The sequence below is a fragment of the Podarcis muralis genome, chromosome 5, assembly GCF_964188315.1.
Source record: "Podarcis muralis chromosome 5, rPodMur119.hap1.1, whole genome shotgun sequence".
NCBI classification, from domain to species: Eukaryota; Metazoa; Chordata; class Lepidosauria; order Squamata; family Lacertidae; genus Podarcis; species Podarcis muralis.
Window position 1 is genome coordinate 102,021,856 of NC_135659.1, and position 140,952 is coordinate 102,162,807.

The 140,952-nt window shown below is 51.1% G+C and overlaps 2 protein-coding genes and 1 long non-coding RNA gene across 4 annotated transcripts in view; all 3 read left to right on the plus strand.

The window, feature by feature from the left end:
* Window positions 1-849: 849 nt before the first annotated feature.
* On the plus strand, window positions 850-55,932 carry LOC144327889 (maestro heat-like repeat family member 5). The gene is made up of 16 exons (XM_077929532.1): window positions 850-1,615; window positions 4,692-4,831; window positions 7,267-7,383; window positions 8,786-8,896; window positions 11,317-11,457; window positions 12,481-12,600; window positions 13,296-13,366; window positions 13,459-13,594; window positions 14,321-14,416; window positions 15,248-15,352; window positions 36,964-37,099; window positions 37,970-38,091; window positions 39,159-39,308; window positions 54,951-55,105; window positions 55,318-55,465; window positions 55,765-55,932. The coding sequence occupies exons 1-16, from the start codon at window positions 1,264-1,266 to the stop codon at window positions 55,930-55,932; spliced, it is 2,268 nt and encodes a 755-aa protein (XP_077785658.1). The 5' UTR covers window positions 850-1,263.
* Window positions 55,933-61,268: 5,336 nt separating this feature from the next.
* LOC144327881 (uncharacterized) lies at window positions 61,269-64,500 on the plus strand. Its single transcript, XR_013393063.1, has 3 exons — window positions 61,269-61,724; window positions 62,028-62,142; window positions 64,426-64,500. It is a non-coding gene; the product is annotated as an uncharacterized LOC144327881 (long non-coding RNA).
* Window positions 64,501-107,182: 42,682 nt separating this feature from the next.
* LOC114589675 (putative cation-transporting ATPase 13A5) overlaps window positions 107,183-140,952 on the plus strand; it is a 35,767-nt gene continuing 1,997 nt past the window's right edge. Inside the window, exons 1-2 of one of the 2 annotated variants that reach the window (XR_013392781.1) lie at window positions 107,183-107,591; window positions 108,046-108,220. Coding sequence is in view for 1 of the 2 variants with exons in the window: in XM_028716128.2 (XP_028571961.2) it covers window positions 140,168-140,206 (39 nt within the window). In the remaining variant the exon portion in view is untranslated. Of the gene's footprint in view, window positions 107,592-108,045; window positions 108,221-139,770; window positions 140,207-140,952 lie in introns of those variants that run through there. The other variant, XM_028716128.2, reaches the window with a different exon arrangement.

Below are 140,952 nucleotides of genomic sequence, written 5' to 3' on the forward strand. Positions count from 1 at the left end.
CAGAGGTTTTCCAGGTAGCTAGTCCCAGGGTCCACTTCTGCAGGCAGCGCACCTCCACCCGCACACAAGACAAGCCGCCTGCAGGAGTCGACTCCTGCAAAGTGGCACAGCAAGGTGCGATCCTTCCAGCAAGGTTTCAGGGCAGACCTTCAGCCAGACCTAGTCTGTCCTGGGATCCACCCATAATGAGAAAACTAAAACAAAACTATTCACACAAAAGGCAGGCCTTACATCCAGGCTTTTACTGACCGTACATTAAAAGACCTTTTCACAAGAGATATTGAAGATAATAAAACACAGCACCCAGAATTAGGAAGAGATAACCAGGCTGGAATAGTAGATCATGTCAGATCATTTTCCTCCATAAATTTTACAATATTCTTCCACGGTATCCACTTCCTCCCCCCTTGGATCTACACGAGCTTGCTATTTCCAGGTCTGTCAAATATTTGGTCATCCTTCTCACTCTGAGTAAAAAGACTTCCTCATTTCAATGTTTACAAATAAAAATACAATACCAAATACTTTGAATCATTCCCAAATTCTGTCACTATCCAGGATAATATTTCCCAATTGCTAAATTTCCAGCAATCAAAACTGGAATATCATATTCCAGTCTTAACAGATTACCTAAAAATGACAATTTCTTATCCAGAGATTCTATTTATTTTTTTAAAATAATTTTTTTATTGATTTTTCCATGGATTCTACTTCTAACACTATATCTTTAACAATTTTTCATATTTCGACCCTCCTCCCCTGGACTTCCCTCGTACTCACATTTGTTTTATTTCCCTATTGTTCACCTTGCGTATTTGATGTTTCCCCAAAATTTCCTCAATACATATAGTCTTATTTTTTGTTGTAGACAGTTGTGATTGTTCACTCAAACCCTGCCAATGAGTCCATTTCTTTATGTTGCCTCTTCATATATGTTGTAAATGGTTCCCATTCTCTTTTAAAGTCTTTGTTGTCCTTTTCATGTAATTTTTCTGTTAGTTTTGCCGGTTCTGCATATTCCATAAGTTTCCCTTGCCATTGTTCTTTCGTGGGTATTTCTTCTGTCTTCCAAGTTTGTGCTAATAAAATTCTTGCCACTGTTGTTGCATACATAAATAATTCCCAGTTTTCTTTTTTTACATCTTGGTCTAAAATTCCTAGAAGGAATGCTTCTGGTTTCTTAACAAAAGTCTTTTTACACAGTTTTTTCAATTCATTATATATCATTTCCCAATAATTCCTAATCTTTTTGCATCTTGCAGGATGGCTTTTTTTCTAAAAAGAAAAAATAAAAATAAGATCTATCCCTCATATGAAGATGAGGCCCCTGCCCTACTGCCGCCATTGGCGAAGCCATCAACATCAGCCACAGAGGGCAGGAAGAAAAATAAAATTCCACCCAAAAACAAGATCTACCCCTCAAATGAGGAGGAGGCCCCTGTCCTACTGCCAGCACTGGCAAAGCCATCAACATCAGCGGCAGAGGCCAGGGCGGCAGAGGCCAGACCACTAGTCTTGCCAGGGCTGGTACAGCCCCGGACCAGCAAGCAAGAGCCAAGCCAGCAGCGGCCCTCAAAAAAGAAGAGCCTTGAGGACTCTGGGTCAGCGTTCCCAGGTGAGTAGGCAGAACCAGATCCCTTTTGGGTTCCCCTTGGCCTTAGACTTGGTGTTTACCTCTACGGATGTTGGTGATCTGACACTAACTAAAAGCGAAACAAAAGAAGTGCCATGGTCAGATCACTTCCTGGCGCAACTGGACTTCTCCGCGACCCTTCCCCAATGCAGGGAGGTGGGACCGATTTGGATGGTCCGACCCCGCTACTTAATGGATCCAACTGGTTTCCAGAGAGTGGTAGGGGATGTTTTATCCCAAGTTGATGGCCTCTCAGCTGATTCCCTGGTGGCCCGCTGGAATGCGGAGTTAACCAGGGCTATTGACTGTCTGGCTCCGAAGCGCCCTCTCCGATTGCATGGAGCCCAGACAACTCCATGGTTTTCCCCAGAGCTGAGGGCGATGAAACAATCGTTGAGACAGCTAGAGCACTGATGGCGGAAAACTCACTCTGAATCAGACTGGACACGGGCTAGAGCTCAACGTCAAGCCTACCAAGTGGCAATGGCGACGGCATCTGCAGAAAACAGCAGCAGGAGACTTTTTCAGGTGGTTCGCAATCTATCGGAACCACCTGTACCACCAGGGCCTGGTAGGGACCCCAAGATCTGCAATGCTTTTGCAAAGTTTTTTGCAGATAAAGTCGCTCAGATTCAGAAGGAGGTAGACTCCACTGTGGGAGCAGGGCCAGGGCGGGAGAGTGCTAGAGTTCTGTCTGGTCCTGTTACATGGGATCAATTCCAATCTGTTACCTCCAAGGATGTGGACAGGCTGCTTGGACAAGTGAAACCGACCACCTGTCTCCTTGAATCTTGCCCATCCTGGCTGATAAAAGCGAGCCGGGAAGGGCTGGGCGATGGGCTCTGCGGGGTGGTGAATGCTTCCCTCTGTGAGGGAGCCTTCCCAGACCCGCTGAAAGAGGCGGTCATTAAACCGCTTCTTAAAAAAACACCGTTAGACCCAGCCAATTTGGCCAACTATCGCCCAGTCTCAAATCTGCCATTCTTGGGCAAGGTGATTGAGCGGGTGGTTGCCAAACAACTCCAAGCACGCCTGGAGGATGCAGACCATTTGGATCCCTTCCAATCGGGATTCAGGCCTCACCATGGGACTGAAACTGCCTTGGTCGCGCTGGTTGATAATCTCCGGTGGGCTAGGGACAAAGGTGAGAGCTGTTTCCTAGTTCTGCTGGATTTCTCAGCGGCCTTTGACACCATCGACCATAACATCCTTCTGGACCGTCTAGAGGGGCTGGGAGATGGTGGCACTGTTATACGGTGGTTCCGCTCCTTTCTCCTGGGCCGTGTCCAGAAAGTGGTGTTGGGGGATGAGTGTTCAGACCCCTGGGCTCTCACTTGTGGGGTGCCTCAGGGTTCTGTCCTCTCCCCCATGCTTTTTAATATCTATATGAAGCCGCTGGGAGAGATCATCAGGGGGTTTGGGCTGGGTGTTCATCAGTATGTGGATGATATCCAGCTCTACCTCTCCTTTAAATCAGAACCAGTAAAGGCGGTGAAGGTCCTGTGTGAGTGCCTGGAGGTGGTTGGAGGATGGATGGTGGCTAACAGATTGATGTTGAATCCTGACAAGTCCTGTTTTTGGGGGACAGGGTGCGGGTGGGTGTAGGGGATTCCCTGGTCCTGAATGGGGTAGCTGTGCCCCTGAAGGTCCAGGTGCACAGCCTGGGAGTCACTTTGGACTCACAGCTGTCCATGGAGGCGCAGGTTAATTCTGTATCCAGGGCAGCTGTCTACCAGCTCCACCTGGTACGCAGGCTGAGACCCTACCTGCCCATGGACTGTCTCACTAGAGTGGTGCATGCTCTAGTCATCTCCCGCTTGGACTACTGCAACGTGCTCTACGTGGGGCTACATTTGACGGTGACCCAGAAACTGCAATTAATCCAGAATGTGGCAGCTAGGCTGGTGACTGGGAGCGGCCGCCGGGACCACATAACACTGGTTCTGAGAGATCTGCATTGGCTCCCAGTACGTTTCCGAGCACGATTCAAAGTGTTAAAGCCCCAAACAGCCTCGGTCCTGTATACCTGAAGGAGCGTCTCCACTCCCATCGTTCAGCATGGACACTGAGATCCAGCTCCGAGGGCCTTCTGGCGGTTCCCTCATTGCGAGAAGTAAGGTTACAGGGAACCAGACAGAGGGCCTTCTCGGTAGTGGCGCCCACCCTGTGGAATACCCTCCCTTCAGATGTGCAGGAAATAAGTAGCTACCCTATCTTTAAAAGACATCTGAAGGCAGCCCTGTTTAGGGAAGTTTTTAACATTTAACGCTGTATTGTTTTTAATACTTGATTGGGAGCCACCCAGAGTGGCTGGGGAAACTCAGCCAGATGGGCGGGGTATAAGTAATAAATTATTATTATTATGATGATACAATGCCGGGGTCTCTCTTGGTTTCCTTGATGTCTGGGTGCAAGTCCCCCCCACCCCACCCCTCCTTGTTATGAGGCGTGTAACATGGAGCAGGGACTTCCGGGTGGCTGCCCCTGTTCTGCATTGCTGGGGGTTGGACTAGGTGACCCCGCAGGTCCCTTCAGACGCTACAGTTCTATGATCCCTGTTCAGATATGGCATGCACCCGCTCATTGCAACAGGCGAGAAGCCCCCTGAGAAAGAACTTGCCGTCTTTTCTCGTGTATAAGACGAGGATTTTTACCCCCCAAATCAAGTGTCAAATTGGGGCTCCTCTTCTACAGGGGGAGTGCTGAGGGGGGACGGGCGCTTGGTTGTAGCTGCCAGGAGGAGATTTCCAGCCATGATTTCTTTGCTGTGGAAAGGGCTGTTGTCGACTGGCAGACGATAGGTGACTTGGTGGTTGATGCCTGCAACTGTGCAATTTGATTAATGGCTCCCTCCCCCCAAATAAAGCTCAACCACTCTGGGCAACCCCTCCCCTAAAAAGCTTAACAAGTCTTGGCAATCTGCCCCCATTTCTAAATTTTGAGTGCCCAAAAATATGGAGCGTCTTATATATGGGGGCGTGTTATACATGGAAAAATACGGTACCTTTCCCTCTCATCCGCCTCATTTACTCACTCCTCTCTCTCTTTCTTTCTGAAGAACTCTCTGATGAAAACTTCGAGTTCCTGTGGATGGGTAAGAAAATGCTGGGAGGAAGAACAATCCGAGAAGCTTTGGAGATGATGGATGAAAGGGAGATTTTGGACACCATCCTCCAACACCTCCAGACATCTCCCCAGGTGTGTGTGATGCAGGGTGGATTTGATTGAAATCAAATCAATTTAAAACATATTTTTACATTCTTGCTTGTATAATCTTAATATTTACAACCAGATGAAGGTTTCATTTTGGGAATAATAAATTTCCAGAGTAGTTTTTACTACTGATTTGGTTATACTGTTAGAAATGCATAGACAGATAATTATGAAATTATTGTGGGGTATAATAAGTTAACTGTGTACAGACGCTTCAGGTTACCGACTCCGCTAACCCAGAAATAGTACCTCGTGTTAAGAACTGCCATTGGCTCAGGGGCGAGAGGGGAAAAGCCGGGTGGATTACAGAGAGCCCCCAAAGATCGTGGGAAGCAGCAGTTCCTCAGCGGAGGAAGGAGAGGAGATGCAGGGGTCGGAGGAGGCGAGGCGGTGCCTGGACACCTTGCCTGAGCAAAGCGGGGAGGAGGGGGGTCCCCCATTACCCAAGCCTTCCTTGCGCAGTAGGCTTCCGTGCAGAGAGGGGAGGCGCAGACTGGGCGCCAAGAAATTACTCTGCTGGGGAAGGTTGAAGGGCCGCCCACTCTCAGATTCTGCCCGTGAATGAGCAAGACAGGGAATAGAGGTGCTCTGCATTCTAAAAGTTTTGATCACTAAGAAGAAAGCTTGAAAACAGACTCTTGAGCCATATTGCCTGATTGCTCTCAAGCAACCAACCGATACATCTAACAGTGGTGCTTCAGGTTAAGAACAGTTTCAGGTTAAGAACAGACCTCCGGAACGAATTAAGTTCTTAACCTGAGGTACCATTGTATATTTGGACAACTTTTCTGCTGTACCTTATTGGAAGGAGAAAAATAATCATTTCCTTAATAAGAATTTAAACAATTTATTTAACTAAAACAATAACATTATAGCTTATATATCCATGATGTAGTTAAACATTTTTTAAAAAAAAAATTCTTAGACTGAATTTTAGCATATATGAAAAACTTAAAATAAATCCTTACTTCCCAGTGAATAGCCTTTGGACTATAATGCAACTTAAATAGAAAAATATATTCCGAAAGATTTTTCCTCTAAAAGCATTTTATTTTAGAAATCCAATTTAATTTTTTTAAAAAATGTGATTTAAATCAAAGAAATCCATTAAAAAAAATAATGGGTCATTGATTTTTATCCACCCTGGTCTGATGCATGAACCAGGATTTCCCAACCTGGTGCCCTCTAAATGTTCTGGACCATATGCTGCCTGGGGCTGGTGGGAGCATGTAGAAGGGTTCAAGTTGAGGGGAACTGCCATTAACTATCACAGATAAAGGCAAACTTGGCCTTCCAGCTGCTTTGGGACTACAGCTCCCATCATCCCTAGCTAACAGGACCAGCAGGTCAGGGGTGATGGGCATTGGAGTCCCCAAACAGCTGGAGGGCTGTGTTTGCCTAGGCCTGAACTATTGGGAGCCCAGCTTGGAGGAAGGTCCTATTTGCACATGCAGGAGACGACTTTCCGCTGGTGAGAAGGAGTGGTAACCGCCAGTCTGGGGGGGCTTGAAAAGAGGACCAGGCAAACTTGGGGAAGCAGAGAAGACGATCAGTGCAGGATCTGTAGACCGGAAGAAGAACCAATCCATGAACTTGATTTGGTGGGGTGACTTGGACCCCAGGAAATGTTGCATGTTTTTTTCTTTATTCAGAAGCATTCCTGCCTCCAACAGTGGAGGAAGAGCAATTAGGACATGCTGAACTTGTCAACTTTCAAATTCCCCAAATGAGGAATACTAAAGAGTTGTAATAGGGACGCGGGTGGCGCTGTGGGTTAAACCACTGTGCTGCTTGGGCTTGCCGATCGGAAGGTTGGCGGTTCGAATCCCTGAGATGGGGTGAGCTCCCGTTGTTCGGTCCCAGCTCCTGCCCACCTAGCAGTTCAAAAGCACATAGTACAAGTAAGTAAATAAATAAATAAATAAAATAATAATAATAATAAATAATAATAATAATAATATATTTATATCCAATCCCTCCCCAGCCGAAGCCAGTACTGCTCCGGCTGGAAGGTAAACGGCATTTCCGTGTGCTGCTCTGGTTTCGCCAGAAGCGGCTTAGTCATGCTGGCCACATGACCTGGAAAAACTGTCTGCAGAAGCGGACAAATGCCGGCTCCCTCGGCCTTAAAGCGAGATGAGCTTTAAGCCTAGAGTCATTTGCGACTGGACTTAATTGTCAGGGGTCCCTTTACCTTTACCTTTAAAGAGTTGTAACATGACTTGGGAATTCAGAAGATGTGTAAAATTGCATACAAATCATTAAAACAATTGCCTAGTACTTGCAATCTATTATTATTATTTAGTATTACCCGACATTTTCAGACGCTAAAATTGAAATTCTTTGGTTTTCCAAAAGCAGATGATGTAGCTGGTGGGGTCTCCTCCCTGTGACTCACCCAAACCTTCCCCAACCCTTAGAATGCCCTCTATAGATATTATGGACTCAAGCTGCGGGATTCCAGGAGCGCAGAGACAGTCCACCAGTACCTGCACTTACTCCTGAGGTTGGCTCTCGAAGAGGAAGCAGACAGAGAGGTGAGTGAATGTGTGGGATGTCAGGGGGGGAGGAGAGCCAGCGGGACTGGGACTGCGCTCACATGGAGACTCTCCACCTCCAGCAGTTTCCTGGAAGAGCCTCCTCCTTCTGAACCCTCCTGCTTCAAGCGCCTCCCCAGGCTGCTCCCCAGTGTCCCACCACCACAATCCAGGGTCCCCCACTCTTACTCATCCAGCCAGTCCCTGACATTACCCCACAGACCCCACCAGCCCTCTGTCCTGATTTCTGGATTGGTCTCTGCTCGTGCCCACCCAGTCACCCCCTCAAAGCCTCTTACAGGAGGAACAGCTTTTCAGCATTCAACATATCTGGGGCAGATTTGTTTAGTTTTGGGTTCGATCAGAGCAGCCAACAAGTGGCCCTCAATGCCTTTCTTGGCAGCCCTCAGCAACCTTGGAGGCACCCCTACACACCTGTAGGCCTTGCACCGCCTTCCCAAAGCTGGGTAAGGAGGTGCTGGGCTTGGGGAAGGAGGCAGGTGTGATCTGTCAGGGTCCTAGAGTCCTCAGTTAGCTCTTTCCCACCTTTGGCAAGAAGGTGGGAAGGCGCTAGGTCCCACCAGAGCCTCGTGCCTCCTTCCCAAAACCCAGCGCCTCACCTGCCTACCTTTGGGAAGGCAGCATGCAGGCCGGGGCGTGTGTGTCAAACGTTGGCCTTGCTCCCCTCTCCCACATGACAAGTCAGTGTGCAGCCCACAGGTTCTGTGCTGAACTACTCTTGTGGCCCACTTGGTATGAGAAATTGGAGCACCCTGGTTTAGATGGTGCATATTCCTGCTCTGGCGCCTTTGGGTGAGGGGTGGATTACAAATACTTCCAGTGTATAAATGATGCATTTTAATGTAGTTGGGTGTTTAATGAAGCCAAGAACTGTATCACAAGATTCGAAAATGTCAGAATGCAAGGCATCCTTGCATTTCAAGCTGCACATGAGTCTGGGAGTTGTGGTCTGGTCAGTTCACATCAGAATCCACAGAAATATCGTTCTTCAAACCACCCCTATTATTATCCGGGATGAAAGGATCTGTTCAAATTGGTTCTCTAAGTGTCTCATTTCCCCACTCTTAAATTTGGTTCCCCACATTTTGCAGCAATCTGCTTACAGAATCACATTTATCCTCCATCCCTCATGATCAGCTTAGCTTAATGGTTGCCATCAATTTCATTTTAATTGATTTTAATTAATTTTTATAATGAAATGTTTTTAGAATGTTGTACTATTTTATTGTTGTTAGCCGCCCTGAGCCCGGCTTTGGCTGGGGAGGGTGGGATATAAATAAAATTTATTATTATTATTATTATTATTATTATTATTATTATTATTATTATCACTAATTGCAATCAAGAAAACGACATGTTTGACGTGCCTCATTCTCTCCAGGGAATTTCTGAGGCTATCGGTGTGGCTTCAAGCACCCATATTTCCCAGGTGCTGATGGCAGTGCGGGATTTTGGCCGCGCAGCCATTGCAAGGAAGACTCAGACGTCTGAGGTAAGGGTGTGAAGTGAGGAAGGAGCATAGCAAGAGTGTAGGTCAGCCATCCCCAGCCTGGTGCCCCTTCCCCATCCGTGTGTTTTGAATTGGAACTCCCATCAGCCCCTGACAGCATGGCCAATGGTTAGACAAAGATCCTGGCAAATTGGATCCTTAGCAGCTATTTACATCCACACCAAAGCATGTGAAGCAGCCTCTGGGTTCCTCTGATCTAGGAAAACAGAGCTGTGTTGGAAAAGAACAAATCCTGCCCCATTTCCAAATATGCTCTTTTTCAAGGGATGGGATCCTTACCATTCCAAAAAGGCAATTAGATCTGCTCATCCTCTCAGTATGGAAGCCAGACAACTTCCTCTGTGGGTATGTCTCAGTCATCCTTCTGAAGTGGGCTCCAGCAGTCCTGTCTCTGTGGCTCCAGATCCTAGCTCTGATCTGATCCCTTGGCTCAGTCAGTCAGTCAAACGGAATCGTTAGAAACCATTGGTCATCCCCAGAGTACACGCAATACAAAAGTACACTGGCCCATGTTTTTAGGTTGGTTGTCAGATGGTTGGTTGGCATTTCTTCAATAGTGGAAGCTAATGGGGGACCCCAAGGGTCATCTAGTCCAACCCCCTCCAATGCAGGAATCTCAGCTCAAGCATCCCTGAGAGATGGCCATCCAACCTCCAACGGAGAGTCCACAACCTCCCAAGGGAGAGTGTTCTGCTGTCAGAAAGCTTTGAATGAAGAACCTCTTAGAGTTTGGAAGAGGGGACACCTCTCCAACTGAGGGGAGAGAGCAGAATCCAAGAGAGAAGGCAGTCGGCAGGCTGGGAGAGGCAGAGAGAAAGAGGGGAGAGGTTTCAGCTGCATCCCGGGGCAGGGCAGCTGCCCAAGTTGCTCTCGTGCAAGGGTTCTTCTGCGTACGGGAGTGCCTGCTGGCCCCATTCAACTATGTTCTAGAGTAGACCCATTGAATTTAATGAAGATGACTAAGTTAGGCCCATTCATTTCAACAGGTCTACTTGAAGCAAAGCATAGTTGAGTGTCACTCTCTGTGTTCACCTCCATATATTTGTCAATTAAGCAAATTATTACAAAGGCATAGCAACTGCGTGCGGATCTAACAGTTCCATAACCTGAGGGGGCCTTGGGGTCATGTGCCCCCGACTCTCCAATTCTCCAACCCAGCTGGAAGGGGATCAGAACCTTTTCCTTCCACTTTCAGTTAACTTCCCTCAAGCTTCCGGTCTCCTTTTTGCAACTGTGCTAGAGGAGAAGGGAGCAGGAGCCGATGAGTCCAAGGCTCATTCACACAATAATAAACCATAGTTTATCACAGAGGTAACCAAAATGGTGCCCTTCAGATGCTACAGACTGCAACTCCCATCCCTCCTGACCACTGGCCATACTGGCTGAGGCTGATGGGAGCTAGAGGCCAACCTATGTTGATGCCCTCTGGTTTATTGTTACACCTGAACGCAGCCCTGAACTCTCTTGTGCTCTGCCATCCAAGAGAAATGAAACCCAGGAGTGTGGTACCCCTGGATTTTTGCTGTGAGTTGGGAAATGACCAAGGAAATTTCCCAACCCTCACTATGGAGAAGATGAGCAGATCCACCCAGTTCATTTTAATTTTAAAAAAGCAGCTCCCATGGAAAAGAGCACCAGTGGTCAGCCTACCCTACACTGTCCTGCACTTTCTCCCTGGTTGACTGACCAAACCCAAAGAGAACACCTTCATGGTTCCTCGTCATCCTGGGGAAAAATTGACCAGTGGGGTGTCACAGGGTTCTGTCCTGGGCCCGTTGTTGTTCCACGTTTTTTTTAAAATAAATGACTTGGATGAAGGAATTGAGGGGATGCTCATCAAATTTGCAGATGACACCAAACTGGGAAGGGTAGCCAATGCCACAGAAGACAGAATCGGGATTCAAGATAACCTTAACAGATTGGAGAACTGGGCCCAAACTAACAAGATGAAATTCAATAGGGTCAAATGTCAGGCTCTACATTTAGGCAGGAAGAACCCGATGCACATATATAGGATGGGGGAGCCCTGGCTTGCCAGCAGTTTGAGTTTCCTGGAGAAAAAAAAAATACAAAATTTGTAAGTCTGCACAACAACTTCTTGTTGTTGCTTAGTCGTTTAGTCGTGTCCGACTCTTCGTGACCCCCTGGACCAGAGCACGCCAGGCACTCCTGTCTTCCACTGCCTCCCGCAGTTTGGTCAAACTCATGCTGGTCGCTTCGAGAACACTGTCCAGCCATCTCGTCATCTGTTGTCCCCTTCTCCTTTTGCCCTCCACCTTTCGCACAACAACTTACTGACTACTAATATTTTCCCAGCTGCTAAAAGGTCCCAACTAAATGGTGATTTGTCTCCAATTGCACTTAAGGTTCCCAAACTCACTTTCCCCATCCTTTCCCTCCAGAATACTAGCGAGACCAATGCCAGCATCACCGTCATCCTTTGCTGCGGGCAAATGGCAATCGGGGCACGGCAGGATGAGCTCCCCCTTTTTATAGACCAGTTAACACAGGAGCTCCTCTTCCAATTCCAGAACAGCAGGAAGGTATGGCTCTGATTATCACACGGGCTCCTGTTGTTTGTTCTCTCAGCTATACCATACTTTTCCGTGTATAAGACAAGGTGTTTTTTATTATTATTAAAAAATGATGTTTAAAAATGAGGGTCATCTTATACACAGATAGTGCATAGGGGGGACATGGGTTTGGTTGCCGCTGCAAGCCGGAGATAGTCAGTGGCTATTGTGCGTGTTATTGGTGGCTGCGGCAAGGGGTGGTGTTGACTGGCTGTCGCTGCGGAAATTGGGAAGGCGATTGGCGGTTTCTGCCGGCGAGGGACAGACAATAGGTGGGTTTTGCGACGTGTGTGAGTGGCAGCATAGGTCCAGCGGGTGAGCAATTTTTGGAATCCCCTCCCCCCAAATAGCTGAACAACTGTGGGTAATCCTCCCTTCCAAAAGCTCAGCAACTCTGGGCAATCCTCCCCCCCCCATTTTCTTAATTTGGAGTCCCCCCTAATAGGGGGTGTCTTATACACGAAAAAATACGGTATATCCTGCCTTTCTCCTGTCATACGACTCCAGGAGGTGTGCAACCATTTCCCCCGTGGTCACCATCCAGGCACTGAGCAGACCTCCTGAGCTCCGTCAAGGTCCTTGCACCACATGCCTTCAGACTGTGCCCTAGGGCAGGGTCTTTGGCTTCATCCACCAAAGGGTTGTAGACTGGGGTGTATACTGGCTCCACCCTTAGGACCAGATGGGGCATTACAGTGGTACCTTGGTTCTCAAACTTAATCCATTCTGAAACCAAAGCGTTCCAAACCAAGGCACGCTTTCCCATAGAAAGTAATGCAAAATGGATTAATTCTTTCCAGACTTTTTTTAAAGAAACCCTAAAACAGCAATTCAACATGAATTTAACTATCTAACAAGACCATTTCTGGGTTAATTTTTGGATTGGGTTAGTGTTAGGGTAAGGATTAGAATTAAGGTTAGGGTCAGTGTGGCTTTATGTTTCCTTGTGATTTTGATTCAAACTCAATTTTATAAAATCCCTTCTCCTTTCAGAACGAGGATTTGAAGAAGAGCTTTATGAAGGCAGCAACTTTAACAACCAAGGCGCTTGTGCAATCGAATGTGGGACATGTCACCTTCCCCCACAAAGAGGAGCTCACCTTCTGCATCATAGTGAGTAAAAAGAAAAAGAAAAAAAGAGGGGGAATCTCCTGGGGTTTCTTTTCAGAGCGTTTTTTCTTAAAAATAGCTGTGTAGGTCTAGCTCTGGGTTGCATGTTCTGACCATCTGGCCCCAAACCATTTCTGGGTGGTCACGTTCTGCTCCAGCTCAAGTTTCCAAACCCTCTTGAAAGGCAGCCCTACATTGTGGCAACCTCAGCAGGCTGTCACCAGCGCCTAAGTAAAAGAGGCTAGGTTCTCCCAGGAGGAGAGGGCTGTCGATGGCTCCCAGCCATGATTGCTATGTTCTACCTCCACAGAGGAAGGAAGCAATGTTTCTGAATATAGTTGCTGGAAGCCACAGGCGGGGAGAGGGCTCTTGGGCTCATGGTCTGCTCCCTGGTTTCTCACAGACGTCTGGTTGGCCACTGTGAGAATGCTGTGAGGATGCTGGACTAGATAGGCCCTTGGCCTGGTCCAGAAGGCTGATCTTATGCTGTTCTTATGGGGTAGAGCTCTGCCCAGGAGAAAAAGGGATCTTATTCCCAGATCCAGGAAGCCCACTCTTCTCCTCTAGGAGGACCCACTTGCCAATTGCAAAGAAGTTGTCAAGTGGGCTGGATAGAGAGCACACCTCAGGGCTTGGTGTGGTGGTGGCAGGGATGGCGCCTCCAGTTCCCTGACATGCTGTGTGCTTCCCCACCACAGGAGGTTATCAAAGAGCCAATAGCATCAATCACCAACCTGCACGAGGCAATGGAAAACATCATTCGCCTGACGTAAGTACGGCCAGGCACAGTACATATTTCTTCACCAGGTTTATGGACTGCTGGGTGCTGATCCTTTCCTCTCCCCTTCTTTCTCTTCTCAGTGCCTTGAGACCATACATGGACCCTCTGACCCGCTCTCAGCTGGTACAAAAAATCACCCAGAAGGTCTTCCAGTTGCCATCCTTGCAGGTTATGAAGATCAAAGCTGGGAGCTCGGTCAAAGCAACACCGAGCCAGGTGACTGGACCTTCTGCTTTTGGAGGAAAATGGGGTTGCCAGGTTAAAGGATTTGAGGGCAAAGAGTCTGAGCCGTGTAAGCCGCAAAGAATGCTGCCTGAGACACTTGACCCATCACAATGATGTAACAGCCAGAGACTTGGGGTGTATATTTTTGATTTTAATCATGTTTCCATATTTATTACATTTCACCTTTGCTAGAATGCATCCACGTATGATTCCTGCATGCCTGCATTTTGTGACTCTCATGCCTCCCTCCTACGCTGCATTTATTTGTTTGCTTGTTTGTTTATATGCTGCCCATCTGACTGGGTTACTCTAGCCACTCTGGGCGGCTTCCAACAAATTAAAACACAGCCAGACGTCAAATATTTAAAACTTCCCTATGCAGGGCTGCCTTCAGATGTCTTCAGACGGAAGTATAATGATATATCTCTCTGACATCTGATAGGAGGGTGTTCCACGGGGTGGGCCCCACCACCAAGGCGGCCCTCTGCCTTGGAACACCCCAAGGAAGTTGAGCCCAGTGTGGAGTCCTGTATCTTTATATCGCATGACCTGTAACCTTACATACATCAAGAAACGTTTGATGTTTATGACTCTTTGTGTGCCGTGCTTGAACCCCTGCATAAGCTTTGTTACAAATTTGGACTAGAAGGCTCCAGAGCATATGGGATTTCCATGGGGGTCTTCAGCTTCTAAGTGCTTTTGCTTCTCTCCTTCCAGGACTGTTATCAAGAAACCGTGTACATCTGGCTCAACATGCTCACCAGCTTGCTGTCAGAGGCCCCCTCTCTGAAGACGCTGCAGGAGATATTAGTGGTAAGGGAGCCCCCAAGGTGTCAGAGCAGGGGGAAGCAGCAGCTCCCATGCCGGAGGACAGACCCTCTTGAAATGATTGCACGGGGGGCATCTGTGGCCAACTCACTGGTTGTGGGTGCTGATGGTCAAGTGGGCCTCTGTTCTGCTAGCAATGCTTGTGCAAGGCACACAAGATATGTCCTCTGCTGATGGCGTATGGGGAAGGGCCGTGGCTCGGGACAGAGCATCTGTCTTGCATGCCCAAGGTCCCCGGTTCAGTCCTCAGCATCTCCAGGTGGGGCTGGGAAAAGGCTCTCTGCCTGAAAGCCCAAAGGGCCAACTGCCAGTCCTCATTACCTGTGGAACAATGGCTGGGCTTGGTCTAAGGATGCTTCCTGCATTCCATTGCTATGGCTGTGGTGAGGTGTATGTTGTATTGTTGCAATTATCACACACACAAACACACAAATGACAGATTGCAGGGCGGTTCACAACATAAAAATACAAAATCAGAACAGAAAATGCATAATAAAACAAAAGCAACCCAAGAGCCAATTAATATCTAATTCTACTAATGCTTTTTTTAAATGGCTTCTTTTTTCTGTGTCTTTAGTTGTTCTTGTTTTGTTTGTAAGCTGCCTCGAGTCCCTGTCTGGGAAAGAGGTGGGGTATTATTATTATTATTATTATTATTATTATTATTATTATTAATAATAAACAAATTGCAGCAAACTTTCTCCTTTACAAAACAACCCCTTTTTGCAATTTGTCCCCTCTATGAAGCTTTGTGAATTTGCAAACCTGGATTAAGGGTTGTCCTTCCATGTGATGATGATGATTTCTCTCTCGCAGCACACAAAAGGCTGGATTGACTCCAGAAAAATCAGTGAGCGGCAAAGAGCAGTCAAGACCACCAACGCACTCCTGAAATATGCCTCCGAGCATCTGGACTTTGATGTGAGTGACCAAGGCTTAATGCTGCAATTTCAAATCGTATTGCGTTGGAAAGTTCAGGTGTGAACTAGATGAAAGCTGTATGGCATGGCCATCCCAGGGGAAGGTGCCAGCCAGTGCTATTTTTCTAGAAAAAGAGGTGCCAGGACTCACCATGAACTCACCTCCCTCATTCTCTTATAATGGCAATAGTGCCCACCTGAGAGGTGCCAGTGTTAGCTATTTGCAGTATAGTAGCACTGCAGAGAGCTTGCTGGGGAGACCATGCGTTAAAAAGGGACTCAAAAATAACTTAAACAAGGTTTTAATAACAAAAACAAAAACTCCTAAATACACCAACAACAAACCAGACCCAACCACCAACCCATCCCCCAGGGTAACGGAAGAGCTAGGTGCTGCTCCTTATATACTACACCCAAATGCTGACACAGCTTAATCAATACAACTCAGCACCTGCTGTGTTTCACAGCTGTAAAGCTGGGTCTCGTTATCTTGCTCTGGCCCTTGCTCTGGCCCCTGAAAGACATGCACAACTGGTGGAACAATGATGAACCTTTACATTTAAAGAAACCATTCAACATTTCCCCTGCGGTTCATCATTGTGGAACAAAATCATAAAGCATATTTTGTACACGTCTTTCATGAGTAACCTTTGGAAGTGCTTTAGTAAAAATGTCTGCAATTTGATTGTCACCTGGAACATATTGAAATACAATCATTTCATCAGCAATTAGTTTCTTTACAAACTGTAAACGTAACCTTAAGACTCTAGTGCGCTGCGTATTGGTCTCTGAACACAGGATAGCAAGTCCGCTCTGGGAATCAAGGTAAACTCTTACTGGTAGTGTTACTTTCATCTGTAGGTCTGCAAATACTTGCAGATACCATTCCACATCATGAGTGGCCTGAACGCATGCACATAATTCACTCTCTGTTGTGGAGAGACAAATAATGGTTTGTGTCTGGGACTTCCATTCAAATGGACAACTGTTATAACAAAACACCATACCAGACACATCCCTGCAATTATTTTGTTCCACTGCATGAGATGCATCGCAGAAAATTTCAAAACCTTTGTCAATACATGATGTAAACTGCAACCTATAATGTTTGGTATGTTTAAGGTACACTACCACTCTCTTAAGAGCAGAGAAACATTGCGTAGTGGGCTTTTCCACAAATTTTGCCAGAAAGTGAAAAGCATAAGTTATATCTGGTCTTGAGATTCTTTGAATGAAATTTAGCTTGCCTATAGCAGAACGATACAAAGTTTTGTTAGGAAATGGCTTATCTTCACCTGTAAAGGTGAAACCACACACCATAGGCGTATCCTTCCCATTTGCATTTTCTTAAACCCATTTTGAATCAATAAGTCTCATATCTGGGGTTTGTGGTACAAGAGACCAAGTGTTATGCTCTTTTAAAGAAGCTATCTCAGAGTTGATAGCTTTATACCAATTTACAACTTGGTGCTTAGGTAAATTCTGAACATCATTGTAGCTTTTTGGCTCAAAAACCGCCTTATTGGCATACACAGTATTTAAATGTTCATCTGCAAAACGTTGTGGCTTCTGTCTCTTTCTATCTGAACGTCTCAGTCCGGAAGGAGAGTCAGACTCCTCAGACTTAATGGGACTAAGTGAACTACTAGTTTCAGGTTGTAAATCATCATTGTCAGACTGAAGAGGTGCCTGTAGGCTAAGCTCACAGTCAGAAAACTCAAGAGAATCTAACCTCCCCTCGGGTGCCCATGACTTTAAATCATCAAACAGATTATCAGATTCAACAGGCTTTTTGTCTTGTTCCATTAATTCAGAAGCACCATTTCCTGCTGCTTCTTCTGCTGCTTCTTTCTCTTCTTCCTCAGTATTATCTATACCATCAGTATCTTGGAAGACAGCAACTCCATTCCAATTTACAGTTTGTATCATGCTTCTGGTAATATGAAATTTGCCAGTTGCTGGTATGTAAATTCTGTACGCTCCCTGCTGGTAGCCCATTAATTTCCCCTGAACACTACGCTCACCCAATTTCTGCTTAGCGGGATAATGCATAATTACATCTGAATCCCAAATGCGTAGGTATTTCAGATTAGGGCGTTTTTTAAACAGCTTCTCATAGGGGGTTGTTAGGATATTTCTGTTCCACCTTAAACAGGGAGCAGGCTGTTGTTTGAGTCACAGTCTGCGTACTTCCGGCTCACAGAAAGTTTATGTTTTGTACATAGCTTTTGTTTCTCTCTCTGTGCCTGAACACGCAGGCAAACAGTCATGTTTTTTCTTTGTTCTGACCAACGCTAAATAAAGTTGTAAATAATGCTCTCCTGAGTGCATCTTTCATTGTGCGAACTCTGCAAAGGGCGTGCACAAGTCCTTGGAATGTGGAAAGCTGTTTCTGAGGCTTGTGTCGCTAATTGACTGATACTGCGTTCCTACGGGAGGTTGATGGATCGTCCGGAGTCGACGTGGGGGCATGATGGCCTTTGTCTCCCTGGCAGTATCCCAACAACAGGTTTCGGGTCCAGATTCACAGCACTTACAGGAGAGTAAGACTGTGAAAGACTGTGAAAGGTATGTGGAGAAAAGTAAGGCTTTTCGTTGCCGCGGCAGAGCCTTTGATGTCCGGCAGGCTAATTTAGCCTGGGAGTCGAGCCAAGCAGGCCTCAAGATTTATGAGCTGCCAAGATAAGGTGTTTTTGAAGGCATAAAGGCTCACGGCTCAAGTAAAAACCTGGAATGGAGTTTTTACAAGCTTCAGATGATGGCACTCAGTGCCCAAAGTTGAATGTCCACAATTATGAGACCTGGGCAATATGCTGTGAGAGCTTGCTGCGACAGTTTGGAGTGTGGCATACTGTGTATGAAGCCCCTCCAGTTCCTCTGACAGATAGATGGAGGGCCCAAGATTCAAGGGCCATAGTCTTATCCGTCTCTCTGGAGGAAATTGTAACACTGACTGGCAACACGACAGCACGTCAGATGTGGAATGCTTTGAAAGTAGCCCATCTGCCGGTCATCCCAGCCCAGAGTTTGACTGCATCGGAGGTCCTGGCTGTTTCCCAGATCGAGAGTGATTGCAGGGATGCCGAGGGCACCGGTTGCAAGCTGCAGGGGGAGCTAACTGTGACGTCATCCCAGGCAGCGTTCCAGCCTCCAGGGGGAGCCAAGGAGTCGGCAGCTAAGAGCTCTGTTTCTCATGAGAGCCAAGGTCATCCTCACAGATACCGGAAGGCCAGAAGTAAACAGAGACAGAAGCCAGCAGATGGCCCAAAGCAGAAGGGGGGTGGAAAGCCCACGCCGGTGGAAAACAAGGTTTTGTTTGCTGGCACAGCTTCACCAAAGGCTAAAGGCAAGTTTGATGGCCAGGAGCAGGGGGGCAAGCAGCAGAAGCCCAAGCCGGTGGAAGACAAGGTTTTGCTTGCTGGAAAAGCTGCTCCAAAGGCCAAAGCCAGATTTGTTGTAGATTTGGGAGCTACACGGCATTTATCAAAAGATAAGCATCTATTTATCTCCTTCACGCCTCAAGATGGAGAGATCCACCAGGCTGATGTTGCGAATTGCAGGAGTCGGAAATGTGAGACTGGCAAGTCTGCACACAACCATCAGAGATGTACTTTATGTTCCAGATTCTGCAGACAATTTGCTCAGCATCCCACAGCTGACTGGGCGTGGCTTTGAGATTTCCTTCAAGAGGAGCGTCTGTGTCATCAGGAAAGGCAAAGAGGACATTTTGCACGCAAAGTTTATAGATGGTTTGTTCTGTATAACTTATGATGACAATGGTGCTGCTGTGTCTAATGTTGAATCTTGTTGTGTTGCACAAACTAACAAAGTTCTTCATGCAGGATGTATTCACGAGGCGCACCGAAGATTTGGTCACATGTCTTGGCAGGCGCTGGCCAGGATGCCTGGGTTGGTTCAGGGTTTGAACATCAAGCCCTGTAAGTTTCACATGAAATGTGTATCTTGTGCAGAGAACAAGGTGAAGGTTGCTCCAAAAGGCAAGGAGTCTAGCAGGCAGGCTTCCAAACCCTACCAGCTAGTCCATGCAGACCTGGTTGGTCCACTTGCGCCCTCTTTGGGTGGAGCAAGGTACTTCATGGTTCTAATTTATTCTTTTTCCAGGTACATTCATGTGTTTATGCTCGAGCAGAAATCACAAGCGTTTCCTAGGTTCGAGGCATTCTGTGCTTGGTTGGAGAATGCTCACAGTAAACGTATCGGCTGTCTCTTTACTGATCGGGGCGGGGAGTTCACTTCTCAGCAGTTTGAAGCTTTCCTGACTGAGAAGGGAATCCAGCATGACCTCTCAACGCCTAGATCGCCATGGATGAATGGACTTGCTGAGCGAGCAAACCAAACTTTGCTTCAAGGCCTAAAAACCTTGTTGCATGATGCCAAGCTCCCTGAGAAGTTTTGGGGGGAGGCTTTGAACACGTTCGTTTATTCCTATAACAGGAGACTGTCATCACCTGTTGGTTGTACTCCCTATGAGAAGATGTTTGGTAAGAAACCTTACGTCAAGCACATGAGAATCTTTGGTTCTGGCATGTGGGTACACACCCCACAGAGCAACAAGCTTGGGAAGCGTGGGGCACATGGTTTGTTCATGGGGTACGAAAAAGGTGCATACAGGGTATGGATGACTGACTCTAAGTCCATTAAGTTCACAAAGAATGTTGAGTACAATCCTAAGTGGGGGGGAAATGTGGGAATTTTCCAGAGTTACCCAGAGGAAGATGAAGATGATGTGAAAAAACAGATAATGTTGAGGTAAAAGAGGAAGCTTAGGATGATGATGATGATCAGAGTTCGGATTCCAGCTCAGTGGGCAGCGCTGCTGCTGATGTCATAGAATCATAGAGTTGGAAGAGACCACAAGGGCCATCGAGTCCAACCCCCTGCCAAGCAGGAAACACCATCAGAGCACTCCTGACATATGGTTGTCAAGCCTCTGCTTAAAGACCTCCAAAGAAGGAGACTCCACCACACTCCTTGGCAGCAAATTCCACTGTCGAACAGCTCTTACTGTTAGGAAGTTCTTCCTAAGGTTTAGGTGGAATCTTCTTTCTTGTAGTCAGCGACAGTGATGACACAGCAGACTACAAGAGCGCAAAGGCCTCAGTCAGACCATCTGATGCATCTGACAATGAACTGGAAGAACCACTGTTCACCATTGGTCACTTTACTCCTAAGAAGGAGGAGATGAGTCAAGAAGACTTGCGTCTAGTACACAGATCTGAAAGGGCCACAAGAGGCAAACCTCCAAAGAGATTTGCTGATGAGTTTGCTAAGACAGCAACTGCTGTTCTTAGTAGCTCAGAGAAGGTGTGGGAACCTTCAAGCTTCAAAGAGGTTCAGGAGTTGACCTCTAAAGATGCTCAGCCTTGGCTTAATGCCATGAAGGCTGAAGTTGATTCCTTGAATAGGAACCAAACTTGGGAGCTGGTACCGGTAGTCCCAGGAATGAGGCTGGTTGGCAGCAAATGGCCAAGACAGACCAGAATGGCAAGGTTGTCAGACACAAAGCCAGATTGGTTGCCAGAGGTTTTTCACAGGTACCAGGACAGGATTACCACAAGACCTATTCACCCACCGTCAAGTATGAGAGCATTCGGCTGATGCTCAAGATTGCTGCAGAGGAGAAACTGCATGTTTCCCATCACAACATTAATACAGCTTTTTTGTATGGGGTTTTGGGGGAGGAGCTGTTTATGCTTCCACCTGATGGAATGCAGATACAGAAGGGAATGGTCTGTAAACTGAGGAAATCCTTATATGGTCTCAAGCAGAGTGCCAGATGTTGGAACACAAAACTCACTGAGACATTGCTTTCTCTAGGTTTTCACCAGGGCAAAGCTGATCCATGTGTGTTTGTCAAGGAGGAGGGGCAAAACAAACTGTATTGTTTATGTTTTGTTGATGATCTTCTGATGTTTTGGAAGAATCAGGCTTTGTACCAAAGCACCCTAGCTCAGCTGAAGGAGCACTTTGACATGAAGGATCTTGGTGAGGTATCCAACTATCTTTCTCTGCAGGTGGAAAGGGACCAAGCAGGTAATTTTCTGGTACACCAAACACAGAAAATTGCTGATGTATTAACCAGTTTGAATTTGGTTGATGCAAACCCAGCAGACACACCGATGGTGACAGGTTACCAGGTAGACGGTACTGCTGAAGCGTTTTCTGACACTACAGTGTATAGATGCATTCTAGGCAAGCTGAATTTCATTGCTAGATGTTCAAGGCCTGACATTTGTGGGAATGTTCAGGGGTGCAGGAGAGGATATATTGTGAGATTATATCCTAATCCAATTTGTGCTAACAAGTTCCCAAAATATCAGCAGAGTTTATAGACATTCCCCTTTAAGTTCGCAATGGTAACGGACTTCCGGAGGCGGTGCGAAACGGCAATGGCGGTCCTCTTTACTCTGTGAAGAGGGGCTCCGCGGAAAAGGGTCGTCCGCTACGGCAGAGCGGAGACCCGCTAAGAAAAACCACAGGTAGAGTGAGCCTGTGGTCGTGGGACTCGGCGGGCACCAAGAGCGACCTCGGAAACGAAGAAGGGACCCCGTAAGGGGCTCCGGAACGTGGAGGGGGTAGCGGTGCTGTGAGTTCATCGCTCTTTCCGCGGAAGTGAAGCCGCCCGGCTGCTGCTGATGAGCGCTGACCTTTCTTCTTTGAACATTCGATTTGAAACAACATACTCGTGAGTAAGAAACCCGAGACTTTTGAACTTAAATTTGTGAAATTCGGCTGAAAGCGGGAGACGTTAAAAAGGAAGTCCGTCTTCCGGCTCCGCTTAAAGTATTGAGCAAAGAACTACTAAAGCGGAAGCGCTGAAAGGGAGTTTAAAAGAAGTTGGAATATACCTTGCAAATTCGGATTTGATCGTTTAAAAGTAAAAAAAAAAGTTAAAACTGCACTATAAGTGGACATAGACTGTGATTTTTCTCTCTTCTTCTTGTGGATTACAAAGTTATGAAACCCAGCTCTCGGGCTGTCTAGATACAAAGAAACATCAGACTGCGGTAACTGTATATAAAAGCATAAAGTTACATCGGGCTACTTTGTAAGTTACAAGCAAGGAACTGTTGCATGCACCATTGTTAAGAACTTTTACTCTCTGCAGTTTAAAGTGAACTTAGAGGGTTCTCCCCCTTGTTTTGGATTTTACCTAACTTTTTATTTGGGAATTTAATGGTGGAAACTTTTTATCCTTCTCCCTAATTTCTGGGGAGCTCCCCCTGCTGGATTGTGGAATTTTTAGTCTCTGAGAACTGCTGGTTGTTTTGGAATTTTTACGTCTGGATGTTTACATTCTGGATTGCTTTTCCCATGGGATTTACAATTTGACCTTGATACTTGGACAGCTGTGGAATGAGTGGTGCAGCAAAAACAAGGGCCGCCAAGAAAGCAAAACAAACTGAACTGTTGCAATCAACTTTGCCTGTGTAGCCACGTAGATCATCTGTCCCAATTGTTACAGGTCTGCAAGAAGGACAACCTAAACAGCCAGCTTTTGGGGATATGGCTGCAGGAGGGCTCGACCCTGTCTCTAAAGAAATATTGGACCAGCTGGCAGCATTAAACAAGAAAGCTGATGAACAAGCGGCTAAATTTGACCAGGTGACAGCCACAATTAATAGACTGACAGATCAAGTCGCTCAAAATACACAGGCAATAGGAAACCTTCAAACAACTACAACAGAAAATCGAAAAATAGCCGAGGAAGCAAATACAAAAGCAGACCAAAATAAAAAGAGGATAGAGGAATTAAGAGGGGAAGTAAGACCACTGAGCAGACAGGTCACTGAACAGCAAGCGTATCTGTCCATGGCAGAATTGAAAAACAGGGAAAGTAATCTCAGGCTTAGAAATATCCCAGAACTAGAGAAAGAAGATTTGATTGGTTTTTTGACAGCAGAAATATCCAAGTTCTGGGGTCTGGCAGAAGAGAAGGACTTTAAAATTGTCACCGCTTTTAGATTGGGAAGAGTGGCCAAGAAGGACAAACCAAGAGATTGCTTGATCATTTTGAGATCTAAGCAAGAAAAAGATAATATACTAGGCCTACATTTTAAAAATTCATTGGTGATTCAGGGAAAGACAGCAGAAATCTTCAGAGATATACCAAAACAGTTGCTGGATTTAAGAACTACATATAAAGACCTTGCAAGTTTATTGAGAAACAACACAATCCCCTACAGGTGGGAATTTCCTCAAGGACTATCTTTCAACTTGAAAGGGAAGAAGGTAAGAATCAGAACAGCTGAGGAGCAAGAAAAGTTCCTAAACGACTACGGGGAGGACCTTCGGAAAGGAATAGCAGGTACTTGGCCACCTCCTCCGCCTGGCGCAAAACCAGATCCACTTCCAGACATAGACGACAAGGGAGACAACCCTATCGGTTGACAAATTGATTCAGGATGTCTCTGCAGCTTTTTAGTTGGAACATTCATGGCACAAATTCTCCCGAAAAAAGGAAAAAGATTTTTCATATATTGAGGAAAGAACAATTGGACGTTATTTGCCTGCAAGAAACACATGTGACTAGGCTCCATAGGAGAGTGTTAATCAATAAGAGACTAGGCCAAGAGTTTATTTCATCAGATAAGGTAAAAAAAAGAGGAGTAGTGATATATGCAAAGGAGAGCCTAGCACCAAAGTTTGTGTTTAAAGATGAACAAGGAAGAATTTTGGCGATTGAAATACAATCACAAGGAGAAAAATTTTTGATAGTAGGAATATACGCACCAAACGAGGGGAAATCGGAATTTTATAAAAAGCTGCATGAGATAATGCTGGACCATATTGACTATACTAACATCATTTTGATGGGAGACATGAATGGGGTTGTCTCCACTTACATGGATAAGTCACAAAATCAAAACCCGACTAAAGATGGCAGACTACCTAAGACTTTCTTTGAATTAACAGACAATATGGACTTGATTGATATTTGGAGGACGAAGAACCCACTAGGTAAAGAGGGGACATTCTTTTCTGAGGCCCACCTATCTTGGACAAGAATCGACCAAATCTGGATAACTAGAGGACTGGCACCTAAGACTAAAAAAATAGAGATCTGCCCCAAAACCTGCTCCGACCATAACGCCTTGAAAATGGACTTGAGACTTACACCAGCTGGATCCTTCCGATGGAGAATGAATGACACCTTGTTTAGAGATCAGGAGATTGTGAAGAAGGCCCAAAAAACGTTGAAGGACTATTTTGAAATAAATCTGAACACTTCGGTGGAAAAGAAAATGATCTGGGACGCGAGTAAAGCTGTTATGAGAGGGTTCCTGATACAACAGAATACTATCAAGAAAAAACTCTGGAATGGTAAAAAGGACAAGATTTTGGAGAAGATAAGGGACGGAGAGAAAAAGTTGAGACTTAATCCAAAATCAAAAGAAGTTTTAAGAGAAATAAAATTCCATCAAGCACAATATGCGAAATTGATAAATCAAGAAGTTGAATGGAAAATTAAACAGATGAAACAAAGATCATTCGAATTGGCAAATAAATGTGGGAAGCTGCTGGCATGGCAGCTGAAAAAGAGACAAAAATTGAACTTTGTTACCAATCTGGAGGTTGAAGGAGAATGTATTCAGAAACCAGAAGAAATCAGAAAGTGTTTCCAGAGATACTTCAAAAAATTGTTTACTCAAGGACCTCAAGCAGAGACCGAGATAAACCAATTTCTAAAAAGTCATGGCCTGCAAAAATTATCTCAAGATAAACAAACAGCCCTGAATTACAAAATAACACAACAGGAAATTGAAAGTGCCATTCAGAATATGCAATTAGGCAAATCCCCAGGCCCAGATGGACTTACCTTCAAATATTATAAGACATTGAAGGAATATCTGGCCCAGCCGCTAATGGAGGTATGTAACCAAATTATGGAAGGGAAGGGAGCACCAGAATCGTGGAAAGAAGCCTTCATCACTTTGATACCAAAATTGGAATCTGAAAAGACCCAACTCAAGAACTACCGTCCCATCTCACTCCTAAACGTGGATTACAAAATTTTTGCTGATATTCTGGCAAGTAGATTTAAAAAAGTTTTAAATGAAGTAATTCATAAAGACCAAGCAGGCTTTCTCCCTGGTAGGCATTTGTCTGACAACACCAGGAATATTATTGATGTTTTGGAGCTACTGCAGACAAATTTGAACACGAAAGCAGTTTTGATTTTTATAGACGCCGAGAAGGCCTTCGATAATATATCTTGGAAATTCATGAAGAAAAATTTGGAAGGGATGGGAGTGGGAAGGGCGTTCCAAAATGGTATTGAAGCAATCTATTCAGAACAAAAAGCTAAACTGATAGTAAACAATGTGGTGACAGAGGAGTTCAAAATCGAAAAAGGGACACGACAGGGGTGCCCCTTATCACCCTTGTTATTTATTTCTGTCCTGGAGGTGTTGCTGAACTTGATTAGGAAGGATCAGCGGGTGGAAGGAATACAGGTCGGAGGAAAACAATATAAACTGAAAGCTTTTGCAGATGATTTGGTTTTAACACTACAGGAGCCAGAACCTAGTACAAAAAGAGCTTTAGAATTAATCTATGAGTTTGGTCGGGTGGCGGGATTCAAGTTGAATAAACAAAAAACTAAGGTTTTGGCAAAAAACTTGACATCTTCAGAAATAGATGGGTTCCAGAAGGAAACGGAATTAAATGTGGTTAAAAAAGTGAAGTACCTGGGGGTCAATCTGACTGGGAAAAATTTGAATTTGTTTAAAGATAATTATGAAAAATGTTGGTCTGAAATCAAAAAGGACTTAGAAACTTGGTCAAGATTGAAACTTTCCTTGTTGGGAAGAATTGCAGCTGTTAAGATGAATGTATTGCCAAGGATGTTGTTTTTGTTCCAAACCCTGCAGATCGTGGACAGAGTGGAATGTTTTGGAAAGTGGCAGAAGGACATCATGAAGTTTGTCTGGCAGGGCAAAAAGCCCCGGATAAAATTTAAAATACTAACAGACGCAAAAGAAAGAGGGGGATTTGCCCTGCCGGACTTAAGGTTATACTATGAAGCTGCATCCTTCTGCTGGATGAAGGATTGGTTCTTGTTAGAAAACACTGATGTCCTAGATCTGGAAGGGTTTAACAACGCTTTTGGGTGGCATGCATATTTGTGGTACGACAAGGTAAAGTTCCATAAATTGTTTAAAAACCATATTGTCAGGAAAGCTTTATTCATTGTCTGGACCAAATACAAGGACTTACTTGAAAATAAGACCCCGAGGTGGTTATCACCAATGGAGGCTAAGGCCACAAAAATACTCAATATGGAGGGTGGCTGGGCAAAATACTGTGAGATAATAGAAAGAGTTGGAGATAATTGGAGGTTGCAGAGTTTTGAAAAATTGAAAGGCAAGGTGCGAGACTGGTTCCACTATGCCCAAATTCAAGAGATTTTTAAAAAGGACAAAAAAATTGGTTTCCAGGTGGAAAAATCGAAATTAGAGACAGAACTACTTGAACCTAAGACGAAAGTGCTTTCAAGAATGTACAACTTGTTGCTCAAATGGAACACTCAAGATGAGATAGTTAAATCAGCCATGATAAAATGGGCACAAGACATTGGGTACAACATTATGTTTGAAGACTGGGAAAGGTTATGGACCACCGGTATGAAATTCACGGCATGTAATGCCTTGAAAGAAAACATTATGAAAATGATATACAGGTGGTACATGACCCCAGTCAAACTTGCAAAGATATATCATCTGTCTGACAATAAATGTTGGAAATGTAAGGAGGCTGAAGGAACATTCTTTCACCTCTGGTGGACATGCCCGAGGGTGAAGGCCTTTTGGGAAATGATTTATAATGAGTTGAAAAAGGTATTTAAGTATACCTTTCACAAGAAACCAGAGGCCTTCCTCCTGGGCATTGTGGGCCAGAGAGTGTCAAAGAAGGATAGAACCTTCTTTTTATATGCAACTACAGCAGCAAGAATCCTTATAGCCAAATATTGGAAGGCACAGGAGCTACCCACGCTGGAAGAGTGGCATACGCAACTGATGGACTATATGGAATTAGCCGAAATGACCGGCAGAATCCGAGACCTGGGAGAAGAGGCAGTGGAAGAGGATTGGAAAAAATTTAAGGACTATCTACAAAAACATTATAAGCTATATGAATGTTGAGAATTTGCTAAGTTTTGGGAAAAACATGCTTCAGTATTGAGATTTGAAAATGGTGGAAATTAAGTTATGACAGTGAAAAGTCTAAATTTTAGAGTATATAATTAGGTGAAAGCACAAATACGCATGAAACAAGGTATCAATTTGCTGTTTATTTTTCTTTATTGTGAAGAATGCAGGGGTGGAAGATGTGGGGAAGTCCAGTAGATTATGAAAAATGATCTGGAAATGTGAATTTTCTTTCTCTTTTTAAACTTTTTCTTTCTTTCTGTAAAATCGCTTTTGCTGTGTTATTGATGAAGTATCGGACCTTGGAAAAAAAGCAATAAAAAATATTATTACAAAAAAAAAATAAGTTCGCAACGGTAACGCTTGCACAGGTTCGCTAGAACCTCTATAATAATTACTCTCGTAATTTCCCCTTTTATTCCCTCTTAAAATACAAGACACGACACAGTCTTTATAAAAGAGTTTACTCACGTTCTGTTCACAACATGATCCCAGAAGGCAGACAGCTTAAAAAGGTAAAATACACTCAGAATCTATCTTGTAGTAAGATAGTCCCGTCCTCTCTTGGCTGAGAGCCAAGAGGGCATCCTTGGATGTTTCCTCATCGAAGGAAGATGGCAGAGAGAGAAAATGGCTGGCTGCCCTGTGCCTTTATCATTTACCTGCACAGGTGAGGCCACACCCACCTCTGGTCACATGCGGAGGAAGTCCGTCCCCAGGAAGTTTACCTGCTTGCTACACTGACATCCCTCCCCATGTTCTAACATGTACACTCTAGGAATGTTGTCATTGACTGCTCCTGTGTTTACATCCCACAACATAGCTGTAAGCACTAACCTGCTTAGCAGACATGCTAACAATCCTACTGTTCAGGATTGGAAAGCTCTGAAGCACATAGGCCGCTATTTGAAACAGACTTTGCACTACAGGCTGAGGTTCACCAGTCAGAAGACTGAAGGTCTTGAAATCTTTGCAGATGCTAGTTATGGAAGTGACACCACGGATGGTACAAGCACTTCTGGAGTATGCTACATGTACAACCACTGTCTGTTTGGTTGTGCAAAAAGCAGATGACAGTAAGCCTAAGTTCCTGTGAAGCAGAACTCAATGCTTTGTCATTTTCACTCATGGATTGTGAATGGTTGATACAACTGTTTCAGGACATCAGAGTTTCTGTGAAATGTCCTATACAAGTGTATCAAGACAATAGATCCTGTTTGGCTTTGCTGAACCCAGAGAGTTGCAAGCAAAGAACCAAGTACTTGCAGATTAAGCTACATCGTGCAAGAGAGTGTATTCAGAAAGGACTCATTCAGGTGTCCTACATGCCAGGAAATGAAATTCCTGCTGATCTGTTGTCTAAGGTTGTTAACAGAGAACAACTTAAGGATTACGTACAGAGGTTGCAATTGGGTTGAACCACAGGTACTACAGGTTACACGGAAAGGGGGAGGATGTTAGGATATTTCCGTTCCACCTTAAACAGGGAGCAGGCTGTTGTTTGAGTCACAGTCTGTGTACTTCTGGCTCACAGGAAGTTTATGTTTTGTATATAGCTTTTGTTTCTCTCTCTGTGCCTGAACACGCAGGCAAGCAGTCATGTTTTTTCTTTGTTCTGACCAATGCTGAATAAAGTTGTAAATAATGCTCTCCTGAGTGCATCTTTTGTTGTGCGAACTCTGCAAAGGGCGTGCACAAGTCCTTGGAATGTGGAAAGCTGTTTCTGAGGCTTGTGTCGCTAATTGACTGATACTGCGTTCCTACGGGAGGTTGATGGATCGTCCAGAGTCGACATGGGGGCATGATGGCCTTTGTCTCCCTGGCAGTATCCCAACAGGGGTGACATCTAAACCAGAATGATAACTGCGATTTCTAACGTAACAAAAGGCATTGAGCGCTTCAGCCCAAAAGACTTTGGGCAGATTAGCATTGTGCAGATAAGTTTTAACCCCTGCCTGCAGGTCACGCTGCACAACTTCAACAAGCCCATTTTGCCAGGGACTTCGGGGGCAAGATAACTCATGAGTAGTCCCCTGCGCTTCCAGGAAATTCTCAAAATCCCCAGAAACAAATTCCCCGCCCCGGTCAGTAAACAGGTTCTTAATTGGTTTGTTAAAATGCGTTTTTACCCAGTCGCAAAAAGCTCTGTACTTCTCAAATGCTTGGGACTTCTCAGCTATTGCATAAGTCCAATAATATCTAGTATACTGGTCTATCAGGGTAAGCCAGTACTTAGAACCTCCTAATGATGGTGGGAGTGGCCCAACTAAATCACAATGTACACGCTCAAATGGCTCAGTTACTTTCCTATCTGAGCACCTACCCTTGAGTGCAACCTTAATGTTATTCTTGCAACAGGATAGACATTGCGTAAAGAATTTACATGGTTTTAAGTTTAGGCCATTAATAATATTCTTTGTCTTAGTTACATCAGCAAAATTCAGATGTCCCAGAATTCTGTGTGCTTCATGGGCACACCCAGAATGTGGCCTTACATTCCTCAACCCCTGGCTTGACTGTGCTGCTCTGCAATTTATAGGCAATTGGGAGTAGGTGCGAAAATACAGTCTATATAAACCATCAGATTCCCGGGCATACAATAGACGTTTGTTCCCATCGAAAAACTCACACATTGACTTTAAGAAACACACAGTTATGCCTTGATGAGCAAAACATCTTACTGACAATAAATTGTCCACTGACGGGCAGTAAATGCAGTTCGCTATCGTAATGTTTAAAGAGTCAAATTTAATAGTACCCCTGCCAAGCGACTGCAAGACTTGTGAATTGGCTAAATGTACATTACGAATTTCCTATTCAAAAGAAATAAACAAGCTTCGATCGTTGCAAATGTGCTCAGATGCTCCTGAGTCCACAATAAAAGATTTCCACTTGGCACCTTTAATTCTTTTACGATCTGTAGTCCGAGCATGAAAAGCTCGCGGCTCGTTTCTGTCTTTATGGTACGGTGTCGGCTTCTGGGCTGACGACCGTGACTGATGAACAGAAACAGACTTGGGAGTACTTTGCTTTCTTTTGGATCTGCAGTCCTTTTGCAAAATGTCCCTGCTTATTGCAGAACCAATAATGCTTTGCAGCTTTAAATGCAGTCGTATCACCACAAGTTTGCATATGGCGTTTCTCATTGTTTCTGGAAATAGGAGTGCTTATGGCACAAGCCTCCCTTCTATCCAACTCGCCCATTAATCTTGCCATTACCCCTTCCACAGTTAATTGTGCTGGTGGAATGGCAGATATCTGGCTAGCTACACCATCAAAGTCCTCATTAAGGGAACAAAGAATGATAAAAACATACTGAATATCAGGTATCTCCATGTCCCTTTGAATTAATTTGCAGCGTATTGCCTCCAGACGTCTCAAGTGTGCTGCCAAATCACCACCAGGCTGCAACTTGGTCTGGTACAGCTGCTTGAAAAACATCAATGCAGACGCTGACTCTTTTCTAATATGCACTGCTGCAGACTGTCCCACATTTCTTTGGCAGTTTTCTTATTTCTTATATAGACTACTTGCTGGTTGCTAACTGCCAAATTAATTATTGCCCTGGCTTTTGCATCTCCTTTCAACCAAGCATTAGTTACAGAGTCAGGAGGGTCATCAGTTACATAGGTCCATACTTCTCTTTTTTTAAAAAGTAATATTTATTAAAGTTTCAAAAGGTACAAAAAACAAAACAAAAAGACAAAGAAAAACACAAAAAATTCCACCTTTAAAATCTCATTTTCAATAACTTCTTTTCACAACTTCCCCTCACCTCCCCTTCTTTTATTCCAGATCCAATTATTTGTTCAACAAGTTTTTATCCCTAATGTCTTAACCTTAATTTGTTAATGTGTTTATTTGTATTAGATTTTAACCCTTAATTCATTATTATATTTAGTTCAGTTTATAAATCAACTTTTAATTTATATACCTTAATCATATGTAAAAAACTTTTTCTAAGGTTGACCCTATTTCCCTTCCACGAATTCCCCATTCTTATAATGATAAACAACATGAAATTTGACACAGCATAAAAAAGATCAGGCCCCCTTTGGATTTCCAAACCCCACCCTTCTCTCCCCGGTTTCAATCCCAAACCATAGTCCATTTAGTTCATCTATTTAGCCTGGTGACCTTATGTCCGAGGCTCTCAAATCTCTCTCAGTCCCTTTCAGCCGGCTTCTTTGAAAGTCCCTTATGATTGACACCCAAACTCGAAGGGGCACTCTCTCTATAATGTCCATGATCCTTCCAGCCAAGCCTACTTGTTTAAAGGTGGAGCTCAAGCTCTGTTTCTTAAATCCAAATATCCCAAAGACTCCAGCTTCCACCTTGGTCGAGCTTGTAGCCATCTTGACAGGCCTCCGGCTCTCGTTTACCTTCTGTGACATTTCGGCCGCCCCTCCTTTCTGCTCCTCCTGTTCAGCAAGTATCTTTTCCTCCTCTTCAGTCTTTGGTTTCTTTTCTTGTCCAGCTGCCTGTGTTTTGAACATCAAGTCCTTTTCCAGCTCAGAAGGTATATTTACTGTTGACCTCGGTTTTGTAGGACTTGTAGACAAAACATGGCCTTGCTCATACATCTTTCGCAGCTTTCCCATGAGAAAGACGACCTCATCCAGATCTGCCAGAATTTTCCGACCTATTTCCATTCTTGTAATATCCGTGAATCCCCTCTAGAGGGATTCTGGTTACTTAGTATTCCTTTCACTTCCAATCCAAAAGTCAAATTTATTTGTATCAATCTTTCTTTACTTTCTTTTTTTTTTTATAATAATATTTATTCAAATTTTCAAACATTAACAACATCAAACAAACATTCAACAGAAAAAAACAACAAACAACAACAACAACAACAATTCATATAACAAACATCAAAAACAAGAAAAGACCAAAAAGAAAAAGAAAAAGAAAGTAAAATATAAAAATAACACTAAAAAGATACTTTTTCTTACATTGTAGCTTTCAATACCTTATTTTCTTTGCTTCCACCCACCTTCCCTTCTTGTATTCTTATTTTTAAAAACTAATTTAGCAAATCATCAATTGCCTATATTCAACTTTCCTCCTTCCCATTACGTTCTACTCATCTTAGTCGCAAGAACCCCTTCATTACATTTTCAAAGCCCTTAACACTCATTGATTTTGCAATGTCTTTGTAGATAAATCTTAAACTTCTTCCAGTCCTCTTCCACCTGCTCTTCTCCTTGATCTCGGATTCTGCCGGTCATCTCTGCCAGTTCCATATAGTCTATTACTTGCATCTGCCATTCTTCCAAGGTGGGTAGGTCTTGCGTCTTCCAATGCTTTGCAATGAGTATTCTTGCTGCTGCTGTAGCATACATAAAAAAGGTTCTATCCTTCTTTGGCACCAATTGGCCGACAATGCCCAGGAGAAAGGCCTCTGGTTTCTTCAAGAAGGTATATTTAAATACCTTTTTCAGTTCATTATAGATCATTTCCCAGAATACCTTAATCCTTGGGCACGTCCACCAAAGGTGAAAGAATGTACCTTCAGTCTCTTTACATTTCCAACACTTATTGTCGGGCAGATGATAAATCTTGGCAAGCTTGACTGGTGTCATGTACCACCTATACATCATTTTCATAATATTTTCTCTTAAGGCATTACATGCCGTAAATTTCATGCCGGTGGTCCACAACCGTTCCCAGTCAGCAAACATAATATTATGACCAATGTCTTGTGCCCATTTTATCATAGCCGACTTAACCGTCTCACCCTCAGTGTTCCATTTCAACAGCAAATCATACATTTTCGACAATGTCTTAGCATTGGGTTCTAACAGTTCAGTTTCTAACTTTGACTTTTCCACCTGGAAACCATTTTTCCTGTCCAAATTATAGGCCTCTCTTATCTGCAGGTAATGTAACCAGTCCTGTACCTTGTTCTTGAGTTTCTCATAACTCTGCAATTTCAATCTATCTCCTTCTTGTTCCAAAATTTCCGAATATCTAGGCCATTTAGATTGCATATTAAGCTTTTTCAGAGCTTTAGCCTCCATTGGCGACAGCCACCTAGGGGTCTTATTTTCCAACCAATCTTTATATCTTGTCCAGACATTAAATAATGCTTTCCTGACAATATGGTTTCTAAAACCTTTGTGAGCTTTGACCTTGTCATACCATAAATACGCATGCCACCCAAAAACATTATTAAAACCTTCTAGGTCCAGAATGTCTGTATTCTCTAAAAGTAGCCATTCCTTCAGCCAGCAGAAAGCTGCTGCTTCATAATATAACTTAAAGTCCGGCAGGGCAAACCCCCCTCTGTTCTTAGTATCGGTAAGGATTTTATATTTTATTCTGGGCTTTTTGCCCTGCCAGACAAATCTAGATATTTCCTTTTGCCACTTCTTGAAGCAGTCCATCTTATCAATAATTTGTAAAGTCTGGAACAAAAACAATATTCTTGGCAATACATTCATTTTGATAACTGCAATTCTACCCAGTAAGGAAAGCTTCAGATTTGTCCAAATTTCAAGATCTTTTTTCACTTCTGACCAGCACTTCTCGTAATTGTCTTTAAATAGGTTAACATTGTTAGCAGTCATATTCACCCCTAAGTATTTCACTTTTTTCACCAATAACAAACCCGTTTCTCCCTGAAACCCCTCCTTCTCCATCACTGTCAGATTCTTCTCCAAGACCATAGTTTTTGATTTATTCAGTTTAAAACCTGCCACCTGACCAAATTCTTGTATTATTTCCAAAGCTCTTTTAGTACTAGGGATCGGCTCCTGCAATGTCAAAACTAGGTCATCTGCATATGCCTTCAATTTGTAATGTTTAGCTCCGACCTGAATACCCTTAATTTGTTGGTCCCTTCTAATCATGTTCAGCAACACCTCCAGGACCGAAATAAAAAGCAGAGGGGAAATTGGGCAGCCTTGTCGTGTCCCTTTCTCTATCTTAACTTCTTCTGTAACTGCATTGTTCACTATTAATTTCGCCTTTTGTTCCGAATAAATCGCACCTATACCATTTCCAAACCTTTCTCCCACCCCCATCCCTTGCAGATTTTTCCTCATAAAAGTCCAGGAAATATTGTCAAAGGCTTTCTCCGCATCAATAAAAATCAAAACAGCTTTTGTATTAATGTTAACTTGTAACTTCTCCAGAATATCAATCAAGTTCCTCGTGTTATTTGACATATATCTGCCTGGGAGAAAGCCAGCTTGGTCTTTATGTATCAATTCAACTAAGACCTTCTTCAATCTATTAGCCAAAATGTCAGCAAAAATTTTGTAATCCACATTAAGTAGGGATATGGGGCGGAAGTTCTTGAGTTGTGACTTTTCAGCCTCATTTTTTGGTATAAGCGTGCCAATCTTTCTTTACTTTCAATACCTTGTAACGATATGACCGGCTAAACCAAAACTTTCAGTTTTTTCCGACTTTGACAGCTAATTTGACAGCTGTCAAAATCTTCTGTAAACCCTCAGCAGGCTCCTTTCACGGGTTACTCCCGGTCTCGGGAAAAGTGGCACTTAATCAAAGCAAATAAACTCTTGTCCTCCAGCACAGTAACTTAGACTTTTAAATCCGTGGAAATTAATAACTTTTATCCAATCAGGAGAAAAAAACAGCTCTTCTCTCAACCTTAGTTGGCAAATCCTTGCTTTAAACTGTTTACAATGGGGGGGAGACGGACTTCCTTTTTGCACCTCCCCCGCTCGTGCCAGATCCACAAAAAAAGAATAATTTTAGTCCAATTTCCAAAATACTCACGGGTTGTTGTTCTTGATTTTGAGTCCAATTTTTTTAAAGGAAGAAGTCAGCGCTCTCCGACAAATGGCATGCGGCTTCGCTCGGCAGGGGAAGCAGTAGACTCACAGCACCACGCCACTCCCCATCCCCCGTTCCGTAGCCTTTAAAAAGGCTCATTCGCGGGTCGGGAGGGCGCTAATGGTGCCCGCTGAGTCACCATGTCCACGGGCATCTGCGCCTGTGGTTTTTAAGGGTCCCCGTGTCGCCGGCGCGGCAAGACCCGACCCCTGTCGAGCAGATTCCCTCCGGAGCTCGGAGGGAATCCGCCATTAGCCGATTGCGCTAACCCGGAAGTCCATAGGTCCATACTTCTCTAGAGGTCAAAAGCGCCTCCACCCGAAAAGACCATAAACTATAGTTCTCATCTGTTAGCTGTGGGAACACCAGAGCCTTCTCGGCTTCTGGAACCCGGTCAACCATTCTGGAACTCTTCCAGACCCACAGAAACTACACTAACAGGAGAAGGAGTTTTCAAACCTTTCTCAGAGTCCAAAAATATGCAGTCATCCACTCAGCAGCTGGGCCCATAACCAAAGATGTTAGCTATTTGCAGTATAGTAGCACTGCAGAGAGCTTGCTGGGGAGACCATGCATTAAAAAGGGACTAAAAAATAACTTAAACAAGGTTTTAATAACAAAAACAAAAACTCCTTATACACTAAATACATCATCATCATCATCAACAACAACAACAACAACAACAACAACAACAACAACAACAACAATAATAATAATAATATCTTTATTGTCATTGCCCCCTCTCGGGGACAACGAAATTACTTGGCTGCTCCATCCACCCAGGTAGGGCACTCCACACAAAATCAAAACAACTATAAAAACACTAATTAAAACAATACAGTATAATACAGCAAGGAAGATTAGATGACTTTCAAAGTCCAGGCTTCCCATTCAGGGCCGAGATCGCTCTGGAGAAGAAGCTGTTCTTAAGACGGCTCGTTCTTGTCTTCATTGTCCTGTATCTCTGTCCCGACGGCAGGAGCTCGAAGAGACAGTGACCAGGATGCGATGGATCTTTTACTATGTCCAGTGCCTTCCTATGGCACCTTGTGGCATAAATCTGCTCTAAGGTGGAGAGTGGGCAGCCAACAATGCTCTCTGCTGCCTTAACAACTCTGCACAACCCCATCCTGTCCTGGGTAGTACAGCTTCCGTACCACACACATAAGCCATAAGTGAGCACACTCTCAATGGCACAGTGATAGAAGGCAAGCAGCAGTTTCTGCGGAAGATGGTTTTTCCTTAGAATTCTCAAAAAGCACAGTCTCTGCTGCGCCTTCTTCACAAGCCCCCTTGTGTTGACACTCCAGGACAGATCAACAACAAACCAGACCCAACCACCAACCCATCCCCCAGGGTAATGGGAGAGCTAGGTGCTGCTCCTTATATACTACACCCAAATGCTGACACAGCCATTCAACATTCAACCATTCAACAGCCAGAACTGAGTTCCAGTGAGTTCTGGCTGGGGAAAAAGCCCTGGGGCAAGCCTAGGGTGGGCCACCTAAGCACAGCTCTCTTGCCCTGCGCCCCTCTGCCACCTTTGCCGACTGAAAGCATGCCAGATGGTTTTCTCTTGCTGGGCTCTGTGGGACGAGGGCTGACTGTGCATCTCTCTCTCTCCACCTCCTAGGTATCCCAGGATTTCCCCCTTCTTGGGCAGCTGGTGGCGCTCTTGTCCCTTCACCTCACAGACAATGTGAAGGAGATTGGCCTGCAGTCAGCGGAGGCGTTATACCATCTCCATTACATCATGATAGCCAAAATGGGTGAGGGCGATGCTGGGAAATGGCTTGTTTCTTGTAAGCCGCAGGGTGGGAGGTCTGTAGCCCTCCAGAGGCTGCTCCAACCCCCATCATCCCTGAGTGTTGCCCATGCTGGCTGCTGCTGGGGTTGATCAGGGAGTTCAGGAGGGCCAGAATTCGTGCCAGCACTGGCCTAACGCCAACACCCTGTTGGCCAGAGACGAGAGGGCAGTCTTGGGGGAGGGATTCACTGCTGAAGAACATCAGAAAAGCCTTCTGGCCCAGCCCAGTCCAGCATCCTGTTCCCACAGGGGTTGACCAGATGCCTGTGGGAATCCAGCAAGCAGAATTCAAGCTCTTTCTACTCCTGTACTTTGCTGCCTCTGACCATGGAGGCAGAGCATAGCCATCCTGGCTAATAGCCATGGGTAGCCTTCTCTTCCATGAATTTGCCTCATCTTCTTTGAAAGCCATCTTGGTCCATGGCCATCAGTGCCTCCTGTGGCAGGGAGTTCCAGAGTTTAGCTGTGCACTGCAAGAAGAAGGACCATCCTGAAACTTCAGTTTCATTGGAGGTCCAGTTGTTCTCATGTTCTGACGGTGAGAGAGAAAGCTTTCTCTCTCCACTTTCTCCATGCCATACATTGTGTCTCCTCTTCCTCGCCATTTTTCTAAACGGACCCCCCCCCCCCAAATGCTGCAACCAGCTCCACAAGCACCCCAGTCCTTTTGGTTGCCCCCTTCTGAACCTTTTTCCCAGTTCTGAATTATAATTTTTGAGGTGAAATCAATAATTGTTTTTGTTGGTCCCAGTGGGAAAACTGGAGGTTTTGAGCAGGGAGAACTAATGCTGGTTTCTTTTGCATGCATATTCCAAAACCCGACCCTGCTTAGGTAAGGAACTGGAGAAGAGGGGGAATAAAAATAAGAAAGGCAAGATGGTCAGATGGGTCCGAGAAGACTTTTTCATCCCTGGGCCCTCCCTCTTCCACTACAACATCGCAAAAGTGGCCAAGGTAGGGGTGGCTTTTTGTACTCTTTATTGCTAAGACCGCAGCCACTCCCAGTTAGCAAAGATTTGCTCATTCGGGCCAATGGGGCCCTGCCCCACTAACTTCAGCCTGCCCTCAGGCAGCCCACGCCTTCTAGGGATGAGGGAGAGATTCAGAGCAGTTCACACTGGAAGCCAAACTATCAAATCGAGGCTTTCAGAAACAATAGGAGAACTGAAACACAACCTGCCTTTGAAATTCACATGTCCTTGAATTTCGCAATGCCAAACAGTGTGCAAAAAAATACATGCGCGAGCTATTAGTGTAAATAACATTCAGAAATGCATTGTATTAGAATCAATTGCTCAAAGACAAGTGCCCGGTAGCCTAAACTGCATGCAGAATTCTACTTATTGAAATTCTACCAGGTGCTGGGAGACCTAGGGTTCAGATCCCCACTCAGCCCTGAAACTCACAAGTCAGTCACAGTCTCTCAGTCTAACCTACCTCATGAGACTAAAACGGGGAGGAGAGAGAACCATGCATGGGCTCCTCAGGGCGGAAAAAGAATAGGAAAAGTTGACTCATTCGGTGCATCTTTCACGAGGCACTGCCAAGCCAATGAACTATGCCAACCTTGTGGTGGGTGTTTTTGTTGTATATTAAGAACTAAACACACAGCCGGCAGGTTCCCACCCAGTCTGTTTGGCATTGGTTATATAACGGATAGCCACTATTATTCACCCTCTCTGTTCCTGCGAGAATTTTTTTAAAATTTTCTAGTCTGATTTTAGATTGAACCTCTTCATGTTCCAATGTCATAACCAATTTAAGATGTGGATCGAAAATAGCAAGGCGTCACCTGACTTTTAGTTTTGTTTGTTGTAAAATCTTTCAGCTACTTAAATAAACACATAAATAGAATCACCGAATTGTAGAGTTGGAAGGGATGCGGGGGTCACTTAGTTCAACCCTCTCAAGGCAGAGTGGAGATGTCTTTCACTTGGTTTGTGAAGGCACCCTTGGACTACTGAAACGTGGTCAGAGTGTGGAGCAGAAGAAAACTCCCTCTTCTTTCTTCTTTGTGCCAGGCTTTTGGGGAGCACCTCACGCCCAGCCAGATCAATGAAGTCGTGTTGAAGGCGATTGACAACCTGACAGTGGAAGACAGAGCCGTCTCTCAGGCTGCAGGAAAGCTCCTAAGGTCCTTCCTTGAGGAATGTGGAATTGAGATGGAAAACGTAAGGCTCAAAACGGAGGCAGGGGGAGCGGGTTTCTTCTAAATTAAAACATTCTCTTCGGACTTAGAATTAGCTTCTTTCTGGGAAGTAAGAAGGCATTGTGTGGGAAGTAAGAAGAGCCAGTGTGGTGTAGTGGTTAAGAGCGGTAGTCTCGTAATCTGGGGAACCGGGTTCGCTTCCCCGCTCCTCCACATGCAGCTGCTGGGTGACCTTGGGCCAGTCACACTTCTCTGAAGTCTCTCAGCCCCACTCACCTCATAGAGTGTTTGTTGTGGGGGAGGAAGGGAAAGGAGAATGTTAGCCGCTTTGAGACTCCTTCGGGTAGTGATAAAGCGGGATATCAAATCCAAACTCTTCTTCTTCTTCAATTTCCGTGTCTGTGGCTCGCGCCTCTGTTTCCATCCTGCTGCAGTTCGGCTTCCAAAAATCAAACACCCTGTTTTTCATCTCGCTGTCTGCTTTGGCAGTATTTTAATTACATTATTCCACCCTGTTCATTTCAGTGCAAAGGAAACACAATATGGGCAACACTGAGGTCAATTAATAAAACTTTGCTATGATCAAAATGATACCCTCCCAAAACTAACCTACCTATTCCAAACCCTCCCAATCTGGATTCCCCCAACACAACTCCGCAGAGGGCAGAGAAAACTACACTCTTTTATCTTCTCACATAAAAAAAACAAAAATAAGCCCCAAATACCTGACCTCCCCACCTCAGAAGGAGGATGGGGAATCCCCAACATAGAAGCATATTACATTGCCAGCCAAATACTCCATATAATCCCATATATACTAGAAGATGAGACAAAACAATGGGTACACCTAGAGAGGGACATAATTGAAAATACCAACCCCATCCCCACTAATCCCCCTGCCCTACCACCCATTATTCCACCATGCAGCACAAAACCTCCAGATAAAAACCTGGCAAACCAAAGGCTTATATCGCCTAATAGACTTCTGTAAAAATAACAAACCTTTGTCAACACAAGAAATACAAGACAAACTAGAAGACACCCAAATGCCCTGGTTAACACATCCCCAATTACATGCCCTCTTAAACAATCCAACAATAAAATCAGCAGCAACTAGGCCCCTGATAACCTTTGAAAACCTCCTCCTAGCAACAAAGGGAAACGGTAAAGGGATGGTATCCGCAATATACAAAATACTACTCCAAAATCCCACAAACCCCCTAGACGGAATAAAAAAACAATGGGAGAATGACAAAGGCTATGAGATTAACCCCACTCAATGGATCAGAATGTGGTCTAAACCCCCCCTTTAAATCCACATCAACGAAAAGAACTCACTCTGAAACTCACCTACAGGTGGTACCTAAGACCAAGAAAACTAGCGCTAATATGCCCAGGAACCTCACCAAAATGCTGGAGAGGGTGCACCTCCACAGGCACATACCTCCACATGTGGTGGGAGTGCCCCCAAATCCAACTATTCTGGACAACAGCCATACGAGAAATATGTAAAATAACTAAGCAAGTATTAGACATCAAGACCCTGATGTTGGGAAAGATGGAGGGCACAAGGAGAAGGGGACGACAGAGGATGAGATGGTTGGATAGTGTTCTTGAAGCTACCAACATGAGCCTGACCAAACTGCGAGAGGTGGTGGAAGACAGGAGTGCCTGGCGTGCTCTGGTCCATGGAGTCACGAAGAGTCGGACACGACTAAACGACTAAACAACAACAAGACATCACCCCAGAACTGGCCCTACCAAACATCTTCCAAGACAACAATGCCCACTTACACGACAAAGAACTCATAACCCACTGTCAGGGGCTGCCTCAGGTCTCAGCTCACAAAAGACCAACGCCAAGATCTTCTTATATACAAGGATGTTTATTGCAGTTCATTATTGGTTCCACAACCGAGGCGTGCAGCCCCGCGTCTCTTAGCCTTAGACATTTGAAGTCCCCTCTGAATCGGTCCCGCCCCTACACCAGTTTAAGAGGCTTGTGCTGGTCCACCTCTTCCTGTCTTTCCTTTTCCGCAGGGTCTTTCTGCCCCCCTGGGTTCCTTCCCTCCTGCTTTCCCCTGAAGCGGATTCCTCAGATGCCTGCTCCCCCCTCCTTCGTGCTTTGGGGCCAGGCTCCTCCTCCGGGCTCTCTGCATTTTCGCGCGCCTCCACATTTGAACTTGGCGCGCGTTCGCTACCCCTGACCTTCCTCTTGACACTCGCACTACTCCCTGTACTACTCTCCGCCCCTTCCGGCAGGACGTCCTGCCCCGATCTCCTTCCCCTGTCTCCTTCCTGCTCTGCTCCGTGTGCCACACTGGGAACTCCACCCTCTTCACTCCGTTCCTGCTGGGAAGCCGGCCCCGATCTCCCACTCCCACTCGGGGTTTCCCTGCTGCTTCCCTGCTCCTGGCAAGTCCCCCCTGTGACCCCCCTTGGCCTGACCAGGGGCGCCCCCTTCTGGGAATCCTCCGATTCACTTGAGAGACTCATGGAAGACCTCAAGTCATTGTCATCCTCTTCCTCACTGTCCTGGGATTCCCATCGCTCTCCGTCTCCCAACTCACCTGTGCCTCTGTCCCTGAACCCCTGACATCCATCCCCCCCTCAAAGCCCCCCCTTCCCCCCTCCCGCTGCTCGGGCGCAGGTTCTGGGGGCTCCGTCGTTGCGGAGGTCGCTGCCGGACACAGGTCGTTGACGTCGATCTCCTCTGCTTCCAGTTCATTGTATGTGTGCTCGAACCCATGGTCCTCTCCCAACATGTTCATGTCCTCCTCTCCCCCTGTTGCCTGGGTGGGGTCTGCTTGCCAAGGCCCCATCCGCCACCTCGTGCGCCAGTCCTCTTCTGGTAGGTCGTCCCACCAGTAAGAAGGGTCAGTGTCCACCCCGAACACGATCCCCTTGGAGGGCTCGACTCTGGCGTCATCTCCTCTGCGGAGGAGAACCCTCGGAAGGTGCTGGCGGAAAGTGTGGGCGTGAAAAGCCAATCGTCGAAAAACTGTGCTGGCATGGGCCTGTGTGGGAAAAGGGCATGGAACTCGTCCTTGAGGAGGGGTTCGTCCAAAGCGTAGTCCGGCACCCAACTGTTGGCGCTGGCCGGGGCGCCCTCTCTGGCGAGAAAATATTCTACTCCCTCTTCCCCCCATCTCGAGTCCAGAATCTCTGTGACCTCGTTGATTGGTTCGGCCCTAGGTGACCTCCCCCTCTTGGGCGACTCTCCGCTTGGTTCTGGTGCCGTCCCTGACTCCTGAAATCTGTGTGGGGCCCTGTAGGGGGTGAGCACCGACCTATGAAAGACCGGGTGCATTCTGGAACCTTCGGGGAGGGACAGTCGAAACGCTACGGGATTGATGCTGGCCTCAACTTGGTACGGCCCTAGTTGCCTGTGTCCTAGCTTCTTCTTAGCTAACGACTTGGCCGGCACTGCTTGGGCCGCTAACCATACCCAGTCTCCCACCTGGATGTCTTCCCCCTCCCTCCTGTGTCTGTCTGCCTGCACCTTATAGGCCTGTTTGGCGAGCTCCAAATGTCTCCGTAGCTCGTCGTGGACCTCTTGCAATTCGGCTGCGAAATGGTCGGCTTCCTGTGGCGCCCCCTCCCCCGTCGTTACGAGCCCTGGGAAGGTTCTGGGATGCCTTCCATTGTTAGCGAAGAACGGCGTCACCCCCGTCGACGCGTGCTTCGTGTTGTTGTAGGCAAACTCAGCCATCGGCAGGTAATCCACCCAAGCCGCGGGTCGCTGATTGGCGTAACATCTCAGGTACTGCTGCATGATCGCGTTGACCCTCTCTGCTTGGCCGTTGGTCTGCGGATGTCTCGCCGACGACAGGTTGATTTTGACGTGCAGGATCCCTAGGAGCTTCTGCCAGAAACTGGAAACAAACTGGCGCCCCCTGTCGGACAGAATAGACCGTGGCAACCCATGCACCTTGAACACGTGGTCGATGAACAGTTTGGCGGTCTGCTCCGCTGTCGCCACCTTCGCGCAAGGAATGAAATGCGCCATCTTGGTGAACAGGTCTACAACCACAAGTACCGCCGTCTTGCCTCGCGAACTGGGCAGATCAGTGACAAAGTCCAGCGCCACCCTCTCCCACGGTTGCAGTGGCGTCTCCAACGGTTCCAGCAGTCCCGCTGGCTTCTGGTTCACTGGCTTGGACCTTTGGCACGTGTAACACCTGGCGACGTAATCCGCGACCTCCCCTCGCATCTGGGGCCACCAAAAGTCTCTGGCCACTAATTCCGTCGTCTTTTCCTTGCCGAAGTGGCCAGCGCTGGGTACGTCGTGCAACTGCTGCAGAACCTTCGCGCGGAGATCGTCACCCGGAACGTAGAGAGCGCCTTTACGGGTCAGCAGGCCGTCGCGTATTTGGAACTCGTCGTCCTTCGCTGTGCCTCTCCGCACCTCTTCCATCTTGGACTGTGCAAACGGATCCGCCTGCAACGCGCGACGCACCGCCTCCAGGTCCACGGCGGCTGAAGCGCACGCCCACGCCTGCGGTGCAAAAATGTGCTTGGCTGCCACCGGTGCCGCCTCCTCGAGATACTGCGGTTTCCTGGAGAGCGCATCTGCTATGACATTGTTGTCACCTGGGATGTACTCTATCCTGAAATCGAAATCCGCAAAGAACTCCGCCCAGCGTATGTGCCTCTGGCTCTGTAGCTTCACCGTGCGCCAGTACTCTAGGTTCTTGTGGTCCGTGCGGACCTGCACGGTGTGCTTGGCTCCGATGAGGAAGTGCCTCCATGCCTTGAAAGCTGCGTGGATGGCCAGCAACTCCCTGCCCCAGATGGTGTAGTTCTGTTCCAACTTGCTGAGCTTCCGGGAGTAGAAAGCGCAGGGCCTCCAGTTCCCCTGCGGGTCTTCCTGTAAGAGGACGGCCCCCACCGCTCTGTCAGATGCGTCAGTTTCCACCCGCATGGGCCTGCCGGGATTCACGTGTAACAGCTGTTCTTCGGACGCGAAGAGACTCTTAAGTCTCCTGAAGGACTGCTCCGCCTGGTCCCTCCAGGTGAACTTCTTCTTCTTGGAGCTGAGAGTGTCCGTGATAGCTGCCGTCTCCCTGGCGAAACCCCTGATGAACTTGCGGTAAAAGTTGGCGAAGCCGACGAACCTCTGGACCTCCTTCTGAGTTCGCAGGCTCTTCCAGTCCAACACCGCGCGGACCTTGGCGCTGTCCATGGCTAGTCCCCTGTCGGACAGCCTATAGCCCAGAAAATCCACCTCCGTCACGTCGAATTGGCACTTCTCCAGCTTGGCGTAGAGCCTGTGCTCCCGTAGCCTCTGCAGGACCTCCTTAACATCGCTCTCGTGCGCCTCTGGCGATTCCGAGAAGATCAGAATGTCGTCGAGGAAACATACGCACTTCTTGTAGAGGAGTCCCGCTAGCACGTGGTGCATAAAAGCTTGGAAAAAGTGGGAGCCATTTTGGAGACCAAACGGCATAACTCTGTATTCGTAGGTGCCCAACGGCGTGAACATGGCCGTCTTCCACTCATCACCCTCTCGCACGCGTATGAGATTGTATGCGCCGCGGAGATCCAACTTGGTGAAGATCTTCCCTTTCCTCACCGTCCCGAGCAGGTCGTCAATCTTGGGCATGGGAAAGGCTGCAGGCTTTGTCTTCGAGTTTATGAAGCGATAGTCTACGATCAGCCTTTTTTGGGGCGTGTCCTTCTTCTTCACGAAAAACACAGGACTGCCCCCTACTGCCTTTGATTCTCGGATGAATCCCCACTGCAGGTTGTGATCTATGAACTCCCTGAGCTCCTGCATCTCATCCTCGGACATGGAATACAGCTTCGCAGTCGGTAGCGTTGTCCCTGGCAAGAGGTCAATTGCGCAGTCGTAGGGCCGGTGGGGTGGCAACTGGTCAGCCTCCTTCTCGCAGAAGACCTCCAAAAACCCCTTGTACTTGAGGGGTACTGCTTACGCCATGCTGAGCCTCAGCTGCTGCCCTTCCTCTTGGCCCTCCTCCTCTTGACCGGTCTGGATGCAATGCTGTGCGCAGTAGGACGAGCCGAAGGTGAGCTGCCGCTGGTACCACGCCATGGTTGGGCTGTGCCTATCCAGCCAACTCATGCCTAACACTATAGGCGTGTCTGACAGGCGGGTGATGTTGAAACTGATGACTTCTCGGTGATTGCCAATCTGCATCACCATGGGTGGCGTCTGTTGTACCACCTGCCCACCCAGCAACTTCCTGCCATCCACCGTGACGACGTTCAAAGGCAGCGTGGCTGGTAGGAGCTCTATGCGATGCTGCTTGACGAATTGCACCCCCACGAAGTCTGCGTTGCTCCCACTGTCAATTGTAATGGGGACTTCCAGGGTGCGTCCATTAGGTAGCTGGAGAGTTGCAGTGAGCTGCACCACTGGCTTGGGTGGCAGGGGGTCTGTGGGCTGCAAAAGCGCTGGGGACTGCCTTACTGACTCGCCTGGCTGTGCCCCAGCATCTCTGCTTCCAGCCAGGCATTGCCGTTTCCCTGAAACTGCTCTTCATGTTGTGCTGCTGCAGTTACTGTTGCTAAGGCTGCAGTGTGCTTGTGGAGCCTCTGGGGACACTCTTTGGCCATGTGCATCCCACTGTCACAGATGTAACACTTCCTGTTCCCTCTAGGAGGCTTCTTCTTGACTGTTCCGGATGCTGGGGCTCCGGCAGCTGACAGAGCCTTTGCACTCCCCAGTTCCATTGGTTCCTCCCCTGCCTGCAGCTGAGGTGAGGGACGCGTACGTCCTGGATCTCTGGGAAGGAAAGGAGGCACTCTAGACGGTGCGTGAAGCTGGCTACCCCCCTCATTGCGCCAAGGGCGTTCTTCGTGGCGTACTCCAATGGCGAGCGCCCGCTGCACCATTTCTGCCAGGGTTTTGGGCCGGTCCCCCCTTGCCAGTTCGTCTTTCACAGGGCCAGAGAGCCCCTCCCAAAACAAGTCTCTGACTGCCAGAGAGTCTTTCTCCCATCTCAGCACATTCAGCAAGGTGAAAAAGCGAGCATGATACTGACGTACTGTAGCCTTGCCTTGCCTTAAACCATGCATCTCTTGGCGTGCTACATCCACATCCACGGTAGATTGGAAACAAGCGTCCATGCATTTGATAAATTCATCGGAGTCCCTTCGAGCAGGGCAATCCTCGCGCCACAGATTGCGCAGCCAAGCCCTCGCTTCCCCATGCAAGTGGGACACAATGAAACCCACTTTCTCCTCCTCATCTTTAAAGTCGTCGCGAAGCAAATGCAACGCATATTCTACGTCTGCTCGAAAACTGGGGTACTGCTTCAGGTTCCCATCGAAGTGGGCTACCAGATTGCCCCCCCTTCGGCCCAGTCCTACTCCTGCAGATCTGGATCCCGGGAACCCCACTTGGCATGCATGATCCCACCTGGCTTGCAGATCTTGGCACCGCTTCTCCGCCTCTTCCCCCTTCTTCTGGGAGACCACTACCACAGTGGTAAGCTGGGAGACTGTGTTGCGTAGATCAGCTATCTGCTCCTCCATACTCATGGCTGCCAAACTTCGTGAGCTTTGCAAAAAATTTTTTTGCGTACTTTAGGGAGGGGACTTACTGTCAGGGGCTGCCTCAGGTCTCAGCTCACAAAAGACCAACGCCAAGATCTTCTTATATACAAGGATGTTTATTGCAGTTCATTATTGGTTCCACAACTGAGGCGTGCAGCCCCGCGTCTCTTAGCCTTAGACATTTGAAGTCCCCTCTGAATCGGTCCCGCCCCTACACCAGTTTAAGAGGCTTGTGCTGGTCCACCTCTTCCTGTCTTTCCTTTTCCGCAGGGTCTTTCTGCCCCCCTGGGTTCCTTCCCTCCTGCTTTCCCCTGAAGCGGATTCCTCAGATGCCTGCTCCCCCCTCCTTCGTGCTTTGGGGCCAGGCTCCTCCTCCGGGCTCTCTGCATTTTCGCGCGCCTCCACATTTGAACTTGGCGCGCGTTCGCTACCCCTGACCTTCCTCTTGACACTCACACTACTCCCTGTACTACTCTCCGCCCCTTCCGGCAGGACGTCCTGCCCCGATCTCCTTCCCCTGTCTCCTTCCTGCTCTGCTCCGTGTGCCACACTGGGAACTCCACCCTCTTCACTCCGTTCCTGCTGGGAAGCCGGCCCCGATCTCCCACTCCCACTCGGGGTTTCCCTGCTGCTTCCCTGCTCCTGGCAAGTCCCCCCTGTGACCCCCCTTGGCCTGACCAGGGGCGCCCCCTTCTGGGAATCCTCCGATTCACTTGAGAGACTCATGGAAGACCTCAAGTCATTGTCATCCTCTTCCTCACTGTCCTGGGATTCTTCCCCATCGCTCTCCGTCTCCCAACTCACCTGTGCCTCTGTCCCTGAACCCCTGACACCCACCTACTTTCAGCAGCCAGAAACACCATAACCAGACACTGGAGAGACTTGTCAGGAGTAAGCCTGGACCAATGGTACCAAATAGTATGGGAAACAGCCCTACTAGAAAAATTAACCAATAAACTGAAACTGACACAGGGACAAACAGAAGAAGACGCCTTCACCCCGGTATGGCTCCCCTTTATCACATACACAGCCCAACAAGACAATGACAATAATCCACCAACAGCATGCAAATCAATATGGCTAACCTGATCCAAAACACCCACCCACCCCACTCTCACACGAAAACAAAGATCACCACAGCCAATCACAAACAAACAACTACACCCTAGGCCAACCCCAACCTCTCTCACCACCAAAGGAACACAAGTGGAGAAACAATTTACATAGTTTTCTGAATCGAACCAGTCAATGTCAAGAATAGATCAAATATGGGTTTCGAATGAACTGACTCCAAGAATACTACAAGTTGAAATACAATCTAAAGTAATCTCAGATCATAATCCAATAAAATTGGAACTAAAAGGCTTTGAAGAAAGAACATTTAGATGGAAAATTAAGGGTTATCTTTTGGATGACCAGAAAATTGTAGGAAAAGCACAAAAGAAACTAACTGAATACTTTGTTGAGAATTGCAACAAGGGTACAAAGATGAGCGTAGTATGGGACGCAAGCAAGGCTGTGATGCGAGGTTTTTTTATCCAGCAGAATTCATTGAAGAATAAAAACAGAGAAAAGGGGGGAAAGGAAATTTTAAAGCAGATAATGGACAATGAACAAAAATTTATTAGAAAACCGAATAACTCCAAAATAAAACAAGAAATTAAGACCTTGCAATCACAATTTGCAATGATAATAAACAAAGAAGTGGAATGGAATATTAAAAAGTTAAGACAGAGAAACTTTGAATTCGCTAACAAATCAGGCAAATGGCTTGCGTGGCAAATAAAAAAAAGAAAGGAGCAGAACACAATTAACAGAATCATTGTGAATGGCGAAGAGATAGATAATCCGAAAGAAATTAGAAAAGGATTCTTGGACTTTTACAGACAACCATATAAAAATAAAGAAAGGAAAAATATGAGGAAAATTGAGAGATTTTTAAAAGGGAAAAAGGTGCAAAGGATCCCGGCAGATAAAAAAGACCAACTGAATGCCCTAATAGAGGGGAAAGGCCCCAGGGCCAGATGGATTTACATCAGGTTATTATAAAGAGTTAAAAGATGTTCTGATGATACCTTTAAAAGAAGTTATGAATAATATTTTAAAGGAAAGAGACATCCCGGAAACGTGGAAAGAAGCATTCATTACACTTATCCCAAAACAGGACTCGGATTTAACCCAAGTTAAAAACTATAGGCCTATTTCATTGCTGAATACAGACTACAAAATTTTTGCAGGGATCTTAGCAAGAAGAATGAAAAAGATATTATTAGAAACTATTCATAAGGATCAAGCAGGTTTCCTTCCAGGTAGACAGATGAAGGATAATGTAAGGAACATAATTAATATTTTGGAATATCTGACTGCCAGGAATGAGAAACAAGCTATACTTATGTTTGTGGATGCAGAAAAGGCCTTTGACAACATAGCATGGGACTTTATGTTGAAAAATCTGGAGTATGTGGAGGTGGGAAAAGAGTTTTTCAATGGGATAAAGGCAATATATACAGAACAGAGAGCTAAATTGATTGTAAATAATGTGACTACGGAAGATATTAAAATATCTAAAGGAACTAGGCAAGGATGTCTGCTTTCGCCATTGCTGTTTATAATGGTCCTGGAGGTCTTTCTTAATGCAGTTAGACAAAACAAATTAATAAAAGGGATAACAGTTGGCCAGAATGAATATAAAGTTAAAGCCTTTGCAGACGATCTGGTAATAACGATTGAAGAACCAATAGAAAGTGTAAAAGAACTATTAGAGGAGATTGAACAATTTGGGAAAGTGGCAGGGTTCAAATTAAATAAGAAAACTAAAATAATTACAAAAAATATGGAGCAAAGTATGATAGAAGTAATGCAACAACAATCGCGAAGTATTGGAAGACACAAGATTTACCCACCTGGGAAGAATGGCAGATGAAGTTGATGGATTATATGGAATTGGCGGAAATGACTGGCAGAATCTGAGACCAGGGAGAAGAGTTGGTGGAAGAAGATTGGAAAAAGTTTAAAGACTATTTACAGAAATACTGTAAAATTAATGAATGTTAGAAAAATGTTGGAATGAAGTTATATGGCTTTAGTAGAAATGATATAAGGAATTAAGTATAAATAGATTAATAGAGTATTAAAGGAAAAAATAAGGTTAGAATGTGTTAAGATAATTATAGGATAGAAAACCGAGGAAGATGGAAAGGAATTGCTGAAACAATTAACAGAAGTGGAATACAAAAAGGGAGGTGTGAGGACGTCGTGGAAAAAAGTGAATGAAAGATGGGATAATGAAATTGTTTGATTTATTTTACTGTTTTTGTTTTGTTTTGTTAGTTCAATGTGTTTAATGTGTCAATGTTAGGTAGTGTTTTTGTATTGTATTGTATTGTTTTTGTAGTGTTTAAATTGTTGGAAAAGTAATAAATATTTTTTTTTTAAAAAAAAAAGAAATAATGCAACAACAAACAGAGATAGAGGTGTGAAAAAGGTAAAATATTGGACTCGATGGGTTGGACTCGATGGCCCTTGTGGTCTCTTCCAACTCTATGATTCTATGATTCTATGATTCTATTTAGGAATTTGGTTAACTCCTAAAAACATTGATTTGTATCAGAACAATTACATACCGGTTTGGAACGGAATAAGGAAAGATCTGGAGGTGTGGGGTAGAATGAAACTATCTTTTTGGGGCAGAATTTCTGCGATAAAGATGAGCGTCCTTCCAAAGATGTTATTTTTGTTTCAGACTATCCCCATAATAAAGGGGGTAACGATTTTTAAAGAGTGGCAAAGAGTGATCTCAAGGTATATCTGGCAGGGCAAAAAGCCGAGAATTAAATTTAAGCTACTAACAGATGCGAAGGAAAGAGGAGGCTTTGCCCTGCCAGACCTGAAGTTATATTATGAAGCAGCATGTCTTTGCTGGTTGAAAGAATGGATAAAATTAGAAAATAAAGAGTTACTGGACTTAGAAGGCTTTGATAACAGATTTGGATGGCACGCGTACTTATGGTGTGGGAAGAAGAAAATTCACAAAGGCTTTGGGAACCACATCTTCCGGAGTGCGTTAATAGAAATATGGGATAGGTATAAAAACCTATTAGAACCAAGAGTTCCACACTGGTTATCTCCGTTAGAAGTTATGAGTGTAAAGAAAATTAATATGAGAGGTAAATGGATTACATATGGTGAACTGATAATTAAAGAAGGAGGAAAATGGAAATTAAAACCATATGAACAAGTTAAAGAATATGATTATGATTGGTTGCATTATTTTCAGGTTGAATGAAATGTTTAAAAAAGATTTTAAAGAAAGTGGTTATGCAGAAAAAGATTCTAAGTTTCAAATCGACATAATAAACAATGATTGTAAAATTCTGTCAAAAATGTATAAGATATTTTTGGAATGGCATACGCAAGATGAAAAAGTGAAATCGGTAATGATACAATGGGCCAGAGATTTCGGTTATAATATACAATTTGATGATTGGGAAAAACTATGGAAAGAAAACTTAAAATTTACTGCATGCACGGCGTTAAAGGAAAATGTGATGAAAATGTTTTATAGATGGTATATAACACCAGTAAAATTGGCAAAAATGTTTAAGACGTGTAATAAGTGTTGGAAATGTAAAGAAAAAGAAGGAACGTTTTATCATATGTGGTGGGATTGTAAGAAAGTGAAAAGTTTCTGGGAGAGTATATATAATGAATTGAAAAAGATGTTAAAATATACGTTTTGTAAAGAAACCAGAGGCTTTTCTTTTAGGGATTACAGGAAACGAGATAAGAAGAAAAGACTGACAAATACCCCTTCCTCTTGGTTCATGTGGGAACCAATGACACTGCAAGCAATAGCCTCCAGAAGATCAAAAGAGGCTACGAGGCTCTCGGCAGGAAATTGAAGCAACTAAATGCACAAATTGTCATCTCATCTGTCCTCCCAGTTGAACGAGGTGGCCCAGGGAGAGAGGGAAAAATAGTGGAAGTGAACAACTGGCTTCGCAAATGGTGTAAACAGGAACGGTTTGGATTCTTAGATCACGGACTGCAGTTTCTTGAAGATGGACTTCTGGCAAGCGATGGGCTGCACCTCACAACGGTTGGGAGAAATGTTTTTGCCAAAAATCTCAGAAACCTCATCAGGAGGGCTTTAAACTGACTAATGTGGGGGAGGGAGACAGTGCTCCTGAAGGTAGGAGTCTATCAATTGATGAAGATGATCATCCAAATGTCATAGACCAAATGGAGCAAACAGCACGCAGACCTAGTGGTGGGAGGGAAAAATCCTTAAATAAGAGACACGGGGGAATGATTAATGGACTTCATTGTCTGTACACTAATGCGCAAAGCATGGGAAATAAACAAGATGAGCTTGAGCTCTTGGTACAGCAAACTAAATATGACATAATAGGCATCACTGAAACCTGGTGGGATAAGTCCCACGATTGGAATGTAATAATGGGGGGATACAATCTATTTCAGAGAAACATACCAGACAAGAAAGGAGGAGGAGTGGTGTTATATGTCAGGGATGTGTATACCTGTGAAGAGATCCAAGATTTAGAACCTCAAAGCCAAAGTGAGAGCATTTGGGTCAAAATTAAGGGAGAGAAGAATAACAGAGACCTCATTGTGGGAGTTTACTATAGATCCCCAAGCCAAACGGAGGACATAGATGATGCCTTCCTGGAACAGATGGCCAAGCATGCAAAAGGAAGGGAGATAGTAGTAATGGGGGACTTCAATTACCCGGATATTTGTTGGATGTCAAACTCAGCCAAGAGCATAAGGTCAAACAGATTCCTCACTGGCCTTGCAGACAACTTCATTGTCCAGAAAGTGGGAGAAGCAACAAGAGGAACAGCCATTTTAGATCTGGTCCTAACCAATGTTGATGACCTGGTTAGTGGGGTAGAAGTGGAAGGATCATTAGGCACGAGTGATCATGCTCTTCTGAAGTTTACTATACAGCGGAAAGGAGCAGCCAAGCATACTAGGACTCAATTTCTTGACTTTAAGAAAGCCGACTTCATAAAACTTAGGGAAGTGCTGGGTGAGATCCCATGGACAGTAATACTAAAAGGAAAGGGAGTTCATGATGGCTGGGAGTTTGTTAAGAGGGAGATAGTAAAAGCACAACGTCAGGCAATACCAGTGAGACGGAAACATGGAAGGTGCTTAAAGAAGCCAGGGTGGCTATCTAAAGAACTTTTAACAGAGTTAAGATTAAAAAAGGATGTGTACAAAAAATGGAAAAGGGGGGAAACCACCAAAGAGGAATTCAAACAAATAGCCAGCACGTGTAGACACAAAGTCAGAAAAGCTAAAGCACAGAATGAACTCAGGCTTGCTAGAGAGGTTAAAAGCAACAAAAAAGGCTTTTATGGGTATGTTCGTAGCAAAAGGAAGAACAAAGAAACCGTGGGGTCACTCAGAGGAGAAGATGGTGAAATGCAAACAGGGGACACAGAAAGGGCTGAACTCCTCAATGCCTTCTTTGCCTCAGTCTTCTCCGATAAAGAAAACAATGCCCGACCTGAAGAATTTGGAGCAAATGATTCAGCAGAGGAAACACAGCCCAGAATAACTAAGGAGATAGTACAAGAATACTTGGCTAGTTTAAATGTATTCAAGTCTCCAGGGCCAGAGGAACTGCATCCAAGAGTATTAAAAGAACTGGCAGATGTGATCTCAGAACCACTGGCAGTCATCTTTGAGAATTCCTGGAGAACAGGCGAAGTCCCGGCAGACTGGAGGAGGGCAAATGTTGTCCCTATTTTCAAAAAGGGGAAAAGAGAGGACCCAAATAATTACCGCCCAGTCAGTCTGACATCAATACCAGGGAAGATTCTGGAGCAGATCATTAAGCAAACAGTCTGTGAGCACCTAGAAAGGAATGCTGTGATCACCAATAGTCAGCATGGATTTCTGAAAAATAAGTCATGTCAGACTAACCTGATCTCGTTTTTTGACAGAATTACAAGCCTGGTAGATGAAGGGAACGCAGTGGATGTAGCCTACCTTGATTTCAGCAAGGCATTTGACAAGGTGCCCCATGATATTCTTGTAAACAAGCTGGTAAAATGCGGTCTTGACTATGCTACCACTCAGTGGATTTGTAACTGGCTGACTGACCGAACCCAAAGGGTGCTCATCAATGGTTCCTCTTCATCCATATGTCAGGAGTGCTCTGATGGTGTTTCCTGCTTGGCAGGGGGTTGGACCCGATGGCCCTTGTGGTCTCTTCCAACTCTAGGATTCTATGATTCTATGATTCTCTGACTGTAAACTCTTCCAATATGCAGTTACAGCTGCAAGGATTTTACTGGCCCAGAAATGGAAACAAGAGGAAATGCTGACGATTGAAGATTGGAGACTGAAACTGACAGACCATGCAGAATTGGACAAGCTAACTGGGGAAATTAGATATCTTAAGGACCAAAAGTTCATCGAAGACTGGGGAAAATTTGTAGAATATCTGAAAAATACATGTGATGTGCAAACAACGTTAGTGATACAGTGATGCCCCGCAAGACGAATGCCTCGCAAGACGAAAAACTCGCTAGATGAAAGAGTTTTCCGTTTTTTGAGTCGTTCCGCAAGACGAATTTCCCTATGGGCTTGCTTTGCAAGACGAAACGTCTTGCGAGTTCTTGCAAGTTTGTTTCCTTTTTCTTAAAGCCGCTAAGCCGCTAATAGCCGCTAAGCCGCTAATAGCCGTGCTTCGCAAGACAAAAAAACCGCAAGACGAAGAGACTCGCGGAACGGATTAATTTCGTCTTGCGAGGCACCACTGTATTTCAAGAAGCACTGTGAAATTTGAGATGTATTGTTATAAAAAATAATAGAAGTGGGAGGGAAGACTAAAGACAATACTAAGGAGAAGGAATGCGTAATTAAGAGGTAATGATGGATGATTGTCAGAGAAGCTGAAGGAAGTCCAAAAAGAGAGAATTTATTTGTTTAAAATTGGATAAAATTGTATATCTGTGTTGTAAATCAATAAAAATTATTATAAAAAAACACAAGTGAACAGCAGAGAACCGGCACGAGTAACGCTGACACCAAACCCTACATACATTAAGCAAAATAGAAACAGGTTCACCACACTTTCTCATTTTGGTCTTCTTTTATCTTCTTCCAGCTGCCTATGGTTGTGAAGGAGATTTACTACCATCTCCCCCAGATCCTCGACACCCACACTAAGGAACAGACGCTTTCGGCTATTGTCAGCCTAGCCACCAAGCGCCTGCAGCCGGTTGTAGACAGCCTGTTGGACTGCTCGATGGAGTGTGATGAGTAAGTTTTTGTGATGTGAAAATGGGGAGGGCTAGATTTAAGGGGTTTCTTAATTTATATTTATTTATATTGAATTTCGTACTTGCAAAAAATTGTGCTCCAAGTTGTGGTTTCTTTCTTTGCTAATGTATGTGCAATATAAATAAAATATCAAAGGCCTGACTTTTTTTAAGAAAAGGAAAAATGAAAAATTCTGTTTTGAAAAATTGCAGAAGTGCCGCAGAGATCTGGAAGGCGTTGGTTGCCAATCTGTATACCAGCGGCAAGCTGCTGAGACCCCTCCTGAAAAGGCTGCAGGATGAAGACCCCAAAGCGGAAGTCACTTCCAGGCGACGCAGCACTTCTCAAATGCCAATGGCGGTCAGTTTCTCTCTCCTGGATTGTTTTGAATGGGAGCTGGATGGGGCTGGGGGCTTCTTGCTGGGAGGGGGGTGCATCTTAATAAGTGGTCCATCCTGTGAGCACCTGCTTTGTATGCAGAAGGGCCCCAGCATCTCCATGTCGGGGAGTCCCTCGCCTGAAACCCTGGACAGCCACTGCTAGTCAGTGTAGACAACACTGAGTGAGATGGACCGAGGCTCTGAGTCGCGTCTGAGTCTGAGATCTTGATCTGACGATGACCTCTGCTGAATGCCGTTCTCCTCTCCTTGTCCCTCCAGGCTACCAACGCTCTGTGTAATATCCTGTCGTTCCCTGAGGCTGCAGGTATCCTGAAGAGCAAGTTCCACCACCTGCTGTTTGCACTTAGCACTCACATCTGTTTTGTCCATGAGGCGAGAAGAAGAGGTTCGAGGGCGACAAGTCTCATCCCGGATCCGCTGACGTGAGGGACCTGCTAATGTATTTGGGGGGGCCCTCCCTTCTCTCTCTGACCCATAGGCTCAGCCCTCCCCCAAGAGATAGGCTTCATTTGGACATGGAGGTTCTGCTTAGGTTAGATAGCTAGGAGACCCAGGCTTCCCCAACCCCTGTGCTCTTCAGTCGCTTTGGACCACAACTGCCACCAGCCCCAGCCAGCATAACTGGGCTGAAGATGGGAGTTGTAGCCCAAAACATCTGAAGGACACTAGGATGGGAGAGGATGCTGGAGGCTCTCCCGCACGATGGGCTGATTTGGGTGTGGTGGGACTCACGTGTCATGAAACCCTAAGTCTCCATCACAGCCAAAAGGTTGCCGCTTGTGCTGGAAACATGGGAGAGGCTGCAGGGGGTGATGGTTGGGGTTGGACTGCAAGATGTCAAGGACCTAAAACTCCCCAGATGAACATACCCAGACCTTGTGCTCATCATCGGAAGCCCCTCTTCACGTGTGCCTCCTCCACACAAGAAGGGGCCTTTTCTGTGGTGGCTCCCCATTAGTGGGTTGCTCTCCCCAGAGGGGCTTGCCTGGTGCCTTTAGATGCCAGGCAAAAATGGTACTCTTCAATCAGGCCATTGGCTGATTAACCTCCTATGCCCTTTCATAGAATCATAGAATCATAGAATCATAGAATCATAGAATCATAGAATCATAGAATCATAGAGTTGGAAGAGACCACAAGGGCCATCGAGTCCAACCCCCTGCCAAGCAGGAAACACCATCAGAGCATTCCTGACATATGGTTGTCAAGCCTCTGCTTAAAGACCTCCAAAGTAGGAGACTCCACCACACTCCTGGGCAGCAAATTCCACTGTCAAACAGCTCTTACTGTCAGGAAGTTCTTCCTAATGTTTAGGTGGAATCTTCTTTCTTGTAGTTTGGCTCCATTGCTCCGTGTCCGCTTCTCTGGAGCAGCAGAAAACAACCTTTCTCCCTCCTCTATGTGACATCCTTTTATATATTTGAACATGGCTATCATATCACCCCTTAACCTCCTCTTCTCCAGGCTAAACATGCCCAGCTCCCTTAGCCGTTCCTCATAAGGCATCGTTTCCAGGCCTTTGACCATTTTGGTTGCCCTCCTCTGGACACGTTCCAGTTTGTCAGTGTCCTTCTTGAATTGTGGTGCCCAGAACTGGACACAATACTCCAGGTGAGGTCTGACCAGAGCAGAATACAGTGGCACTATTACTTCCCTTGATCTAGATGCTATACTCCTATTGATGCAGCCCAGAATTGCATTGGCTGTTTTAGCTGCCGCGTCACACTGTTGGCTCATGTCAAGTTTGTGGTCAACCAAGACCCCTAGATCCTTTTCACATGTACTGCTCTCAAGCCAGGTGTCACCCATCTTGTATTTGTGCCTCTCATTTTTTTTGCCCAAGTGCAATACTTTACATTTCTCCCTGTTAAAATTCATCTTGTTTGTTTTGGCCCAGTTCTCTAATCTGTCAAGGTCGTTTTGAAGTGTGATCCTGTCCTCTGGGGTGTTAGCCACCCCTCCCAGTTTGGTGTCATCTGCAAATTTGATCAGGATGCCCTTGAGTCCATCATCCAAGTCGTTGATAAAGATGTTGAATAAGACCGGGCCCAAGACAGAACCCTGTGGCACCCCACTAGTCACTCTTCTCCAGGATGAAGAGGAACCATTGATGAGCACCCTTTGGGTTCGGTCAGTCAGCCAGTTACAAATCCACTGAGTGGTAGCATAGTCAAGACCACATTTTACCAGCTTCTTTACAAGAATATCATGGGGCACCTTGTCAAATGCCTTACTGAAATCAAGGTAGGCTATATCCACTGAGTTCCCTTCATCTACCAGGCTTGTAATTCTGTCAAAAAACGAGATCAGGTTAGTCTGACATGACTTATTTTTCAGAAATCCATGCTGACTATTGGTGATCACAGCATTCCTTTCTAGGTGCTCACAGACTATTTGCTTAATGATCTGCTCCAGAATCTTCCCTGGTATTGATGTCAGACTGACTGGGCGGTAATTATTTGGGTCCTCTCTTTTCCCCTTTTTGAAAATAGGGACAACATTTGCCCTCCTCCAGTCTGCCGGGACTTCGCCTGTTCTCCAGGAATTCTCAAAGATGACTGCCAGTGGTTCTGAGATCACATCTGCCAGTTCTTTTAATACTCTTGGATGCAGTTCATCTGGCCCTGGAGACTTGAATACATCTAAACTAGCCAAGTATTCTTGTACTATCTCCTTAGTTATTCTGGGCTGTGTTTCCTTTGCTGAATCATTTGCTCCAAATTCTTCAGGTCGGGCATTGTTTTCTTTATCGGAGAAGACTGAGGCAAAGAAGGCATTGAGGAGTTCAGCCCTTTCTGTGTCCCCTGTTTGCATTTCACCATCTTCTCCTCTGAGTGACCCCACTGTTTCTTTGTTCTTCCTTTTGCTACGAACATACCCATAAAAGCCTTTTTTGTTGCTTTTAACCTCTCTAGCAAGCCTGAGTTCATTCTGTACTTTAGCTTTTCTGACTTTGTGTCTACACGTGCTGGCTATTTGTTTGAATTCCTCTTTGGTGGTTTCCCCCCTTTTCCATTTTTTGTACACATCCTTTTTTAATCTTAACTCTGTTAAAAGTTCTTTAGATAGCCACCCTGGCTTCTTTAAGCACCTTCCATGTTTCCGTCTCATTGGTATTGCCTGACGTTGTGCTTTTACTATCTCCCTCTTAACAAACTCCCAGCCATCATGAACTCCCTTTCCTTTTAGTATTACTGTCCATGGGATCTCACCCAGCACTTCCCTAAGTTTTATGAAGTCGGCTTTCTTAAAGTCAAGAAATTGAGTCCTAGTATGCTTGGCTGCTCCTTTCCGTTGTATAGTAAACTTCAGAAGAGAATGATCACTCGCGCCTAATGATCCTTCCACTTCTACCCCACTAACCAGGTCATCAACATTGGTTAGGACCAGATCTAAAATGGCTGTTCCTCTTGTTGCTTCTCCTACTTTCTGGACAATGAAGTTGTCTGCAAGGCCAGTGAGGAATCTGTTTGACCTTATGCTCTTGGCTGAGTTTGACATCCAACAAATATCCGGGTAATTGAAGTCCCCCATTACTACTATCTCCCTTCCTTTTGCATGCTTGGCCATCTGTTCCAGGAAGGCATCATCTATGTCCTCCATTTGGCTTGGGGATCTATAGTAAACTCCCACAATGAGGTCTCTGTTATTCTTCTCTCCCTTAATTTTGACCCAAATGCTCTCACTTTGGCTTTGAGGTTCTAAATCTTGGATCTCTTCACAGGTATACACATCCCTGACATATAACGCCACTCCTCCTCCTTTCTTGTCTGGTCTGTTTCTCCAAAATAGATTGTATCCCCCCCATTATTACATTCCAATCGTGGGACTTATCCCACCAGGTTTCAGTGATGCCTGTTATGTCATATTTAGTTTGCTGTACCAAGAGCTCAAGCTCATCTTGTTTATTTCCCATGCTTTGCGCATTAGTGTACAGACATTGAAGTCCATTAATCATTCCCCCATGTCTCTTATTTAAGGATTTTTCCCTCCCACCACTAGGTCTGCGTGCTGTTTGCTCCATTTGGTCTATGACATTTGGATGATCATCTTCATCAATTGATAGACTCCTACCTTCAGGAGCACTGTCTCCCTCCCCCACATTAGTCAGTTTAAAGCCCTCCTGATGAGGTTTCTGAGATTTTTGGCAAAAACATTTCTCCCAACCGTTGTGAGGTGCAGCCCATCGCTTGCCAGAAGTCCATCTTCAAGAAACTGCAGTCCGTGATCTAAGAATCCAAACCGTTCCTGTTTACACCATTTGCGAAGCCAGCTGTTCACTTCCACTATTTTTCCCTCTCTCCCTGGGCCGCGTCGTTCAACTGGGAGGACAGATGAGATGACAATTTGTGCATTTAATTGCTTCAATTTCCTGCCCAGAGCCTCGTAGTCTCTTTTGATCTTCTGGAGGCTATTGCTTGCAGTGTCATTGGTTCCCACATGAACCAAGAGGAAGGGGTATTTGTCAGTGGGTTTTATGATTCCTTGCAGTCGTTCAGTTACATCTTGGATCTTAGCCCCTGGGAGACAGCACACTTCCCGAGACATCTTGTCAGGCCCACAGATCACTGCTTCTGTTCCCCTCAGTAGGGAATCCCCTATCACCACTACACGCCTCCTCTTAGGTTTGGTCGGGGTTCTTCCGTGAGCTATCCGTTCCAAGGTCGCCTGCACATTCCCTGAGGACTGCCTTTGCTGGTCGTCTTCATATACCTGATCGACTTTAATGAGGGAGAGATCCTCAAATGGAGTGTGCTCTTCGTCTTCCATGCTAGGGGAGAGGACCTCAAAGCGATTGCGTATTTCTAAACAATCAGAATGAACCCTGGGCCTCCTACTTCTTTGAGTCACGTTTCTCCATATATCTGGCTCCTGTGTTGATGAACTAGCCTCCTTCTCAGGGGAGTCCCCTGTCTCCTCCTTGGTGGAGACGGTGTGCTCTGTTGCTTCCAAGAAGAGCTCCAGATCTCTAATTCTTTGGAGCGTAGCTACACGTTCCTCCAGTTGCTGGACTTTGTCTTTTAAGAGGGCAATCAACATGCAATTGCTGCAGGTAAAGCTGCCTGCAACCTTTGGCAAGATGGCAAACATTGCGCAGGAACCGCAGGCGACTGCAGCTGTTCCCTCCCCCTCCATCTTGAGAACGTCGTTGGGGTGGCTACAGCGGTCCTCCATCATAAAAAGCGTGAAGACAGGACAAATAACTCCCTCCACAAAAAAACCTAGGTCTCCCCCAATTTAGGTCTCTCCTAAATCTAAAAGATGGATCAAACTGCTGCCCTGCTACCTCTGGTAAGCTCCTCCCACAGCTAATCACCTTCCTCAACAGAAACCCTGCCCCCTCTGACCTTTGCACAGGAAGAACAGCTAATCAGCCACAAAGAAACACACACACACAAGAAAACCCTTTTTGCTCCTTCTTCAACTGCTGCCCTGCTACCTCTGGTAAGCTCCTCCCACAGCTAATCACCTTCCTCAACAGAAACCCTGCCCCCTCTGACCTTTGCACAGGGAGAACAGCTAATCAGCCACAAAGAAACCCCCACACACAAGAAAACCTTTTTTGCTCCTTCTTCAACTGCTGCCCTGCAAACTCTGATAAGCTCCTCCCACAGCTAATCACCTTCCTCAACAGAAACCCTGCCCCCTCTGACCTTTGCACAGGGAGAACAGCTAATCAGCCACAAAGAAACCCACACACACAAGAAAACCTTTTTTGCTCCTTCTTCAACTGCTGCCCTGCAAACTCTGGTAAGCTCCTCCCACAGCTAATCACCTTCCTCAACAGAAACCCTGCCCCCTCTGACCTTTACACAGGGAAAACAGCTAATCAGCCACAAAGAAACCCACACACACAAGAAAACCTTTTTTGCTCCTTCTTCAACTTCTGCCCTGCAAACTTTCAACTGTGTTTGTTGGAGGGAGAGGAGTTATTGGTTTGCTTTGGTTCTTGTTTTTATTCTGTATTTTGTGCTTTTTAACTTGCATTTTTATGTTGTGAACTGCTCGGAGATCTACAGGTGAAGGGCAGTATACAAATTTTAAAAATATAATCTTCTTAATTCCTTCACTTGACTCAGGATCGCTGTGCAGGCCCTGAAACAACTGATTGGGCGTCTTGAATACCTTGATGATTCTGAGGCTTTGGGGTTGCAAAGCTGCTGGGATATGCTCTCAAGTCCAGAAAGCTTTTTCAAAGGCATTCGTCTTCTGGCAAGGTAAGAAGGTGAAAAGGACTGGCAGGTGAGGCATGAAGAGCAAGGCCTGCTTTCTGGGGAAATGGGGATAAACGTCTTATTTATTTCAGAAAATGTACCATATTGTTCACTCTATAAGACGCAATTTTCCCCTCCTAAAAAGTAAGGGGAAATGTGTGTGCGTCTTATGGAGCGAATGCAGGTGGGAGGCTCTGCTCAGCGTTCAAGTAACCTGGTGGTGGTTGTTGTTGTGCAGGAACGCTGAGCGGTTCTTCCTGCCAGCTTCAGGCTTGTGAATCCTTTGCTCTTACTCTTCTGTTTCAGGACCTTATTCACCTCCTCGCCCGAAGAGTACAAGAGGATTTCCCGTTTGGCACGTGAATATATGTGCTGTCCAAACGATAAAAAGAGGGCCATCGGCATGGCCTTTTACTTTGAGGTAGGAACTGGAAACAGGGAATGCCTGTTCTAATGTCTCTTTTATATATATATATAAATATCTATTAAGATTTTACAAATTATATCAAACAAAACAATACACACAAACACAAAAAAAGAACAAGTATAATTTCAAAACCTTATTTTCTTAAAACTTACTTCACCGACCTCCTCATACCTCCCCTTTCTGCATTCCTATTTCAAATATTTAGTTCAGCAAATCCTCACCCTTAATTTTATCTAATTGTCGACCTTTCTTTTCTTTTAACTTAATCTTTACAGCTGTACTCCATTTAATTTCTAAAACCACATCATTCTAGCACTCATTAATTTTACAATGTTTCTTAAGATAGTTCTTAAATTTCTTCCAATCTTCTTCCGCCGTCTCTTTCCCCTGGTCCCGGATTCTGCCAGTCATTTCTGCTAGTCCCATATAGTCAATCACCTTCATCTGCCATTCTTCCAAGGTGGGTAGATCTTGTGTCTTCCAATACTTTGCGATGAGTATTCTTGCTGCTGTTGTAGCATACATAAAGAATGTTCTATCTTTCTTTGGCACCAATTGGCCAACAATGCCCAGGAGAAAGGCCTCTGGTTTCTTAAGGAAGGTATATTTAAATACCTTTTTCATTTCATTATATATCATTTCCCAGAAAGCCTTAATCCTTGGGCACGTCCACCAAAGGTGAAAAAAGTACCTTTAGTTTCTTTACATTTCCAACATTTATTATCAGGCAAGTGGTAATTTTTTGCAAGCTTGACTGGGGTCATGTACCACCTATAAATCATTTTCATAATATTTTCCTTTAAGGCATTACATGCCATAAATTTCATACCGGTGTTCCACAACTATTCCCAGTCAGCAAACATAATGTTATGACCAATATCCTGTGCCCACTTTATCATAGCTGATTTCACTGTTTCATCTTGTGTATTCCATTTCAACAGCAAGTTATACATTCCTGACAAGTTCTTAGTATGGGGTTCTATCAGTTCTGTTTCTAATCTTGATTTTTCCACCTGGAAGCCAATTTTCCTGTCCAACTTAAAAACCTCCGTTATTTGGTAATAATGGAGCCAGTCTCTCACTTTGTCTTTTAATTTCTCAAAACTCTGCAATTTAAATTTATCCCCCTCTTGTTCCAAAATTTCCCAATATTTCGGGCCTTTTGGCATCCATATTGAGTTTTTTCACAGCCTTAGCTTCCATTGGCGACAACCACCTTGGGGTTTTATTTTCCAACAGGTCTTTATATCTAATCCAGACATTATATAATGCTTTCCTGACAATATGATTTTTAAAAGCTTTGTGAGCTTTAACCTTGTCATACCATAAATATGCATGCCACCCAAAAATATTGTTAAAACCTTCTAAATCCAAAATGTCTGTGTTCTCAAGAAGCAGCCAGTCTTTCAACCAGCAGAAAGCTGCTGATTCATAGTAAAGTTTAAAGTCCGGCAGGGCAAATCCCCCTCTTTCTTTTGCATCAGTTAAAATCTTAAGTTTTATTCTGGGTTTCTTTCCCTGCCAGACAAATTTCGAGATATCTTTCTGCCACTTCTTGAAACAATCCATCTTGTCCACGATTTGCAATGTTTGAAACAAAAACAACATTCTAGGCAATACATTCATTTTGATCACAGCAATATGGCCCAACAGTGAAAGCTTCAAATTTGACCATATTTCTAGATCCTTTTTTACTTCCGTCCAGCATTTCTCATAATTGTCTTTAAATAAATTCACATTTTTAGCTGTCATGTTAATCCCCAAGTATTTCACTTTCTTAACCACAGTTAAACCTGTTTCATTCTGGAACCTCTCCCTTTCAGTAACTGTTAAATTTTTCTCTAATACCTTAGTCTTTAATTTATTCAGTTTAAATCCTGCGACTTGACCAAACTCTTGAATTAATTCTAAGACTCTTTTAGTACTAGTGTCTGGCTCTTGTAATGTAAGTACCAAGTCATCTGCGAATGCTCTCAGTTTGTAATGTTTAACTCCGACCTGTACCCCTTTAACCAGCTGGTCCCTTCTAATCATGTTCAGCAAAACCTCGAGGACCGATATAAAAAGCAATTATTTCTAATGTTTCTTATGGTTTCTTTATTCCTCGCAATTTAACTGTCAAATGTTCTTTAGCATTTACACATTTTTTATTTAATTGTACAACTTCAGCTGCATTCACTGCTATCATGTCTAATATATATGGACAATGTTTTTTTGATAGAAGATGAATGCATACATAATAAAAGATGCACTTACAGTGGCTTTGCTCCAACTTAGGGGATGTCTGACTCCGATACGGACACTTCCGTGATCTAGTGCGCAAGTTACTGCAGGCAGCAATCATACAGGTATTCCGTTAATGGATGGACAAGTCTTCACCTTTGGAAGGCTAAGATTTTTCTTAAAATTACATTTTTATATGTACTATTGGAAACACCTTAAAGCTGGTATAAGTTCATATGTATTTATTTTTGCCTGCTTTAAAGATTGATTTTTGTGTGTCTGCTGGTTTATTATATATCTTTTTTTCTCTTTGTTCCGCTATGTATCGGGGTGGAGAGACTAATAATAATAATAATAATAATAATAATAATAATAATAATAATCTTTTGCTCATCCAAATAAGCTGTTTTCATTTATTTATTGAGGCCACTAAGTCTTTGAACGGAAGAGATTTCTCCAGTTTCAAGCCTCATCTCATGCTCTTTATGAGCAAAGACCAAACCCTCCTGCAGTTCAGACCCAGCTTAGGATGTGTTTGGTTCAGCATGATTCCAACCAGCTCATACTCCTTCCTTCCCTTTCCCACCAAAATGTACCTGACTGTGAGAGCAGAGGCGAATTAGATTGGGAGGGCCATGCCCAGCCCTAGAGGTTGGAATGCAGGGTCCAGGCCCACCAGAAACCAGCGGAGAACTCCATAGTTCCAAATGGAAGCAGCAGCCTAGCTTCTGCTGTGGCCAGATTGGGATGAGAAGGGACAGGAGGGGTCATGCGTGGCTGGGTGCTTCTTGCTGGAGACCATTGAACTGAAGTGAGCTGCTTTGGGGGCCAACCTGAATCAATCCCAAAATAACCCGTTCAAGAGGTGCTTTTTAGAAACTGAGCTCACAGTCCAACTGTAAAACCATGACATTATATGCTTATGAAATACGTGATATTTGTTGTCTGATAAGGGGGGGGGCGGCAGCTCTATACGTTCCATGGGTAACAACAAGCCTGGGGGTCAAAAAAAGGCAACACCTTCTCAGGTGAATATCAGGCTTGAGTCCATAAATGTTGCTCGACTTTATCTGGTGTCACTTAGGCTCTGCCAGTGAGACCGCCTGTGCTGCTGCCGCTGTTCTGCCAGTGAGACCGCCTGTGCTGCTGCCGCTGTTCTGCCAGTGAGACCGCCTGTGCTGCTGCCGCTGTTCTGCCAGTGAGACCGCCTCTGCTGCTGCCGCTGTTCTGCCAGTGAGACCGCCTGTGCTGCTTCCGTTGTTCTGCCAGTGAGACCGCCTCTGCTGCTGCCGCTGTTCTGCCAGTGAGACCGCCTCTGCTGCTGCCGCTGTTCTGCCAGTGAGACCGCCTCTGCTGCTGCCGCTGTTCTGCCAGTGAGACCGCCTGTGCTGCTGCCGCTGTTCTGCCAGTGAGACCGCCTGTGCTGCTGCCGCTGTTCTGCCAGTGAGACCGCCTCTGCTGCTGCCGCTGTTCTGCCAGTGAGACCGCCTCTGCTGCTGCCGCTGTTCTGCCAGTGAGACCGCCTCTGCTGCTGCCGCTGTTCTGCCAGTGAGACCGCCTCTTCTGCTGCCGCTGTTCTGCCAGTGAGACCGCCTCTGCTGCTGCCGCTGTTCTGCCAGTGAGACCGCCTCTGCTGCTGCCGCTGTTCTGCCAGTGAGACCGCCTCTGCTGCTGCCGCTGTTCTGCCAGTGAGACCGCCTGTGCTGCTGCTGCTGTTCTGCCAGTGAGACCGCCTGTGCTGCTGCCGCTGTTCTGCCAGTGAGACCGCCTGTGCTGCTTCCGTTGTTCTGCCAGTGAGACCGCCTCTGCTGCTGCCGCTGTTCTGCCAGTGAGACCGCCTCTGCTGCTGCCGCTGTTCTGCCAGTGAGACAGCCTGTGCTGCTGCCGCTGTTCTGCCAGTGAGACCGCCTGTGCTGCTGCCGCTGTTCTGCCAGTGAGACCGCCTGTGCTGCTGCCGCTGTTCTGCCAGTGAGACCGCCTGTGCTGCTGCCGCTGTTCTGCCAGTGAGATCGCCTCTGCTGCTGCCGTTGTTCTGCCAGTGAGACCGCCTCTGCTGCTGCCGCTGTTCTGCCAGTGAGACCGCCTGTGCTGCTGCCGCTGTTCTGCCAGTGAGACCGCCTGTGCTGCTGCCGCTGTTCTGCCAGTGAGACCGCCTGTGCTGCTGCCGCTGTTCTGCCAGTGAGACCGCCTCTTCTGCTGCCGCTGTTCTGCCAGTGAGACCGCCTCTGCTGCTTCCGCTGTTCTGCCAGTGAGACCGCCTGTGCTGCTGCCGCTGTTCTGCCAGTGAGACCGCCTGTGCTGCTGCCGCTGTTCTGCCAGTGAGACCGCCTGTGCTACTGCCGCTGTTCTGCCAGTGAGACCGCCTGTGCTGCTGCCGCTGTTCTGCCAGTGAGACCGCCTCTGCTGCTGCCGCTGTTCTGCCAGTGAGACCGCCTCTGCTGCTGCCGCTGTTCTGCCAGTGAGACCGCCTCTGCTGCTGCCGCTGTTCTGCCAGTGAGACCGCCTCTGCTGCTACCGCTGTTCTGCCAGTGAGACCGCCTCTTCTGCTGCCGCTGTTCTGCCAGTGAGACCGCCTCTTCTGCTGCCGCTGTTCTGCCAGTGAGACCGCCTGTGCTGCTTCCGTTGTTCTGCCAGTGAGACCGCCTCTGCTGCTGCCGCTGTTCTGCCAGTGAGACCGCCTCTGCTGCTGCCGCTGTTCTGCCAGTGAGACAGCCTGTGCTGCTGCCGCTGTTCTGCCAGTGAGACCGCCTGTGCTGCTGCCGCTGTTCTGCCAGTGAGACCGCCTGTGCTGCTGCCGCTGTTCTGCCAGTGAGACCGCCTGTGCTGCTGCCGCTGTTCTGCCAGTGAGATCGCCTCTGCTGCTGCCGTTGTTCTGCCAGTGAGACCGCCTCTGCTGCTGCCGCTGTTCTGCCAGTGAGACCGCCTGTGCTGCTGCCGCTGTTCTGCCAGTGAGACCGCCTGTGCTGCTGCCGCTGTTCTGCCAGTGAGACCGCCTGTGCTGCTGCCGCTGTTCTGCCAGTGAGACCGCCTCTTCTGCTGCCGCTGTTCTGCCAGTGAGACCGCCTCTGCTGCTTCCGCTGTTCTGCCAGTGAGACCGCCTGTGCTGCTGCCGCTGTTCTGCCAGTGAGACCGCCTGTGCTGCTGCCGCTGTTCTGCCAGTGAGACCGCCTTTGCTACTGCCGCTGTTCTGCCAGTGAGACCGCCTGTGCTGCTGCCGCTGTTCTGCCAGTGAGACCGCCTCTGCTGCTGCCGCTGTTCTGCCAGTGAGACCGCCTCTGCTGCTGCCGCTGTTCTGCCAGTGAGACCGCCTCTGCTGCTGCCGCTGTTCTGCCAGTGAGACCGCCTCTGCTGCTACCGCTGTTCTGCCAGTGAGACCGCCTCTTCTGCTGCCGCTGTTCTGCCAGTGAGACCGCCTGTGCTGCTGCCGCTGTTCTGCCAGTGAGACCGCCTGTGCTGCTGCCGCTGTTCTGCCAGTGAGACCGCCTCTTCTGCTGCCGCTGTTCTGCCAGTGAGACCGCCTCTGCTGCTTCCGCTGTTCTGCCAGTGAGACCGCCTGTGCTGCTGCCGCTGTTCTGCCAGTGAGACCGCCTGTGCTGCTGCCGCTGTTCTGCCAGTGAGACCGCCTGTGCTGCTGCCGCTGTTCTGCCAGTGAGACCGCCTCTGCTGCTGCCGCTGTTCTGCCAGTGAGACCGCCTCTGCTGCTGCCGCTGTTCTGCCCGTGAGACCGCCTCTGCTGCTGCCGCTGTTCTGCCAGTGAGACCGCCTCTGCTGCTGCCGCTGTTCTGCCAGTGAGACCGCCTGTGCTGCTGCCGCTGTTCTGCCAGTGAGACCGCCTGTGCTGCTGCCGCTGTTCACCCAGTGAGACCGCCTGTGCTGCTGCCGCTGTTCTGCCAGTGAGACCGCCTCTGCTGCTGCCGCTGTTCTGCCAGTGAGACCGCCTCTGCTGCTGCCGCTGTTCTGCCAGTGAGACCGCCTGTGCTGCTGCCGCTGTTCTGCCAGTGAGACCGCCTGTGCTGCTGCCGCTGTTCTGCCAGTGAGACCGCCTGTGCTGCTGCCGCTGTTCTGCCAGTGAGACCGCCTCTGCTGCTGCCGCTGTTCTGCCAGTGAGACCGCCTGTGCTGCTGCCGCTGTTCTGCCAGTGAGACCGCCTGTGCTGCTGCCGCTGTTCTGCCAGTGAGACCGCCTGTGCTGCTGCCGCTGTTCTGCCAGTGAGACCGCCTGTGCTGCTGCCGCTGTTCTGCCAGTGAGACCGCCTGTGCTGCTGCCGCTGTTCTGCCAGTGAGACCGCCTGTGCTGCTGCCGCTGTTCTGCCACTGAGACCGCCTGTGCTGCTGCCGCTGTTCTGCCAGTGAGACCGCCTCTGCTGCTGCCGCTGTTCTGCCAGTGAGACCGCCTGTGCTGCTGCCGCTGTTCTGCCAGTGAGACCGCCTCTGCTGCTGCCGCTGTTCTGCCAGTGAGACCGCCTCTGCTGCTGCCGCTGTTCTGCCAGTGAGACCGCCTCTGCTGCTGCCGCTGTTCTGCCAGTGAGACCGCCTCTGCTGCTGCCGCTGTTCACCCAGTGAGACCGCCTCTGCTGCTGCCGCTGTTCTGCCAGTGAGACCGCCTGTGCTGCTGCCGCTGTTCTGCCAGTGAGACCGCCTGTGCTGCAGCCGCTGTTCTGACAGTGAGACCGCCTCTGCTGCTGCCGCTGTTCTGCCAGTGAGACCGCCTCTGCTGCTGCCGCTGTTCTGCCAGTGAGACCGCCTGTGCTGCTGCCGCTGTTCTGCCCGTGAGACCGCCTGTGCTGCTGCCGCTGTTCTGCCAGTGAGACCGCCTGTGCTGCTGCCGCTGTTCTGCAAGTGAGACCGCCTCTTCTGCTGCCGCTGTTCTGCCAGTGAGACCGCCTCTGCTGCTTCCGCTGTTCTGCCAGTGAGACCGCCTGTGCTGCTGCCGCTGTTCTGCCAGTGAGACCGCCTCTTCTGCTGCCGCTGTTCTGCCAGTGAGACCGCCTCTGCTGCTTCCGCTGTTCTGCCAGTGAGACCGCCTGTGCTGCTGCCGCTGTTCTGCCAGTGAGACCGCCTGTGCTGCTGCCGCTGTTCTGCCAGTGAGACCGCCTGTGCTGCTGCCGCTGTTCTGCCAGTGAGACCGCCTGTGCTGCTGCCGCTGTTCTGCCAGTGAGACCGCCTGTGCTGCTGCCGCTGTTCTGCCCGTGAGACCGCCTCTGCTGCTGCCGCTGTTCTGCCAGTGAGACCGCCTGTGCTGCTGCCGCTGTTCTGCCCGTGAGACCGCCTCTGCTGCTGCCGCTGTTCTGCCAGTGAGACCGCCTCTGCTGCTGCCGCTGTTCTGCCAGTGAGACCGCCTCTGCTGCTGCCGCTGTTCACCCAGTGAGACCGCCTCTGCTGCTGCCGCTGTTCTGCCAGTGAGACCGCCTCTGCTGCTGCCGCTGTTCTGCCAGTGAGACCGCCTGTGCTGCTGCCGCTGTTCTGCCAGTGAGACCGCCTGTGCTGCTGCCGCTGTTCTGCCAGTGAGACCGCCTCTGCTGCTGCCGCTGTTCTGCCAGTGAGACCGCCTCTGCTGCTGCCGCTGTTCTGCCAGTGAGACCGCCTCTGCTGCTGCCGCTGTTCTGCCAGTGAGACCGCCTGTGCTGCTGCCGCTGTTCTGCCAGTGAGACCGCCTCTGCTGCTGCCGCTGTTCTGCCAGTGAGACCGCCTCTGCTGCTGCCGCTGTTCTGCCAGTGAGACCGCCTGTGCTGCTGCCGCTGTTCTGCCAGTGAGACCGCCTGTGCTGCTGCCGCTGTTCTGCCAGTGAGACCGCCTGTGCTGCTGCCGCTGTTCTGCCAGTGAGACCGCCTCTGCTGCTGCCGCTGTTCTGCCCGTGAGACCGCCTCTGCTGCTGCCGCTGTTCTGCCAGTGAGACCGCCTGTGCTGCTGCCGCTGTTCTGCCCGTGAGACCGCCTCTGCTGCTGCCGCTGTTCTGCCAGTGAGACCGCCTCTGCTGCTGCCGCTGTTCTGCCCGTGAGACCGCCTCTGCTGCTGCCGCTGTTCTGCCAGTGAGACCGCCTGTGCTGCTGCCGCTGTTCTGCCCGTGAGACCGCCTCTGCTGCTGCCGCTGTTCTGCCAGTGAGACCGCCTCTGCTGCTGCCGCTGTTCTGCCAGTGAGACCGCCTCTGCTGCTGCCGCTGTTCTGCCAGTGAGACCGCCTGTGCTGCTGCCGCTGTTCTGCCAGTGAGACCGCCTCTGCTGCTGCCGCTGTTCTGCCAGTGAGACCGCCTCTGCTGCTGCCGCTGTTCTACCAGTGAGACCGCCTCTGCTGCTGCCGCTGTTCACCCAGTGAGACCGCCTCTGCTGCTGCCGCTGTTCTGCCAGTGAGACCGCCTGTGCTGCTGCCGCTGTTCTGCCAGTGAGACCGCCTGAGCTGCTGCCGCTGTTCTGCCAGTGAGACCGCCTCTGCTGCTGCCGCTGTTCTGCCAGTGAGACCGCCTCTGCTGCTGCCGCTGTTCTGCCAGTGAGACCGCCTCTGCTGCTGCCGCTGTTCTGCCCGTGAGACCGCCTGTGCTGCTGCCGCTGTTCTGCCAGTGAGACCGCCTGTGCTGCTGCCGCTGTTCTGCAAGTGAGACCGCCTCTTCTGCTGCCGCTGTTCTGCCAGTGAGACCGCCTCTGCTGCTTCCGCTGTTCTGCCAGTGAGACCGCCTGTGCTGCTGCCGCTGTTCTGCCAGTGAGACCGCCTCTTCTGCTGCCGCTGTTCTGCCAGTGAGACCGCCTGTGCTGCTGCCGCTGTTCTGCCAGTGAGACCGCCTGTGCTGCTGCCGCTGTTCTGCCAGTGAGACCGCCTGTGCTGCTGCCGCTGTTCTGCCAGTGAGACCGCCTGTGCTGCTGCCGCTGTTCTGCCAGTGAGACCGCCTCTGCTGCTGCCGCTGTTCTGCCAGTGAGACCGCCTCTGCTGCTGCCGCTGTTCTACCAGTGAGACCGCCTCTGCTGCTGCCGCTGTTCACCCAGTGAGACCGCCTCTGCTGCTGCCGCTGTTCTGCCAGTGAGACCGCCTCTGCTGCTGCCGCTGTTCTGCCAGTGAGACCGCCTGAGCTGCTGCCGCTGTTCTGCCAGTGAGACCGCCTCTGCTGCTGCCGCTGTTCTGCCAGTGAGACCGCCTCTGCTGCTGCCGCTGTTCTGCCAGTGAGACCGCCTCTGCTGCTGCCGCTGTTCTGCCAGTGAGACCGCCTGTGCTGCTGCCGCTGTTCTGCCAGTGAGACCGCCTGTGCTGCTGCCGCTGTTCTGCCAGTGAGACCGCCTGTGCTGCTGCCGCTGTTCTGCCAGTGAGACCGCCTCTGCTGCTGCCGCTGTTCTGCCAGTGAGACCGCCTGTGCTGCTGCCGCTGTTCTGCCAGTGAGACCGCCTGTGCTGCTGTCGCTGTTCTGCCAGTGAGACCGCCTGTGCTGCTGCCGCTGTTCTGCCAGTGAGACCGCCTGTGCTGCTGCCGCTGTTCTGCCAGTGAGACCGCCTGTGCTGCTGGCGCTGTTCTGCCAGTGAGACCGCCTGTGCTGCTGCCGCTGTTCTGCCACTGAGACCGCCTGTGCTGCTGCCGCTGTTCTGCCAGTGAGACCGCCTCTGCTGCTGCCGCTGTTCTGCCAGTGAGACCGCCTGTGCTGCTGCCGCTGTTCTGCCAGTGAGACCGCCTCTGCTGCTGCCGCTGTTCTACCAGTGAGACCGCCTCTGCTGCTGCCGCTGTTCTGCCAGTGAGACCGCCTCTGCTGCTGCCGCTGTTCTGCCAGTGAGACCGCCTCTGCTGCTGCCGCTGTTCACCCAGTGAGACCGCCTCTGCTGCTGCCGCTGTTCTGCCAGTGAGACCGCCTGTGCTGCTGCCGCTGTTCTGCCAGTGAGACCGCCTGTGCTGCAGCCGCTGTTCTGACAGTGAGACCGCCTCTGCTGCTGCCGCTGTTCTGCCAGTGAGACCGCCTCTGCTGCTGCCGCTGTTCTGCCAGTGAGACCGCCTGTGTTGCTGCCGCTGTCCTGCCAGTGAGACCGCCTGTGCTGCTGCCGCTGTTCTGCCAGTGAGACCGCCTCTGCTGCTGCCGCTGTTCTGCCAGTGAGACCGCCTGTGCTGCTGCCGCTGTTCTGCCAGTGAGACCGCCTGTGCTGCTGCCGCTGTTCTGCCAGTGAAACCGCCTGTGCTGCTGCCGCTGTTCTGCCAGTGAGACCGCCTCTGCTGCTGCCGTTGTTCTGACAGTGAGACCGCCTCTGCTGTTGCCGCTGTTCTGCCAGTGAGACCGCCTGTGCTGCTGCCGCTGTTCTGCCCGTGAGACCGCCTGTGCTGCTGCCGCTGTTCTGCCAGTGAGACCGCCTGTGCTGCTGCCGCTGTTCTGCAAGTGAGACCGCCTGTGCTGCTGCCGCTGTTCTGCCAGTGAGACCGCCTCTGCTGCTTCCGCTGTTCTGCCCGTGAGACCGCCTCTGCTGCTGCCGCTGTTCTGCCAGTGAGACCGCCTCTGCTGCTGCCGCTGTTCTGCCAGTGAGACCGCCTGTGCTGCTGCCGCTGTTCTGCCAGTGAGACCGCCTGTGCTGCTGCCGCTGTTCTGCCAGTGAGACCGCCTCTGCTGCTGCCGCTGTTCTGCCAGTGAGACCGCCTCTGCTGCTGCCGCTGTTCTACCAGTGAGACCGCCTCTGCTGCTGCCGCTGTTCACCCAGTGAGACCGCCTCTGCTGCTGCCGCTGTTCTGCCAGTGAGACCGCCTCTGCTGCTGCCGCTGTTCTGCCAGTGAGACCGCCTGTGCTGCTGCCGCTGTTCTGCCAGTGAGACCGCCTGTGCTGCTGCCGCTGTTCTGCCAGTGAGACCGCCTCTGCTGCTGCCGCTGTTCTGCCAGTGAGACCGCCTCTGCTGCTGCCGCTGTTCTGCCAGTGAGACCGCCTCTGCTGCTGCCGCTGTTCTGCCAGTGAGACCGCCTGTGCTGCTGCCGCTGTTCTGCCAGTGAGACCGCCTCTGCTGCTGCCGCTGTTCTGCCAGTGAGACCGCCTCTGCTGCTGCCGCTGTTCTGCCAGTGAGACCGCCTGTGCTGCTGCCGCTGTTCTGCCAGTGAGACCGCCTGTGCTGCTGCCGCTGTTCTGCCAGTGAGACCGCCTGTGCTGCTGCCGCTGTTCTGCCAGTGTGACCGCCTGTGCTGCTGCCGCTGTTCTGCCAGTGAGACCGCCTGTGCTGCTGCCGCTGTTCTGCCAGTGAGACCGCCTGTGCTGCTGCCGCTGTTCTGCCAGTGAGACCGCCTGTGCTGCTGCCGCTGTTCTGCCAGTGAGACCGCCTGTGCTGCTGCCGCTGTTCTGCCAGTGAGACCGCCTGTGCTGCTGCCGCTGTTCTGCCAGTGAGACCGCCTCTGCTGCTGCCGCTGTTCTGCCAGTGAGACCGCCTCTGCTGCTGCCGCTGTTCTGCCAGTGAGACCGCCTGTGCTGCTGCCGCTGTTCTGCCAGTGAGACCGCCTGTGCTGCTGCCGCTGTTCTGCCAGTGAGACCGCCTGTGCTGCTGCCGCTGTTCTGCCAGTGAGACCGCCTCTGCTGCTGCCGCTGTTCTGCCAGTGAGACCGCCTCTGCTGCTGCCGCTGTTCACCCAGTGAGACCGCCTCTGCTGCTGCCGCTGTTCTGCCAGTGAGACCGCCTGTGCTGCTGCCGCTGTTCTGCCAGTGAGACCGCCTGTGCTGCTGCCGCTGTTCTGCCAGTGAGACCGCCTCTGCTGCTGCCGCTGTTCTGCCAGTGAGACCGCCTGTGTTGCTGCCGCTGTTCTGCCAGTGAGACCGCCTGTGCTGCTGCCGCTGTTCTGCCATTGAGACCGCCTCTGCTGCTGCCGCTGTTCTGCCAGTGAGACCGCCTGTGCTGCTGCCGCTGTTCTGCCAGTGAGACCGCCTGTGCTGCTGCCGCTGTTCTGCCAGTGAGACCGCCTGTGCTGCTGCCGTTGTTCTGCCAGTGAGACCGCCTCTGCTGCTGCCGCTGTTCTGCCAGTGAGACCGCCTGTGCTGCTGCCGCTGTTCTGCCAGTGAGACCGCCTGTGCTGCTGCCGCTGTTCTGACAGTGAGACCGCCTGTGCTGCTGCCGCTGTTCTGCCAGTGAGACCGCCTCTGCTGCTGCCGCTGTTCTGCCAGTGAGACCGCCTCTGCTGCTGCCGCTGTTCTGCCAGTGAGACCGCCTGTGCTGCTGCCGCTGTTCTGCCATTGAGACCGCCTGTGCTGCTGCCGCTGTTCTGCCAGTGAGACCGCCTGTGCTGCTGCCGCTGTTCTGCCAGTGAGACCGCCTCTGCTGCTGCCGCTGTTCTGCCAGTGAGACCGCCTGTGCTGCTGCCGCTGTTCACCCAGTGAGACCGCCTCTGCTGCTGCCGCTGTTCTGCCAGTGAGACCGCCTGTGCTGCTGCCGCTGTTCTGCCAGTGAGACCGCCTGTGCTGCTGCCGCTGTTCTGCCAGTGAGACCGCCTGTGCTGCTGCCGCTGTTCTGCCAGTGAGACCGCCTCTGCTGCTGCCGCTGTTCTGCCAGTGAGACCGCCTCTGCTGCTGCCGCTGTTCTGCCAGTGAGACCGCCTCTGCTGCTGCCGCTGTTCTGCCAGTGAGACCGCCTCTGCTGCTGCCGCCGCTGTTCTGCCAGTGAGACCGCCTGTGCTGCTGCCGCTGTTCTGCCAGTGAGACCGCCTCTGCTGCTGCCGCTGTTCTGCCAGTGAGACCGCCTGTGCTGCTGCCGCTGTTCTGCCAGTGAGACCGCCTGTGCTGCTGCCGCTGTTCTGCCAGTGAGACCGCCTGTGCTGCTGCCGCTGTTCTGCCAGTGAGACCGCCTGTGCTGCTGCCGCTGTTCTGCCAGTGAGACCGCCTCTGCTGCTGCCGCTGTTCTGCCAGTGAGACCGCCTCTGCTGCTGCCGCTGTTCTGCCAGTGAGACCGCCTGTGCTGCTGCCGCTGTTCTGCCATTGAGACCGCCTGTGCTGCTGCCGCTGTTCTGCCAGTGAGACCGCCTGTGCTGCTGCCGCTGTTCTGCCAGTGAGACCGCCTGTGCTGCTGCCGCTGTTCACCCAGTGAGACCGCCTCTGCTGCTGCCGCTGTTCTGCCAGTGAGACCGCCTGTGCTGCTGCCGCTGTTCTGCCAGTGAGACCGCCTGTGCTGCTGCCGCTGTTCTGCCAGTGAGACCGCCTGTGCTGCTGCCGCTGTTCTGCCAGTGAGACCGCCTGTGCTGCTGCCGCTGTTCTGCCAGTGAGACCGCCTCTGCTGCTGCCGCTGTTCTGCCAGTGAGACCGCCTCTGCTGCTGCCGCTGTTCTGCCAGTGAGACCGCCTCTGCTGCTGCCGCCGCTGTTCTGCCAGTGAGACCGCCTGTGCTGCTGCCGCTGTTCTGCCAGTGAGACCGCCTCTGCTGCTGCCGCTGTTCTGCCAGTGAGACCGCCTCTGCTGCTGCCGCTGTTCTGCCAGTGAGACCGCCTGTGCTGCTGCCGCTGTTCTGCCAGTGAGACCGCCTGTGCTGCTGCCGCTGTTCTGCCAGTGAGACCGCCTGTGCTGCTGCCGCTGTTCTGCCAGTGAGACCGCCTCTGCTGCTGCCGCTGTTCTGCCAGTGAGACCGCCTCTGCTGCTGCCGCTGTTCTGCCAGTGAGACCGCCTGTGCTGCTGTCGCTGTTCTGCCAGTGAGACCGCCTGTGCTGCTGTCGCTGTTCTGCCAGTGAGACCGCCTGTGCTGCTGCCGCTGTTCTGCCAGTGAGACCGCCTCTGCTGCTGCCGCTGTTCTGCCAGTGAGACCGCCTGTGCTGCTGCCGCTGTTCTGCCAGTGAGACCGCCTCTGCTGCTGCCGCTGTTCTGCCAGTGAGACCGCCTCTGCTGCTGCCGCTGTTCTGCCAGTGAGACCGCCTGTGCTGCTGCCGCTGTTCTGCCAGTGAGACCGCCTGTGCTGCTGCCGCTTTTCTGCCAGTGAGACCGCCTCTGCTGCTGCCGCTGTTCTGCCAGTGAGACCGCCTCTGCTGCTGCTGCTGTTCTGCCAGTGAGACCGCCTGTGCTGCTGCCGCTGTTCTGCCAGTGAGACCGCCTGTGCTGCTGCCGCTGTTCTGCCAGTGAGACCGCCTCTGCTGCTGCCGCTGTTCTGCCAGTGAGACCGCCTGTGCTGCTGCCGCTGTTCTGCGGTCTCACTAGCAGAACAGCGGCAGCAGCACAGGCGGTCTCACTGGCAGAACAGCGGCAGCAGCACAGGCGGTCACACAGGCAGAACAGCGGCAGCAGCAGAGGCGGTCTCACTAGCAGAACAGCGGCAGCAGCACAGGCGGTCTCACTGGCAGAACAGCGGCAGCAGCACAGGCGGTGTTCTGCCAGTGAGACCGCCTGTGCTGCTGCCGCTGTTCTGCCAGTGAGACCGCCTGTGCTGCTGCCGCTGTTCTGCCAGTGAGACCGCCTGTGCTGCTGCCGCTGTTCTGCCAGTTAGACCACCTGTGCTGCTGCAACTGCCTCTTCTAGCTGTAAAAGCCTCAACGACCTGCGCTGCTGCCACTGCCTCTTCTGGCTGCCAAAGCCTCAGCGACCTGCGCTGCTGCCGCAGCCCCGTCTGCCTGTCAAAGCCTCAATTACGTGCTCTACTGCCGCAGCCCCTTCTGCCTGTCAAAGCCTCGACAACCTGCTCTGCTGCCACTGCCTCTTCTGGCTGCAAAAGCCTCAACGACCTGCGCTGCTGCCGCAGCCCAGTCTGCCTGACAAAGCCTCAATTACCTGCTCTGCTGCCCCTGCCTCTTCTGGCTGTCAAAGCGGCAACGACCTGCGCTGCTGCCGCAGCCCAGTCTGCCTGTCAAAGCCTCAATTACCTGCTCTGCTGCCGCTGCCTCTCTGGCCGTCAAAGGCTCAACGACCTGTGCTGCTGCAGCAGCCCCTTCTGGCCGTTAAAGCCTCGACGAATTGCGCTGCTGCCGCTGTCTCTTCTGGCTGTTAAATCCTCCACGACCTGCTATGCTGCCACTGCCCCTTCTGGCTGTCAAAGACTCGATGACCTGCGCTGCCACCGCTGCCCCTTCTGGCTGTCAAAGCCTCCACGACCTGCTATGCTGCCACTGCCTCACGTGGCTGTCAAAGCCTCAACGACCTGCACTGCTGCCGCAGCCTCTTCTGGCTGTCAAAGCCTCAACGACCTGTGCTGCTTCCACTGCCTCTTCTGGCTGTCAAAGCATCGATGACCTGCGCTGCTGCCGCAGCCCCTTCTGGCTGTCAAAGCCTCGACGACCTGCGCTGCTACCGCAGCCCCTTCTGGCTGTCAAAGCCTCAACGATCTGCTCTGCTGCCGATGCCTCTCTGGCTCTCAAAGCCTCCACGACCTTTGCTGCTGCCGCTGCCCCGTCTGGCTGTCAAAGCCTCGATGACCTGCTCTGCTGCCACTGCCCCTTCTGGCTGTCAAAGCCTCAACGACCTGTGCTGCTGCCACTGCCCCTTCTGGCTGTCAAAGCCTCCACGACCTCCTATGCTGCCACTGCCCCTTCTGGCTGTCAAAGCCTTCACGACCTGCTATGCTGCCACTGCCTCACCTGGCTGTCAAAGCCTCAACGACCTGTGCTGATTCCACTGCCTCTTCTGGCTGTCAAAGCATCGACAACATGCTCTGCTGCCACTGCCTCTTCTGGCTGCAAAAGCCTCAATGACCTGCGCTGCTGCCGCAGCCCAGTCTGCCTGTCAAAGCCTCAATTACCTGCTCTGCAGCCGCTGCCTCTCTGGCCGTCAAAGGCTCAACGACCTGTGCTGCTGCAGCAGCCCCTTCTGGCCGTTAAAGCCTCGACGAATTGCGCTGCTGACGCTGTCTCTTCTGGCTGTTAAATCCTCCACGACCTGCTATGCTGCCACTGCCCCTTCTGGCTGTCAAAGCGTCCACGACCTGCTATTCTGCCACTGCCCCTTCTGGCTGTCAAAGCCTCGATGACCTGCGCTGCCGCCGCTGCCCCTTCTGGCTGTCAAAGCCTCCACGACCTGCTATGCTGCCACTGCCTCACCTGGCTGTCAAACCCTCAACGACCTGCGCTGCTGCCGCAGCCTCTTCTGGCTGTCAAAGCCTCAACGACCTGTGCTGCTTCCACTGCCTCTTCTGGCTGTCAAAGCATCGATGACCTGCGCTGCTGCCGCAGCCCCTTCTGGCTGTCAAAGCCTCGACGACCTGCTCTGCTGCTGCAGCCCCTTCTGGCTGTGAAAGCCTCGATGACTTGCGCTGCTGCCCCTGCCTCTTCTGACTGTCAAAGCCTCGACGACCTGCGCTGCTGCCGCAGCCTCTTCTGGCTGTCAAAGCCTCAACGACCTGTGCTGCTTCCACTGCCTCTTCTGGCTGTCAAAGCCTCAACGACCTGCTATTCTGCCACTGCCCCTTCTGGCTGTCAAAGCCTCGATGACCTGCGCTGCCGCCGCTGCCCCTTCTGGCTGTCAAAGCCTCCACGACCTGCTATGCTGCCACTGCCTCACGTGGCTGTCAAAGCCTCAACGACCTGCGCTGCTGCCGCAGCCTCTTCTGGCTGTCAAAGCCTCAACGACCTGTGCTGCTTCCACTGCCTCTTCTGGCTGTCAAAGCATCGATGACCTGCGCTGCTGCCAGAGCCCCTTCTGGCTGTCAAAGCCTCGACGACCTGCTCTGCTGCTGCAGCCCCTTCTGGCTGTGAAAGCCTCGATGACTTGCGCTGCTGCCCCTGCCTCTTCTGACTGTCAAAGCCTCGACGACCTGCGCTGCTGCCGCAGCCTCTTCTGGCTGTCAAAGCCTCAACGATCTGCTCTGCTGCCGCTGCCTCTCTGGCTCTCAAAGCCTCCACGACCTGTGCTGCTGCCGCTGCCCCGTCTGGCTGTCAAAGCCTCGATGACCTGCTCTGCTGCCACTGCCCCTTCTGGCTGTCAAAGCCTCAACGACCTGTGCTGCTGCCACTGCCCCTTCTGGCTGTCAAAGCCTCCACAACCTCCTATGCTGCCACTGCCCCTTCTGGCTGTCAAAGCCTTCACGACCTGCTATGCTGCCACTGCCTCACCTGGCTGTCAAAGCCTCAACTACCTGTGCTGATTCCACTGCCTCTTCTGGCTGTCAAAGCATCGATGACCTGCGCTGCTGCCGCAGCCCCTTCTCACTGTCAAAGCCTCGACAACATGCTTTGCTACCACAGCCCCTCCTGGCTGTCAAAGCCTCGATGACCTGCGCTGCTGCCGCAGCCCATTCTGGCTGTCAAAGCCTCGACGACCTGCTCTGCTGCTGCAGGCCCTTCTGGCTGTCAAAGCCTCAACGACCTGTGCTGCTGCCACTGCCACTTCTGGCTGTCAAAGCCTCCACGACGTCCTATGCTGCCACTGCCCATTCTGGCTGTCAAAGCCTCGACGATCTGCTCTGCTGCCACTTCATCGTCTGGCTGTCAAAGCCTTCACGACCTGCACCGCTGCCACTGCCTCACCTGGCTGTCAAAGCCTGAACGACCTGCGCTGCTGCCGCAGCCTCTTCTGGCTGTCAAATCCTCAACGACCTGTGCTGCTTCCACTGCCTCTTCTGGCTGTCAAAGCATCAATGACCTGCGCTGCTGCCGCAGCCCCTTCTCACTGTCAAAGCCTCGACGACCTGCTCTGCTGCTGCAGCCCCTTCTGGCTGTCAAAGCCTCGATGACCTGCGCTGCTGCCCCTGCCTCTTCTGCCTGTCAAAGCCTCAACGATATGCGCTGCTGCCGCTGCCTCTCTGGCTCTCAAAGCCTCAACGACCTGTGCTGCTGCCGCTGCCCCTTCTGGCTGTCAAAGCCTCGATGACTGCTCTGCTGCCACTGCCCCTTCTGGCTGTCAAAGCCTCAACGACCTGTGCTGCTGCCACTGCTTCTTCTGGTTGTCAAAGCCTCAACGATCTGCTATGCTGCCACTGCCTCACCTGGCTGTCAAAGCCTCAACGACCTGTGCTGATTCCACTGCCTCTTCTGGCTGTCAAAGCATCGATGACCTGCGCTGCTGCCGCAGCCCCTTCTCACTGTCAAAGCCTCGACAACATGCTTTGCTACCACAGCCCCTTCTGGCTGTCAAAGCCTCGATGACCTGCGCTGCTGCCGCAGCCCCTTCTGGCTGTCAAAGCCTCGACGACCTGCTCTGCTGCTGCAGCCCATTCTGGCTGTCAAAGCCTCGACGACCTGCTCTGCTGCTGCAGCCCATTCTGGCTGTCAAAGCCTCGACGATCTGCTCTGCTGCTGCAGCCCCTTCTGGCTGTCAAAGCCTCAACGACCTGCTCTGCTGCTGCAGCCCATTCTGGCTGTCAAAGCCTCGACGATCTGCTCTGCTGCCGCAGCCCATTCTGGCTGTCAAAGCCTCGATGACCTGCTCTGCTGCCACTGCCCCTTCTGGCTGTCAAAGCCTCAACGACCTGTGCTGCTGCCACTGCCACTTCTGGCTGTCAAAGCCTCCACGACGTCCTATGCTGCCACTGCCCATTCTGGCTGTCAAAGCCTCGACGATCTGCTCTGCTGCCGCAGCCCATTCTGGCTGTCAAAGCCTCGACGATCTGCTCTGCTGCCACTTCATCTTCTGGCTGTCAAAGCCTTCACGACCTGCACCGCTGCCACTGCCTCACCTGGCTGTCAAAGCCTGAACGACCTGCGCTGCTGCCGCAGCCTCTTCTGGCTGTCAAATCCTCAACGACCTGTGCTGCTTCCACTGCCTCTTCTGGCTGTCAAAGCATCAATGACCTGCGCTGCTGCCGCAGCCCCTTCTCACTGTCAAAGCCTCGACGACCTGCTCTGCTGCTGCAGCCCCTTCTGGCTGTCAAAGCCTCGATGACCTGCGCTGCTGCCCCTGCCTCTTCTGCCTGTCAAAGCCTCAACGATATGCGCTGCTGCCGCTGCCTCTCTGGCTCTCAAAGCCTCAACGACCTGTGCTGCTGCCGCTGCCCCTTCTGGCTGTCAAAGCCTCGATGACCTGCTCTGCTGCCACTGCCCCTTCTGGCTGTCAAAGCCTCAACGACCTGTGCTGCTGCCACTGCTTCTTCTGGTTGTCAAAGCCTCAACGATCTGCGCTGCTGCCGCTGCCTCTCTGGCTCTCAAAGCCTCAACGAACTGTGCTGCTGCCACTGCCCCTTCTGGCTCTCAAAGCCTCGATGACCTGCTCTGCTGCCACTGCCTCACCTGGCTGTCAAAGCCTCAACGACCTGTGCTGATTCCACTGCCTCTTCTGGCTGTCAAAGCATCGACAACATGCTCTGCTGCCACTGCCTCTTCTGGCTGCAAAAGCCTCAATGACCTGCGCTGCTGCCGCAGCCCAGTCTGCCTGTCAAAGCCTCAATTACCTGCTCTGCAGCCGCTGCCTCTCTGGCCGTCAAAGGCTCAACGACCTGTGCTGCTGCAGCAGCCCCTTCTGGCCGTTAAAGCCTCGACGAATTGCGCTGCTGCCGCTGTCTCTTCTGGCTGTTAAATCCTCCACGACCTGCTATGCTGCCACTGCCCCTTCTGGCTGTCAAAGCGTCCACGACCTGCTATTCTGCCACTGCCCCTTCTGGCTGTCAAAGCCTCGATGACCTGCGCTGCCGCCGCTGCCCCTTCTGGCTGTCAAAGCCTCCACGACCTGCTATGCTGCCACTGCCTCACGTGGCTGTCAAAGCCTCAACGACCTGCGCTGCTGCCGCAGCCTCTTCTGGCTGTCAAATCCTCAACGACCTGTGCTGCTTCCACTGCCTCTTCTGGCTGTCAAAGCATCAATGACCTGCGCTGCTGCCGCAGCCCCTTCTCACTGTCAAAGCCTCGACGACCTGCTTTGCTGCTGCAGCCCCTTCTGGCTGTCAAAGCCTCGATGACCTGCGCTGCTGCCCCTGCCTCTTCTGCCTGTCAAAGCCTCAACGATATGCGCTGCTGCCGCTGCCTCTCTGGCTCTCAAAGCCTCAACGACCTGTGCTGCTGCCACTGCTTCTTCTGGTTGTCAAAGCCTCAACGATCTGCTATGCTGCCACTGCCTCACCTGGCTGTCAAAGCCTCAACGACCTGTGCTGATTCCACTGCCTCTTCTGGCTGTCAAAGCATCGATGACCTGCGCTGCTGCCGCAGCCCCTTCTCACTGTCAAAGCCTTGACAACATGCTTTGCTACCACAGCCCCTTCTGGCTGTGAAAGCCTCGATGACCTGCGCTGCTGCCGCAGCCCATTCTGGCTGTCAAAGCCTCGACGACCTGCTCTGCTGCTGCAGCCCCTTCTGGCTGTCAAAGCCTCAACGACCTGCTCTGCTGCTGCAGCCCCTTCTGGCTGTCAAAGCCTCGATGACCTGCGCTTCTGCCGCAGCCCATTCTGGCTGTCAAAGCCTCGACGATCTGCTCTGCTGCCGCAGCCCATTCTAGCTGTCAAAGCCTCGACGATCTGCTCTGCTGCCGCAGCCCATTCTGGCTGTCAAAGCCTCGATGACCTGCTCTGCTGCCACTGCCCCTTCTGGCTGTCAAAGCCTCAACGACCTGTGCTGCTGCCACTGCCACTTCTGGCTGTCAAAGCCTCCACGACGTCCTATGCTGCCACTGCCCATTCTGGCTGTCAAAGCCTCGACGATCTGCTCTGCTGCCGCAGCCCATTCTGGCTGTCAAAGCCTCGACGATCTGCTGCCACTTCATCTTCTGGCTGTCAAAGCCTTCACGACCTGCACCTCTGCCACTGCCTCACCTGGCTGTCAAAGCCTGAACGACCTGCGCTGCTGCCGCAGCCTCTTCTGGCTGTCAAATCCTCAACGACCTGTGCTGCTTCCACTGCCTCTTCTGGCTGTCAAAGCATCAATGACCTGCGCTGCTGCCGCAGCCCCTTCTCACTGTCAAAGCCTCGACGACCTGCTCTGCTGCTGCAGCCCCTTCTGGCTGTCAAAGCCTCGATGACCTGCTCTGCTGCCACTGCCCCTTCTGGCTGTCAAAGCCTCAACGACCTGTGCTGCTGCCACTGCCTCTTCTGGCTGTCAAAGCTTCAACGATCTGCGCTGCTGCCGCTGCCTCTCTAGCTCTCAAAGCCTCGATGACCTGTGCTCATTCCACTGCCTCTTCTGGCTGTCAAAGCCTCGATGACCTCCGCTGCTGCTGCAGCCCCTTCTCACTGTCAAAGCCTCGACGACCTGCTCTGCTACCACTGCCCCTTCTGGCTGTCAAAGCCTTTATGACCTGTGCTGCTGCAGCAGCCCCTTCTGGCTGTCAAAGTCTCAATGACCTGCGCTGCTGCCACTGCCTCTTCTGGCTGTCAAAGCCTCAATGACCTGTGCTGCTGCCACTGCCTCTTCTGGCTGTCAAAGCCTCAATGACCTGTGCTGCTGCCACTGCCTCTTCTGGCTGTCAAAGCCTCAACGATCTGCGCTGCTGCCGCTGCCTCTCTAGCTCTCAAAGCCTCAACGACCTGTGCTGCTGCCGCTGCCCCTTCTGGCTGACAAAGCCTCGATGACCTGCTCTGCTGCCACTGCATCTTCTGGCTGTCAAAGCCTTCACGACCTGCACCGCTGCCACTGCCTCACCTGGCTGTCAAAGCCTGAACGACCTGCGCTGCTGCCGCTGCCCCTTCTGGCTGTCAAAGCCTCGATGACCTGCTCTGCTGCCACTGCCGCTTCTGGCTGTCAAAACCTCAACGACTTGTGCTGCTGCCGCTGCCCCTTCTGGCTGTCAAAGCCTCAACGACCTGTGCTGCTGCCACTGCCACTTCTGGCTGTCAAAGCCTCCACGACGTCCTATGCTGCCACTGCCCATTCTGGCTGTCAAAGCCTCGACGATCTGCTCTGCTGCCGCAGCCCATTCTGGCTGTCAAAGCCTCGACGATCTGCTCTGCTGCCACTTCATCGTCTGGCTGTCAAAGCCTTCACGACCTGCACCGCTGCCACTGCCTCACCTGGCTGTCAAAGCCTGAACGACCTGCGCTGCTGCCGCAGCCTCTTCTGGCTGTCAAATCCTCAACGACCTGTGCTGCTTCCACTGCCTCTTCTGGCTGTCAAAGCATCAATGACCTGCGCTGCTGCCGCAGCCCCTTCTCACTGTCAAAGCCTCGACGACCTGCTTTGCTGCTGCAGCCCCTTCTGGCTGTCAAAGCCTCGATGACCTGCGCTGCTGCCCCTGCCTCTTCTGCCTGTCAAAGCCTCAACGATATGCGCTGCTGCCGCTGCCTCTCTGGCTCTCAAAGCCTCAACGACCTGTGCTGCTGCCACTGCTTCTTCTGGTTGTCAAAGCCTCAACGATCTGCTATGCTGCCAATGCCTCACCTGGCTGTCAAAGCCTCAACGACCTGTGCTGATTCCACTGCCTCTTCTGGCTGTCAAAGCATCGATGACCTGCGCTGCTGCCGCAGCCCCTTCTCACTGTCAAAGCCTCGACAACATGCTTTGCTACCACAGCCCCTTCTGGCTGTCAAAGCCTCGATGACCTGCGCTGCTGCCGCAGCCCATTCTGGCTGTCAAAGCCTCGACGACCTGCTCTGCTGCTGCAGCCCCTTCTGGCTGTCAAAGCCTCAACGACCTGCTCTGCTGCTGCAGCCCCTTCTGGCTGTCAAAGCCTCGATGACCTGCGCTTCTGCCGCAGCCCATTCTGGCTGTCAAAGCCTCGACGATCTGCTCTGCTGCCGCAGCCCATTCTAGCTGTCAAAGCCTCGACGATCTGCTCTGCTGCCGCAGCCCATTCTGGCTGTCAAAGCCTCGATGACCTGCTCTGCTGCCACTGCCCCTTCTGGCTGTCAAAGCCTCAACGACCTGTGCTGCTGCCACTGCCACTTCTGGCTGTCAAAGCCTCCACGACGTCCTATGCTGCCACTGCCCATTCTGGCTGTCAAAGCCTCGACGATCTGCTCTGCTGCCGCAGCCCATTCTGGCTGTCAAAGCCTCGACGATCTGCTGCCACTTCATCTTCTGGCTGTCAAAGCCTTCACGACCTGCACCGCTGCCACTGCCTCACCTGGCTGTCAAAGCCTGAACGACCTGCGCTGCTGCCGCAGCCTCTTCTGGCTGTCAAATCCTCAACGACCTGTGCTGCTTCCACTGCCTCTTCTGGCTGTCAAAGCATCAATGACCTGCGCTGCTGCCGCAGCCCCTTCTCACTGTCAAAGCCTCGACGACCTGCTCTGCTGCTGCAGCCCCTTCTGGCTGTCAAAGCCTCGATGACCTGCTCTGCTGCCACTGCCCCTTCTGGCTGTCAAAGCCTCAACGACCTGTGCTGCTGCCACTGCTTCTTCTGGTTGTCAAAGCCTCAACGATCTGCGCTGCTGCCGCTGCCTCTCTGGCTCTCAAAGCCTCAACGAACTGTGCTGCTGCCGCTGCCCCTTCTGGCTGTCAAAGCCTCGATGACCTGCTCTGCTGCCACTGCCGCTTCTGACTGTCAAAACCTCCACGACCTGCTATGCTGCCACTGCCTCTTCTGGATGTCAAAGCCTTGATGACCTGCTCTGCTGCCCCTGCCTCTTCTGGCTGTCAAAGCCTCCACGACCTGCTATGCTGCCACTGCCACTTCTGACTGTCAAAGCCTCAACAACCTGTGCTGCTGCCGCTGCCCCCTCTGGCTGTCAAAGCCTCGATGACCTGCTCTGCTGCCACTGCCCTTTCTGGCTGTCAATGCCTCAACGACCTATGCTGCTACCTCTGCCTCTTCTGGCTGTCAAAGCCTCAACGATCTGCGATGCTGCCGCTGCCTCTCTAGCTCTCAAAGCCTCAACGACCTGTGCTGCTTCCACTGCCTCTTCTGCCTGTCAAAGCCTCAACAACCTGCGCTGCTGCCGCTGCCTCTTCTGGCTGTCAAAGCGTCAACAACCTGCGCTGCTGCCGCTGCCTCTTCTGGCTGTCAAAGCGTCAATGACCTGTACTGCTGCCGCTGCCTCTTCTGGCTGACAAAGCCTCGAAGACCTGTGCTGCTGCAGCAGCCCCTTCTCGCTGTCAAAGTCTCAATGACCTGCGCTGCTGCCACTGCCCCGTCTGGCTGTCAAAGCCTCAACGACCTGTGCTGCTGCCACTGCCTCTTCTGGCTGTCAAAGCCTCAATGACCTGTGCTCCTTCCACTGCCTCTTCTGGCTGTCAAAGCATCGATGACCTGCGCTGCTGCCGCAGACCCTTCTCACTGTCAAAGCCTCGATGACCTGCTTTGCTACCACTGCCCCTTCTGGCTGTCAAAGCCTCAATGACCTGCGCTGCTACCGCAGCCCCTTCTGGCTGTCAAAGCCTCGACGACCTGCTCTGCTGCTGCAGCCCCTTCTGGCTGTCAAAGCCTCAACGACCTGTGCTGCTTCCACTGCCTCTTCTGGCTGTCAAAGCCTCGATGACCTGTGCTGCTTCCACTGCCTCTTCTGGCTGTCAAAGCCTCGATGACTTCCGCTGCTGCTGCAGCCCCTTCTCACTGTCAAAGCCTCGACGACCTGCTCTGCTGCCACTGCCCCTTCTGGCTGTCAAAGCCTCAACGACCTGTGCTGCTGCCACTGCCTCTTCTGGCTGTCAAAGCTTCAACGATCTGCGCTGCTGCCGCTGCCTCTCTAGCTCTCAAAGCCTCGATGACCTGTGCTCATTCCACTGCCTCTTCTGGCTGTCAAAGCCTCGATGACCTCCGCTGCTGCTGCAGCCCCTTCTCACTGTCAAAGCCTCGACGACCTGCTCTGCTACCACTGCCCCTTCTGGCTGTCAAAGCCTTTATGACCTGTGCTGCTGCAGCAGCCCCTTCTGGCTGTCAAAGTCTCAATGACCTGCGCTGCTGCCACTGCCTCTTCTGGCTGTCAAAGCCTCAATGACCTGTGCTGCTGCCACTGCCTCTTCTGGCTGTCAAAGCCTCAATGACCTGTGCTGCTGCCACTGCCTCTTCTGGCTGTCAAAGCCTCAACGATCTGCGCTGCTGCCGCTGCCTCTCTAGCTCTCAAAGCCTCAACGACCTGTGCTGCTGCCGCTGCCCCTTCTGGCTGACAAAGCCTCGATGACCTGCTCTGCTGCCACTGCATCTTCTGGCTGTCAAAGCCTTCACGACCTGCACCGCTGCCACTGCCTCACCTGGCTGTCAAAGCCTGAACGACCTGCGCTGCTGCCGCAGCCTCTTCTGGCTGTGAAATCCTCTACGACCTGTGCTGCTTCCACTGCCTCTTCTGGCTGTCAAAGCATCAATGACCTGCGCTGCTGCCGCAGCCCCTTCTCACTGTCAAAGCCTCGACGACCTGCTCTGCTGCTGCAGCCCCTTCTGGCTGTCAAAGCCTCGATGACCTGCGCTGCTGCCCCTGCCTCTTCTGCCTGTCAAAGCCTCAACGATATGCGCTGCTGCCGCTGCCTCTCTGGCTCTCAAAGCCTCAACGACCTGTGCTGCTGCCGCTGCCCCTTCTGGCTGTCAAAGCCTCGATGACCTGCTCTGCTGCCACTGCCGCTTCTGGCTGTCAAAACCTCAACGACTTGTGCTGCTGCCGCTGCCCCTTCTGGCTGTCAAAGCCTCCACGACCTGCTATGCTGCCACTGCCTCCTCTGGCTGTCAAAGCCTCAACGAGCTGCGCTGCTGCCGCAGCCTCTTCTAGCTGTCAAAGCCTCGATGACCTGCGCTGCTGCCGCAGCCCCTTCTGGCTGTCAAAGCCTCGACGACCTGCGCTGCTGCCGCAGCCCCTTCTGGCTGTCAAAGCCTCCACGACCTGCTATGCTGCCACTGCCTCTTCTGGATGTCAAAGCCTTGATGACCTGCTCTGCTGCCCCTGCCTCTTCTGCCTGTCAAACCCTCCACGACCTGCTATGCTGCCACTGCCACTTCTGACTGTCAAAGCCTCAACGATCTGTGCTGCTGCCGCTGCCCCTTCTGGCTGTCAAAGCCTCGATGACCTGCTCTGCTGCCACTGCCCCTTCTGGCTGTCAAAGCCGCAACGACCTGTGCTGCTGCCACTGCCTCTTCTGGCTGTCAAAGCCTCAACGATCTGCGTTGCTGCCGCTGCCTCTCTAGCTCTCAAAGCCTCAACGACCTGTGCTGCTTCCACTGCCTCTTCTGACTGTCAAAGCCTCAACAACATGCGCTGCTGCCGCTGCCTCTTCTGGCTGTCAAAGCGTCAAAAACCTGCGCTGCTGCCGCTGCCTCTTCTGGCTGTCAAAGCGTCAATGACCTGTACTGCTGCAGCTGCCTCTTCTGGCTGTCAATGCGTCGAAGACCTGTGCTGCTGCAGCAGCCCCTTCTCGCTGTCAAAGTCTCAATGACCTGCGCTGCTGCCACTGCCCCGTCTGGCTGTCAAAGCCTCAACGACCTGAGCTGCTGCCACTGCCTCTTCTGGCTGTCAAAGCCTCAATGACCTGTGCTGCTTCCACTGCCTCTTCTGGCTGTCAAAGCCTCGATGACCTGCTTTGCTACCACTGCCCCTTCTGGCTGTCAAAGCCTCAATGACCTGCGCTGCTACCGCAGCCCCTTCTGGCTGTCAAAGCCTCGACGACCTGCTCTGCTGCCGCAGCCCCTTCTGGCTGTCAAAGCCTTGATGACCAGCTCTGCTGCCGCAGTCGCTTCTGGCTGTCAAAGCCTCGATGACCTGTGCTGCTGCCGCTGCCCCTTGTGGCTGTCAAAGCCTCGACGACCTGCTCTGCTGCCGCAGCCCCTTCTGGCTGTCAAAGCCTCGATGACCTGTGCTGCTGCCGCAGGCCCTTCTGGCTGTCAAAGCCTCAACGACCTGCGCTGCTGCTACTGCCTCTTCTGGCTGTCAAAGCCTCGATGACCTGTGCTGCTTCCACTGCCTCTTCTGGCTGTCAAAGCCTCGACGACCTGCTTTGCTGCCACTGCCCCTTCTGGCTGTCAAAGCCTCAACGACCTGCGCTGGTACCTCTGCCTCCTCTGCCTGTCAAAGCCTCAACAACATGTGCTGCTGCCTCTGCCCCTTCTGGCTGTCAAAGCCTCGACGACCTATGCTGCTGCCACTGCCTCTTCTGGCTGTCAAAGCCTCAATGACCTGTGCTGCTGTCACTGCCCCTTCTGTTTGTCAAAGCCTCGATGAGCTATGCTGCTGCCACTGCCTCTTCTGGCTGTCAAACCCTTGATGACCAGCTCTGCTGCCGCAGTCGCTTCTGGCTGTCAAAGCCTCGATGACCTGTGCTGCTGCCGCTGCCCCTTCTGGCTGTCAAAGCCTCAATGACCTGTGCTGCTTCCACTGCCTCTTCTGGCTGTCAAAGCATCGATGACCTGCGCTGCTGCCGCAGACCCTTCTCACTGTCAAAGCCTCGATGACCTGCTTTGCTACCACTGCCCCTTCTGGCTGTCAAAGCCTCAATGACCTGCGCTGCTGCCGCAGCCCCTTCTGGCTGTCAAAGCCTCGACGACCTGCTCTGCTGCTGCAGCCCCTTCTGGCTGTCAAAGCCTCAACGACCTGTGCTGCTTCCACTGCCTCTTCTGGCTGTCAAAGCCTCGATGACCTGTGCTGCTTCCACTGCCTCTTCTGGCTGTCAAAGCCTCGATGACTTCCGCTGCTGCTGCAGCCCCTTCTCACTGTCAAAGCCTCGACGACCTGCTCTGCTGCCACTGCCCCTTCTGGCTGTCAAAGCCTCAACGACCTGTGCTGCTGCCAGTGCCTCTTCTGGCTGTCAAAGCTTCAACGATCTGCGCTGCTGCAGCTGCCTCTCTAGCTCTCAAAGCCTCGATGACCTGTGCTCCTTCCACTGCCTCTTCTGGCTGTCAAAGCCTCGATGACTTCCGCTGCTGCTGCAGCCCCTTCTCACTGTCAAAGCCTCGACGACCTGCTCTGCTACCACTGCCCCTTCTGGCTGTCAAAGCCTTTATGACCTGTGCTGCTGCAGCAGCCCCTTCTGGCTATCAAAGTCTCAATGACCTGCGCTGCTGCCACTGCCTCTTCTGGCTGTCAAAGCCTCAATGACCTGTGCTGCTGCCACTGCCTCTTCTGGCTGTCAAAGCCTCAATGACCTGTGCTGCTGCCACTGCCTCTTCTGGCTGTCAAAGCCTCAACGATCTGCGCTGCTGCCGCTGCCTCTCTAGCTCTCAAAGCCTCAACGAACTGTGCTGCTGCCGCTGCCCCTTCTGGCTGACAAAGCCTCGATGACCTGCTCTGCTGCCACTGCCCCTTCTGGCTGTCAAAGCCTCAACGACTTGTGCTGCTGCCACTGCCTCTTCTGGCTGTCAAAGCCTCAACGATCTGCGCTGCTGCCGCTGCCTCTCTAGCTCTCAAAGCCTCGATGACCTGTGCTGCTTCCACTGCCTCTTCTGGCTTTCAAAGCCTCGATGACCTCCGCTGCTGCTGCAGCCCCTTCTGGCGTTCAAAGCCTCGATGACCTGTGCTGCTACCTCTGCCTCCTCTGCCTGTCAAAGCCTCAACAACATGCGCTGCCGCCGCTGCCCCTTCTGGATGTCAAAGCCTTGACGACCTGGGCTGCTGCCACTGCCTCTTCTGGCTGTCAAAGCCTCAACAACCTGCGCTGCTGCCGCTGCCTCTTCTGGCTGTCAAAGCGCCAACGACCTGTGCTGCTGCCGCTGCCTCTTCTTGCTGTCAAAGCCTCGATGACCTGTGCTGCTGCAGCAGCCCCTTCTGGCTGTCAAAGTCTCAATGACCTGCGCTGCTGCCCCTGCCTCTTCAGGATGTCAAAGCCTCAACGACCTGTCCTGCTGCCACTGCCTCTTCTGGCTGTCAAAGCCTCGATGACCTGTGCTGCTTCCACTGCCTCTTTTGGCTGTCAAAGCCTCGACGACCTGCTTTGCTGCCGCAGCCCCTTCTGGCTGTCAAAGCCTCGATGACCTGTGCTGCTTCCACTGCCTCTTCTGGCTGTCAAAACCTCGATGACCTGCGCTGCTACCTCTGCCTCCTCTGCCTGTCAAAGCCTCAACAACATGCGCTGCTGCTGCCGCCGCTGCCCCTTCTGGATGTCAAAGCCTCGACGATCTGTGCTGCTGCCACTGCCTCTTCTGGCTGTCAAAGCCTCGATGACCTGTGCTGCTTCCACTGCCTCTTCTGGCTGTCAAAGCCTCGACGACCTGCTTTGCTGCCGCAGCCCCTTCTGGCTGTCAAAGCCTCGATGACCTGTGCTGCTTCCACTGCCTCTTCTGGCTGTCAAAACCTCGATGACCTGCGCTGCTACCTCTGCCTCCTCTGCCTGTCAAAGCCTCAACAACATGCGCTGCTGCTGCCGCCGCTGCCCCTTCTGGATGTCAAAGCCTCGACGATCTGTGCTGCTGCCACTGCTTCTTCTGGCTGTCAAAGCCTCGATGACCTGTGCTGCTGTCACTGCCTCTTCTGGCTGCCAAAGCGTCAACGACCGGTGCTGCTACCACTGCCTCTTCTGGCTGTCAAAGCCTCAACAACCTGTGCTGCTGCTGCTGCCTCTTCTGGCTGTCAAAGCGTCAACGACCTGTGCTGCTGCCGCTGACTCTTCTGGCTGTCAAAGCCTCGATGACCTGTGCTGCTGCCGCAGCCCCTTCTGGCTGTCAAAGCCTCAACGACCTGCGCTGCTGCCCCTGCCTGTTCAGGCTGTCAAAGCCTCAACGACCTGTGCTGCCGCCGCTGCCCCTTCTGGATGTCAAAGCCTCGACGACCTGTGCTGCTGCCACTGCCTCTTCTGGCTGTCAAAGCCTCGATGACCTGTGCTGCCGTCACTGCCCCTTCTGTTTGTCAAAGCCTCGATGAGCTATGCTGCTGCCACTGCGTCTTCTGGCTGTCAAAGCCTTGATGACCAGCTCTGCTGCCGCAGTCGCTTCTGGCTGTCAAAGCCTCGATGACCTGTGCTGCTGCCGCTGCCCCTTGTGGCTGTCAAAGCCTCGACGACCTGCTCTGCTGCCGCAGCCCCTTCTGGCTGTCAAAGCCTCGATGACCTGTGCTGCTGCCGCAGGCCCTTCTGGCTGTCAAAGCCTCAACGACCTGCGCTGCTGCTACTGCCTCTTCTGGCTGTCAAAGTCTGGATGACCTGTGCTGCTGCAGCAGCCCCTTCTGGCTGTCAAAGCCTCGACGACCTGCTTTGCTGCCACTGCCCCTTCTGGCTGTCAGCCTCGACGACCTGCGCTGCTACCTCTGCCTCCTCTGCCTGTCAAAGCCTCAACAACATGTGCTGCTGCCTCTGCCCCTTCTGGCTATCAAAGCCTCGACGACCTATGCTGCTGCCACTGCCTCTTCTGGCTCTCAAAGCCTCGATGACCTGTGCTGCTGTCACTGCCTCTTCTGGCTGTCAAAGCCTTGATGACCAGCTCTGCTGCCGCAGTCGCTTCTGGCTGTCAAAGCCTCGATGACCTGCTCTGCTGCCGCTGCCCCTTCTGGCTGTCAAAGCCTCAACAACCTGCTCTGCTGCCGCAGCCTCTTCTGGCTGTCAAAGCCTCGACGACCTGCTTTGCTGCCGCAGCCCCTTCTGGCTGTCAAAGCCTCAACGACCTGCGCTGCTACCTCTGCCTCCTCTCCCTGTCAAAGCCTCAACAACATGCGCTGCTGCCGCTGCCCCTTCTGGATGTCAAAGCCTCGATGACCTGTGCTGCTGCCACTGCCTCTTCTGGCTGTCAAAGCCTCGATGACCTGTGCTGCTTCCACTGCCTCTTCTGGCTGTCAAAGCCTCGACGACCTGCTTTGCTGCCGCAGCCCCTTCTGGCTGTCAAAGCCTCGATGACCTGTGCTGCTGCTGCCGCTGCCTCTTCTGGCTGTCAAAGCCTCAACAACATGCGCTGCTGCTGCTGCCGCTGCCCTTTCTGGATGTCAAAGCCTCGACGACCTGTGCTGCTGCCACTGCCTCTTCTGGCTGTCAAAGCCTCGACGACCTGCTTTGCTGCCGCAGCCCCTTCTGGCTGTCAAAGCCTCGATGACCTGTGCTGCTGCTGCCGCTGCCTCTTCTGGCTGTCAAAGCCTCAACGACCTGTGCTGCTACCTCTGCCTCCTCTGCCTGTCAAAGCCTCAACAACATGCGCTGCTGCTGCTGCCGCTGCCCTTTCTGGATGTCAAAGCCTCGACGACCTGTGCTGCTGCCACTGCCTCTTCTGGCTGTCAAAGCCTCGATGACCTGTGCTGCTGTCACTGCCCCTTCTGTTTGTCAAAGCCTTGATGAGCTATGCTGCTGCCACTGCCTCTTCTGGCTGCGAAAGCGTCAACGACCGGTGCTGCTACCACTGCCTCTTCTGGCTGTCAAAGCCTCAACAACCTGTGCTGCTGCTGCTGCCTCTTCTGGCTGTCAAAGCCTCGATGACCTGTGCTGCTGCCGCAGCCCCTTCTGGGTGTCAAAGCCTCAACGACCTGCGCTGCTGCCCCTGCCTCTTCAGGCTGTCAAAGCCTCAACGACCTGTGCTGCTACCACTGCCTCTTCTGGCTGTCAAAGCCTCGATGACCTGGGCTGCTTCCACTGCCTCTTCTGGCTATCAAAGCCTCGACGACCTGCTTTGCTGCCGCAGCCCCTTCTGGCTGTCAAAGCCTCGACAACCTGCGCTGCTGCCACTGCCTCTTCTGGCTGTCAAAGCCTTGATGACCTGTGCTGCTGCCACTGCCTCTTCTGGCTGTCAAAGCCTCGATGACCTCTGCTGCTGTCACTGCCCCTTCTGTTTGTCAAAGCCTCGATGACCTGTGCTGCTGCCGCTGCCTTCTCTGCCTGTCAAAGCCTCAACAACCTGCGATGCTGCCGCTGCCCCTTCTTGCTGTCAAAGCCTCAACAACCTGCTCTGCTGCCGCAGCCCCTTCTGGCTGTCAAAGCCTCGACGACCTGCTTTGCTGGCGCAGCCCCTTCTGGCTGTCAAAGCCTCAACGACCTGCGCTGCTACCTCTGCCTCCTCTGCCTGTCAAAGCCTCAACAACATGCGCTGCTGCCGCTGCCCCTTCTGGATGTCAAAGCCTCGATGACCTGTGCTGCTGCCACTGCCTCTTCTGGCTGTCAAAGCCTCGATGACCTGTGCTGCTGCAGCAGCCCCTTCTGGCTGTCAAAGTCTCAACGACCTGCGCTGCTGCCCCTGCCTCTTCTGGCTGTCAAAGCCTCGACTACCTGCTCTGCTGCCGCAACCCCTTCTGGCTGTCAAAGCCTCGACGACCTGCTTTGCTGCCGCAGCCCCTTCTGGCTGTCAAAGCCTCGATGACCTGTGCTGCTTCCACTGCCTCTTCTGGCTGTCAAAGCCTCGACGACCTGCTTTGCTGCCGCAGCCCCTTCTGGCTGTCAAAGCCTCGATGACCTGTGCTGCTGCTGCCGCTGCCTCTTCTGGCTGTCAAAGCCTCAACGACCTGCGCTGCTACCTCTGCCTTCTCTGCCTGTCAAAGCCTCAACAACATGCGCTACTGCTGCTGCCACTGCCTCTTCTGGCTGTCAAAGCCTCGATGACCTGTGCTGCTGTCACTGCCTCTTCTGTTTGTCAAAGCCTCGATGAGCTATGCTGCTGCCACTGCCTCTTCTGGCTGCTAAAGCGTCAACGACCGGTGCTGCTACCACTGCCTCTTCAGGCTGTCAAAGCCTCGACGACCTGTGCTGCTGCCACTGCCTCTTCTGGCTGTCAAAGCCTCGACGACCTGCTTTGCTGCCGCAGCCCCTTCTGGCTGTCAAAGCCTCGACGACCGGTGCTGCTACCACTGCCTCTTCTGGATGTCAAAGCCTCGACGATCTGTGCTGCTGCCACTGCCTCTTCTGGCTGTCAAAGCCTCGATGACCTGTGCTGCTGCAGCAGCCCCTTCTGGCTGTCAAAGCCTCAACGACCTGTGCTGCTGCCACTGCCTCTTCTGGCTGTCAAAGCCTCGACGACCTGCGCTGCTACCTCTGCCTCCTCTGCCTGTCAAAGCCTCAACAACATGTGCTGCTGCCTCTGCCCCTTCTGGCTATCAAAGCCTCGACGACCTATGCTGCTGCCACTGCCTCTTCTGGCTCTCAAAGCCTCGATGACCTGTGCTGCTGTCACTGCCCCTTCTGTTTGTCAAAGCCTCGATGAGCTATGCTGCTGCCACTGCCTCTTCTGGCTGTCAAAGCCTTGATGACCAGCTCTGCTGCCGCAGTCGCTTCTGGCTGTCAAAGCCTCGATGACCTGCTCTGCTGCCGCTGCCCCTTCTGGCTGTCAAAGCCTCAACAACCTGCTCTGCTGCCGCAGCCTCTTCTGGCTGTCAAAGCCTCGACGACCTGCTTTGCTGCCGCAGCCCCTTCTGGCTGTCAAAGCCTCAACGACCTGCGCTGCTACCTCTGCCTCCTCTCCCTGTCAAAGCCTCAACAACATGCGCTGCTGCCGCTGCCCCTTCTGGATGTCAAAGCCTCGATGACCTGTGCTGCTGCCACTGCCTCTTCTGGCTGTCAAAGCCTCGATGACCTGTGCTGCTTCCACTGCCTCTTCTGGCTGTCAAAGCCTCGACGACCTGCTTTGCTGCCGCAGCCCCTTCTGGCTGTCAAAGCCTCGATGACCTGTGCTGCTGCTGCCGCTGCCTCTTCTGGCTGTCAAAGCCTCAACAACATGCGCTGCTGCTGCTGCCGCTGCCCTTTCTGGATGTCAAAGCCTCGACGACCTGTGCTGCTGCCACTGCCTCTTCTGGCTGTCAAAGCCTCGACGACCTGCTTTGCTGCCGCAGCCCCTTCTGGCTGTCAAAGCCTCGATGACCTGTGCTGCTGCTGCCGCTGCCTCTTCTGGCTGTCAAAGCCTCAACGACCTGCGCTGCTACCTCTGCCTCCTCTGCCTGTCAAAGCCTCAACAACATGCGCTGCTGCTGCTGCCGCTGCCCTTTCTGGATGTCAAAGCCTCGACGACCTGTGCTGCTGCCACTGCCTCTTCTGGCTGTCAAAGCCTCGATGACCTGTGCTGCTGTCACTGCCCCTTCTGTTTGTCAAAGCCTTGATGAGCTATGCTGCTGCCACTGCCTCTTCTGGCTGCGAAAGCGTCAACGACCGGTGCTGCTACCACTGCCTCTTCTGGCTGTCAAAGCCTCAACAACCTGTGCTGCTGCTGCTGCCTCTTCTGGCTGTCAAAGCCTCGATGACCTGTGCTGCTGCCGCAGCCCCTTCTGGGTGTCAAAGCCTCAACGACCTGCGCTGCTGCCCCTGCCTCTTCAGGCTGTCAAAGCCTCAACGACCTGTGCTGCTACCACTGCCTCTTCTGGCTGTCAAAGCCTCGATGACCTGGGCTGCTTCCACTGCCTCTTCTGGCTGTCAAAGCCTCGATGACCTGTGCTGCTGCCACTGCCCCTTCTGTTTGTCAAAGCCTCGATGAGCTATGCTGCTGCCACTGCCTCTTCTGGCTGTCAAAGCCTAGATGACCAGCTCTGCTGCCGCAGTCGCTTCTGGCTGTCAAAGCCTCGATGACCTGTGCTGCTGCCGCTGCCTCCATTGCCTGTCAAAGCCTCAACAACCTGCGCTGCTGCCGCTGCCCCTTCTGGCTGTCAAAGCCTCGATGACCTGTGCTGCTGCCACTGCCTCTTCTGGCTGTCAAAGCCTCGATGACCTGTGCTGCTGTCACTGCCCCTTCTGTTTGTCAAAGCCTCGATGAGCTATGCTGCTGCCACTGCCTCTTCTGGCTGTCAAAGCCTTAATGACCAGCTCTGCTACCGCAGTCGCTTCTGGCTGTCAAAGCCTCGATGACCTGTGCTGCTGCCGCTGCCCCTTGTGGCTGTCAAAGCCTCGACGACCTGCTCTGCTGCCGCAGCCCCTTCTGGCTGTCAAAGCCTCGATGACCTGTGCTGCTGCCGCAGGCCCTTCTGGCTGTCAAAGCCTCAACGACCTGCGCTGCTGCTACTGCCTCTTCTGGCTGTCAAAGCCTCGATGACCTGTGCTGCTTCCACTGCCTCTTCTGGCTGTCAAAGCCTCGACGACCTGCTTTGCTGCCACTGCCCCTTCTGGCTGTCAAAGCCTTGACGACCTGCGCTGCTGCCACTGCCTCTTCTGGCTCTCAAAGCCTCGATGACCTGTGCTGCTGTCACTGCCCCTTCTGTTTGTCAAAGCCTCGATGAGTTATGCTGCTGCCACTACCTCTTCTGGCTGTCAAACCCTTGATGACCAGCTCTGCTGCCGCAGTCGCTTCTGGCTGTCAAAGCCTCGATGACCTGTGCTGCTGCCGCTGCCCCTTCTGGCTGTCAAAGCCTCAATGACCTGTGCTGCTTCCACTGCCTCTTCTGGCTGTCAAAGCATCGATGACCTGCGCTGCTGCCGCAGACCCTTCTCACTGTCAAAGCCTCGATGACCTGCTTTGCTACCACTGCCCCTTCTGGCTGTCAAAGCCTCAATGACCTGCGCTGCTGCCGCAGCCCCTTCTGGCTGTCAAAGCCTCGACGACCTGCTCTGCTGCTGCAGCCCCTTCTGGCTGTCAAAGACTCAACAACCTGTGCTGCTTCCACTGCCTCTTCTGGCTGTCAAAGCCTCGATGACTTCCGCTGCTGCTGCAGCCCCTTCTCACTGTCAAAGCCTCGACGACCTGCTCTGCTGCCACTGCCCCTTCTGGCTGTCAAAGCCTCAACGACCTGTGCTGCTGCCACTGCCTCTTCTGGTTGTCAAAGCTTCAACGATCTGCGCTGCTGCCGCTGCCTCTCTAGCTCTCAAAGCCTCGATGACCTGTGCTCCTTCCACTGCCTCTTCTGGCTGTCAAAGCCTCGATGACCTCTGCTGCTGCTGCAGCCCCTTCTCACTGTCAAAGCCTCGAAGACCTGCTCTGCTACCACTGCCCCTTCTGGCTGTCAAAGCCTTTATGACCTCTGCTGCTGCAGCAGCCCCTTCTGGCTGTCAAAGTCTCAATGACCTGCGCTGCTGCCACTGCCTCTTCTGGCTGTCAAAGCCTCAATGACCTGTGCTGCTGCCACTGCCTCTTCTGGCTGTCAAAGCCTCAATGACCTGTGCTGCTGCCACTGCCTCTTCTGGCTGTCAAAGCCTCAACGATCTGCGCTGCTGCCGCTGCCTCTCTAGCTCTCAAAGCCTCAACGACCTGTGCTGCTGCCGCTGCCCCTTCTGGCTGACAAAGCCTCGATGACCTGCTCTGCTGCCACTGCCCCTTCTGGCTGTCAAAGCCTCAACGACCTGTGCTGCTGCCACTGCCTCTTCTGGCTGTCAAAGCCTCGACAACATGCGCTGCTGCTGCTGCCGCTGCCCCTTCTGGCGTTCAAAGGCCTCGATGACCTGTGCTGCTGTCACTGCCCCTTCTGTTTATCAAAGCCTCGATGAGCTATGCTGCTGCCACTGCCTCTTCTGGCTGCCAAAGCGTCAACAACCGGTGCTGCTACCACTGCCTCTTCTGGCTGTCAAAGCCTCAACAACCTGTGCTGCTGCTGCTGCCTCTTCTGGCTGTCAAAGCCTCGATGACCTGTGCTGCTGCCGCAGCCCCTTCTGGCTGTCAAAGCCTCAACGACCTGCGCTGCTACCCCTGCCTCTTCAGGCTGTCAAAGCCTCAACGACCTGTGCTGCTGCCAATGCCTCTTCTGGCTGTCAAAGCCTCGATGACCTGTGCTGCTTCCACTGCCTCTTCAGGCTGTCAAAGCCTCAACGACCTGCTTTGCTGCCGCAGCCCCTTCTGGCTGTCAAAGCCTCGACGACCTGCGCTGCTACCTCTGCCTCCTCTGCCTGTCAAAGCCTCAATAACATGTGCTGCTGCCGCTGCCCCTTCTGGATGTCAAAGCCTCGACGACCTGTGCTGCTGCCACTGCCTCTTCTGGCTGTCAAAGCCTCGATGACCTGTGCTGCTGCCACTGCCCCTTCTGTTTGTCAAAGCCTCGATGAGCTATGCTGCTGCCACTGCCTCTTCTGGCTGTCAAAGCCTAGATGACCAGCTCTGCTGCCGCAGTCGCTTCTGGCTGTCAAAGCCTCGATGACCTGTGCTGCTGCCGCTGCCTCCATTGCCTGTCAAAGCCTCAACAACCTGCGCTGCTGCCGCTGCCCCTTCTGGCTGTCAAAGCCTCGATGACCTGTGCTGCTGCCACTGCCTCTTCTGGCTGTCAAAGCCTCGATGACCTGTGCTGCTGTCACTGCCCCTTCTGTTTGTCAAAGCCTCGATGAGCTATGCTGCTGCCACTGCCTCTTCTGGCTGTCAAAGCCTTAATGACCAGCTCTGCTGCCGCAGTCGCTTCTGGCTGTCAAAGCCTCGACGACCTGCCCTGCTGCCGCAGCCCCTTCTGGCTGTCAAAGCCTCGATGACCTGTGCTGCTGCCGCAGGCCCTTCTGGCTGTCAAAGCCTCAACGACCTGCGCTGCTGCTACTGCCTCTTCTGGCTGTCAAAGCCTCGATGACCTGTGCTGCTTCCACTGCCTCTTCTGGCTGTCAAAGCCTCAACGACCTGCTTTGCTGCCACTGCCCCTTCTGGCTGTCAAAGCCTTGACGACCTGCGCTGCTGCCACTGCCTCTTCTGGCTCTCAAAGCCTCGATGACCTGTGCTGCTGTCACTGCCCCTTCTGTTTGTCAAAGCCTCGATGAGTTATGCTGCTGCCACTGCCTCTTCTGGCTGTCAAACCCTTGATGACCAGCTCTGCTGCCGCAGTCGCTTCTGGCTGTCAAAGCCTCGATGACCTGTGCTGCTACCGCTGCCCCTTCTGGCTGTCAAAGCCTCAATGACCTGTGCTGCTTCCACTGCCTCTTCTGGCTGTCAAAGCATCGATGACCTGCGCTGCTGCCGCAGACCCTTCTCACTGTCAAAGCCTCGATGACCTGCTTTGCTACCACTGCCCCTTCTGGCTGTCAAAGCCTCAATGACCTGCGCTGCTGCCGCAGCCCCTTCTGGCTGTCAAAGCCTCGACGACCTGCTCTGCTGCTGCAGCCCCTTCTGGCTGTCAAAGACTCAAGAACCTGTGCTGCTTCCACTGCCTCTTCTGGCTGTCAAAGCCTCGATGACTTCCGCTGCTGCTGCAGCCCCTTCTCACTGTCAAAGCCTCGACGACCTGCTCTGCTGCCACTGCCCCTTCTGGCTGTCAAAGCCTCAACGACCTGTGCTGCTGCCACTGCCTCTTCTGGTTGTCAAAGCTTCAACGATCTGCGCTGCTGCCGCTGCCTCTCTAGCTCTCAAAGCCTCGATGACCTGTGCTCCTTCCACTGCCTCTTCTGGCTGTCAAAGCCTCGATGACCTCTGCTGCTGCTGCAGCCCCTTCTCACTGTCAAAGCCTCGAAGACCTGCTCTGCTACCACTGCCCCTTCTGGCTGTCAAAGCCTTTATGACCTCTGCTGCTGCAGCAGCCCCTTCTGGCTGTCAAAGTCTCAATGACCTGTGCTGCTGCCACTGCCTCTTCTGGCTGTCAAAGCCTCAATGACCTGTGCTGCTGCCACTGCCTCTTCTGGCTGTCAAAGCCTCAATGACCTGTGCTGCTGCCACTGCCTCTTCTGGCTGTCAAAGCCTCAACGATCTGCGCTGCTGCCGCTGCCTCTCTAGCTCTCAAAGCCTCAACGACCTGTGCTGCTGCCGCTGCCCCTTCTGGCTGACAAAGCCTCGATGACCTGCTCTGCTGCCACTGCCCCTTCTGGCTGTCAAAGCCTCAACGACCTGTGCTGCTGCCACTGCCTCTTCTGGCTGTCAAAGCCTCGACAACATGCGCTGCTGCTGCTGCCGCTGCCCCTTCTGGCGTTCAAAGGCCTCGATGACCTGTGCTGCTGTCACTGCCCCTTCTGTTTATCAAAGCCTCGATGAGCTATGCTGCTGCCACTGCCTCTTCTGGCTGCCAAAGCGTCAACAACCGGTGCTGCTACCACTGCCTCTTCTGGCTGTCAAAGCCTCAACAACCTGTGCTGCTGCTGCTGCCTCTTCTGGCTGTCAAAGCCTCGATGACCTGTGCTGCTGCCGCAGCCCCTTCTGGCTGTCAAAGCCTCAACGACCTGCGCTGCTACCCCTGCCTCTTCAGGCTGTCAAAGCCTCAACGACCTGTGCTGCTGCCAATGCCTCTTCTGGCTGTCAAAGCCTCGATGACCTGTGCTGCTTCCACTGCCTCTTCAGGCTGTCAAAGCCTCAACGACCTGCTTTGCTGCCGCAGCCCCTTCTGGCTGTCAAAGCCTCGACGACCTGCGCTGCTACCTCTGCCTCCTCTGCCTGTCAAAGCCTCAATAACATGTGCTGCTGCCGCTGCCCCTTCTGGATGTCAAAGCCTCGACGACCTGTGCTGCTGCCACTGCCTCTTCTGGCTGTCAAAGCCTCGATGACCTGTGCTGCTGCCACTGCCCCTTCTGTTTGTCAAAGCCTCGATGAGCTATGCTGCTGCCACTGCCTCTTCTGGCTGTCAAAGCCTAGATGACCAGCTCTGCTGCCGCAGTCGCTTCTGGCTGTCAAAGCCTCGATGACCTGTGCTGCTGCCGCTGCCTCCATTGCCTGTCAAAGCCTCAACAACCTGCGCTGCTGCCGCTGCCCCTTCTGGCTGTCAAAGCCTCGATGACCTGTGCTGCTGCCACTGCCTCTTCTGGCTGTCAAAGCCTCGATGACCTGTGCTGCTGTCACTGCCCCTTCTGTTTGTCAAAACCTCGATGAGCTATGCTGCTGCCACTGCCTCTTCTGGCTGTCAAAGCCTTAATGACCAGCTCTGCTGCCGCAGTCGCTTCTGGCTGTCAAAGCCTCGACGACCTGCCCTGCTGCCGCAGCCCCTTCTGGCTGTCAAAGCCTCGATGACCTGTGCTGCTGCCGCAGGCCCTTCTGGCTGTCAAAGCCTCAACGACCTGCGCTGCTGCTACTGCCTCTTCTGGCTGTCAAAGCCTCGATGACCTGTGCTGCTTCCACTGCCTCTTCTGGCTGTCAAAGCCTCGACGACCTGCTTTGCTGCCACTGCCCCTTCTGGCTGTCAAAGCCTTGACGACCTGCGCTGCTGCCACTGCCTCTTCTGGCTCTCAAAGCCTCGATGACCTGTGCTGCTGTCACTGCCCCTTCTGTTTGTCAAAGCCTCGATGAGTTATGCTGCTGCCACTGCCTCTTCTGGCTGTCAAACCCTTGATGACCAGCTCTGCTGCCGCAGTCGCTTCTGGCTGTCAAAGCCTCGATGACCTGTGCTGCTACCGCTGCCCCTTCTGGCTGTCAAAGCCTCAATGACCTGTGCTGCTTCCACTGCCTCTTCTGGCTGTCAAAGCATCGATGACCTGCGCTGCTGCCGCAGACCCTTCTCACTGTCAAAGCCTCGATGACCTGCTTTGCTACCACTGCCCCTTCTGGCTGTCAAAGCCTCAATGACCTGCGCTGCTGCCGCAGCCCCTTCTGGCTGTCAAAGCCTCGACGACCTGCTCTGCTGCTGCAGCCCCTTCTGGCTGTCAAAGACTCAAGAACCTGTGCTGCTTCCACTGCCTCTTCTGGCTGTCAAAGCCTCGATGACTTCCGCTGCTGCTGCAGCCCCTTCTCACTGTCAAAGCCTCGACGACCTGCTCTGCTGCCACTGCCCCTTCTGGCTGTCAAAGCCTCAACGACCTGTGCTGCTGCCACTGCCTCTTCTGGTTGTCAAAGCTTCAACGATCTGCGCTGCTGCCGCTGCCTCTCTAGCTCTCAAAGCCTCGATGACCTGTGCTCCTTCCACTGCCTCTTCTGGCTGTCAAAGCCTCGATGACCTCTGCTGCTGCTGCAGCCCCTTCTCACTGTCAAAGCCTCGAAGACCTGCTCTGCTACCACTGCCCCTTCTGGCTGTCAAAGCCTTTATGACCTCTGCTGCTGCAGCAGCCCCTTCTGGCTGTCAAAGTCTCAATGACCTGTGCTGCTGCCACTGCCTCTTCTGGCTGTCAAAGCCTCAATGACCTGTGCTGCTGCCACTGCCTCTTCTGGCTGTCAAAGCCTCAATGACCTGTGCTGCTGCCACTGCCTCTTCTGGCTGTCAAAGCCTCAACGATCTGCGCTGCTGCCGCTGCCTCTCTAGCTCTCAAAGCCTCAACGACCTGTGCTGCTGCCGCTGCCCCTTCTGGCTGACAAAGCCTCGATGACCTGCTCTGCTGCCACTGCCCCTTCTGGCTGTCAAAGCCTCAACGACCTGTGCTGCTGCCACTGCCTCTTCTGGCTGTCAAAGCCTCGACAACATGCGCTGCTGCTGCTGCCGCTGCCCCTTCTGGCGTTCAAAGGCCTCGATGACCTGTGCTGCTGTCACTGCCCCTTCTGTTTATCAAAGCCTCGATGAGCTATGCTGCTGCCACTGCCTCTTCTGGCTGCCAAAGCGTCAACAACCGGTGCTGCTACCACTGCCTCTTCTGGCTGTCAAAGACTCAACAACCTGTGCTGCTGCTGCTGCCTCTTCTGGCTGTCAAAGCCTCGATGACCTGTGCTGCTGCCGCAGCCCCTTCTGGCTGTCAAAGCCTCAACGACCTGCGCTGCTGCCCCTGCCTCTTCAGGCTGTCAAAGCCTCAACGACCTGTGCTGCTGCCACTGCCTCTTCTGGCTGTCAAAGCCTCGACGACCTGCGCTGCTACCTCTGCCTCCTCTGCCTGTCAAAGCCTCAACAACATGTGCTGCCGCCGCTGCCCCTTCTGGATGACAAAGCCTCGACGACCTGTGCTGCTGCCACTGCCTCTTCTGGCTGTCAAAGCCTCGATGACCTGTGCTGCTGTCACTGCCCCTTCTGTTTGTCAAAGCCTCGATGAGCTATGCTGCTGCCACTGCCTCTTCTGGCTGTCCAAGCCTTGATGAACAGCTCTGATGCCGCAGTCGCTTCTGGCTGTCAAAGCCTCGATGACCTGTGCTGCTGCCGCTGCCCCTTCTGGCTGTCAAAGCCTCAACAACCTACTCTGCTGCCGCAGCCCCTTCTGGCTGTCAAAGCCTCGATGACCTGTGCTGCTGCCGCAGCCCCTTCAGGCTGTCAAAGCCTCAATGACCTGTGCTGCTGCCACTGCCTCTTCTGGCTGTCAAAGCCTCGATGACCTGTGCTGCTTCCACTGCCTCCTCTGCCTGTCAAAGCCTTAACAACATGTGCTGCTGCCGCTGCCCCTTCTGGATGTCAAAGCCTCGACGACCTGTGCTGCTGCCACTGCCTCTTCTGGCTGTCAAAGCCTCGATGACCTGTGCTGCTGCTGCCGCTGCCTCTGCTGGCTGTCAAAGCCTCAACGACCTGCGCTGCTCCCTCTGCCTCCTCTGCCTGTCAAAGCCTCAACAACATGCGCTGCTGCTGCTGCCGCTGCCCCTTCTGGATGTCAAAGCCTCGACGATCTGTGCTGCTGCCACTGCCTCTTCTGGCTGTCAAAGCCTCGATGACCTGTGCTGCTGTCACTGCCCCTTCTGTTTATCAAAGCCTCGATGAGCTATGCTGCTGCCACTGCCTCTTCTGGCTGCCAAAGCGTCAACAACCGGTGCTGCTACCACTGCCTCTTCTGGCTGTCAAAGCCTCAACAACCTGTGCTGCTGCTGCTGCCTCTTCTGGCTGTCAAAGCCTCGATGACCTGTGCTGCTGCCGCAGCCCCTTCTGGCTGTCAAAGCCTCAACGACCTGCGCTGCTGCCCCTGCCTCTTCAGGCTGTCAAAGCCTCAACGACCTGTGCTGCTGCCAATGCCTCTTCTGGCTGTCAAAGCCTCGATGACCTGTGCTGCTTCCACTGCCTCTTCAGGCTGTCAAAGCCTCAACGACCTGCTTTGCTGCCGCAGCCCCTTCTGGCTGTCAAAGCCTCGACGACCTGCGCTGCTACCTCTGCCTCCTCTGCCTGTCAAAGCCTCAATAACATGTGCTGCTGCCGCTGCCCCTTCTGGATGTCAAAGCCTCGACGACCTGTGCTGCTGCCACTGCCTCTTCTGGCTGTCAAAGCCTCGATGACCTGTGCTGCTGCCACTGCCCCTTCTGTTTGTCAAAGCCTCGATGAGCTATGCTGCTGCCACTGCCTCTTCTGGCTGTCAAAGCCTTGATGACCAGCTCTGCTGCCGCAGTCGCTTCTGGCTGTCAAAGCCTCGATGACCTGTGCTGCTGCCGCTGCCTCCTCTGCCTGTCAAATCCTCAACAACCTGCGCTGCTGCCGCTGCCCCTTCTGGCTGTCAAAGCCTCGATGACCTGTGCTGCTGCCACTGCCTCTTCTGGCTGTCAAAGCCTCGATGACCTGTGCTGCTGCCACTGCCTCTTCTGGCTGTCAAAGCCTCGATGACCTGTGCTGCTGCCGCTGCCTCTTCTGGCTGTCAAAGCCTCGATGACCTGTGCTGCTGCCACTGCCTCTTCTGGCTGTCAAAGCCTCGATGACCTGTGCTGCTGCCGCTGCCTCTTCTGGCTGTCAAAGCCTCAACGACCTGCGCTGCTACCTCTGCCTCCTCTGCCTGTCAAAGCCTCAACAACATGTGCTGCTGCTGCTGCCGCTGCCCCTTCTGGATGTCAAAGCCTCGACGACCTGTGCTGCTGTAACTGCCTCTTCTGGCTGTCAAAGCTTCGATGAGCTATGCTGCTGCCACTGCCTCTTCTGGCTGTCAAAGCCTCAACAACCTGTGCTGCTGCTGCTGCCTCTTCTGGCTGTCAAAGCGTCAACGACCTGTGCTGCTGCCGCTGACTCTTCTGGCTGTCAAAGCCTCGATGACCTGTGCTGCTTCCACTGCCTCTTCTGGCTGTCAAAGCCTCAACGACCTGCGCTGCTGCCCCTGCCTCTTCAGGCTGTCAAAGCCTCAACGACCTGTGCTGCTGCCACTGCCTCTTCTGGCTGTCAAAGCCTCGATGACCTGTGCTGCTTCCACTGCCTCTTCTGGCTGTCAAAGCCTCGACGACCTGCTTTGCTGCCGCAGCCCCTTCTGGCTGTCAAAGCCTCGACGACCTGCGCTGCTGCCACTGCCTCTTCTGGCTGTCAAATCCTCGATGACCTGTGCTGCTGTCACTGCCCCTTCTGTTTGTCAAAGCCTCGATGAGCTATGCTGCTGCCACTGCCTCTTCTGGCTCTCAAAGCCTCGATGACCTGTGCTGCTGTCACTGCCCCTTCTGTTTGTCAAAGCCTCGATGAGCTATGCTGCTGCCACTGCCTCTTCTGGCTGTCAAAGCCTTGATGACCAGCTCTGCTGCCGTAGTCGCTTCTGGCTGTCAAAGCCTCGATGACCTGTGCTGCTGCCGCTGCCTCCTCTGCCTGTCAAAGCCTCAACAACCTGCGCTGCTGCCGCTGCCCCTTCTGGCTGTCAAAGCCTCAACAACCTGCTCTGCTGCCGCAGCCCCTTCTGGCTGTCAAAGCCTCGACGACCTGCTTTGCTGCCGCAGCCCCTTCTGGCTGTCAAAGCCTCAACGACCTGCGCTGCTACCTCTGCCTCCTCTGCCTGTCAAAGCCTCAACAACATGCGCTGCTGCCGCTGCCCCTTCTTGATGTCAAAGCCTCGATGACCTGGGATGGCCAGGGATTCATTCAGCCCAGCCTTTCGCATGATGAATTTTGCATATAAGTTAAATAAGCCGGGAGACAATATACAGCCTTGTCGTACTCCTTTCCCAATTTTGAACCAATCGGTTGTTCCATATCCAGTTCTAACTGTAGCTTCTTGTCCCACATAGAGATTTCTCAGGAGACAGATGAGGTGATCAGGCACTCCCATTTCTTTAAGAACTTGCCATAGTTTGCTGTGGTCGACACAGTCAAAGGCTTTTGCATAGTCAATGAAGCAGAAGTAGATGTCTTTCTGGAACTCTCTAGCTTTCTCCATAATCCAGCGCATGTTTGCAATTTGGTCTCTGGTTCCTCTGCCTCTTCTAAATCCAGCTTGCAGTTCTGGGAGTTCTCGGTTCACATACTGCTTGAGTCTTCCTTGTAGAATTTTAAGCATAACCTTGCTAGCGTGTGAAATGAGTGCAGTTGTGCGGTAGTTGGAGCATTCTTTGGCACTGCCCTTCTTTGGATCACGTTTGGTCCAAACTCTCCACTATGACCTGTCCATCTTGGGTGCCCTGCTTGGCATAGTTCATAGCTTCTCTGAGTTATTCAAGCCCCTTCGCCACGGCAAGGCAGTGATCCATGAAGGGGAATTCTAACAGTAAATTCAGCCAAAGGCCAAATGGTGGGTGACTGACAGCATGTGCCCCTAAACTGTAGTTCTAACTTGGAGGTAGACAGTGGCTTCAGTTGAAGAGAGTCCTTTCTTTCCTTATTTTTATTACTGTAATTAATTAATATACTAATACTATTAATTACATTCCCTCCAAGGAGCTCAAGGTGGTTTCTATCTTCTCCTCCTCACCCACAGCGAGCTGCACTTCTGAGTGAGGGATTTGGAACCCTGGTCTCTCCCCAGGTCACAGCCAGATCCTTGATCCACAGTGGTTCTCGTCTTTATAAAAAGCCTCCACCTAAAGGAGAAACGGGTTTGTTGCCTGGGATCCTGTAAGGCAGGGAAGTGATTTTGCCGCAATGGAGCGTGGACCCGTGTGTGAATCCAGTCCCAGCAAGACATCTTTGGGTGCCGTTGCAAAGCCCCGTAGACTCTCCCACTCGGTCTGAGTTAATTCCGTAACAATCCGAAGTAACAATCTGGGTAACAATCTGTCCACAAGCGGCAGGACTGAGAGCCCTCCGTGAACTCATTCTCTCTCTCTCTCTCTCTCTCTGCCCCACTTTTAGCAAATACAGATCTTTGGGAATATCCAGTACCTCCTTCAAGATCACCCTAGTCGTGTGCCTAACAAGTAAGCAGATCACTGTGTTATGGGGTTTGGGTTTGGGGCAGCTGCTACAAGGAAGGTGCACAGTCAGATGTGAAACACGCCAATTCCCTCTTGAGCTGAAGGGAGCCTGAATTTGACTTACCCCAACCTGAATGAGCAAGGGACACGGGTGGCGCTGTGGGTTAAACCACTGAGCCTCTTGGGCTTGCCGATCACAAGGTTGGCGGTTCAAATTCCTGCGACGGGGTGAGCTCCTGTTGCTCGAAAGCATGTCAAAGTGCAAGTAGATAAATAGGTCCCACTCCGGTGGGAAGGTAAACGGCGTTTCCGTGCGCTGCTCTGGTTCGACCAGAAGCGGCTTAGTCATGCTGGCCACATGACCCGGAAGCTGTACGCCGGCTCCCTCGGCCAATAAAGGGAAGGGCAACCTTTCTAAACTCTTCGCTTTCCCCATGCCATCTCTTCCTCCCCACAGTGAGCCTGACCCACGCCTACCCCAAGCTGGCCCCCAACCGACCCCTCAGGCGGCTCCTCTCCCCACCGCTCCTGCTCTCCATCATCCTCAACGTCCTCTTCACCCTCACCGTCCAGGTCTTCGCCTTCCTGTATGTGAAGCAGCAGCCCTGGTACTCTGTCCTGCGCAGCCACAGGTGAGGCCCCCATCCAAAGAGCGCACCTCCCAGGGAGAGGCTTAGAGGTGGGCTGGGGTGGGTGGCCAGGGGGTGCCATTTCCCTCTTGCTGGTGTCTAAGAATAGAGGCTCCCCTTATTCCCAGAGGCAGCAGTGGGAGGGTGGGGGCAAATTTGAAGCTCACCCAGGCTTCCTCTGCTCATGGAGAATACCCCCAATTTGCTCAAGGGGAAGTCATACGAGATCCTCTCTCGGTGGAGCCTTCCTTCTGATCTGTTTGTGGGGAGCTTAGATGCCTCATCCTTTTGAGCTGCAAAGTATCTCCTTAAAAGAAAGAATTGGGAGGTGGTGCTGGGTGCTGAAGGGGCAACAGGGTTTAGTGAGCAGGAAGAACCTGTGACAGGGGACAGTTCAGACTCTGAGGCTGGAGCAGAGGAGTGGGTTCAAGAGTCTGCTGCAGAATCCAGAGAGGCTGTGATATGTGATCCATGAGAGGCAGTCAAGTACAATGTTCATTCTAGTGCTAGAGAAGACATGCAGGGGAATGTTTGGTCCAGCCAGTTGAAAATTCCTGTTCCTCCTGGCTGGAGCATCCTTGCTTTGCATGTGACTAAAGGTGGGCTTCACCAAACCTGTCCAGGTAACAAAAGGACAAATCACCTCTGTCCTTTCGATTCCCATCTTTGTTTGACCAGCTTCTAGCTAGGACTGCTCTGCTAGCTCTCAGCTAGCAGAAGCACTGGGATTATTCCCCCATATGGGGTAGATCCACATGTACATATTTGTAAATAAGTCTGCCTTCAGGAATCCAACTGTGAACTGATGTGAGTAAACGTCTTTCATCATCTTTGAATAAGACTGTGGCATCTTTATACTTTTAAGAGGGATTCAAGGGAAGTTACCAGGAACGTACAATTCAATCTGAGACAGACTGAATTGTATGTTGGAGGGGGAGATTTCCAGCTGGTGGCAGAGGACAGAGTGACTCCAGGAGACATAGGTGTAAAAACCCAAACTAAAACGAAGACTTTATTACAAAATAATAAACACAAACTCTGGTGGGTGTTATTCCTGCAGGCAGGCTACAAAACTCAGCTTTTTTCCTTTATAGCAACAGCCAGCTGCAGCCAATTAATCCCAGAAACTTCTTAAAGGTATACACACATGTTTCTGTGCCGAATGTCCCCTAACACCCCCTCTCATTCAAACAGAAACAGAAACAGTACTTTAAACATAAACAGACATATTTACACATCACACACAACAATTCCTAATTTTGTCACCAGTTGTGCATGTTTTTCAAAAGTTAGTGCTTTTGTAAATACATCAGCCACATTTTGCATACTCTCACAATACTTCAGCGTTATCAGGTTTCGCTTCACATTCTCAGCCACATTTTGAAATTTAATTTCTAAATGTTTGGATTTGTTTCTAAACTGCTCAGACCCAGCCAAAGTTATTACAGCTTGATTGTCTTCCCATATTTGTTTTTTATATATATATATATAAATTTTTATTGGATTTTCACATACCAAGTCAATTTTGTTAACATAAAGAAAGAAAAAAGAAATAAACAGAAAGAAAAAATAAAAAAAATCAACTTTTCAAATAATTTTTGCAAAACCAACTGGACTTCCCGACATCTTCCGAGTCCAGCGTTCTTTACAATAAAAACATCAGCAATTTGTTACCTTGTTTCATACCTTACTGTATCTTTCAAATATTATGTTTCTAGATTCAAAATACTATTTCTCCATTACTTATACCTTAAAATAAACATAATAAAGTTGTTTCAAATCTCCACCTTGTCTTTCTTATAACTTAATTTCCAATTCACTAAATCAGTTTGCTGAAGCTATAATTTCCAAATCATGCACATTCTTAACATTCATACAATTTATAATGTTTTTGCAAATAGTCCTTAAATTTTTTCCAGTCCTCTTCCATTGTTTCCTCTCCCAAATCTCGGATTCTGCCAGTCATTTCAGCCAGTTCCATGTAGTCAATCAGTTGCGTCTGCCACTCCTCCAGCGCCAGCGTGGGCAAATCTTGTGTCTTCCAATACTTTGCGATAAGAATTCTTGCTGCTGTAGTTGCATACATAAACAAAGTTCTATCCTTCTTTAACACTTTCTGGTCGACAATGCCCAGAAGGAAGGCCTCTGGTTTCATAGGGAGGGTATACCTAAATACTGTTGATTGTCTTCCCATATTTGAACTGGATAATCACATAGTATATCTAAATCCTTGAGGATCTGAACATAATTTTTTATTTCATTACACAACTCTGATAAAGCACAGTATTCAGCCTCTGTTGAAGATGTGGCCACGATACCTTGCCTTTTGGACTTCCAACCTATCAAGGAATCCCCAAACTGAAAAACCATTCCAGAAATTGATTTTCTATCAGGCAGGTTGGCCCAATCGCTGTCAACGTAACACTGCAATTTTGTAGACCCTGAAGATGGTAGTCTTAAACAATAATCAAGTGTTTGCTTTAAATACCGGTGTCAGAGCTGGCTCCTGGTCCCAGCTCACAGAGGACCAACGCTAGCCGGTAGTAGTATACAAAAGTCTTTATTGAAGTACAGTTTCCATTTTCAAACCGGAGCGCCCCAGCTCTACGTCTTAGAGGCTAGACCGGCGAAGCTCCATCTGAGTCTCCACCCCCTGTACACCAACTCAAGACTCTAACCTTACTCCACCTCTTCCGTTTCTCCTTTCTCCTCTGGGTCCTTCTGCCCCCCGGGGTCTCCTCCTTTCTGGACTCCTCTGACGCTGACCCCCCTGACTCCTCCCCCTCTTTTTGGCGGGCTTTGGGACCTGGCTCTCTATCCGGGCTGCCAACTGCGCCGCCTTCCTGTACATTTGAACTTGGCGCTCGCGCCCAGCCTTCAACCTTCCTCTTGACCGTTTCCTCGCTCCCCGATGGAGGCGTGGCCAATCCTGACTCATGTCCTCCCGCTGGCGGTGAGCCGCCTGCTCCCGATCCCTGGGACTCCTCCCCCCTACTGCGCTCTGGTGGGGAAGCTGTTCCTGATTTCCAACTGCTGCTCTCTGAGTCCCCTCTGGCCCCTTCTTCCTGGGGTGTCCCCCTCGGCACCCCCCTTGCCCTGACCACGGGAGCCTCTTTCTGTGAATCTTCCGATTCGCTGGAAAGACTCAGAGACCTCGGGCCACTGTCATCGCTAACATTTCCTTCGGATTCCTCCCCCTCGCTCTCTGTTTCCTCCCTTTCCTGTGCCTCTGCTCCTGAGCCCCTGACATCCATCCCCCCCTCGAAGCCCCCCCTTTCCCCCTCCCCTCCTTCCGGTGTGGGTACAGGGTGCTCCGTCGTTGTGGGGGTGAGTGCCGGATACAGTTCGTCCCCCGTGGCGTGCATCCAGCCGGATAAGTCCGGCTCGTCCTCTGTGCTCTCGCCGACGTCGATCTCCTCCGCTTCCATCTCTTTGCCTCCATGCTCGAACCCCAGGTCCTCCCCCAACACGTCCATGTCCGTCTCTCCCCCGGTCTCCTCTGGGGACGTTGCCTGCCAAGGACCCCCCAGCCACTTCTTGCGCCACTGCTCCTCTGGTCGATCGTCCCACCAATAAGAGCGGTCTGAGGCAAACCCCGAGGGTGATCCCTCCGGGGAACGTGTGTCTAGTGCCTGTTCCTCGTCCGAGGTGAACCCCTGGAATGTGCTGGCTGAAAGTGTGGGTGTGAAAAGCCAGTCGTCGAAATACTCGGCTGGCATGGGCCTGTGTGGGAAAAGGGCATGAAACTCGTCCTTGAGCAGCGGCTCGTCCAAAGCATAGTCCGGCACCCAACTGTTGGCGCTGGCCGGGGTACCTTCTCTGGCTAGCAGATATTCTACTCCTTCTTCCCCCCATCTCGAGTCTAAAATCTCTGTGACCTCGTTGATGGGTTCCCCCCTTGGTGACCCCCCCTTGTGGGCGTTTCCCTGAGCGGGTCTGGTGCTGTGCCTGGCTCCTGAAATCTGTGAGGTGCTTTGTAGGGCGTGAGCACTGATCTATGGAAAACTGGGTGCATTCTGGATCCCTCCGGAAGTGTCAACCGGAAAGCCACTGGATTAACCTGTGCCTCGACTTGGTAAGGCCCTAGCTGCTTATGTCCGAGCTTCTTCTTCGCTAACGATCTGGCCGGCACTGCCTGGGCTGCTAACCAAACCCAGTCTCCCACCCCTATGTTTTCCCCAACCCTTCTGTGTCTGTCAGCCTGCAGTTTGTATGCGTGCTTTGCTAGTTCTAACTGCCTCCGAAGCTGTTCGTGGACCTCCTGCAGCTCTGATGCTAAGGCTTCCGCTGCCTGTGGCTCCCCCTCCCCCACTCTCTTCCCGGGAAGGTTCTGGGATGCCTCCCGTTGTTGGTGAAGAACGGTGTCACCCCCGTGGACACGTGCTTCGTGTTGTTGTAGGCGAACTCGGCGAGCGGCAGGTAGTCCACCCATGTTGCAGGCTGCTGATTTGCGTAGCATCTCAGGTACTGCTGCATGACGCCGTTGACCCGCTCCGCTTGTCCGTTGGTTTGCGGGTGTCTCGCCGACGCTAGGTTGATCTTGACGTTCAGGATGCCCATCAGCTTCTGCCAGAAGTTCGAGATGAACTGTCGCCCCCGGTCGGACAGAATAGACCGTGGTAGACCATGAACCCTGAACACGTGGTCTATGAACAGTTTGGCGGTCTGTTCCGCCGTGGCCACCTTCGCACACGGAATGAAGTGGGCCATTTTGGTGAACATATCGACCACCACTAGCACTGCTGTCTTGCCCCTCGAGCTGGGCAGATCCGTGACAAAGTCCAGGGCCACCCTCTCCCACGGTTCGATCGGTGTCTGCAGCGGTTCCAGCAGTCCCGCCGGCGGTTTGTGCACTGACTTGGCCCTTTGGCAGGTGTCGCACCTCGAGACGTAATCCGCGACTTCCCCCCGCATCTTGGGCCACCAAAAATCTCTGGCTACTAACTCTACAGTCTTCTCCTTGCCAAAGTGCCCGGCGGTGGGTGCGTCGTGCAACTGCTGCAGTACCTTCGCGCGGAGGTGGTCTCCCGGTACGTAGAGGGCCCCTTTGCGGATGAGCAATCCGTCGCGTATCTGGAACTCGTCGTCCTTCGCCGTGCCCCTGTGCACCTCCTTCATCTTGTCTTGTGCGAAGGGGTCTTCCTGCAGCGCGCGACGTACAGCATCCAGGTCCACGGTTGCCGAAGCGCACGCCCACGCTTCCGGTGCGAAAATGTGCTTGGCCGCCGCTGGTGCCGCCTCCTCGAGGTATTGCGGCTTCCTGGACAGTGCATCCGCCATGACGTTGTTGTCGCCTGGGATGTACTCTATCCTGAAGTCGAAGTCTGCAAAGAACTCCGCCCAGCGTATGTGCCTCTGGTTCAGGAACCTCGCCGTGCGCCAGTACTCCAGGTTCTTATGGTCTGTGCGGACCTGCACTGTGTGTTTGGCTCCGATAAGGAAGTGCCGCCACGCCTTGAATGCTGCATGAATGGCTAGCAACTCCCTGTCCCAGATGGTGTAGTTCTGCTCTGACTTGCTGAGCTTCCTGGAGTAGAAGGCGCACGGTCTCCAGTCCCCCTGCGGGTCTTGCTGCAACAGTACTGCTCCCACGGCCATGTCTGAGGCGTCTGTTTCAACCCTCATCGGTCTGCTGGGATTCACGTGCAGTAGCTGCTCTTCTGACGAGAAGAGACGCTTGAGTTTCTGAAAGGACTGCTCCGCTTGCTCCGTCCAGATGAACTTCTTCTTGGAGCTGAGCGTGTCGGTAATGGCCGCCGTCTGCATCGCGAACCCCTTGATGAACTTGCGGTAAATGTTAGCAAAGCCAACAAACCTCTGGACCTCCTTCCGATTGCGCGGGCTCTTCCAGTCCAACACTGAGCGAACCTTGGCGCTGTCCATGGCGAGCCCCTTGTCCGACAATTTGTAGCCCAGGAAATCCACCTCCGTCATGTCGAACTGGCACTTCTCCAGCTTGGCGTACAGTCTGTGCTCCTGCAGTCTCTGCAGAACTTCCTTGACGTCTCTCTCGTGAGCCTCCTGCGATTCTGAGAATATCAGGATGTCGTCCAGGAAGCAGACGCACTTCTTGTAGAGGAGTCCCGCTAACACGTGATGCATGAAGGCTTGAAAACAGTGGGAGCCATTTTGTAATCCAAAGGGCATGACCCTGTATTCATAGGTGCCCAGGGGCGTGAACATGGCCGTCTTCCACTCATCGCCTTCCCGTATGCGAATCAGGTTGTACGCCCCTCGCAGATCCAACTTGGTGAAAACGCGTCCTTTTCTCACCGTCGCGAGCAGGTCGTCGATCTTGGGCATGGGGAAGGCTGTGGGCTTTGTCTTCGAGTTCAAAATGCGATAGTCCACTACAAGCCCTTTTTGGGGCGTGTCCTTTTTCTTCACAAAGAATACTGGACTGCCCCCCACTGCCCTGGACTCCCGGATGAAGCCGCGCTTCAAGTTGTGATCTATGAACTCCCTGAGTTCCTGCAGTTCATCTTCAGACATGGAATACAGTTTCCCGGTCGGCAGCGTCGCCCCCGGCAGGAGGTCAATCTTGCAGTCATAAGGTCTGTGGGGAGGTAGCTTGTCCGCCTCCTTCTCGCAGAAAACCTCTAAAAACGCTGCGTACTTGATGGGCACTGCTTGCAGCGTGCCTAATTGTAGCTGCGGGTCATCCTCTTCCCCTTCCGTGCTAGGCAGAATGCAATGTTCCGCACAGTAGGATGAACCGAAAGTCAGTTGGCGCTGGTACCACGCCAATGTAGGGCTGTGCCTGTGCAGCCAACTCATGCCTAATACTACAGGCGTGTCCGACAGTTGGGTGACATTGAAGCTGATGACTTCTCGGTGATTCCCAATTTGCATCACCATCGGAGGCGTTTGCTTCACCACCTGCCCCCCTAGCAATTCCCTGCCATCCACCGTGACAACCTTCAGGGGCAGCGTGGCTGGCAGTAGCGCTATGCTGTGTTGTTGAATGAAATCCAGTCCTATAAAGTCTGCATTACTGCCAGAGTCAATGGTAATGGGTACTTCCATAGTGAGTCCATTGGGTAGCTGGAGCGATGCGGTGAGCTGCACCACTGGTTTGGGCGGGAGAGGGTCTGTGGGCTGCAAAATTTCTGGGGACTGCTTCACTGACTCGTCTGGCTGGGCCCCAGTACCTCTTCCTCCAACCAGACTCCGTCGTTTCCCTGCTGTGGTTCTCTCTGCTGAGTTGCTTCTGTTACTGTTGCGGAGGCTGCAGTGTGCCTGTGGAGCCTCTGGGGACACTCTTTCGCCATGTGCTGCGGATTGTCACAGATGTAACACTTCCTGTTCCCTCTAGGAGGCTTCGCTTTGACTGCTCCCGGTGTTAGGGCTCTGGTTGCTGACTGAGCCCTGGCGCCTCCAATCTCCATCGGTTCCTCTCCCCCTCCCTGTGGAGGTGTGGATTGCGCACGTGCTGCATCCCTGGGAAAGAGGGGAGGTGCTCTCGCTGGCGTGCGTCCCCAACGCCCTTCATCTTTGCTCCATGGACGTTCTTCCAGACGCACCCCAATTGTCAGCGCCCGCTGGACAATTTCCTGAGTGCTCTTTGGTCTCTCCCCCCTTGCAATTTCATCTTTAACATTTGCATTCAAGCCTTCCCAAAAAAGGTCTCTGACTGGAGCAGAATCTGTCTCCCAACCCAGCGCATGGACTAAGGCAAAAAAGCGGGAATGATACTGCCTTACACTGGCTCTCCCCTGTTTCAGCCCATGTATGTCTTTTCTGGCGATATCAACGTCTATATTTGATAAAAAACACGAATCCATCGCTTTAATGAATGCATCTGCACTTCGGAGCGCCGGATCCTTATCTCTCCACAGATTGCGCAGCCACGCTTTAGCTTCTCCATGCAAATGGGATAGGATAAACCCCACCTTCTCTTGCTCATCTCTAAAGTCTTTATCCAGCAGTTGCAGCGCAAACAGCACGTCTGCTCGGAAGTTAGGGTACTGCTGTAAATTCCCATCGAAATGAGATACAAGGCTGCCTCCTCTCTTCCCCAGCCCAATCCCCTCTGATTTGGGTCCCGGTTGTCCCTGCTTAGTAAGCACTTCCAACCTGGCTTGGAGATCCTTGCAGGCTGCAGCCGCTTCATCTTCCCTCTTCCTGGATGCGAGTATTTCCGCGTTGAGTTGTGTCACTGCATTATGCAGGGCTGCTATTTGCTGTTCTGTAGTCATCTTGCCTGACTTTTGTGAGCTCGCGAAGCACCAATCTTCTCCCCTCGCTGCGTCCACTCACGCTGCGAGGTTTTCGGTGCAAAACTTGAGATGGAGCTTACTGTCAGAGCTGGCTCCTGGTCCCAGCTCACAGAGGACCAACGCTAGCCGGTAGTAGTATACAAAAGTCTTTATTGAAGTACAGTTTCCATTTTCAAACCGGAGCGCCCCAGCTCTACGTCTTAGAGGCTAGACCGGCGAAGCTCCATCTGAGTCTCCACCCCCTGTACACCAACTCAAGACTCTAACCTTACTCCACCTCTTCCGTTTCTCCTTTCTCCTCTGGGTCCTTCTGCCCCCCGGGGTCTCCTCCTTTCTGGACTCTTCTGACGCTGACGCTGACCCCCCTGACTCCTCCCCCTCTTTTTGGCGGGCTTTGGGACCTGGCTCTCTATCCGGGCTGCCAACTGCGCCGCCTTCCTGTACATTTGAACTTGGCGCTCGCGCCCAGCCTTCAACCTTCCTCTTGACCGTTTCCTCGCTCCCCGATGGAGGCGTGGCCAATCCTGACTCATGTCCTCCCGCTGGCGGTGAGCCGCCTGCTCCCGATCCCTGGGACTCCTCCCCCCTACTGCGCTCTGGTGGGGAAGCTGGTCCTGATTTCCAACTGCTGCTCTCTGAGTCCCCTCTGGCCCCTTCTTCCTGGGGTGTCCCCCTCGGCACCCCCCTTGCCCTGACCATGGGAGCCTCTTTCTGTGAATCTTCCGATTCGCTGGAAAGACTCAGAGACCTTGGGCCGCTGTCATCGCTAACATTTCCTTCGGATTCCTCCCCCTCGCTCTCTGTTTCCTCCCTTTCCTGTGCCTCTGCTCCTGAGCCCCTGACAACCGGAAAATACGTTTTAAACCTTTCCAGGCATTTTCTGTGGGACAGCTTACTAGTCTGCTCAGTATTCCAATTGCATAACTCAAATCTGGTCTACTCCACAATGAAATGTATAGTAAACTTCCAACTATTGAATGGTACATTTCAGGACTTACAGGTTCTGTGCATTCTCCTTCATCCTTGAAAAAACCTATTTCCATTGGGGTTTTTACTCCCTTGCAGTTTTGCATATTGTTTCTTTCAAGTAACTCCATTATTTTGTCTTTTTGACTCAACAAAAAACTTCCATCGTTTGTTCTTTGAATTTCTAGACCGAGATAATTTTTTACTGGACCCAAATCTCTTACTTTAAATTCCTTTCTTAGTTGTTCTGCAAACTTTTCCACTTGCTTGTCACCTTTTGTAGAGTAAAGCAAATCATCAACATAAGAAAGACATAATTCTTGTTTATACCCTTTCCTTTAGTGTACAAGCAGTTATCAGCTAAGCTTCTTTTAAAGCCAAGATTTTTTAAAGCATTATCAAGACACTCGTTCCAATTTCTAGCTGACTGTTTGAGCCCATAAATTTTTTTAACAGGCCAATCACATCACATTGATTCCAAATTATACAGCCAAATTTTAAATTTTGTTGGGGGTACCCATACATCAAGCTCAGCTCGAGTCCAAAACAGCATCACTTATCTTACTGCATTAATTAGACAGTTCTGTCCAGTTTGATCCGGAAAGTCCTTTGTTACTTCTCAGGGTGTCCTTCTAAATTCAGTCCATATCTTAATTTAATTCTCCATTCCTTAATTCAAGAGAAGAGAAGGGAGTGGTTAGTACTCTAGAAGCTTCCCTTAGAGTAGGATTATGACTTCATTCCAGTCTAATAATTATTGAAGCTTCTCTCAGTATGAAGCACTCTGTAGAGGTGTCTTTTTCAGCCTTCATTCAAAAAAAAAAAAAAAAAAAAAGACAGGGGAAAGGAGCTGAATAGTTGATAGTTACAGCTCAATTGAGGGCTTCTGTATTGTATTATGAGGTTTCTTCCTCTTTATTCTCTTCCCCTTAATACTCCATTATTGTTACTTTTAGCTTCTAGGAAGTTACTTTCGTATTCCCTCCGTTCCGTTTCCTACTTTGTTTCCTTCTTTGTTGCCAAAGTCTTTTCCTCCCCAAAAGAGGGTACAAAGTCTCTAAAAGTCAATAAAATCCCTTCTGTTATTCAGTTTTCCTTTGCCTCGTTTTCAAAAGAGAAAAAAACAATTACCGAGGTCTTTCTCTTTTCTCTTCTCTACAGCAGGTAATTGCTCATTTCCTCTCTCGCTCTTGCGACTGAATGTCCTGCGCCATTTTGCTCTGAGAGACAGGTCGGGTTCCTTATTTAACTTCTTTTACCTCCCGAATCCCCGTTGGAGTTATTTAGTTTAATTGTTATGCTCTTATAATCCTCAAACATAGGGGATTCGGCTCTGGAGTTACGGAGATTTGTCGCTTTAATCAGTAGGAGCTAGAGGCATCACTTCACGAGGTCCGCAGAGCTTACCATTCGCGTTTCTCAGTCCCGTCGTCTTCGAGCCCTTTAAAAAAAAAAAAAACCCGAAAAAACTTCGGGACTCCGCCGATGCTGCTTGGTAGCTTATCCCTCAAGGACGCCCGCCTTGAGCTTTTCGGGGGTCGCAGTGCCTTTGCGTCGCCCCCAAACCCCCGTGAAGTTCGGAAAAGCTCACAGCGACTTTTCCGCGCTCCCTGCTGCTTGCGATCCCAAACTGGAAGTCCCTCCTTCCTTTGCGATCTCTGATGATTTTCACAAGCAGGTTAACAGCTGGCATTTTATGTGGATTTTGTACTTTTCCAAAAATCATATCGATCCGGGACAGCCTCTGTACAACACTTCCATAAACAAAATTAATCTCCAGTCTGTCCTTTATTTTTCTCAGGCTTACCAAATAAATCAAATGAGTCTGGGGGTTCTGTCAGGTCAAACTTACATTCCAGCATTCCTTCTCTTTCAAACAATCCTGATTCTCCTCCCCCAGTCCTTCTTCCTCGGCAAACCTGTCATGGCGAGACGCAATTTTTTAAATGCGTCATGAAAATTTTCTTCTTTTCTCACCGTTCTCCAGTCTTCTTTCCTGCTATACTCCGTCCCACATAGTTCTTAAAATCCTGCCTGTGATTCATAGAACCGCAACGATCTTGTTTCTATCTGGGGTGAAGGGTTATTAATGTCACATCATGCAGAAAAAAAAGAGTTTTTTCCTCCACCCCCCCTTCATTCCAAACATACAGTCTCCTTATGGTGATTCATCAGAAGATTTACTTATCCATCCGTCACTCCTGGTCGCAGAGATCCATTAATCAGCAGCCTTATCAGTCGAGCTTTACTTGATGTATGTGCTTTCAGCTTCGTTTCCAAACGTATGTTTCCAATTATAATTCCAAGCTGCAGCAACCAGCACGCGCTAATTGGAATCGGCGTCAGGAAGATCTGACTTCACCAAGGGCCTTTTGCCAAGTGTTCGGCACCCCCATCACTCGTTTCAGGGGGTGCATTGTGAACACTGCTGGCAGGACAGTTCTCCTCCACATCCTGGGGGAGAATAGGAAGGCTGCATACTTCCCATATCAGCCCCTTAGTACCTCGTATGGGTCAGAGAGATGTTATTGTCGGCCATCTTCCAACGCGCCACCTGGTGGCCCCTGTTTGAGCCCATAAATTGCTTTGTTCAGCCTATATACAGAATTCTGTTCGCCTGTCTCAAAACCTGGCACTTGATTCATAAAAATTTCTTCTTGCAGATTTGCGTTAAGATAAGCTGTCTCAATATCAAAATGGTTTACCTTTAACCCACGTTGTGCTGCAAGAGCTAGCAATAAGCGCACACTTTCCTTGCAGTAGGAGAAAAGGTTTCATCAAAGCTTTCACCTTTTATTTGAGTAAAGCCTCATGCTACCAGCTTAGCTTTGTACTTAACACCACCATCTGCCAAGTGTTTTATTTTATACACCCATCTACAGCCCACTGCCTTTTTTCCTTCTGGCAATGGCTCAATGGTGAACACATTGTGTTCTGCCAAAAATTTCATTTCTGCTTTCATTGCATTTTTCCACCTTACTATTTCCTGGTGTGGTAACTTTAAAACCTCCTCATAATCACAAGGTTCTTTCTTCACAGCAACAGTTTTAACTTCTTGTATAGTAAACCTTTCTGGAGGTACCCCCTTATTGCTTCTTTGTGATCTTCTAACTTGAACACTCTCCCCCTCTGAACTATCTTCCCCTTCTGATTCATCCTGCTCAGGAGAAATTGGTTCAGCTTTAGGAGATTGTGTACTGGGACCCTCATCCCTTGAATCCTCATCACTGCCTCTTTTAGAACTTTCTTTAATTTGTGGCTTTTCTTCCTCAGATTTCACAAATTTATCTGTATCATCAGAAGATAAAACAACTTCTGAATTTCCATGTAAACGGGCCCAACCATCTTGCTCACAAAACTCTGCATGTCTTGATATCACAACTCTGCCATGCCCTAGTGCAAAACGATACCCCTTTGACCAAGTTTGATAGCCAACAAGCCTAAGTTTCCTTGCCTTGGGTTCTCCTTTCCTTCTCTGTCCTTTTGGGATGTGAACCCAAGCCCAACAACCAAAAGTTTTAACATGGTCTAAAAAGGGTTTTTCCCCCCCATAAAGCAAAAAATGAGGGGTATTATTTATGGTAGAATGAAACAACCTGTTCTGTATGTAGTTAGCACACAGAATTCCTTTCCCCAATACTTCCTAGATAAGCTAGAATCACATAGCATAGAATCTAGCATTGTTTGTAAAGACCTTATCTTGCGTTCTGCAACTGAATTTTCTTCAGGCGAAAAAGGACACGATTTACGGTGACTAATACCACGCTTTTTTAACCAGACCTGGAGGGCTTCAGACATGAACTCGCCTCCACGGTCACTCTGCAATTGGGTAACTTTGTAGGGAAACTGCCTTTCTATATAGTTGACCCAATTCTTAATCAGATGACCAGTTTCACTTTTGTGTTTTAACTAGTATACCCAAGTATACCGGCTATAATCATCCACAAGAACAAAAAAAAAACTTTGCTCCTCCTTCAGACTCTGCAAATGGCCCACAAAGGTCTGAGTGTACTAAAGCAAATGGCCTCTTGCTAATTCTAGTACTTTCAGGATAGGACCCCCACTTACTTTTAGACTCCTTGCAGGTATTGCAGTCCAGAAAAACTGAGCATTTTTTCATTTTAATTTCCTTACTTAATTCTGGCATTTTTGCAATACTGCAGAAATTGGCATGCCCCAAACGACGATGCCACAGATGCTGGCACTCATCATGCAAGGCTCTATTACAGGCTTTAACACATGCCCCAGACTCACTTACTAGCTGGTCTTTCAAAACAAACAAACCATTTTTTAGTGACGCTGTAACCACTTTTCCAGCTTTCTCTATTTTGCAGCCTGAACCAGAGAAGGTTACTTTAAATCCCTGTTTAACAATACTTGTAACTGAAAACAAATTATTTTCTAAACTTGGTACACATAAAACATTGGTAAACTTGGTACTTAAACAGTTGATATTCACACTACCCTTTCCAGCTGACTCATGCACTGTTCCATCAGCTAGTACTACATTTACAGATTTACAAGGGTTTGTGCAGACTTAACAAAAATGTTTGTCGCTGCTGAGTCTAAAATCCAGTCTTGTCCAACGTCGTGACTGGTGCCTCGAACTGCTGCAGAAACATACTGGACTCGACTCTTCCTGTCTCCTCGCTTCCCAGAAAATGCAGGCCGCCCTTTTCTTGTGTTTTCTCCCACAGACACACTGACGTACTAAATGCTTAGTTGACCCACAACGATAGCATCTTCTGACTGTGAAAGCTGCTTCCTCTCTGTGGTCAACAACCTCTTTAGGTTGCCGCTCCTCATCAGTTGCATATCTTTTACTGGACTGCCTCCCATTTCTGGAGTTACGGTGAGGGGTTGTGGCCTTCCTCTCATGGCGTCTTTGTGAGGAGAATCAGAACTTACAGGGTTAAACAGTTCTGTGTGACGTCTCACATTCTGAGGCATGGTTTGGTTCACATACGGGAATCTTTCTTTGTGTGTGAGTTTCCTTTCGTTTTTGGCTGAGAGACGAAAGAATGTCCGCTCTCTCGCCTGGCTGATTTATGATGTTTTTCTTCTCATTAAAGGCTGTGGCACTGAGGGTTGCAAGATGAAAGCATGTGATAAATTTTTGGATTGTAGGGCATGCAAAAGAGCAAAGATAAAAAGGTGCAGTTATCCCAGATCAGAGAGGGTAACCACAAGGCCTTTTGAGCTTGTGCATACAGACCTTTGTGGACCCATGCCAGTGCCGAGTCTGGGCGGAACCAGGTATGCGCTCACGCTGACAGATGATTTTTCGAGGAACGGCTGGATCTTCTCGCTGAAACAGAAAAGCGAGGTGGCACAACTGATCAAAGACTGGGTTGCGGCGGTGGAACTACAGTTTCCCACCAAGGTGCAGAGCTTTCAGAGCGACTGAGGCGGAGAGTTCACCAGGTCTGCTCTGCAGAGTTTCTTCCGCCAGAAGGGGATAAGTCACAGGTTGACGGTTGCTTTTTCTCCTCAGGAGAATGGCGTAGCAGAACGTAGGAACAGAACGCTAGCTGAGGCAGCTGACGCTCTACTGTTTGACTCTGGTTTGCCTCAGAGCTTTTGGGCTGAAGCTTGGAAAGCTGCCAGCTTCACGTTGAACAGGTCCTATAGCTCTGTTGTAGGAGACACGCCCTATTTTCTGCTGCACCGGAAGAAGCCAAAGGTGCATTTCTTCCGTGTGTTTGGTTGAGAAGCTTGGGTGCTTGTGCCAAAGGCTCAATGCAAGAAAGGTGACCCGAGGTCCCGGAAAATGATCTTTTGCGGGTACGAGCCTGGGACAAAAGGGTGGAGGTTTGCCTATCCAGAAGGCGATCAGTCCAGGATTCTAGTCAGCAGAAGTGCTGAGTTCTGTGAGCAGAGTGGTTGGTCAAGGATCCATGCAAATCCTGACGTTCTCTCAGAGTGTCTGTCTGATTCTGCTGAGGAGGGAGAGTTAGAAGCTGAACCTGTTGATGAGGACCAGGTCTCTGACCAGGGTCAAGAACAGGGAGGGGCATCTCCACAGGCTGTTAAAAGAGAGCCCAAAAGTGAGCCTTCATCTCCCGTTAGTCAAGTGCAGAAGGCCAGAAGACGCAGTAAGTCAGAGGGGGAGTCTTCTGATAACAAGGACACACTTGCTGGCCCCAGTGGGTCAGAGGGAGCACCTGAGACAGTGCTCAGACATTCCACACGCACCACAAAGGGGGTACCACCTGAGAGGTTTGAGGTCACCAGTGTGTGGGTTGGTTTAGCGCAGTGCGAACCAGAGAGTTTTGAGGAGGTTCAACAGTTGCCTGAAGCAGAAGCCAGGAAGTGGCAAGAGGCAATGGGAAAGGAGTTGAACTCAATGAGGTCCTTAGGTGTGTTCTCCACCACGAAGCTGCCAGAGGGCAAGCAGGCCGTGAGCTGTCGTTGGGTTTACAGGATTAAGCCCACAGCGTCTGGAGAACCACAGTATAAGGCGAGGCTTGTAGCCAGAGGGTTCACGCAGAGAAGGGGGCTGCATTACACCGAAGTGTATGTTCCTACTTCCTGGAGTGAGACTGCGCGTGCTTTTAGCAGTAGCTGCTCAAAGAGGGCACCAAGTGCACCACTTTGATGTGGATGTGGCTTATTTGAACTCGGATCTGAAGGAGGATCTGTACATGCTACCTCCTCCAGGGTTTGAGGGCAATGAGCCAGGTGTTGTGTGGAAGCTGCACAAGTCAATTTATGGTTTGAAACAGTCAGCCAGAAATTGGAACATGTGCCTGAATGAAGCTCTGGAAGGTTTGGGTTTCCAGAAGAGTCTTGCAGACAGTTGCCTGTTCCTGAAGGGGTCAGGAGAGACACAGGAAGCGATTCTGGTGTTCGTAGATGATATTCTGTACGTGGCACAGACAGGTAGACAGGTGCAAGGTTTTGCCAAAGAGCTTGGTAAGAAGTTTAAGCTCAAAAACCTTGGTCCCATTCAGGTTTATCTAGGCGTTAGGATAGACAGGTCAGAGAATGGGAGTTTCTTGCTCAGTCAGAAAGGCAAGATTGAGCAGTTGCTTGAGAAGTTCCGGATGTCTGACTGTGCAGGGGTCAGAACTGTTATTCTAAAGCACCAATGCTGCAGCAAGCAAAGGCTCCAGCAGTTCAGTCTGCTGATTGTGGCTGGAAAGCCAGACAGGATGTTTGTGACTGTTGCCATGGGAACAAAGGGGCAGTCCATTCTGTACTGAGCACCGGATGTTAGCTCAGTGTGTGTGTCATATGACCAGTACTGGATGTACTTGGGAGGAGTTTCTTCTTACTGTTGCCAAGTGCAGACATGTTTCTCTGTACTGATATGAGAGGCAGAAAATAAAGGATGTAAATAGTTTTCTGTCTGCTTCTTTCCCCTCCCTGGGGACACCAAAGGGGAGAGAGGAAGAACGGTGTGTTCCTCTCAAACATCTGAGAAGAATCGCTGGGACCTCGCCTGCTTATCAGAGAGTGGAGACGCGGGGAGGTCGACAGGAATATCTGCCGGTGCCTACGCTATGGCACATTCCTTTGACCCAGGCAGAATTCCAACAGTGGTAGCAGAGGATGGTTGCGATTCATCGGACATCTGGATGAGAGGCTGGTGAATTGTCCTCCATTGCTCCATGGAAGCCTGTTGTGAGAGGCTGATTCTCTGCAGCCAGAAGCTGACAAGAAGAAGCTGACAGCAAAGCCACGATGCCCAAGGTATGAGATTTTAAGGGCTTAAAAGAGTGAATGCAGATTGATTCATTCTCTGCTTCACGGAGAGCGTGTGTGGGAAAAGCAGCTCCACCTTAGAAGAGGCCCGCATTCCAAGCATTCTTGTGGTTTCCTGTCCGAGGAAAGATATGCGCTGTTGCTAAAGCAACGTCCTTCAGTGAAGGAGGACTGGAAAGTTGATCGAGAGGGCTGGGCAGTCAGTCTATGCCTCAGAGAGGCGAAAACAAAGTTTTGTTATGACTAGGTCCTCACGAACTGCTGGAAGGGACTTTCCAACACAGCCAGTGTCAGAGCTGCCAGGTGTCAAGAGTGTAAACAAGCCAGCTATTGGATTTTAGAGGCTTGTGTTTTAGAGTCAATGCAAGGACTCAAAATGGATGCTAAGAAGGGGGGAGGCTTGCCTTCTCCACCCCTCCTGACCAATGACAATTATTCATCTTGGTCTGTAAAGATGAAGGTCCTGTTGCAGAATCAGAGACTGTTTGGGGTGATTGAGAACCCCATCCCTGCAGCACCAACGCGTGCTTGGGAAACACAGAATGTGAAGGCTAGGACTGCTATAATTCTGTGCGTCTCAGATGATCAATCGGTGCATATTCAGCATTTAGAACATGCGCGAGAGGTTTGGGATACGCTGCGTACAAAGCATCAGAGAGATGCCGGTTCTTCAGCGTTGCTGTATTTTGAGAAGTTGACCAATCTGAGATTAGCGCCTGATGGAGATGTTCAAGCGCACCTGACAGAAATGAAGTTTTTGCGTCAACAGATGGTGGAACGCAATTTCCGTCTACAGGAGGAAGTGTTTTGCTTCATGATGATAAACAGCCTGAACCGGACTTACAAATCCGTTGCCAGTCAGCTTGGTTCGCTACCGGCTCAAGACCTGACTTCGGAGAGAGTGTGTGCGGTGGTCCTCAACGAACACGACAGACTTGCTGCACTGGAAGTGAAGGACAGGGGGAGGCAAGAACAGAGTTCAAATCTTCCCACTGCTGATGCTACTGGAGAGCATGCTGTAGCATTGAGCGCCGTCAGATGCTACAATTGTGGACAGACTGGGCATCTACAACGGAACTGTAGAAAGCCGCGACAGTCAAAAGGAGCCAAGAACAGCTCTACGAAGCCTGAGGCGTCAAGCAAAAGCCGTACCAAGTGCGAGGTGAAACCTGCAAAGGCTATGATGGCGAAAGGAACCACGCCAGATGTTGGGAACGCATTCATAATCGATACGGGGGCAACGAAGCATCTCTGCCCACACAGACAACTGTTTTCGACGTTGAAGAAGCAAAGCTTCACTGTGAAACAAGCCAACGGTCAAGAACTGGAAGCGACCGGAATTGGAACTGTGTATCTTGAGAGTCTGAACTTGACTATAAGTGATGTTTACCTCAGTTCCAGAACTGAGATTTAGTCTGCTGAGTGCTTCGCAGATTGCAAAGAAAGGGCTAAAACTGTACTATGATGCTAATAGATGCAAGATCTACAAAGATGGAGAACTGTTTCTTACCGCTAAAGAGAAAGATGGACTGTATGTGGGGGTGGGATGGATGTTTGGTTGGGCTTGGGGAATTATTTTTTATTTTGATGTTTTTGTAATTTTTACATTTTTTGTTTGTATTGTTTTATTGGTTTTGTTTGTTTGTTTAAGGTCTTATTTTGTTCTTAGGGGGAGGGGTCAGGGCTGCCAGGGAGTGGGCCCCAGCCCACAAAATGGCTGGGGCATGTTCCACAGGGGGGGATGCACTGGGGCAACCGATCTCAGTGATCACAGGTAGGAGGAGGAGTTACGCTAAGACCAGACCATGTCATTACAGAGGAGGCAGGTTTAGTCGTTGTCTGAGGACTATCCCTGCCTCCGGGTCTGGTACTGACCGGATGGATACTAGAATCAGCAAGGGATACCCACATGACCTGAAGGTGCTGCTGTGCAATGCCAGGTCAATGATTCATAAGACCACTGCCATCCATGACTTGATCATGGATGGAGGACTTGACCTGGCATGTGTAACAGAGACTTGGTTGGATGAAGCAGATGGGCCTGTCCTTGCCGCTGCTTGTCCACCAGGTTTCTCTTACGCACAGCAACCCAGGTCATGTGGGCGGGGAGGGGGGGGTTGCAGTGATTTTTAGGAAGTCATTAGTTTGCACCAGGCGTCCTATTGGGAAGACCCAGTTTTCCGAGTGCATGTTCTGGAAGTTGGGCAATAGGGGCAGTACAGGATTCCTTTTGGTGTACCGACCTCCCTGCTGCACCAAGGATTCCCTGCCCGAGCTGCTTCAGGTCGTAGCGGATGTTCTCCTGGAGACACCTAGCTTGGTGGTCCTAGGGGATTTTAACATCCATGCTGACACGACCTTACAAGGGGCCGCTCGGGACTTCGTGGAAAGCATGGCCTCCATGGGGCTGTCCCTGAATAAGTCTGGCCCTACCCATAGCCGTGGACATGCCTTGGACCTGGTGTTTACCTCTATGGATGTTGGTGATCTGACACTAAGTAAAAGCGAAATGAAAGAAGTGCCATGGTCAGATCACTTCCTGGTGCAACTGGACTTCTCTGCGACCCATCCCCTCTGCAGGGAGGTGGGACCGATTCGGATGGTCTGCCCCTGCCACTTAATGGATCCAAATGGTTTCCAGAGAGTGGTAGGGGATGCTCTATCCCATGTTGATGGCCTTTCAGCCAATTCCCTGGTGGCCCGCTGGAATGTGGAGTTAACCAGGGCTATTGACTGTTTGGCTCCGAAGCGCCCTCTCCGATTGCATGGAGCCCGGAGAGCCCCGTGGTTTTCCACGGATCTGAGGGCAATGAAACAATCGTTGAGACGGCTAGAGCGCCGGTGGCAGATAACTCATTCCGAATCTGACCGGACACAGGTTAGAGCTCAACGTCGAGCCTACCAAGTGGCGATAGCGACGGCGAAGAATTTCTTCACCGCCTCTATAGCATCTGCAGAAAACAGCAGCAGGAGACTTTTTCAGGTGGTTCACAATTTAGCGGAACCACCTGCAACATCGGGGCCCAGTACGGGCCACATGTTCTCCTGCAATGATTTTGCAAAGTTTTTTGCAGATAAAATCGCTCAGATTCGGGAAGAAGTAGACTCCACCGTGGGAGCAGGGCCAGGGCGGGAGAGTGCTAGAGTCCTGTCTAGTCAAGTTGTGTGGGATCAATTCCAATCTGTTACCTCTGAGGATGTGGACAGGCTGCTTGGATGAGTGAAACCAACCACCTGTCTCCTGGATCCTTGCCCATCCTGGCTTATAAAAGCTAGCCGGGAAGGACTGGGCGATGGGCTTCGTGGGGTGGTGAATGCTTCCCTCCATGAGGGAGCCTTCCCAGACCCGCTGAAAGAGGCGGTTATTAAACCGCTTCTTAAAAAACCATCTTTAGATGCGGCCACAATGGCCAACTATCGCCCAGTCTCAAATCTTCCATTCTTGGGCAAGGTGATTGAGCGAGCGGTTGCCGAACAACTCCAGGCATGCCTGGAAGAAGCGGACCATTTGGATCCCTTCCAGTCGGGATTCAGGCCTCATCATGGGACTGAAACTGCCTTGGTCGCACTGGTTGATGATCTCCGGCGGGCTAGGGACAAAGGTGAGAGCTGTTTCCTAGTTCTGCTGGATCTCTCAGTGGCGTTTCATACCATCGACCATAACATCCTTCTGGACCGTCTTCAGGGGCTGGGAGCTGGAGGCACTGTCCTACAGTGGTTCCGCTCCTTCCTCCTGGGCCGTGTTCAGAAAGTGGGGGGGGGGATGAGTGTTCAGACCCCTGGGCTCTCACTTGTGGGGTGCCTCAGGGTTCTGTTCTCTCCCCTATGCTTTTCAACATTTACATGCAGCGGCTGGGAGAGATCATCAGGAGGTTTGGGCTGGGTGTTCATCAGTATGCGGATGATACCCAGCTCTATCTCTCTTTTAAATCAGAACCAGTGAGGGCGGTGAAGGTCCTGTGCGAGTGTCTGGAGGCGGTTGGAGGATGGATGGCGGCTAACAGATTGAGGTTGAATCCTGACAAGACAGAAGTACTGTTTTGGGGGGACAGGAGGCGGGCAGGTGTGGAGGATTCCCTGGTCCTGAATGGGGTAACTGTGCCCCTGAAGGACCAGGTGCACAGCCTGGGAGTCATTTTGGACTCACAGCTGTCCATGGAGGCACAGGTCAAATCTGTGTCCAGGGCAGCTGTTTACCAGCTCCATCTGGTACGTAGGCTGAGACCCTATCTGCCTGCGAACTGTCTCGCCAGAGTGGTGCATGCTCTGGTTATCTCCCGCTTGGACTAAAGCAATGCACTCTACGTGGGGCTACCTTTGAAGGTGACTCGGAAACTACAACTAATCCAGAATGCGGCAGCTAGACTGGTGACTGGGGGCGGCCACCGAGACCATATAACACCGGTCTTGAAAGACCTACATTGGCTCCCAGTACGTTTCCGAGCACAATTCAAAGTGTTGGTGCTGACCTTTAAAGGCCCAAACGGCCTCGGTCCAGTATACCTGAAGGAGCGTCTCCACCCCCATCATTCTGCCCGGACACTGAGGTCCAGCGCCGAGGGCCTTCTGGCGGTTCCCTCATTGCGAGAAGCAAAGCTACAGGGAACCAGGCAGAGGGCCTTCTCGGTGGTGGCGCCCGCCCTGTGGAACGCCCTTCCAGCAGATGTCAAAGCGATAAACAACTACCTGACATTCAGAAGACATCTTAAGGCAGCCCTGTTCAGGGAAGTTTTTAACGTGTGATATTTTACTGTATTTTTGGTTTTTATGGAAGCCGCCCAGAGTGGCTGGGGAGGCCCAGCCAGATGGGCGGGGTATAAATAATAAATTATTATTATTTTTATTTGTCAGAGCTGCCCGAGGTCCCAGCTCACAAAGGACCAACGCCAGTTCGTTGTTATATACAAAAGTCTTTATTGAAGTTCAGTTTCGCTTTCACAGCCGCAGCGCGCAGCTCTACGTCTCAAACTCTAGACCGCTGAAGCTCCGTCTGAATCTCCTCCCCCCAGACACCAGTTTAAGACTCTAGCCTTGCTCCACCTCTTCCTTTGCTCTTTCCTCCTCTGGTTCCGCCTGTCCGCTGGGGTCTTGCCCTTCCTAGACTCTTCTGACGCTGAGTCCCCTGAGTCTTCCCCCTGCCTCCGGCGGGCTTTGGGACCTGGTTCCCAATCCGGGTTTTCTGCTGTCCCGCGCGCCTGTACATTCGAACTTGGTGCGCGCGCCCAGCCGGCAACCTTCCTCCTGACCGTTACACTGCTCCTGTCACTGCTTCCCCCTTCGGGGAGGCTAGCTGGACCTGACCTCCCCTCCGTTCCCCCACTCTCCGATAGAGGTGTGGTCAGCCCTGACTCATCTTCTCTCCCTGCTGGAGGAGACGCTGGCCCTGACACATGGGACTCTTCCCCCTCACTACGCTCTGGTGGGGAAGCTGGTCCTGATCTCCCACTGCTGCTTTGGGAGTCCCCGCTGGCCCCTTGTTTCTGGTGCGTCCCCCCTGGGACCCCCCTTGCCCTGACCATTGGCGCCTCCTTCTGGGAATCTTCTGATTCGCTGGAGAAGCTCATGGAATCTCTCGGGTCACTGTCATACTCCCCTACGCTGCCCTCAGATTCTTCCCCTTCGCTCTCCATTTCCTCTCTCCCTTGTGCCTCTGCTCCTGAGCCCCTGACATTATTATTTAACTGTGAAAATAAATCACGCATTCTTTGAAGGTGTGTTGAAACACATTCACCCTCACTTAGTCTGGCTCGGTACAGAGCTCTCATTAGAGTAATTTTGCTGCCAGCAGTGTCTGTAATGTGTATCGTTCTCAGTGCTTGCCAAATCTCACTTGCTGTTTCAAGGTCTCGCACATGAGATAACTCAGATTTCTCTAAACTCAAAATTAAATTGGCATAGGCTTTGTCCTCCAGCCTTTGGTCTGCTTCATCTACTTCTTCATCCTCCTCTTTTACAGGAGGGTTAACAATAACAGTCCATCATTGTTCTTTCTTTAAAAACGCCTGCATCTGTAAACTCCATGACATATAATTGGACTCTCCCAGTTTCTCTACTGGAAAATATGAAGCTCCCCCTTGAGCTCCAGCTCCAAGTCCAGCCATGGCTCCACCCAGCTTTCAGCTTTCCACTCAGTCCTTACTCACACATGGCTTGAAGAAATGTTCGGCTCCTGGTCTCAAACAGACACTCCCTGCCGACGCCTTCACATAGCCAGCCGTTTGAGAAACGCTGAGTCGCTTCCAGTCTCTGGGTTCTTTTCATGCTCTGTCTCTGCCCACTCAGGACTGGGGACTGGCCCCATAACCTGTTGGAGGGGGAGATTTCCAGATAGTGGCAGAGGACAGAGTGACTCCAGGACACATAGGTGTAAAAACCCAAACTAAAACGAAGACTTTATTACAAAATAATAAACACAAACTCTGGTGGGTGTTATTCCTGCAGGGAGGCTACAAAACTCAGCTTTTTTCCTATATAGCAATGGCCAGCTGCAGCCAATTAATCCCAGAAACTTCTTAAAGGTATACACACATGTTTCTGTGCCGAATGTACCCTAACATTGTATAATAGTGAGAGGCTCACACGAGCCTGCAACCAGCTATCTGCTATGCGTGTAAGAAGGGGAATGTAAACTCTGCTAAGTAAAGGATCTTGCTAGCACAAGTTAGGAAGGATATTAATTGTCAGAGCTGGCTCCTGGTCCCAGCTCACAGAGGACCAACGCTACCCGGTAGTAATAAACAAAAGTCTTTATTGAAGTACAGTTTCCATTTCCAAACCGGAGCGCCCCAGCTTTACGTCTTAGAGGCTAGACCGGCGAAGCTCCATCTGAGTCTCCACCCCCTGTACACCAACTTAATACTTTAACCTTACTCCACCTCTTCCGTCTCTCCTTTCTCCTCTGGGTCCTTCTGCCCCCCGGGGTCTCCTCCTTTCTGGACTCTTCTGACGCTGACCCCCCTGACTCCTCCCCCTCTTTTCGGCGGGCTTTGGGACCTGGCTCCCTATCCGGGCTGCCAACTGCGCCGCCTTCCTGTACATTTGAACTTGGCGCTCGCGCCCAGCCTTCAACCTTCCTCTTGACCGTTTCCTCGCTCCCCGATGGAGGCGTGGCCAATCCTGACTCATGTCCTCCCGCTGGCGGTGAGCCGCCTGCTCCCGATCCCTGGGACTCCTCCCCCCTACTGCACTCTGGTGGGGAAGCTGGTCCTGATTCCCAACTGCTGCTCTCTGAGTCCCCTCTGGCCCCTTCTTCCTGGGGTGTCCCCCTCGGCACCCCCTTGCTCTGACCATGGGAGCCTCTTTCTGTGAATCTTCCGATTCACTGGAAAGACTCAGAGACCTCGGACCGCTGTCATCGCTAACATTTCCTTCGGATTCCTCCCCCTCGCTCTCTATTTCCTCCCTTTCCTGTGCCTCTGCTCCTGAACCCCTAACATCCATCCCCCCTTGAAGCCCACCCTTCCCCCTCCCCTCCTTCAGGTGTGGGTACTGGGTGCTCCGTTGTTGTGGGGGTGAGTGCCGGATACAGTTCGTCCCCCGTGGCGTGCATCCAGCCGGATAAGTCCGGCTCGTCCTCCGTGCTCTCGCCGACGTCGATCTCCTCCGCTTCCATCTCTTGGCCTCCGTGCTCGAACCCCAGGTCCTCCCCCAACACGTCCATGTCCGTCTCTCCCCCGATCTCCTCTGGGGACGTTGCCTGCCAAGGACCCCCCAGCCACTTCTTGCGCCACTGCTCCTCTGGTCGATCGTCCCACCAATAAGAGCGGTCTGAGGCAGACCCCGAGGGTGATCCCTCCGGGGAACGTGTGCCTAGTGCCTGTTCCTCGTCCGAGGTGAACCCCTGGAATGTGCTGGCTGAAAGTGTGGGTGTGAAAAGCCAGTCGTCGAAATACTCGGCTGGCATGGGCCTGTGTGGGAAAAGGGCATGAAACTCGTCCTTGAGCAGCGGCTCGTCCAAAGCATAGTCCGGCACCCAACTGTTGGCGCTGGCCGGGGTACCTTCTCTGGCTAGCAGATATTCTACTCCTTCTTCCCCCCATCTCGAGTCTAAAATCTCTGTGACCTCGTTGATGGGTTCCCCCCTTGGCGACCCCCCCTTGTGGGCGTTTCCCTGAGCGGGTCTGGTGCCGTGCCTGGCTCCTGAAATCTGTGAGGTGCTTTGTAGGGCGTGAGCACTGATCTATGGAAAACTGGGTGCATTCTGGATCCCTCCGGAAGTGTCAACCGGAAAGCCACTGGATTAACCTGTGCCTCGACTTGGTAAGGCCCTAGCTGCTTATGTCCGAGCTTCTTCTTCGCTAACGATCTGGCCGGCACTGCCTGGGCTGCTAACCAAACCCAGTCTCCCACCCCTATGTTTTCCCCAACCCTTCTGTGTCTGTCAGCCTGCAGTTTGTATGCGTGCTTTGCTAGTTCTAACTGCCTCCGAAGCTGTTCGTGGACCTCCTGCAGCTCTGATGCTAAGGCTTCCGCTGCCTGTGGCTCCCCCTCCCCCACTCTCTTCCCGGGAAGGTTCTGGGATGCCTCCCGTTGTTGGTGAAGAACGGTGTCACCCCCGTGGACACGTGCTTCGTGTTGTTGTAGGCGAACTCGGCGAGCGGCAGGTAGTCCACCCATGTTGCAGGCTGCTGATTTGCGTAGCATCTCAGGTACTGCTGCATGACGCCGTTGACCCGCTCCGCTTGTCCGTTGGTTTGCGGGTGTCTCGCCGACGCTAGGTTGATCTTGACGTTCAGGATGCCCATCAGCTTCTGCCAGAAGTTTGAGATGAACTGTCGCCCCCGGTCGGACAGAATAGACCGTGGTAGACCATGAACCCTGAACACGTGGTCTATGAACAGTTTGGCGGTCTGTTCCGCCGTGGCCACCTTCGCACACGGAATGAAGTGGGCCATTTTGGTGAACATGTCCACCACCACTAGCACTGCTGTCTTGCCCCTCGAGCTGGGCAGATCCGTGACAAAGTCCAGGGCCACCCTCTCCCACGGTTCGATCGGTGTCTGCAGCGGTTCCAGCAGTCCCGCTGGCGGTTTGTGCACTGACTTGGCCCTTTGGCAGGTGTCGCACCTCGAGACGTAATCCGCGACTTCCCCCCACATCTTGGGCCACCAAAAATCTCTGGCTACTAACTCTACAGTCTTCTCTTTGCCAAAGTGCCCGGCGGTGGGTGCGTCGTGCAACTGCTGCAGTACCTTCGCGCGGAGGTGGTCTCCCGGTACGTAGAGGGCCCCTTTGCGGATGAGCAATCCGTCGCGTATCTGGAACTCGGCATCCTTCGCCGTGCCCCTGTGCACCTCCTTCATCTTGGCTTGTGCGAAGGGGTCTTCCTGCAGCGCGCGACCTACAGCATGCAGGTCCACGGTTGCCGAAGCGCACGCCCACGCTTTCGGTGCGAAATGTGCTTGGCCGCCGCTGGTGCCGCCTCCTCGAGGTATTGCGGCTTCCTGGACAGTGCATCCGCCATGACGTTGTTGTCGCCTGGGATGTACTCTATCCTGAAGTCGAAGTCTGCAAAGAACTCCGCCCAGCGTATGTGCCTCTGGTTCAGGAACCTCGCCGTGCGCCAGTACTCCAGGTTCTTATGGTCTGTGCGGACCTGCACTGTGTGTTTGGCTCCGATAAGGAAGTGCCGCCACGCCTTGAATGCTGCATGAATGGCTAGTAACTCCCTGTCCCAGATGGTGTAGTTCTGCTCTGACTTGCTGAGCTTCCTGGAGTAGAAGGCGCACGGTCACCAGTCCCCCTGCGGGTCTTGCTGCAACAGTACTGCTCCCACGGCCCTGTCTGAGGCGTCCGTTTCAACCCTCATCGGTCTGCTGGGATTCACGTGCAGTAGCTGCTCTTCTGACGAGAAGAGACGCTTGAGTTTCTGAAAGGACTGCTCCGCTTGCTCCGTCCAGATGAACTTCTTCTTCTTGGAGCTGAGCGTGTCGGTAATGGCCGCCGTCTGCATCGCGAACCCCTTGATGAACTTGCGGTAAAAGTTAGCAAAGCCAACAAACCTCTGGACCTCCTTCCGATTGCGCGGGCTCTTCCAGTCCAACACTGAGCGAACCTTGGCGCTGTCCATGGCGAGCCCCTTGTCCGACAATTTGTAGCCCAGGAAATCCACCTCCGTCATGTCGAACTGGCACTTCTCCAGCTTGGCGTACAGTCTGTGCTCCTGCAGCCTCTGCAGGACTTCCTTGACGTCTCTCTCGTGAGCCTCCTGCGATTCTGAGAATATCAGGATGTCGTCCAGGAAGCAGACGCACTTCTTGTAGAGGAGTCCCGCTAACAGGTGATGCATGAAGGCTTGAAAACAGTGGGAGCCTTTTTGTAATCCAAAGGGCATGACCCTGTATTCATAGGTGCCCAGGGGCGTGAACATGGCCGTCTTCCACTCATCGCCTTCCCATATGCGAATCAGGTTGTACGCCCCTCGCAGATCCAACTTGGTGAAAACGCGTCCTTTTCTCACCGTCGCGAGCAGGTCGTCGATCTTGGGTATGGGGAAGGCTGTGGGCTTTGTTTTCGAGTTCAAAATTCGATAGTCCACTACAAGCCTTTTTTGGGGCGTGTCCTTTTTCTTCACAAAGAATACTGGACTGCCCCCCACTGCCCTGGATTCCCGGATGAAGCCGCGCTTCAAGTTGTGATCTATGAACTCCCTGAGTTCCTGCAGTTCGTCTTCAGACATGGAATACAGTTTCCCTGTCGGCAGCGTCGCCCCCGGCAGGAGGTCAATCTTGCAGTCATAAGGTCTGTGGGGAGGTAGCTTGTCCGCCTCCTTCTCGCAGAAAACCTCCAAAAACGCTGCGTACTTGATGGGCACTGCTTGCAGCGTGCCTAATTGTAGCTGCGGGTCATCCTCTTCCCCTTCCGTGCTAGGCAGAATGCAATGTTCCGCACAGTAGGATGAACCGAAAGTCAGTTGGCGCTGGTACCACGCCAATGTAGGGCTTTGCCTGTGCAGCCAACTCATGCCTAATACTACAGGCGTGTCCGACAGTTGGGTGACATTGAAGCTGATGACTTCTCGGTGATTCCCAATTTGCATCACCATCGGAGGCGTTTGCTTCACCACCTGCCCCCCTAGCAATTCCCTGCCATCCACCGTGACAACCTTCAGGGGCAGCGTGGCTGGCAGTAGCGCTATGCTGTGTTGTTGAATGAAATCCAGTCCTATAAAGTCTGCATTACTGCCAGAGTCAATGGTAATGGGTACTTCCATAGTGAGTCCATTGGGTAGCTGGAGCGATGCGGTGAGCTGCACCACTGGTTTGGGCGGGAGGGGGTCTGTGGGCTGCAAAATCTCTGGGGACTGCTTCACTGACTCGTCTGGCTGGGCCCCAGTGCCTCTTCCTCCAGCCAGACTCCGTCGTTTCCCTGCTGTGGTTCTCTCTGCTGGGTTGCTTCTGTTACTGCTGCGGAGGCTGCAGTGTGCCTGTGGAGCCTCTGGGGACACTCTTTCGCCATGTGCTGCGGATTGTCACAGATGTAACACTTCCTGTTCCCTCTAGGAGGCTTCGCTTTGACTGCTCCCGGTGCTAGGGCTCTGGTAGCTGACTGAGCCCTGGCGCCTCCAATCTCCATTGGTTCCTCTCCCCCTCCCTGCGGAGGCGTGGATTGTGCACGCGCTGCATCCTTGGGAAAGAGGGGAGGTGCTCTCGCTGGCGTGCGTCCCCAACGCCCTTCTTCTCTGCTCCATGGACGTTCTTCCAGGCGCACCCCAATTGACAGCGCCCTCTGTACCACCTCCTGAGTGGTCTGTGGTCTCTCCCCCCTTGCCATTTCGTCTTTCACATTTGCATTCAAGCCTTCCCAAAAAAGGTCTCTGACTGGAACGGAATCTTTCTCCCATCCCAGCGCATGGACTAAGGCAAAAAAGCGGGAATGATACTGCCTTACACTGGCTCTCCCCTGTTTCAGCCCATGTATGTCTTTTCTGGCGATATCAACGTCTATATTTGATAAAAAACACGAATCCATCGCTTTAATGAATGCATCCGCACTTCGGAGCGCCGGATCCTTATCTCTCCACAGATTGCGCAGCCACGCTTTAGCTTCTCCATGCAAATGGGATAGGATAAACCCCACCTTCTCTTGCTCATCTCTAAAGTCTTTATCCAGCAGTTGCAGCGCAAACAGCACGTCTGCTCGGAAGTTAGGGTACTGCTGTAAATTCCCATCGAAATGAGATACAAGGCTGCCTCCTCTCTTCCCCAGCCCAATCCCCTCTGATTTGGGTCCCTGTTGTCCCTGCTTAGTAAGCACTTCCAACCTGGCTTGGAGATCCTTGCAGGCTGCAGCCGCTTCATCTTCCCTCTTCCTGGATGCGAGTATCTCCGCGTTGAGTTGTGTCACTGCATTTTGCAGGGCTGCTATTTGCTGTTCGGTAGTCATCTTGCCTGACTTTTGTGAGCTCGCGAAGCACCAATCTTCTTCCCTCGCTGCGTCCACTCACGCTGCGAGGTTTTCGGTGCAAAACTAGAGATGGAGCTTACTGTCAGAGCTGGCTCCTGGTCCCAGCTCACAGAGGACCAATGCTACCCGGTAGTAATATACAAAAGTCTTTATTGAAGTACAGTTTCCATTTCCAAACCGGAGCGCCCCAGCTCTACGTCTTAAGAGGCTAGACCGGCGAAGCTCCATCTGAGTCTCTGTAGCACCCTGCTTGTGGTTAACGCTTAGCTGGAATGAAATATTCAACGCAGCAATAGAGAAATTAAAATAATAATTTATTTGTCAGACAAATAAATGAGAGGCTCAGTGGTATATGGTTACCAAGCTCTGGCCTGGCCTCCTGCCATTATGGCCAGCACTTATATTCCCTCAGCCCAGCTCCCTTGCTCCTCCTTTGGCTGCCTCTGTCCAATCAGCCTGGTTGAAATTCCTATTGGCTGCCTGCTATATCCAATCACAAAAGATACACCCATATCCTCCTGTCCTTATATGGAACACAAAGAGCTATATATTGTTACATCTATAAATGACAAATAAGTAGTAATATATCTTACATGTGTCTCAACAAGGAATCTTAATTACCAGCTCACCTCTTGCCCTCCTTGCCCTATTGCCTTCTAAAACAAATGGTTAATCTTAAATTTTTATCTTAAACATATGTCAAGGATCTTGAGTTCACATCAACATTGAAAGATCTCCTTCATTTGAAGGTTTCCAAACAAATGCCTGACAACCATATATCAGGAGCGCTTGATGGCGTCCCCTGTCCGGCAGGGGGGCTAGGCTGGTGGCTGACTTAATTTCAGGATAAATACAACTCTTACAACTATATGAAATAAGAATCTAGCATTTCTTAAATCCTTTGCATAATTACATTTAAGCCAATATATTTAATACATAACATAGGTAGCCTTTTAAAAGGAATAAGGCCTTTGTAAAGTAAAAAAGGAACTCAGTAAAAAACAGCTTCAAAAGGAGCCTCTTCAGTTTACACCCCCCCTTCAGCCAGCGGCTTTTCCCATTAGCTCTTCCCAACATTTATTGCCCTTTAACTCTCTCAGTTTAAGAAAGAAACAGCTTTAGAAAAGACTTCCCAAAAATGCTCTCTTTCTGCCAGCTAGATGCTTCTCCATTGCTCTTGGCCTTTTTAACCTTAGGAAGAAGATCTGGCTCATTTTACTGGGAGGCACATTGGTATTATTTTACTATTTACCAACTCTTAATTATGTAGGGTCTGTAACCTTGCTCTTAGCCTGTAATTCCCTTTTTACGACTTTGAGAATTGTTTTCTGCTATAAATCAAGGGGCCCCTTGTCTAGGAGGAAAACATTGCCAAGGTTCTCTAAGCAGCTGGTCTTCTGCCTGGCATGAAACATTTGTGAATTTAAGCCCATTTTAGACTTTATGAACCTGATCAAAATATAAGTCAATATAAACCTTGATTAAAAATACAGTCTATATTCAGATGCCTCATCTCCACCCCCTGTACACCAACTTAATACTTTAACCTTACTCCACCTCTTCCGTCTCTCCTTTCTCCTCTGGGTCCTTCTGCCCCCCGGGGTCTCCTCCTTTCTGGACTCTTCTGACGCTGACCCCCCTGACTCCTCCCCCTCTTTTCGGCGGGCTTTGGGACCTGGCTCCCTATCCGGGCTGCCAACTGCGCCGCCCTCCTGTACATTTGAACTTGGCGCGCGCGCCCAGCCTTCAACCTTCCTCTTGACCGTTTCCTCGCTCCCCGATGGAGGCGTGGCCAATCCTGACTCATGTCCTCCCACTGGCGGCGAGCCGCCTGATCCCGATACCTGGGACTCCTCCCCCCTACTGTGCTCTGGTGGGGAAGCTGGTCCTGATTTCCAACTGCTGCTCTCTGAGTCCCCTCTGGCCCCTTCTTCCTGGGGTGTCCCCCTCGGCACCCCCCTTGCTCTGACCATGGGAGCCTCTTTCTGTGAATCTTCCGATTCGCTGGAAAGACTCAGAGACCTCGGACCGCTGTCATCGCTAACATTTCCTTCGGATTCCTCCCCCTCGCTCTCTATTTCCTCCCTTTCCTGTGCCTCTGCTCCTGAACCCCTGACATTAATTAACAATATATCCTCTCTTGCTACCCTGAACATTCCCACAAGCTCCCCTTCCCCTGTTCTCCCAGAATAAGGAGGGAAGCAGAACAGAGACCAGAGGTTCTCAGGCGCAGTTTGAGGCGGCTTGGGAAACATCCAGGAGAGGAGGAGCCTTAGGTGGAAGGCAGGGACCTTCAGCCTGGCAACTGCTCCATGGGGCCAAGACCTGCTGGGAAGGGTTGCTGAGACCACTAGGCTGAGTTGCCTGCCATTTCCTTGAATGAAGATTTAACTTGGCCAGCATCTGCCTCTGCCTCTTCATTGTGACCTGCATCTGACCAGGACAATGAGGCAGAGGAAGTAACTCCGGGTGGGGTGTGTGTCTTCCTTCCAGGGGGTGCCCTACTGCAGACCACCCTGTGTCCCTGGGCAATGGGACAGCCAGGAACGCCCCGGCCCCGGAGCACTCCGTCCTGAGCTATGAGGACACCACCCTCTGGCCACTGGTCACCGTCAACTGCACCCCAACCATCTGGAGGGTTTATGTGCTGCTGATGCTGCTGGTGGCCTTCTCCGTCTCGTTCTTCATGGAGGTGAGCAGGCGAGCATGATTTCAGGAAGCTGCCTTGCGCCAAGTCTGGCTGCTGGCCCATCTAGCCCAACGCTGTCTACACGGACGGGCAGCAGCTGTCCACAGTTTCAGGCAGGGGTCTCTCGGTCCCAGCGGGGATTGAACCTGAGAGCTTCTGCTTGCAAGGCCAACGCTCAGCCTCTGAGCTACAGCTTTTCATTTCCCCAGGAACTGGCTCAGAGTTTTCCCTTCCAGCAGAGCGCTCCCTCCTCCCAGTGCTTGTGGGAACCTGCTGGTGGTGGTTCAGGGGATGTGGAGGAGATTTGGGGGGTTAAAGAGGGTCGGGAAAGCGATCCCTCGGGCTCAGCATCCTCCTCCTGCTCACCAACAGATGATGATGATGATTAATTAAATTGATATACTGCCCTTCATCTGAAAATCATAGGGCGGTTTACAACATAACCAATACAAAATGAAGACACAAAATCCTAATCCTAATAATAACCCCAATAAGCCCCCTACCCCAAACACATTTTAAAGGGCATAGCATGTTGTTCATCCCAATGCCTGGTTGAAGAGGATCCTTTTCGCCTGGTGCCTAAACACGTGTAATGGAGGTGCCAGGTGAACTTCCCTGGGGAGAGCATTCCACAAGCGGGGAGCCACCACAGAAAAGGCCCTGTTCTCATGGGGCCACCCCTCTTGCGGAGCAGGCACACGACAACGGGCCTCAGAAGATGATCTTAGGATCCAGGTTGCTTCACGTGG

Coding starts and splice junctions, on each gene's coding strand:
- LOC144327889 (XM_077929532.1), top strand. CDS start 1,264: ATGGCTTTTTTTCTAAAAAGAAAAAATAAAAATAAGATCTATCCCTCA. Junction 12,601..13,295: donor AGCTCACCTTCTGCATCATA/GTGAGTAAAAAG, acceptor TCCCCACCACAG/GAGGTTATCAAAGAGCCAAT. Junction 39,309..54,950: donor GTGGAATTGAGATGGAAAAC/GTAAGGCTCAAA, acceptor ATCTTCTTCCAG/CTGCCTATGGTTGTGAAGGA.